The 144179-nt window shown below is 41.5% G+C and overlaps 5 protein-coding genes, 3 non-coding genes and 1 pseudogene across 16 annotated transcripts; 3 read left to right on the top strand and 6 right to left on the bottom strand.

Annotated features, from left to right (window-relative positions):
- Positions 1-7565: 7565 nt before the first annotated feature.
- Positions 7566-10955, bottom strand: LALBA (lactalbumin alpha). Its single transcript, XM_075553302.1, has 4 exons — positions 10826-10955; positions 8820-8978; positions 8260-8335; positions 7566-7623 (listed from the first exon to the last, which is right to left on the bottom strand). The coding sequence occupies exons 1-4, from the start codon at positions 10953-10955 to the stop codon at positions 7566-7568; spliced, it is 423 nt and encodes a 140-aa protein (XP_075409417.1).
- A 1188-nt stretch (positions 10956-12143) lies between these two features.
- On the top strand, positions 12144-21210 carry LOC142451053 (ubiquitin-conjugating enzyme E2 Q2-like; annotated as a pseudogene).
- A 14638-nt stretch (positions 21211-35848) lies between these two features.
- Positions 35849-36841, top strand: LOC142451516 (olfactory receptor 11A1-like). Its single transcript, XM_075553301.1, has one exon. The coding sequence runs from the start codon at positions 35849-35851 to the stop codon at positions 36839-36841; it is 993 nt and encodes a 330-aa protein (XP_075409416.1).
- A 22104-nt stretch (positions 36842-58945) lies between these two features.
- Positions 58946-64429, top strand: LOC142451515 (lysozyme C, milk isozyme-like). The gene is made up of 4 exons (XM_075553300.1): positions 58946-59336; positions 63022-63183; positions 63964-64042; positions 64363-64429. Exons 1-4 carry the CDS (start codon positions 58946-58948, stop codon positions 64427-64429), a joined length of 699 nt encoding a protein of 232 aa, XP_075409415.1.
- Positions 64430-75368: 10939 nt separating this feature from the next.
- Positions 75369-94523, bottom strand: KANSL2 (KAT8 regulatory NSL complex subunit 2). Of its 7 annotated transcripts, none has more exons than XM_075551792.1 (10): positions 94476-94523; positions 93639-93906; positions 92690-92868; positions 92153-92267; positions 91495-91658; positions 90210-90376; positions 88748-88844; positions 84764-85017; positions 76814-76933; positions 75369-76059 (listed from the first exon to the last, which is right to left on the bottom strand). In XM_075551792.1, exons 2-10 carry the CDS (start codon positions 93887-93889, stop codon positions 75937-75939), a joined length of 1470 nt encoding a protein of 489 aa, XP_075407907.1. In that variant the 5' UTR covers positions 93890-93906; positions 94476-94523; the 3' UTR covers positions 75369-75936. The 7 variants fall into 7 exon arrangements, with proteins under 7 accessions (XP_075407907.1, XP_075407909.1, XP_075407911.1 ...); XM_075551794.1 differs by having other exon boundaries at positions 93639-93900; positions 94476-94522; XM_075551796.1 differs by lacking the exon at positions 94476-94523 and adding an exon at positions 94402-94446 and having other exon boundaries at positions 93639-93897.
- LOC142452203 (small nucleolar RNA SNORA2/SNORA34 family) lies at positions 76273-76407 on the bottom strand. Its single transcript, XR_012785232.1, has one exon. It is a non-coding gene; the product is annotated as a small nucleolar RNA SNORA2/SNORA34 family (small nucleolar RNA).
- On the bottom strand, positions 79425-79559 carry LOC142452202 (small nucleolar RNA SNORA2/SNORA34 family). Its single transcript, XR_012785231.1, has one exon. It is a non-coding gene; the product is annotated as a small nucleolar RNA SNORA2/SNORA34 family (small nucleolar RNA).
- LOC142452197 (small nucleolar RNA SNORA2/SNORA34 family) lies at positions 88504-88639 on the bottom strand. Its single transcript, XR_012785228.1, has one exon. It is a non-coding gene; the product is annotated as a small nucleolar RNA SNORA2/SNORA34 family (small nucleolar RNA).
- A 15056-nt stretch (positions 94524-109579) lies between the features above and the next one.
- CCNT1 (cyclin T1) lies at positions 109580-129812 on the bottom strand. Of its 3 annotated transcripts, XM_075551789.1 has the most exons (9): positions 129478-129804; positions 127765-127846; positions 122326-122454; positions 120445-120505; positions 116670-116732; positions 115018-115063; positions 113455-113618; positions 113197-113267; positions 109580-111507 (listed from the first exon to the last, which is right to left on the bottom strand). In XM_075551789.1, the coding sequence occupies exons 1-9, from the start codon at positions 129636-129638 to the stop codon at positions 110107-110109; spliced, it is 2178 nt and encodes a 725-aa protein (XP_075407904.1). In that variant the 5' UTR covers positions 129639-129804; the 3' UTR covers positions 109580-110106. The 3 variants fall into 3 exon arrangements, with proteins under 3 accessions (XP_075407904.1, XP_075407905.1, XP_075407906.1); XM_075551791.1 differs by lacking the exon at positions 113455-113618 and having other exon boundaries at positions 111368-111507; positions 129478-129812; XM_075551790.1 differs by lacking the exons at positions 113455-113618; positions 116670-116732; positions 120445-120505; ... (1 more) ...; positions 127765-127846; positions 129478-129804.
- Between the last annotated feature and the right edge of the window lie 14367 nt (positions 129813-144179).

Genomic DNA, 144179 nt, shown 5'->3' with positions numbered 1-144179 from the left:
TGACAACAGGGGGGGTTGATTATTCTAAGATGTGCATGACTTACTAGTGTTATCATTCCCGTTTGGGAGCTATTGTTTAACTGAAAATTGAGCCACAGGTGTGAGCTCACTTCCTGGCCTGAAAGATGAGTAAAGCCAGAATCCTTGAGGTTCTACCAGCTCTATCCAAACAATAGCCCTGGTCATTTTGAGATGATTTTTAGTTTTATTTCATATTTTTTTCCCACTCTATCAAGACCTGTCTAATATAATCCCTTTCTGGGTATTTGGTAGTGGTTACCAGGCACAACCTGGTTATTCTGGACTCAAAGTTGTGGAGCCTGGTATTCAAGTGGTCCCTTAGTCCATTTGACTAATTGTTTTAATGAGGGTTTTTTTTCCTTTAATTTTCATCACTCTCCTTTCTCCTGAATAGGGAGAGACCAGTAATTTCCCCTTACAGGTCCACCCCTGAGCTTTTTAGACCCCTCTGCTCCTTTCCGCAGTAGAATGTAGAACATTGTCTTTATGGATGGCTTTGCCAGTTGACCTTGGTGTCACCTGAGACTATAATTCTGGGTTCCCAGGTCCAGCAGGTCATTCCCTCAGGTGTTTGGTCGAGTCTAAGAAGTTTTCATAACCTGCCCTCTATGTGTTCCACATATTCATATGGCTGATCCCTTCACCCTAGTTAACATGTATCCACAGTATAGCCAGTAACTAATCCTCTCTTCCCCTCCCACCCTTAAGATCATTAAAGAATGTATCTTTTAGTTTAAAAATTTGGGCTTGATTTTTTACCATTAAGTTGCATTTTCTACAACTATTGATTATCCCTCCTTTTCTTGTTTGTTCGAGGGGGAGGGGGTTTGTTTGTTTTGATTTTTTGTTTTGTTTGAGGTTTTTTAAATCATTTTTGGGGGGCTCTTACAGCTCTTATCACAATCCATACATAGATCTATTATGTCAAGCACATCTGTATGTATGTTGCCATCATCATTTTCAAAACATTTTCTTTCTACTTGAGCCCTTGGTATAAGTTCATTTGACCACCTCACCCACCCTCCCTTCTTCATGAACCCTTGATAATTTATAAACTATTTTTGTGTGTGTGTCTTACACCGACAGCTGTCTCCGTCCACCCACTTTTCTGTTGTTAGTCCCCTTGGGAGGGAGTCATATGTTAATCATTGTGATCAGTCCCCAATTGTCCCCCCTACCTTCCCTTTACCCTCCTGTTTTCATCAGTACCATACTGCACCTGACTGGCTCTTCTCTTCCTTGTGACCCTTCTGTGAGAGGCTGTCCAATTGTCTATAGATGGGCTTTGAGTCTCCACTCCATGCTTCCCCTCATTCACATCAATATAATTTTTGTTCTGGGTCTTTGATGCCTGATACCTGGTTGCATCGACACTTCATGATCACATAGGCTGGTGTGCTTCTTCCATGTAGACTTTGTTGCTTCTCAGCTAGATGACTGCTCGTTTATCTTCATACCTTTAAGACCCCAGAGGCTATATCTTTTAATAGCCAGGCACCATCAGATTTCTTCACCACACTTGCTTATGCACCCATTTTGTCTTCAGCAATTGTGTTGGGAAGGTAACCATCACAGAATGCCATATTATTAGAACAATGTATTCTTGCATTGAGGAAGTATTTGAGTAAAGGCCCAATGTTCATGCATTACCTTCATCCATTACCTTAATACTTAACATATAATTAAATGCACATATCTATTTCCCTATCATTATATATAAATATATTTACATGTGTACATGCCTATATTTAGATCTCTATGAATGTCCTTTACCTCCTACTTCTTTCTTCTATTTCCTTTTACTTTCCTTTTGTCCCATTGTCATTTTTGACCTTCATTAGGGTTTCAGTAATTCCTCTTGGCTACAGTGCATTTAATCAAGCCCCACCAGGCATCCTAGGCCCTCCTCACCATCGATTTAGATCACTTGTTGTTCCCTTGTTCCTGGGTTTGATGGCACCCCCTTCGTTTCCTCCACCTCCCCATCTGGAACCACTGGTCCCATTGTTCCCTCCTCCGGATTGTTTATTCTACCTATCTTATCTAGATAGACATGCAAAAGCAAAAGAACAAAAAAAAACAACAATGAGCCAACAACTAAAAAGAAAAACCTTAAATAGGTCCAGGTATGTTTGTTGAGCTTTATGGTGTTTTCTGGTCGAGTCTGATGGGGTGCCACAGCCTGGCCCCAAAGTCTATTTATAGGCCTTTTTAGGGACTTCATTGATTTGTTTCCCTTGTTGCTCTGCTGTGCATCCTTAGCATTTCACCCCAGTTCTTTTCTTGTTTTTTTCTTTCCAGTTCTCCCTTTCTGCCATTCTCTCTCCTTTTTCAATTTTGTCTATGAACTTGCACAAAGTGCAGATCAAATAATCCACTAAGAGAATCCAAACTTGGTCACTACAAGACTCATCTTGGGTACTTGCTTCGGCAGCACATATACCAAAATTGAAAGATTCACCTGGGTCACTGTGGGACTTTGTTCCAACCTCAGAAGATCCACAACTCCATAGTAACTTAGAAAGAAATAAACTAAGTGTGTCTCCCTCTTCTTCATTATTAAGAACCGTCTTCTAATGTAAATACTAGCAAATAATGAATCCTCAAAAATCATGTTGAGAAAATAAGGAATGAAGGAAGAAATTATGGATTTATCAAAAGAAGCCTTCCTCTTGCATAGTAATAAGAAATGGAATATTGTGAGTTATCTCACTCTAAGATCCAATCATCGAAGAGGAAAATAATCTCTCTGTAATTGCTTCTGTATCCCCAGTGCTTAGCACAGTATAACCACATTATAGACTGTCAATTAGTGTTCAATTTAAAATAATGGTAAATAAGAACAAAAGAATAGAAACAGAACTGTATAAAAATGATCATTTTCATTTTATAATGTAAAATTGCTGTCTTTGCAACAAGTCAGAGGCAAGTAGAAGGCAGAAGTTAGGGTAGGATAGAAAGAGAATCCATAAAACAGAGCAGTCCTGGCTTCTCCTCACATAGGACTCAGTGGATGAATTGCTCCTATCCTGAGCCTCCCCACATCTCATCTTTGCCTGGACCACTTGTAGTTTCAAGCATAGAGGGAAAGAGTTGGAGAAAACTGAGAAATTCCAGCTATCACCCCACCTACAGCTCAGATCCCAAGACAGTCCTTAGAAACAGACCAACAGCAGTTCTTTGTACTGCTGCTACTCAAAGCCAAGGTATCTGCATTGGTCAAACAACTTCTATGCCAGCAATTTGGCCTCTCTCTGTTCTTGATCCTCTGCCCCTCAGACTAAGATCATCTTGACAAATAATCTCTTATCCTCAGGTTCCTCCGGCATAGAGCTGAAGGCAGGCTCATGGGTAAGATACAGATGTGTGTGAGTTCAGTGGGAGGAATTATCATCCAGTCATGACCTCTCTTGAAGAAAATATTTTTGTCTCATAATGAGGAAGTGAACAACATGCAACACCCCTGATAGAAGCATCAAATTGTGTTTAAATTTTCACAAAACTGTAATGACTAATGCCATGCTATTTCATGAGAGCTTATTTTCACTATGTATAAGGCCTCATTTGGGAGCCACTGGTTCTTAAGAGAGGGAAACCTGGTCTGTCTACTTAAAGTACCAGTGGTTTTGAGGGATGAGTGTGATTCACAATATTAGACCTCTTATGAAGCAATGGAAGGCAGAAATAAGTTAATTTAATTCTCAATTAATTTTAGATGTGATCAATTAAATTGCAGTTTTGGAGTGATAAATTATCAGAGTTAAAAGAGAACTCAGAGCAGATGACTGCTATCATAAGGTTATAAAACTATTGATCATTGGGCTTTGGTCCAGATCTTGTGCTTTGAGGATGTTTAATGAATGATGGTCCAGAATTTTAATGCCCTTCTTGCTTTATTATGACATGTATTAACTTGGTAAGTGTCGCTTGGCATTTGTGATTGAGTGTTACTGAAAGTTTTGTCCTATCACCAACACTTTTTTTGTATGTAAATAGTGTCCAGCCACTTAAGGATTTCATCTGTATAAGTCCATAACACATTGTATTCAGGTTCATAGCCAGCCTATACTTGTACAATCTCCTTCTCAACAGTGTTTTAAATTCTATACCATAGACTAAATTAATGACCTAATCAATAGTGTCTTATGCCCCAGAGGGATGATTTATGTTCTCTAACATAAAATGATAATAGTGTCTCTAAAGTGAACCAGAGACATGCATAAATCATAAATAAATGAATGGATTTGGGGCTTACATTTAATTCTAGCCCCAATCTCAGAACAATTCGTTCTTATGATATGGCCCTGCTTCCAGTTCACCCTCATGAAGAAATCACTGAAGATATTGGTGCTATAGTAAAGTGTGGTGAAGAAACTAGATGGTGCTCAGTCATATGAAAGAATAGCATCTGGGGTCTTAAAGGCTTGTCTTCAAACAAGCAGTGTCAACTAAGTAAAGCATCAACTAAGTACACATGGATGAAGCGCACCAGCCTATGTGATCTGAGGATTGTAAATAATGTAATCCAAATCCAAAGAAGGGAACGGTATCAGAGATAAAATTGTGAACACACTATTGCAGAAGGCTATGGATGACAGTGGAAGCCCAAAATCCATTTGCAGGGTCCAAACATAGATTGAATCTCTGGTGAAACCCCTCTGACCAAAGTCAAGGGATATGAATAACTTTGTTATCAGATGAAGAGAATTTCAATGTTGATCCCAGCAAGTATAATTGGGTTAAAATGTAACATCATTTGATCTCTCCATTGACCCATTTCAAAGTTATTTTCATTAAAAGTTGATTCAATGCAGGGGAAATACTCAGGGATTAAGCCTGTGGTGAATCTCCTCTCACCATAGACCAGAGAAATGAATAATCGTCCTATCATGCACAGTGCATTGGAAAGTGGATTGTTTCCGATGTAGTCAGGTTACATTTTAACAACTTATCATTTAATCTCACTTTTGATCAATTTTAATGTGTTCTAGTGTTTAATATTTTCTGCTTTCTTTTTATTGGGATTTTTCTTAATCCCAATTTTGTTTTATTGTTGTTGGATTTTTTGTTGCTGTTGTTGATATGTTTTTCTATATATGAAATGCAGGATAGATAAATCTATAAATATAGTAACTAGATTAATGGTTTCTTGGGGGTGTGGCAGGAGATGTTTGGAGGAAATGGGAAGCTAATAATAATGAGTACAAAGAAGAAAAAAATTCTAAAGCTGATTGTGGTGATGATTGTACAACTCCTTTTAATATGATTGAACTATTGAACTGTATGATATATTAATTATACACCAATTAAACTATTTTTTAATTCCTTTTCCACTTCACTACTGACTCTGTCTTTCAGGCTAGTGATATCTCCTCTGGGCTATCAATTACATTAAAAAACAAAACCAAATAAAAGAAAAAGAGAGAGGTCTCAGCAAATCCTTTAGACCAAAGCTCATATTTTTGATGAGTAAATCGAAGCACAAAGCACACAGATGCCCTCAGAAATAGACTTTATGACACAAGAATTCTGGTTCTTCTGCTTTCCCATATGCCATAATCATTAAAATAAATAAAACCCCACAAACTTCCCTGTGAAAACAAGCAAAGCATCAAGGCGGAGGAATGTAGTTGAGGGTCCCAATCCAAAGACCAAGGTTCTCAAAGTCTTGGAAATTGTGGAATGAACTGCAGAATCCCCCTCTTGTATATCTGGCTTCAGGATAGTAGCTCTCCCAGCTCCTTAGTGAAGGGTATAACCTGAGAGAAAGGTAAATCTCTCCACCCGCGTAACTCATTCATTTCAGTTCTTGGAGCCCCTACCCAAGAATTGCTTCCCACTCCTGCCTTCAAAACTGGTGTTAAGTGCCACCTACCCCTTTATTTTGTTTGTTTGTTTGTTTGTTTTTAAGATCACTTTATTGGGAGCTCTTACAGATTTTACAACAATCCATCATCAATTGTATCAAACATATTTGTACATAGGTCACCATAACTATTTTCTAAACATTTACTTTTTTAATACTTTTATCGGGGGCTCTTACATCTCTTATCACAATCCATACATTCCTCCAATGTGTCAAGCACATTTGCACATATGCCGCCATCATCATTTTCAAAGCATTCTCTTCCCATTTGAGCCCTTGGTATCAGCTCCCCATTTCTTCCGCTCCCTCCCCTACCTACCCTCCCTCATGAGCCCTTGATAAGTTACAGATTATTTTTTCCATATCTTACATTGTCCTCTGTCGCCCCTCACCCACTTTTCTGTTATTAATCCCCCTAGGAGGGAGTTTTAGGTTGATCCTTGTGATAGATTCCCCCTTCCTGCCCCCCCCACCCACCTTCCCCTAATCCTCCTGGTATCTCTACTCTCTTGTTGACCCTGAGGGGTTAATCAATCCTGGATTTCCTGTGTTGTGGCTCATATCTGTAGCAGTGTGCATGCTCTGGTCTAATCCAATTTGTGACGTAAAATTGAGGTCATAATAATGGGGTGAAGGAAGCACCAAAGAGCTAGAGGAAAGTTGTGTGTTTCATCAGTGCTATACTACACCCTGACGGGCTCATCTCCTCCCTGTGACCCCCTGTGAGGGGATTTCCAATTGTCTACAGATGGGCATTGGGTCACCACTCCATGAGACACCCCAACTCCCCATTCATCTTGGGTATGGTTTTATTCTGGGTCTTAGATGACTGATACCTGATTGCATAGACACCTCATGATCACACAGGCTGGTATGCTTCTTCCATGTGGACCTGTTGCTTCTCAGCTACATGGCCGCTTGTTTATCTTCAAGCCTTTAAGACCCCAGACACTATATCTTTTGATAGTCGGGACCATCAGCTTTCTTCACCACATTTAGTTATGCATCCATTTTGTCCCACCCACCCCTTTCATGAGGCCTTCTGTGGTCCCTTTCACCCACGGCATGCCAAATGTAAACGGTCTTTCCTCTTCAAAATGAGCAGGACACATTTTTAACTTCTTTCAAGGACAAAGCATCCTTGTCTAATAACTATTTTATTAATAGTTTTTACTACTAATTTTTAAGAGAAGAGTCTCTTTTAGCTGACTTGGATTCCCTAGATCATTTTTTGTGTATTATATTAAGAGATAATTAAAAGTTTGTTGAACCAAATTGTTACTGAACGTAGCCCCCATTTTCTATTATAATTACAGCAACTTTCCCTCCAGCAGAGAGAAGAGGTGCCTGATGACATATGAGCCCAGTGTCCACCATCCACTCTGTTTACTCACTTTGCCTCCAGAAAATAAATTCATAAATAAATACAGCCAGCCCCTCAAAGTCAGACCTTTTATTCAGATCTTGAGTGGAATCCATTTCTGCAGGCAAAGTTCCATCAAAGGCCTTGATCAAGGGCCTAAATGGCAGTGTACTAGTCCTAAGTCCCTGGAGAATCATCCTCAAATGTCAGTGGTGGCACTATAAGGCCCACGGCTCAGAGACAAGTCTGCTTTGGGGAGGTAGAAGGAAGGACACTGAGATAAAGTCCAAGAACAGCAGCCAGGGCAGCAGGTGCTCATGACTGGCAGAGCCACTGTTCCAAGTTGTCCGAGCAGAGAGGTTTATAGGCTGGCCTGGCAATAGAAAAGGAGACAAAATTAGTGTTTAACCCAAATTTTCATCCAGCTCTATCACCTGGAGGACTTGGAGTCAGAGTGCAGATGAAAATCACAGGAACACTTTCCCAGCTAGATGACAAGAGATAAGATCTACACACTCAACGTCAAGCAAATTATAGGGATACAAATAAAAATTTGATTACTTTAGGGTGTAAAACAAAACAAGTGGAATTAGACTTTCAAAGTCAGGTGAACAGAGGCCCGGATAGCAGCCCTCCTTTAGGGAACCCTTTCTTAAGAAAGTCCCTCGACAAGAAGAGCTCCACGGAGACTTAAGAAAGGAAGATCTTGATAATAAGGCCTCAAGTTGAAAGAGGATGTTTTGAAATGACGATGGCAATGTATGTACAAGTTTGCTTGGTATAATTGATTATGGATTGTTGTAATATCTGTAAGCACCTCCAATAAAACGATTTAAATGTTAAAAAGAAAAGAATAAAGGAAGACCTAAATCTATTCAATGAATTCTCTTTAGGAGGCTGTATTCTAGAACAAAGGACAGACTGAAAGAAAGAAAAAGGTGAATGGTGCCAGGGCTAAAGGGGTAAGGAAGAGGAGGGCAGAGGGGGGTAAAAATAAAATGGGATTTACCAGTAGCCAATCCCTTCACTTTCCAGAATCTTCTTGACACACTTTATGTCATCAGTTAAGTCATCATCCAGGAACTCTAACGGGAGTTTCAGGGGAAAGAATAAAAGAGCTAAGAAGCGTTGTACAGAAAGGTGATGCGTTTTCTTCTTCCCTAGATCCAGCAGGTCTGACTCTTCTCTGAACTTAAACCTTATGCCTATTTTCTTACTAAATGAGAAGGCCAAAGCTTACTTCTGGGTAGAAACTCTTTCCGTGTGACTGGCAAGTCTCTGAAAGGGCCATCAACTTCATCAACTGCTTTGACTTAAAAATGCCTTACATGTCAGGGTTAGTTCTCCCAAAAAGCTTGGATTGCATATCCCTGAATTCAGGGAACTGTCTGGGATCTGGTCATTGTGAAAGATCCTAAAAGCTTTTTACCCAGCACTACCCATTCAAGTTTCACCATTGATGTGGAATCCAGCCAAGACAGTGAGGCAAGAGACATGCATGACACTGAAAAGAAAATTTCCCGGGGACAGGCTCCAGGAAAACAGGAACAGGCAAAAGCAAGTACTCACTGTCACAGGAGATGTCACAGATGTCCCATGACTGAGGGAACTGGTTGTCCCTGCACCAAAATTTATTGCTGATCTGGAAGAGTCCATATGTTGTGCTGCCATTGTAATTAATTATGGTTTGTGTATCACAACCACTCATATGAAATATGATACAGATCCCTAAGAAAAATATGGGAAATAGGTATATATAAATATTCAGACTAGACATAAATGAGTACCCATAGTCCCCAGTTAGAAAAAGGATTGATGATCGATCTCCAAAGAGGACCAACCACAAAGTAACTTGATGAGATGAGATAAGTTCTAAACAGAATCAGACAATAGGAGCAGATAAACATAGGACAAGCAATTGGATAAATGGCTAAACAGAGAAGCAAAAATATAATAGATCACTGTTATATAATTAAGTAAAAGTGTGATTAGAAATAGAAATACCACCTAAACCAATGATCTCTCTGCTTGGTATATACCCCAGAGAAATAAATGCAGAAATACAAGTAGCTGTGTGTACACACATGTCCATTGCATCACTATTCATAATAGCAAAATAAAGGAAACAACCTAAATGCCCATCAATAGAAAAATGGATAAACAATCTATGGTGCACATGCACAGTGGACTACTACACAATGAATCAGTGAACTATTCCCTAACATGGACGAACCTGGAGAACATTATGCCAATTAAAATCAGTCAACACAAAGGGACAAACATTGCATGAGATGATTATTATAAATTTCCACATTCATATATATATTAGAAGATTTCTTAGGAGTTGTAGGGAAAGGTAGAGTAAGCTACCCGGTAGAGGATAGGTAATTGTTAACTTGAGTGAAGGGAAGGCAATATCCAATGAGAGGGTCATTGAACAAACCAATGGACACAGGGAAGCCTGGGAGGAATGCAAAAGTTAAAGGCAACAGAGGTAAATACTGTTATATGTACAATCACGCAATAATGGCTAACTGCACGTAGCTATATGAACAGATAGTCAGGCTGAATTGGTGTAGAAAGAAGAGTAGGAGGATAATGATAGATAGATAGATAGATAGATAGATAGATAGATAGATAGATAGATAGTTGTACATGGATATTTAACTTTGCTGCAAATATATCCATGCAGAGAACAAAGTTATGAAAACTGCTTAAACATATGCAGACACCTGAGATAATGAGTCACTGAGTTTGGGGCACAGGACCATAGAGTCCGGGTTAACATAGTCCACAAAGACAATGCTCCATACTCTACTTTGGTGAGTAGTAAACAGGGGTCTTAAAAGGTGGTGAGCAGACATCTGAGGTGCGATGTTTCTCCCTGTCTGGAAGAAAGAAGAGCAATGAAAATAAAAGACACAGGAGAACCATCAGTCAAGTAAACTAATGGACCATGTGAAAATCAGACACCACAACCCTGAGACCACAATAACTAGAAGGTGCTTGGCTCCAACAACAAAACACTCTTCATCACATCAGAAGACCCTGAATAAAGTGCAAGGGGAGCAGGCAGGAAATGTGTAAGCAAACTCAAATTTCTTTTTTTTAAAAGACCAGACTTCTGGTTGGCAGAGAGTGGTGTAACCCCCAAGACTATGGCCCTTAGTAATCCTTCAAGTCTGGAAATGAACTCACCCACATGATTCAAGTCTAAAGGGGAACTGGCAATACTCGTGAGGTATGCACACAATACGATAACCAACCATTTGATGTCAAAGGGACAGAATTTATCCAAGGATAAATTCAGAGTGTTAGGAAAGATGGAGAAATGGAAACAGGAAATACAAAGAGGAAGTGGGATAAGTGACGTTATATTGTGGGGACTTCAATCAAAGAGAAGAAACAAAATGATTGTAAAATGTTGAATGGAAAACCAATCTACTCTGTAACCCTTCACCTAATCCTTCACAATTTTAGGGGGAAATTTTTTTTAATTGGAGGAAGGAAGGGGAGAGGAAAGAATGATGGAGAAGAGAATCAAATAGGCAATGGAATAAAATAAAGGAACTCACATTCTGACAAAGTGATGGATCGATAGCCATCCAGCTCTCTCAACATCTGACATAGCTCATATTTTGTTACTTGTGTGGCCTGGAGAGCAGAAAGCAGTACGCCTACCAGGAGTAGAGGAAAGAAAGGCATAGCTTTGGCTGCCCTCAAGAATCTGAAATGGGGTGACACTCAACTTCACCTCTTTTATCCATTAATAAAGACTCAGAGGTTCTGGCTTCAAGCCCTCCATCCAGGAAGAGGATAAAGTGAGACTGGTCATGCCAAAAAAAAGAAGCACTATGGCTGCCAGCTTCCTTCTGTAATCTCACTCCGGTCCCCTTTCCTTTCGCCTAAACCTTAGTCCATACCAAGTATTGCCCTCTCCCCAGAAAGAGTTCCAAGCATGATCTCCATTCCCAGTTGGTTTTGTTTGTACCTTTGTTTCTTGTAAGGTTGATTCTAGAAAGCAAGGTGTACTCAGTCTACTGCAGGAACAAGGGAGACCTCAGGGCAATGTAAGTGTGACCATCAGAAACTATAATAGGGTACGGATGCCAACTCCCCTTCTTAAAGACATAGAGAATATGGAAAGAGAGGTTATATAAGCATATCATGGTCTCAAATTCAAGTCTAGCACTTGTCTCACTAACCACATGTGTTAGACTAGGTTTGTGAGAGAGCCAAACCTGTGACTCTTCTGTTTGTATAAGAAAAAAACTTTATTTAAAAGAAAGAAATGTTCATCAAGAAAATGGCCCGGCCCATTTTCCGGTACAGCTCAAGTCAATAGGTCATCTACTCATTGGAGGTCCTTCCACCTCACACAGCTGCCAGTCAATGAGGCAGGAAGACAAAGAGGCAAACTGGGAGATACAAGGTTGTAGGTGCAAAATCATGCATATCCAAGGTCAGCAGGAACATGGTGGGGTGCCGACAGCTCCCAGAATTCCAGGCCACACGGGTCACTATCCCAGAAGCCAGACATATGAATCAATCAAGCAGGAAGAAGAGGGGCAAGCAAGAGAACAGTTCTCCACAGCATCTTTTCTTTCTGTCTTTCTTTTTTTTATTATTTGATTAAGGGCTTGTACAGCTCTTATCACAATACATTCATACATACATTGTGTCAAACACATGGGTAGATATATTGCCATCATCATTTTCAAAACTATCTTTCTTCTTGAGCCCTTGGTATCAGCTCATTCCCACCCCTCTTCCACACACTCCCTCCTTCAAAAACCCATGATAATTTATTAATTTTATTTTTTCATGTCTTACAACAACCACTATCTCCCTTCATCCACTTTTCTGTTGTTCATCCCCCTGGGAGGGGGTTATATGTCAATCTCTGTGATCAGTTTCCCCTTATTCCCCCCACCTTCCTCTTCCCCTCCTGCTGTCACTACTCTCATTATTGGGTCTCAAGGGGTTATCTGTCTTGGATTTCTTGTGTTTCCGGTTCTTACCTGTACTAGTATACGTGCTCTCATCTAGCCAGATTTGTAAAGTAGAGTTGGGTCATGATAGTGTGGGGGAGGAAGCACTAAAAAACTAGAGGAAAGTAGTATGTTTCCTCCATGCTACACTGCACCCTAACTGGCTCGTCTCTTCCTTGTGACCCTTCTTAAGAGAATGTCCAATTGTCTACAGATGGGCTTTGGGTCTCCACTCCACACTCCCCCTCATTCACCTCAATATAATTTTTGTTCTGGGTCTTTGATGCCTGATACCTGATTACATAGACACCTCATGATCACACAGGCTGGTGTGCTTCTTCCATGCGGGCTTTGTTGCTTCTGAGCTAGATGACCGCTTGTTTATCTTCAAGCCTTTAAGACCCCAGAGGCTATATCTTTTGATAGCTGGGCACCATCAGCTTTCTTCACCACATTTTATTATGCCCCAATTTGTCTTCAGCACCTCTTATAAATAGGTCACCCCTCCAAGGAGACATCAAGGCTGTGACTTGTAGCCCATGAGAGAGGGTTTACTGTCGAACCATGGAGAATCCTGGTCAGGCCAAGTTGACACAGGCCTTAATTATACACCAAATCATGGGGGCAAAGCCTTATGAGCGTTCCCGGTTCATGGATAAGAGCTCAGGAATAGGGGTAGACTGTGAAAACACAGACTATGACAATCAGATATTACCTGGATCCAGAGACTTCTCACAGAGGCGCAATGACTTGGAAGCATGGATAGCTATATCTAACTATCCTATATCTCCTCAGGGTCCCATCCCAACCTCAACTACTACTAAAGAGCCCGATCCCACATTGACATTGATTAATACTAATGTGGAGCATCTCTGTGTGCCAAGAAAGATAAGGAGAAAGTGCTAGGAGCAAAAAGAGACATGTTCAGAAACACAATAAAATCGCTGCCTTTGCGTTTCTCCTTTACCCACTGAGAGACATTGGAGGGGTGCAAGAAGGACAGGGATTTTTTTTTAATCCTTCCTATTTGGTAAGCTTTGTTGAGAACATGGATGAGGATGGGATTGTGATCTTGACAGATAACAGAAACCAGTCTTGAAAACTATTCTTTTTAAATTGTGGAGTCTTGTCTAAAATGTCTCTTTCCCTGAGATATACCCTAAATAGACAAGTATGTTTTATGATGATACAGCGTCTCAAGAAGCACAGGAATTTTTTTCATTTCTGGCCAAGATGAAATCCAAGGCAGAAGTCTGTTTGCCTATCTCTGGTTGGTCCTCTGCCCTGCGCCATAGTCAATGAAAAGTCCAAGTCAGAAATCATAACCAAGGGAGAGAAGAAAATAAATGTGCCTTGAGCAAGAGGAACTCTTATTTCCCTAGAAGTGTTTGTGAAATACCTGGGGGCCAACTGAAAAAAAATAGGCTAGAAAGTGTCTACTAAAGATGGTTACAAACATTCAGAGAAAGAGCACAGCTTCTCGGAGGTAGACCAAAGAACGATAACAAACAGTGGTCCCAGCAGTGATGGAAGTGTGTGAGAAGCTGTGAGTGCAACAGCTACAAGTGCCTGACACGTCTCCCTGTCTGCGTAGATTTGAACAGGATGCTCTGCATCTGAATCGAGTCAATGAAGGGGCATTTGCAGTGCATTTTCCTTAATTTTTCAAAAATGCATGAGGAAACTAAGTCCATTTTCTCAGGCACTGTGGTGAAAATCAGGGTTTATCAAAGAAGGAGTTATAATTTTGAAGGAGCTCTAAAGACCAAAGATTCAGGGGCATCGACTTCAAAAGTTGAAAATGATCAGATGAAATTATAATTTGTAGGTGAGTAGTAGCATCTTTATTTTAAATGAACATTGTTTTAGAGCCTGCTTTCTGAGCACTAGGTTTGCAGATGGCTACAGTTTACAGTGAGAGACCTAAATCCATTTCAGTCTCCACAAAGATTCAGTCTCCCTTGATAAGCAATATAAAAACCTTTGCCCTCACATGGTGTATTTGCTGCCACACCCCTCCCCAGACCAGGAGGGGCAGTCTCGCCCTGAGCAGCTGGCATGGGTATGCCCTTGATGGTCTGGGATACTACGGTCACATGGTTATGAGTCATACCCTGGCCACCTTGTCTGGCTGATCCTGAACCAATCCTGTAAATTGTTCTGATCTGCCAGAGTGTGTATATCCCAATCATGACTCCGTTTCCATTTCTGTAGTCCTACTTGCAACTATGCTAGATGGAACATGAGTTGATATACCATCAGAAAATAAATTAAAACAAAAGGAGGAAAAGGCATATGCAAATTATCCTTGAAGTTACTCAAAAATGTTAGATTAAATGTGAGCAGAGAATTTTTTTATCACAAGTACACAAGGAAATAAGCCATCATGAGTGCAAGCCAGTAGAAAGAGCTCCCTTCAGTTGAAGAAAGCCACTGCATCCAAGCCCTCAGTCACTTCCCGGGAGCGGTTCCCATCCAGTAACTGGCCGGTGCATGCTAGAGAGGCTCTGCAACGTGGCTTCAGTAAAAGACAACTCTTCAGGGCCATCCAGTGTGGAATCCACTGAAGCCTCTATTCTAGTTGTATCACAAAGCAGCTTCTTCCGGCCAATACTGATTTCTTCTGTTCTCCCCTGATATTGAGCACCAAACATTCCTCAGTAAATATCCTACATGCAAATGTTCATCTCGAATCCATTACCCTGAGAACCGAGCCTACAATAGTAGTGCCAGAAGTCCAGGGAAGATGGGTGAAGAATTCATAGCACTGGTGTGCAATAGCAATACGGTTAAACTGTTTACTGATGAGGCAGGGGGTCCCCATGAAAGGGAATGCTCCAAATGGTACAAAGTTACAGGTAGAGATAAGAATTATGGAATTAGATGTCTATTCTTGGAGACAATGGATGTTTTAGAAAAAGACAATGAAAGGGTGAGTGTGAATAATTATCTATTATAAGCTAAGGGTAACAGCATATGAAGAAATTCTTATCTCCTTCACCCAACTGACTGAATAACGATCCACAACTTAATGATCAGTGCATCTTGATTTGCATGTTTGATCAATTTCAGACTGAAGAAGTTCGTGGAGTGTTTCCATTTCTTCATTACTAGTAGTTGGTAAGTAAATTTGATTAATACTTGTAGTGCCTGTATCTTCTTATGTGCAGAGAGATATTGTCCAATCATAGACAGCATTGTACATCAAGATAGACCTTGAAATGCCCTCTTTTTTTGATATTTCCTTTTTGATGATAAATGGGATGCCATTCTTTTGGGGGGTTGTTTGTTTGTTTATATTGATCATACGACTCTAATCACAACCCATACATACATGTGTCAAGCACATTTGTACATTTGTTGCCATCAACATTCTCAAAACATTTTCTTTATACTTGAGCCCTTGGTATCAGCTCCCCATTTTCCTCTTCCTCCCCCCTCTCTCCCTCATGAACCCTTGATAATTTATAAATTATTATTATTTTTCCATGTCTTACATTGTCCAATGTCTCCCTTCACCCACTTTTCTGTTGTCCATCCCCAGGAAGGGGGTTATATGTAGGTCATTGTGATCAGTTCCCTCTTTCTCACCCATCTTCCTCTTACCCTCCTGGTATCACTAATCTCATTATTGGACCTGAGGGGTTTATCTGTCCTGGATTCCCTGTGTTTCCAGCATTTATCTGTACTAGTGTACATCCCCTGGTCTAGCCAGATTTGTAAGGTAGAATTGTGATCATGATAGTGGGGGGAAGGAAGCATTAAAGAACTAGAGGAAAGTTGTATGTTTCATCGATGCTATACTGCACCCTGACTGGCTTGTCTCCGCCCCCATGACCCTTTTGTAAGGGATGTCCAATTGCCTACAGATGGACTTTTGGTCTCCACACCACACTCACCCTCATTCACAATGTTATGACTTTTTTGTTCTTTAATGCCTGATACCTGATCCCATCAACACCTTGTGAACACACAGACTAGTATGCTTCTTCCATGTGAACTTTGTTGCTTCTTAGTTAGATGGCCGCTTGTTTACCTTCAAGCCTTTAAGACCGCAGATGTTATCTTTTGAGAGTTGGTCACCATCAGCTTTCTCCACCACATTTTCTTTTTTTTTTTTAACAATTTATTAGGGGCTCATACAATTCTTATCACAGTTCATACATATACATACATCAATTGTATAAAGCACATCTGTACATTCTTTGCCCTAATCCTTTTTTTTCTCCTCTTTTCTTTTTTTACGTTTTATTAGGGACTCATACAACTCTTATCACCATCCATACATATACATACATCAATTGTATAAAGCACATCCATACATTCCCTGCCCCAATCATTCTCAAGGCATTTGCTCTCCACTTAAGCCCCTTGCATCAGGTCCTCTTTTTTTTTTCCCTCCCTCCCCTTTTTACCCCCTCCCTCATGTGCCCTTGGTAATTTATACATCGTTATTTTGTCATATCTTGCCCTATCCGGAGTCTCCCTTCCCACCTTCTCTGCTGTCCCTCTCCCAGGGAAGAGGTCACATGTGGATCCTTGTAATCAGTTCCCCCTTTCCAACCCACTCACCCTCCACTCTCCCAGCATCGTCCCTCACACCCTTGGTCCTGAAGGTATCATCCACCCGGGATTCCCTGTACCTCCAGCCCTCATATGTACCAGCCACCACATTTTCTTATGCACACATTTGTCTTCAGCAATCATATTGGGGAGGTGAACACACAGTGATATTTTTTGTTCTTTGATGCCTGATACCTGATCCCTTTGTTACTTCATGATCACACAGGCTGGTGTGCTTCTTCCATGTGGGCTTTGTTGCTTCTGCACTAGATGGCCGCTTGTTTATCTTCAAGCCTTTAAGACCCCAGATGCTATATCTTTTGATAGTTGGGCACCATCAACTTTCTTCACCGCATTTGCTTATGCACCCACTTTGTCTTCAGCGATTGTGTCAGGAAGGTGAGCATCATGGAATGCCAGTTTAATAGAACAACGTGTTCTTGCATTGAGGGAGTACTTGAGTGGAGGCCCAATGGCTTCACTCTATCCTTGTCATTATTATTTGAGAGGGAAGCTCTTCCTCCATCATAGTTTGGGTGCTTTCCAATCTGAGAAGCTCGTTTTCTGGCACTACATCTGACGTGTTCCTCTTCTTTTTGTGAGGTTTTCAGTTTCTGACAATGTCCTACTGCTATTCATTAGGTGGATAATTCCTATGAACAGCCTATTCTTCTATGGATGGAAACAGAGAATCTTTTTGAGAGAGAAATGGGCATGATCTACCTGATAATAAATTCAAAACGCTGATATTTGAGTATTTTCAATGGCATGAGAGAAATATCAAGAAACCAGACAATGAAATGAAGAAATGCAAAGCCAAAACTTTAGAAATTTTCAGGAAAACACTACATGAACCAATTGACACCATAAATGAAAAACTAGAAATCATACAAGAACAGCAAATAGAAATCTAGAGGATTAATAGTAAGGTTTCAGAAATAGAAAGTGCATTGAAAGGGCAAGGGAATAAAATTGAATCAGGGAAGGTTCACATTAATGAGCTGAAAGACAAATCTCTTAATTCAAATGTACTAGAACCCACTGCCACTGATTCAATTCAGACCTACGGGACAGCATAAAATTCCTCCTTTGGGTTTCTGAAACCACACATATTTAAGGAGCAGGCAGTCTCATCTCTCTCCGGTAGAGTGGCTTTGGGTTCAAACTGCAGATCTTGGGGTTAGCAGTCCAATTTAGAGCCTACGATGCCAACCTGCCAGAACTTTTTTTAAAAGAACAAAAGAAATCATTAAAGCCTAAGAATCAAGTGGAACCACATTCAGGAGAAAAAAATTACATGTGATTGAAATTGCAGAATGAAAGGAGATGAAAGGAAGACACTGGCAAAATTACTGAAGAGTTTTTCAGGATAAGAAGAAACTGCAAAATGATCATCTAAAATGTAAAATCCCACCAAATTCTCAATAAAAGGTTAAAATAAAGAAGAAATGAATATTTGATTTCAAGAAACTAAGGAACCCCAAACAGGGTTGTCCCCAAAAGAAAATCACGAAGATCTATCATAATCAAAATTTCCAAAACCAAAGCAAAGAAAGAAGTCCACATGGAAGTAGCACACCAGCCTGTGTAATCCAAGGATTTTAAATAATAAAATCCAGATCTGAATGAGGGAAGTATATCAAAGCTCAAAACGTGAACATCTAGCTTGCAGAAGGCTATGTGTGACAATGGAAGCCCAAAATCCATTTACAGGGTCCCCACATGGATTAAGCCTCTGGTGAATCCCCTCTGACCATAATCAAAGCATGTGAATAGGCTGGTGTGGTAGTTACATAATCTGTTGTCAATTTGAGACTTAAGAGCGAAAGGGTGGAGTTTAGACTGTCGATCAGGTTGCAGCTTAATGACCTCATTTAGAGGTGCTAAAAAGAGATAAATAGCTCACTGGAGGTGAGACATAAACTCATTCCCTGCAAGACATTCCTGCGGACAAGACAGGTGGAGCTACGTTAGAGCCCTGGAGCTGAAGGAGCCACATGGAGACCCCTGCCAGCACTGAGATGCTTCCACTGCCACTGGATCCACAAGACTTTTCATCCACTGACCTGTGATCTTCCTACATTCAGCATCATTGCATGTGTTTCATGAGTCTGAAGAGGACTTTATAGATTGGTATCTGAACTATGGATTAATATCAGACTTATGGACTTGATCTGGACTGAGCTTGGATGTTTGCTTAATGTACAATTACTCTTTGATATAAAGTTCTCTCTTACACACATATGAGTATTTATTAATTTATTTCTCTAGTCAACCCAGACTAACACACCTAGCTATTAGACACAGCATATTATAAAGTCAAGTATAACTAACTTTTTAAGTACTATGACTTTTTATAACTGCTGACCCATTACCATTTAATTTTGTTATTGTTAATCTTGCTTGTCAACACACTTTTTTCCCTATATTTTAATGAATATTTATGAAGTCTTGAGCCTCAGAACAGAAACTGAAGAGAGGCACTTGGTATTTACAGCAAAAAAAAATAGTGCATTAGACAAGTTCCTGTTTCTCATTAGAGCAGAACTCCACCTGCCCCGATATCTTGGTTATTCCACAGTCCAAAAATCCCTATCTTCTCCTTTTTAAAAAAATCATTTTATTGGGGGCTCATACAACTCTTATCATAATCCACACATTTTTGTCATCATTTTCAAAACATTTTCTTTCTACTTGAGCCCTTGGTATCAGCTCATTTTCCCCCTCCCTCCCTCCCTCAGGAGCCCTTTGATGTATAAATTATTATTATTTTTTCATGTCTTACACTGACCGATGTTTCTCTTCACCTACTTTTCTGTTGTCCATCCCCCTGGGAGGGGAAAACCCCTATCTTCAATCATTGGGGATCTTCGATCACTGGGGATCAGAGTGGCTTAGGCGATAGCAGACACTCTGGGGCTGGACCAAATACAACTGTCCTCTTTTGACACCTTGCTGGGCTCTCTTTTTAGCTCACCGCAGCAGTACCATCGTTCCTTGCTGACCAACTGTCCATCTTGACCATCTTTTAATGTGTAACATAGTGACCTATATGCTCAAAAATGTTGACTGTGGCCTTCTGCCCGCAGAGCCGATTGGAAGGAGAATAACAAGTCCAGCTACCACACAGCCGCCCCCAGGCCTCGACGTCCAGTCTCATCTCCCACGCACCCGCTGGCCATCTTCCATTCCCGATCCCACTCTGGCTGACCTGGCTTCCCCTGCACACCCCTCCTGCAGGAGAAGAGGGGAAGATGTCCCTGCCAGGGCCTTAAAGCTGTGCTGAAGCTCCTGGCATCCACTGTGGACCAGACCATAAGCAATTCCGCATGGACACCTGGAAGCTGGGCAAGCTGCTCTGCCAGTTCCTGATGCCGCCTCTGGCTGCCACTCATCCTCCACTACAACATCATGGAATCCTACCTATCTCTATCACCAAGATGGTCTGTTAACTCTGGGGACCAACTCTGACATAGTTTGGGAATGTCTAGAAACTACTGAAAACAGCAATTCGCTTCCTGAGCAATTGAAGTGGCTGATCACCTGGATGTTGAGATGCTAGATCAACCACTACACACCGGTCAGCCCAGGCAGCCTTTCTCCATCTCACAACCGGACAGCAGAAGTTACCTCAGATGAGTCAGAAGATGAAGAGGTGGCAAGAGCTATAGAAGACTTGGATCACTGTGAGATGAAGGAGAAAAATCAGAGGATGAAGGAATTGAGAAAGAAACGTTGGCAATATTAGAAAAAAGTGGGGAAGATTCAAAGGGAAGACCATCTAAATGGGGCTGTGTCCAGGTCAGTGCAAACTTCAGAAAGACAACTGAAGAGTTCAGGGACACTTATAGATCACAGAATTATAAAACAGGGATTTGTTCGGTAGGACTCATAAGTGACAGGGTAATGACTGACATTTTCCATTGCAAAGGGTTGTTCTGATAGTCCTTTGCACAGTGATCTTCAGATCCTAAAGGAAAAAGACCTAGAATATATTTTACTTAACTTCTATATTTTTAATAATTTTTAATCATTTACTATCTCAATCCATCCATCCATGTGTCAAGCACATTTGTACATTTGTTACCATCATCATTCTCAAAACATTTGCTTTCTACTTGTAACAATAGCTTTCCATTTGATCCCCCATTTGTTTGAGTAGCATTCTCTCAGGAGGGTATGTTTTGGGTGGAGGCGCACAGCTGTATGGAACTTCTCACAAAGCAGGGCTGGAGCAGTGCCTACTCGATAGAGCCTGGCATCGTGCAGAGCAATGCCACCTTAGTCAAAGGCAAAGCCCGAGTGCAGTTTGGAATAAATACGAATCCGTATAATCTAGCCAGAGCCTAATAGTACAGATACATGAGAAAAATGGTTGGTACGCCCCTGTGAAGGAAGATGGCTAAATGTATCAACGGTCATGTGTGTGGACCAATGTTGCTTTAAAGAAACGCTTCCCAACATGCAGACACAAGCTCTGAGTGCCCCTTTCACAGCAGTACCGAAGACGTTAGCTAATAGATATTTCAGTGAATACCTGTCAACTGACCTCCAGTATAAGTCACAGCCTTTCCATTTTGCTCATTTTAGACTTCCTGGACAGCGCAGTGGGATGTCTACTGTGCTTTTTATAGACAAACCACAGACTGGCTGCTTCTTTTTTTTTTTTAACTTTTTTTTAATTAAAAAACATTTTATTAGGGGCTCATACAACTCTTATCACAATCCATACATATACATACATCAATTGTATAAAACACATCTGTACATTCTTTGCCCTAATCATTTTCTTTTTTTTATCTTTTTTTTTAATTTTAACAATTTATTAGGGGCTCATACAATTCTTATCACAGTTCATACATATACATACATCAATTGTATAAAGCACATCTGTACATTCTTTGCCCTAATCCTTTTCTTTCTTTCTTTTTTTTTCCCCCTTTTCTTTTTTTACATTTTATTAGGGACTCATACAACTCTTATCACCATCCATACATATACATACATCAGTTGTATAAAGCACATCCATACATTCCCTGCCCCAATCATTCTCAAAGCATTTGCTCTCCACTTAAGCCCCTTGTATCAGGTCCTCTTTTTTTTTCCCCTCCCTCCCCTTTCCCCCCTCCCTCATGTGCCCTTGGTAATTTATACATCGTTATTTTGTCATATCTTGCCCTATCCGGAGTCTCCCTTCCCCCCTTCTCTGCTGTCCCTCTCCCAGGGAAGAGGTCACATGTGGATCCTTGTAATCAGTTCCCCCCTTCCAACCCACTCACCCTCCACTCTCCCAGCATCGCCCCTCACGCCCTTGGTCCTGAAGGTATCATCCACCCTGGATTCCCTGTACCTCCAGCCCTCATATGTACCAGTGTACAGCCTCTGCCCTATCCAGTCCTGCAAGGTAGAATTCGGATCATGGTAGTTGGGGGGAGGAAGCATCCAGGATCTGGGGGAAAGCTGTGTTCTTCATCAGTACTACCTCACACCCTAATTAACCCATCTCCTCTCCTAAACCCCTCTATGAGGGGATCTCCATTGGCCGACACTTGGGCCTTGGGTCTCCACTCTGCACTTCCCCCTTCATTTAATATGGTATATATATATACATATACATATACACATATATACACACACTTATATCGTTGTTGTTTTTTTTTTTTTGCATGATGCCTTATACCTGGTCCCTTGACACCTCGTGATCGCACTGGCCGGTGTGCTTCTTCCATGTGGGCTTTTTTGCTTCTGAGCTAGATGGCCGCTTGTTCGCCTTCAAGCCTTTAAGACCCCAGACACTATCTCTTTTGATAGCCGGGCACCATCAGCTTTCTTCACCACATTTGCTTATGCACCCATTTGTCTTCAGCGATCCTATCATGGAAGTGTGCAGTCAATGATATGATTTTTTGTTCTTTGATGCCTGGTAACTGATCCCTTTGGGACCACTCGATCACACAGGACTGGCTGCTTCTATCATCTCTTTTTCTTGAAAAGCGAAACCTTCGAAGCAGGCAAGTCAGCATCAGGTTACTAAAGTTATGGCCCATTTGGGGTAATGTTCCTATACTAAGCCAATGGATTATGATCACTTGAAAAATATGTTTCATTTCAAGCCAATGAATGTTTAATTGTTGCTTTATATTGATTGGAAAATGTAAGGTCTTCTACATCATACTAGCTTTTGGAGTCTAAAACCATTATATGATATGGCCAGATGAAACCTACTCATTATTGTTAATTTTTACGGCCATGTGAAGATATTGATGTTTCCTGATGAAATAATTGGGTTGCTCATTTTCTGTCAAGCAAAGAAAGGCAGTGTCAATGAAGGACTGTAAGTCCAATGTCCACAGCGGCGTCAAAGTCTGTCTGGGTCACATCTGCTTCTTGCTGGTTCAGAATTTCTTATGAAAAGAGCCACAGTATAGAGCTTGAGATTATTTAAAATACGAAGTCATTTCACAGTTCCACTTTATTAAGGGGATGTTGAAATCACATATGAGTGAATAAACTTAAGTGATTTGTCCAAAGACAGGATCCTCGGGCAAAAACTGCACAGTTCAGTAAAAAAAAAAAAAAAAAAAAAAAGCCATTAGCCAATTTGGAAACTCTTAAAATTCGTTGCCATATTTACAACAGTGGCTTCTTCATTGAAAGACAAATAAGGCCACTGCATGTGTACAGTGTCCTTTCCATTTTACTGCCCTCTGAATCAGGTCTGCTTGGTTGGTAATAAACCTTTTTATACACCCAAGTTTGATTTAAAGGTCAATTCTACATGTTAAGCATGTAGAAGTAAAATCCAGAGGCACATTTTTTCCTCCTAATTCATTTTTTTATCATTTTATTAGGGGCTCATACACCTCTTATGACGATCCATACATACATCAATTGTGTAAAGCTCATTTGTACATTCATTGCCCTCATCATTCTTAAAATATTTGCTCTCCACTTAAGCCCCTGGCATCAGGTCCTCATTTTTCCCCTCCCTCCCTGTTTCCCTCTCCCTCATGAACCCTTGATAATTTATAACTTATTATTTTGTCATATTTTGCCCTGTCTGATACCTCCCTTTACCTACTTTTCTGTTGTCTGTTTCCCAGGGAGGAGGTCACATGTAGATCTTTGGAATTGGTGCCCCCTTTCCAATCCATTCACCCTCTACGTTCCCGGTATCGCCACTCACACCACTGATCCTGAAGGGATCATCCATCCTGGATTCCCTGTGTTTCTGGTTCCTATCTGTACCAGTGTACATCCTCTCGTCTAGCCAGACTTACAAGGTAGAATTTGGATCATGATAGTGCTGGAAGGGGGGTAAAAGGAAGCATTTAAGAACTAGAGGAAAGTTGTATTTTTCATCGTTGCTACATCCCACCCTGTCTGGCTCGTCTCCTCCCCAAGACCCCTCTACAAGGGGATCTCCCGTGGCCTACAAATGGGCTTTGGGTCTCCACACCGCACTCCCTGCCTCATTCACTATGGTAAGACATTTTTTTGTTCTGATGATGCCTGATACCTGATCTCTTCAACACCTCATGATTGCACAGGCTGATGTGCTTCTTCCATGTGGGCTCTGTTGCTTCTGAGCTAGACGGCCACTTGTTTACCTTCAAGCCTTTAAGACAACAGATGCTATATCTTTTGATAGCCGGGCACCATCAGCTCTCTTCACCACATTTGCTTATGCACCCATTTGCCTTCAGTGATCGTATCATAGAGGTGAGCACACAATGATATGATTTTTTGTTCTTTGATGTCTAATAACTGATCCTTTAGGCACCTTGTGATCATACAGGTTGGTGTGCTTCTTCCACGTGGGCTTTGTTGCTTCTGAGCTATATGGCCACTTGTTTACCTTTAAGCCTTTAAGACCCCAGATGCTATGTCTTTTGATAGCTGGGCAACATCAGCTATATTCACCATATTTGCTTATTCACCCGCTTTGTCTTCAGCGGTTGTGTCGGGAAGGTGAGCATCATAGAATGCCAATTTAATAGAAGAAAGTATTCTTGTATTGAGGGAGTACTTGAGTGAAGGCCCAATGTCCTTCTGCTACCTTAATACTACCTATAAATATATGCACATAGATCTATTTCCCAATCCTCATATATAAATATGTTTCCATCTATACATGTCTTTATCTAAACCTCTATAAATGCCCTTTGCCTCCCAGCTCTTTCCTCTATTTCTCTTGACTTTCCTCCTGTCCCACTATCATACTCCATCCCTACCAGGGGACATTACCCTTGATCATGCCCTACCAGGCCTCCCACACCCTCCTCACCACCAATTTGGATCACTTGTTGTTCCCTTGTCTCTGGGTTTGTTAGCACCACTTCCTTTCCCCCCACCTCCCCCTCTCCCATGTCCCCAGGAACTGTCGGTCCCATTGTTTTCTCCTCCAGATTGTTCATCCAGCCTATCTTATTTAGACAGACCTGCGGAGATAAAAAACATGCACACAAACAAGACAAAGCAAAACCAAGCAACAATATACAACAAAACAATGACAAAAAAACACAACAACAAAGAAAAGCTTGTAGTTAGTTCAAGGATCATTTGTTGGCCTTTACGAGTGTTTTCCAGTCCAGTCTGTTGGGGCACCACTCCCTGGCCCCAAAGTCCACCTTCAGCATTCCCTGGGGGCCTCGCCGCTCCATTTCCTTGCTGTTCTGTTGTTCCACCTTAGTGTTTTGCCTCGGTGTGGCAGGATCAGATCACGTGCAATTCCCACACTGTCTCCGGTGTTGTCCTCTGTAGAGCTATGGGTCAGTGAGGGGCGTCATGTCTCATAGTGGAGCCGGTCATGTGGTCCTCTCTATGGACTGGCTGCTCTAAATGGAAACATCGTCCTCAAGGTCTGGTGGGCCATGATGTTCTTCACTCTCTACTCCTCCCCACTCATCAGCATCCGTGTGCTCCAATCAGATATGTCCCTCTCCCAGAGCTGCAGATTCAATGCCGTCTTTTGAAATAAATTCTTCTGTGGGGAGGGGCAGGTGTCCACTTAGTAGTTGGGATTGGGACCAGCCCCCAAAGACCTCTCCACTGGTTCCCTACTCCACGCCGACACGTTGCATTCACATCTTAGAGCACTGGGTTGAAGTCTGGGCCCTCTTTCCCTGTGGAGATATAAACAATACCCTCCCCTTGGGTGGGTTAGTGCCCTGTGCCCCTGCTACCCATTTTTGTTTCCTTTCCCCACCTCCTTTTTAATTGTCTACCATGTGTATCCCTGTATTTGATCTGGTCCCTGTCATATTACCTGGTCCTCACCCCAGGAATGTTTGTATATAGTAGCCGTTTTCTTATGCACCTTTTGCATTTTTTTAAAAGCTTACCTCAGCAGAATCATGTTGTGCTTGTCCTTTTGTGCTTGACTTACTTCGCTTAGCATGAGTTCCTCCCGTTCTTCCCATGCAGCGATGTGCTTCATACGTCATCCCTGCTTTTTAAAGATGCATAGTACTCCATTGTATGTATATACCACAGTTTTTTAATCCAATCATCAGTTGATGGAAATTTGGGTTGCTTCCAACTCCTTGCAATTGTGAACTGTGCCGCAATGAACATTGGAGCACAGATGTCTGGCCTTGGATTGTTTCTTGCCTCTTTTGGGTATATGTCCAGTAGGGGGATTGATGGATCGTATGGTAACTCAATTTCCATCTGTTTTAAATATCACCAGATCGATTTCCATAGTGGCTGTACATATTCACAAGTCCACCAACAATAGATGAGAGTTCCTGTCTCCCCACAGCCCCTCCAACACTTGTTGCTTTCGGATTTTTTGAATTGGGTTGAAAGTGTTAGGTGGCACTTCATTGTTGTTTTAATTTGCATTTCTCTTGTGGCTAAAGATCAGAAATATTTTCTCAAATGTTTGTTGGTCATTCAGATTTCTGCCCCTGTGAAACCTCTGCTCAGGTCCTTTGCCCACCTCTCAAGTGGGCAATTAGTTTTTCTCTTTTGGGAAGCTAGCAGAGTATTGTAGATTCTAGTAATAAAGCCTTTGTCTGATGTGTCATTGCTAAAGATGTTTTCCCAGTCCGTGGACTCTCTTATTACTCTCTTGGTGAATTATTTCAATGTACACAGGTGTTTTATCTTCAGTATATCCTATTTGTCAATTTGTGCCTCGTCTGTGTTTGTGTCCTTCCCTATTTCTGACGGCCTATGTATTCCCTGACAGAGGCACATTTTTGCTGCACAAACTAATTACAAAATTTCAGAAGTGTTTCTTATGAATGTGCTTTAAGATTCGGCTTTTAACTCTGAGAATCACAGCAGAGAGACTTGGCACTTCTGCATTATTTGTCTCATTTCTTCTAATTCTATTTTGGGGAAGAGGACAGTAAAGGTTTTCTGACTTTCCTGTTCGCTTGGTTACATTTTTATAAAGTTCTGATAGCCGCTTGCTCAGGTCCACAGTGACAAGACTGAACTCTTTAAAGCATTAGGGTCCCATCGCTTCTCGGCCTTTTGGCTAAGATCAAGTCTAGAGCTTTACAGTTCCTTAAACCTAAGTTTGAATCTTGAATACATTATTGAATTGTTCAAAATCCTGATGGCTGGCAGATTAACAGCTGCATATTTGGCATGCTTTGGGAGGTTTTGTTTGTTTGTTTGTTTGGTTGGTTGGTTGGTTGGTTTGGGTTTGGGATTTTATTTTTCATTGCAGATCAATTTGACAATGTACAGTAAGTTTTGTAACTTGAATCATGTTTATAAATAAAGAACCATTTTTTTAATTTTTACTTTTTAATGAATGCGATAATGATTGTCTCCTTAGAATAAATGACCTCCTCCCTTAATAGAAAGTTGGAGGGGTTGGAGGGGTGACTGGGAAGATGGCGCCTATTTAAGACTCACCCGCCTGAAGTTCCTGCTGCCAGACCAGAAAATTGGGAGACCAGAGGGTGTACTCTGATACAGATAGGAACTGAAAACAGGGAATCCAGGACAGATGATCCCTTCAGGACCAGTGGTGAGAGTGGCAATACAATGAGGTTGGAGGGAGGGTGAGGGAGAAAGGGAGAACAGATTATAAGGATCTAATACAACCTCCTCCCTGGGGGACGGACAACAGAAAAGTGGATGAAGGGAGACATTGGACAGTGTAAGACATGACAAAATAATAATGATTTATAAATTATCAAGGGTTCATGAGGGAGGGGGACGTTGGGAGGGAGTGAGGAAATGAGGAGCTGATGCCAGGGGCTTAAGTGGAGAGCAAATGTTTTGAGAATGATGAGGGTAACAAATGTACAAATGTGCTTTACACAATTGATGTATGTATGAATTGTGCTAAGAGTTGTATGAGCCCCCATAAAATTATTTTTTAATAAAAATAAAGTTTAAAAACTTGTACAAGGCCACAAAAAAAATTTTTTAAGACGGTTGTAAGCAGAACAGGGGCATATTTCATGGTTTAACATGAATCAGGGTGGTATCTTCCCACCAGGATTGTTCAGTCTGTAGCTGGGCAAATCACCAGAGAAGCTGGATTACATGAAGAAGAGTGTGGTATCAGGATTGGAGGAAGGCTTATTAACAACCTACTGTTAATCTGCAGTATGCAGATGACACAACCTTGCTTGCCGAAAGTGAGGAGGACTTGAACCACTTGCTGATGAAGATCAAGGACTGCAGTCTTCAGTATGAATTAAGACTTGATGTAAGGAAGACCAAAGTCCTCACAATTGGACCAAAGGAGAAAAGGCTGAAGTTGTCAAGGACTTTTTCTTGCTTGAATCCACAAACAATGCTCATGGACACAGCAGTCAAGAGGTCAAAAGACATATTGCATTGAATAAATATGCTGCAGAAGACCTCTTTAAAATATTGAAAAGCTAGGATATTACTTTGAGGACTAAGGTATACCTGAGCCAAGCCATGATATTCCCAATTGCATCATATATATGTGAAAGTTGGATATTGGATAGGGAAGATAAAAGAATCTATGCACCCTACGGATGGACAGCAGAGAAGTGGATGAAGGAAGACATCGGATGGTGTAATATATGACAAAATAATAATAATTTCTAAATTATCCAGAGTTCATGGGGGAGCGGGAAGCGTGGAGGGAGGGGGGAAATGAAGAGCTGATACCAAGGGCTCAAGTAGAAAGAAAATGTTTTGAGAATGATGAGGGAAACAAACGTACAAACGTGCTTGACACAATGGATGGCTGGATGGATTGTGATAAGAGTTGGATGAGCCCCCAATAAAATGATTTTTTAATAAAATTTTAAAAGAATTGCTGACTTGAATTGTGGTGCTAGAGAAAGAATATTGAAAGTACCATGAACAAAAAGGACAAAGAAAGAAGTAAGCTCAGAGTACTCCTTCTTGGCAAGGATGGCAAGACTCTGTCTTACATTCTTTGGACATAATGTTGGGAGAGAGCAGTCCCTGGAGAAGGACTTCATGTTTGGTAAAGTGAAGGAGCAGTGTAAAAGAGGAAGGTCCTCAACAAGATGGATGGACACAGTGGCTGCGTCCATGGGCTCAGGCATAGGAACCCTGTGAGGATGGCACAGGGCCATGCAGTGTTTCCTTCTGTTCTGCAAATGGTTGTTGCTATGGGTCAGAGCTGAATTGAGGGCACCTAACAATATATAAAGATTGCATACAAAATATTGGAAGAAAATATATTTTAAAATAACAGAGGTATTTTAATTCATATATGGGTTGGCCTGTTTTTATTGTCATGACCCCAACTCAGTCTTGAAAGACAAATTTGCTTGGCTATCTAATTATCTTCAAAAGAATGGTTTCGTTATTCCAAAAAGCCAGCTTTATTTTCAGTAAGTTTCTCCAAAGACATTTTACTGGACTTAGCTAACAGCTTTATTGAAAATGTTAACTCAAGTAGTTACCTGCGAGCATATTTTGCAGATAATTTATCCTGCAGTGTTCACCAAGGCTTTTGTTTGATAAAATCTAGGATAAAATTTTGACATCGGTAAGAGCCAAGTTAGAGTATGTTTTGTGCAAGTCAGTATATCTGTGTCTATTTTGCAATACTTATAACCAGAAGGCATCAATCTAATTATATTTGTATAATTAATCCATCAGTTTGCTTACCTTTTCGCAACATCTTTTATTGACCTTTCTTTATAATTCAGAGGGGAAACTAGAACATTAGGTTTGAATTTGGTTCTACAGTTTACTAAACGTATAATGCTGTGATGGTAGACAATATTCCTGTCCTCTCTGTGCTGTCGTTGCCTGATATATATAAGTCAATAAGATAATAATAACTAACTCCTAGAATTCTTGCAAGATTTTTAGGAGAAAAGTGTTGTAAAACCCTTATCAAAGTACCAAGAAGATAGGAACTACTCAATAAAACAGCTCTTGCTATCTGCTTCTTCTTCATGATCCTTCATTCTTTCTTGATGCTTCCACCAGTGAGTGAGACTGAGGGGTACAGGAGGTTAGTCCTTCGAAGTAAGGTATTTTCCCAGACAGAATGCCTGCATCCGGGAAATCAGCCTCTGAACTTAAAAGGTCATATGGGCCTGTCAGCAAGACAAGGATAACTGAGAATAGTGTACATATAACTCTTCTAACCAACTGTTGTCTTCACTGCTATATACCTAGAGGAAGGTGTCTCTGAGTGGTGGAAATAATTTATGCACTATGTTGTTACCCAAACGGATAAAGATTCAAAACTCAAAGGCACCTGAGAAGGCAACCTGGAGATCTAGTTCTGAACATTCGGCCCTTAGAAATGCTGTGGAGCACAGCTCTCCTCTGTGGCCCCCATGAGTCAGAATCAACTTGACCACAACTGGTCAGTGGTGATAGATAGGCCTAGAGTTCAGAACCATGTTTGACAGGTCGTGAGCATTTTTAAAACATTTATTGGATTAATAAATCATGATATATTTTATATAAAAACATAATCTAATACATAGAAACAGTATATGTACTCTTTTTTTCTTTTCTTTTTTAACATTTTATTAGGGGCTCATACAACTCTTATCACAATCCACACATATACATACATCAATTGTATAAAGCACATCCGTACATTCTTTGCCCTAATCACTCTCAAAGCATTTGCTCTCCACTTAAGCCCTCTGCATCAGGTCCTCTTTTTTTTCCCCCTCCCTCCCCACTCCCCCCTCCCTCATGAGCCCTTGATAATCCACAGATTGTTATTTTGTCATATCTTGCCCTATCCGGAGTCTCCCTTCCCCCCCTTCTCTGCCGTCCATCTCCCAGGGAGGAGGTCACATGTGGATCCTTTTAATCAGTTCCCCCTTTCCAACCCACTCTCCCAGCATCGCCCCTCACACCCTTGGTCCTGAAGGTATCATCCACCCTGGATTCCCTGTGCTTCCAGCTCCCATATGCACCAGTGTACAATCTCTGCCCTATCCAGTCCTGCAAGGTAGAATTCGGATCGTGGTAGTTGTGGGGAGGAAGCATCCAGGATCTGGGGGAAAACTGTGTTCTTCATCAGTACTACATCCACACTGACTGACCCGTCTCCTCTCTTAAACCCCTCTGTGAGGGGATCTCCAGTGGTCGACACTTGGGCCTCGGGTCTCCACTCTGCACTTCCCCCTTCATTCACTATGGTGTGTGTGTGTGTGTGTGTGTGTGTATGTCCTCTTAGTTCCGACTTTAAGTTCACAAATAATACCTTAAAAGTAGAGCTAAAATTAAAATAAATTCTAAACAATTGAAATGTGTATGGCTATAATCGCAAATTCTAGGTCAGTACACAACAACGTTCCTTTCTACTCAGAAAAGGCCCTTCTCTCTCACACACACCTGGCACCTGCCTCAGGCTCTTTCATAACCCAAGAACCAGCCACCCGTATTTTATTCTCAGTTACACCCCAAATAAACTATACTGATTACTTCCTCTTCCTCATCCAATTCTGTCGCTCTACCTTTCTGATGCCAAGAAAAGACACCTGGACATTTGCTCAACTTCTTCTAAGAAAGGTCATCCTGGTCCGCATTTACCAGAAAAGCCCAGCCCCTGCCCTGAACCTGTGCTGTCCTTGTCCTGGCCTCCATCTGCTCTTTCCTTTCAGAAGAAAGGAACTCAGCATCATCCCGGCAGCAGGAATCTTCTTCAAGTTTGTCACCCAACTTCATATTACTACCTGCCTCTGTAATCTCAAAAGGGCCTGGTCTGATTTTATTTTCATAAACCAAACAAGTTATCAACAGAATAATGTAACTGCCTCCTCCTGCTTCCTCCTGCCAAGAAGTCCAAAAATACAGGGAGGCCAGCCCTTACAGGTCATGCTGCTGATAATACATCCCAGTGAACAGAAACAAACAACAGGCTCACATTTCACCTTGGGTTTCACTCTGGACATCAGATATTTATTAAAAAGATGATAGTTTCTTTGTGAATTATCAAGTAGTAGGTAAGTGCTTAATTATGGCTGCTTGTCAGCTGCTTTTCTCTCCTATCAGTCTGTCCCTGTCTCATGAGAAGGAGGTCATTAGATTTTGTGAAAAACCTGGATGTGATCCCTGGTGGACCAGAACATTCCCCTGAAACCAAAACACAGATGCAATTTCTCTGATTGGCTCCATGCTACATATCTTCCCCCAAGGAACCCCTTCTTGCATTCTCAAAAAGGAGGGAGGGTGCCCTGTTCTAGAAAAGGTACTGGTACCCATAGCAGCAGATACCAGGACTGCAGCCTTCTGTGCGTGCCCTTTGGATAGGCAGCCGATGGCATGGACGTTCCACAAGAGGAGCAAAAAGGCAAAGGAACTGTCAACAGGTAGAAGAATTTAATCCAAGCCCAAGAACACCCAGGAGAGACGAGGCTGAGTCCATTCTACAGCAGGTCAGTCTCCTTCTCCCAGGAGTCTGAGTCTCTCCGAGTGCATCTGGGCCAATGCTGCTCTTTGCCTACAGAGAGGTCCACTCAACCTAAACAGGTACAGAAGAGATCTTAACCATATTTTTTAAAGGTCTTGTGTTGATTCCAGGTGCCAATAAATAAGACCCATATTTGCCAACAAAACTTTTGGAGGTTAAGGAAAACATTTCACCTCCTCTACTCTTACCATGCCCAGAAGCCTTTCCTTATTTTCATACCCAAAAGCCACGTTACAAATGACACCAGTTAGCCCCCCAAGTGTCATCACTGGGAAATCAGCACATGGCTATTTCATCGCTACTGTCCATGAAGTCCTTGTTCTGCTCCCTGAGCTTCTCTGTGGCCATCCACTGATGAAGACCCATAGAGACCCCACAGAGCAGAGTCAACCGACCTCATGAGGTTCCAAGGCTGTCGGTCTTCACAGACTTTCTACCGCGGAGTGGCTGGCAGGTCCAAACTGCTGACTTTTCAGTTAGCATTTGAGTACTTTAATCTCTCTAACAACAGGACAACTCCTTAGCTTCTATTAGCCTTTTACATGAGAGTTTCTCCAATATTTGAAAACAACTTTCCTAGGACAACACTAGAGGTTGGTTTTTTTCAAGTTAAATATCATCATTCTTCATATATTCTTCATATTGTACAATTCCCAAATCCTAGTTCAAGGTTTTAAAAAAATCTCAAATTATTTTGTCATAAATGGATTTGAGTCAGGTCTTTTTCCTTGCTATATTTGTTGAACTGATTGTGAAAGTCTACATTTGTCCCTCTGTCAAATTTCATCATATTTTTGGTCAGGTATTCCAGAAGGTAAGATTACTTTGAATTATAATTCTGGCGCCTCTAATATTGTTTATTCCTCCTTGTATCACATCCTCTGAGATTTAGTGAGCTAGGTATGTTTGCTATGCTTCCTAAAGTCACTGCTAAAGCAAGTGAAGACAAGACCTACAAAGCTTCTTTTCCCCTAGGCAGCTTCCCCAGTATTTTCAGAGAATCGTTAATGAATAGTCTTGGTATATAGCCAAGCTGAGAGTGTTATCTTTTTTATCCAAAATGGGTTTATTAGAATGGCTTCCCACTCATCTCGACTCAGGGTCTTTAGCGCTGCTTCCTTCTGAAGGAGCATCCTTCTGTGAGCCTTGCTTTTCCTCCTGTAAGCCGACAGAGGACAGTAGAGCAGCCAGCACACAAAACTACTGTTTGTGCATGGCTGAAGACCGTGGTGATTTTACAGCAGCCTGGGCATTTGACATCCATGAAGTAGGAATTGGGGCTCTGCACCAGGTGCTTCTTCTTGTGTTTTCTCTTCTTCTCTTCTGGAGAGGGGTGTAGGAGATCCTTTGTGAGAGACATGATCGCTGAGCAGTCGTCAGTGCCGGAAAGGGCGAGAGTGTTATCTTTAAGGATCCAATCATCATCTATTCTATGAAGGTTTACTGAAATTATTATGCTTCCTGTCTGCTCTTCTTTCCAGATGTACTAAAGTATTGATACTATTAATAAGGGTTATTACATGAAGTCTCACCTTACAAATAGCATTATACAACTTCTGGTGATCTAGTAGAGACTTCCCATTGCTTTGTAAAACATCTATTTAAGAATTTTACAAGGGACCAAAGTCAAATTCACTAGTTAGTAAAAGCAGTAGTAACTTTTTTATAGTAAGCATTGATTTAGACTCCAGAGTACAAAAGTTTTGGGTCAATTGATTGATTGGTTGATTGATTTAGTTTTCCTTCATTTCTTCTCTTGCATCATCTCTTTGCTAAACCCAAGGCTCGTATTCGTTGTCAAGTCAAATCTCTCTCTGGCTCTTTAAAAAATCACTAATTATATATGATAGAATATTTTTTGATACATATGAACTATTCGATTTCTTTGTATCTCTACCTCTATGTAACTAAATGTGTCTACCTTACAAACCCAAAGACAAAGGGGAATCTAAGACCAGAACAGAAAGACCCTGTGTTTTTGTTGCCATCTGCTAATGTGGAAAGACATCTTTATTAACTTCAAAAATAAAAAAATATATGATGTTGGACTTTCTGGTTCCCGCTCCCTGCACCCCCCCCCACACACACACACACACACTATTTATCTGACTTCCACCTTCAATCTTAGTTAAGGTTCCATCAATATTCTGATGCCCCTTCAAGAGAGAATAACAGAGATTCCTTCTCTATTTTACTAATTCTTAAAATGCCTCTTTCTCTGGTATAATCATTAGTTATCAGATGTTATAATTTTTTCATAACAGCTGGTTATTAGAAAAGAATTGGAACTGACTTATTTTTTTATTCGTTCAGTCATTCTACAAGTCCATATGAGGATCGTTCTGTGTGTTTGATGCTAAGGTAGTTCTACACTAGTGAAGAGAATGAATCCTTTATCAGGATAGAAAATTTTTTAAGAATCCACAGGTAGATAAGGAAAGTGGAACATTTGACCTCAGTGGAGAGTAAGGGCAGGAGAATCAAGGAAAAGAAGGTAGCCCCATCTTACAAAAACCTAACCAGAAACTGGGAAATTACTTAGTTTAGAAATGGGGTAACCAAGAGTCACCTGGTCACTTTCCAATAGCAAATAATGATGTTCCAGTGCATTTGGGCATGATTTCATTAATATTTTTCTATACTTCAACCCTCACAGAGAAGATTGTACAGATTGCTAATATAGATTTCCAAGTCTCACTTTCTTAGGAAAGGTTTGAGAAGCATCTATCATCTCAGAGTGAGATCCCCTCCCCAGAGGACATGGACACCTTCCCAGTCTGAGGAGACTTCCCAAAGGCAGTCCTCCCCTTGGTGAGCTATCAGGATTACCAGGTCAGTAACTCACTGCTGTGAAAGAGCACTATGCTGCTCCCTGATTCTCACATTTCCATCACTCAGAAAGATTTAGGAAAACCCTGTTGAATAGTAGACTATCCAGGAGTTTTGGAGTCGGGCATGTTTAGATTCAAATCCTGGATCCACCAGAGTGACCTTGGACAATTGACATCAACACACTGAGTCTCGGTTTCTTTTCTGTAAACATGAAACAATAAGGCCTGTCACCAATGCTTGCTATGATGGATAAACGAATAGGCCAAACACAGCGTGCAGCCAAAACAGGAGCTTACTGAGTGTTAGTTACCTTCCTCTCTTCCCTTGGGCCCCAGATCTAAATGAGGGAGCAGTCCAGGGGTGACGGTGACAACCAGACCACCTGGCTGATCCTAGTGGGATTCCGGGAGCTGCGACATCTGGGCTTCCTACCCTTCACTCTCTTCTTGGCCATCTATGTGGCGACAGTCGGGGGCAACGCCCTCATCGTGCTGGTGGTGGCCTCCAGTCGGACTCTCCACACACCCATGTACTTCTTCCTCTGCCACTTCTCCCTCCTGGAGATTGGCTACACCTCCAACATCGTGCCTCGGCTTCTGCAGAGCTTCCTGGATGGCGAAGAAGCCATCTCACTGGCCAGCTGTCTGCTCCAGTTCTACATGTTTGCCTCGCTGGCTGCGGCCGAGTGCCTCCTGCTCTCTGCTATGTCCTATGACCGTTACTTGGCCATCTGTCGCCCCCTTCACTACCCTGTCCTGATGAACCCCTGGTTGTGTGGCTGCCTGGCCACTGGCGCCTGGCTCATTGGCTTTACCTTCTCTGCTTTCACTCTGGCCTTAGCAGCCCCTCTGCCCCTCTGTCCTGGCATCAGAGAGATCAACCACTACTTCTGTGACTTTGCTCCCGTGGTGGGATTGTTCTGCGGGGATGTGGGGGTGATGTGGGGAGCTGGAGTCAGCATCTCAGGCTTCCTGACACTGGCTCCTTTCCTGTTGATTGTGACTTCCTATGCCCTCATCCTGCAGGCTGTGCTGCAAATTCCCTCAGGCCATGGGAGGCAGAAAGCTTTCTCCACCTGTTCCTCCCACCTCAGCGTAGTCGGGGTTTTTTATGTCACCCTCATTGTGGTCTATGTGGCCCCAACAGATCACATGCCCCCCTTGCTCCGAAAGGCCTTCTCTATCCTGTACACTGTGCTCACCCCTATGGCCAACCCCATCATCTACAGCCTCAAGAACCAAGAGGTAAAGGGGGCCCTTCTTAGACTCTGGAGACAGCTCGCACCCGGCTACAACTCGCTGAGAGCACAAAGACAGCTACTGACTTCTTCCTGAAGTCCACCTGAGCCCTTTGCGCAACTAAATGGATTAGGGGCCGCTGTACTAAGAAGAGTGAGACTGTGGCATTAACGGCGCACGTCTGAAGAGAGAAGTAACTCACACAGGGCCTAAATGCTACAGACATTCCAGAAGATTCGCGGAGAATGACCATATGAATAAGCAATACACTTGAAATGTGCACGCGCACGTGCACAAGATTAGTTGAAAAGAAATACATGACGTCAATACGGTTGAGAAAACTGCAAGGAGGGAGTGAGACAATACGAGCAAGTGGGAGACTGTTTGAAGATCCTCCTCCACAGTGGCAAAGACTGAAGGCTGGCAGCGAGGGGAGGGGGTTAGAGACCTCCGAATGAGAGCCAGAATCAAGTTAAGATCATGTGGCACAGAGGGACATATTTCCAAAAAAATCTCAGAAACTAAGATGCAAAACGTGGGTCTAAAGACTAACGTAGATAGTGAAAGGATAAGAGCGACTTTCACTGCAGACAGGGCTCGGTCTTGGGAGAGGAAGGGTCACTTAAAGGCAAGGAGGAAGCCCTATCCACTAATGCCTGAAGCCCAAGAGGCCAATTAGGCCATTGTTCTGGGAGTCTCGGTAGTCCCGTCTTTGATTTTGAGCCAATGGGTAGTTGGGAAATAAGGAAGGCAATTAAATTAGAAAAGGAGATAAATTAAACTCAATGAGGGAATTCTGCGATTTTGCCTCCATCAGATCATCTTTGATGGCTTTTTATAAACGACATAAAAACAGTGTCTTTTTTTTTTTTATTTGAAGTATAACAACTTGTTTCTCAAAGTCTAGTACATGAACTACCTATATCAAAATGAGCTAGAGTCGTTGTTTAAAAAGGCATATTCTGGGCTTCTCACCAGATTTACAGAATCAGAATTTCTAGATAATGCCTAAAGATCTGCACTTAGCAAACTTCACAAAATGTAGGGAAAAGGCATAGTTTCAAGGGATGGCAGGTTAACAGTAGAAAAACAGAACAACAACAAAATATATAGATACTGCTATTTAATATAGATACTACTTCCAATCTCAGTGATATGCCTGAGTAGACACACAAGTAAGGGGCAGGAAGAGGATAAAGAGACACACAGCCCTGGTCTGAATATATGAAAAGGCAAAGCAGAAAAAGAGACAGAGAAAACCACCCTGGCTGGAAGGTTGTTTGTGTAACATCTGGACTTGGGCTGTGTCTGGGTATTAAAATTGTCTGTGATGTTTTAGAGTTTTTTGCATTAAAGGCAAAAGTAAAATCCCATGTAGAATGTGATAGTGTCCTGGAGGGAGGGCCAGACTGAAGAAAGCAGTGCCTACTAGGGATATACCACTCTGACCACGCCCTCCTGTGTGAGGCTCCTTGAGAACAATCTGTATACACGGCAAGTAGAGAATTGTCCAGAAGGTGGACTTCAAAGGGGTCCAGGTCAACTCCTAAAGCATTTAACTGCATTTAGCCCCACTAAAGAAACCATATTCACATGTTAAAAAATAAGTTTTAAGTGAAAAGATAAATCACAGTCTGACATATTTATCACACATAAAATTGACAATAGATAAATATACAAAATACATTAAGAGGGAGACTTTGGACAGTGTAAGATATGACAAAATAATAATAATTTATAAATTATCAAGGATTCCTGAGGGAAGGGGGAGCAGGGAGGGTGGGGAAAAATGAGGAGCTGATACCAAAGGCTCAAGTAGAAAACAAATGTTTTGAGAATGATGATGGCAACAAATGTACAAATGTGCTTGACACAATGCATGCATGAATGGATTGTGATAAGAGTTGTATGAGCCCCCAATAAAATGATTTTTTTAAAGACAAAATACATTAAGAACCCAAGAATTAGTTAAGAAGATAAATAGCCCCATAGAAAAACAAGCCATATAAATGAATGGGCCGTTCTCAGAAGAGGTTGCCCCAATAGACAATAAAGAAATGCTCACCCATTAATTTTCAATGAATTGAAAATTAAAACAAATTTGATGTATCACCCACCCATTTGCTGCCCAGTGGCAAAATAATTAAAATTCTGATCATCTCAAAGACAGATAATATAATTCAAATTTTTCTGACTGGTGTGTGTGTATTCACCTTGATGAGTAATTCAGCAGTTGCATTAAAGTTGATGATGCACATACCATATGACTTTGCAATTCCATATCTATGTATATACCCAGAGGAACTCTAATAAATGTGCAAAAGATGCATACAAACACATTAAGTGCAGCAGTTATTTAATAACAAAAACTAGAAACAATCCAAATGTCCATCAAGAATGAATGAATATGAAACCAATTTTAGTAGCAATTTTACAATACTATTTGGTATGATTGAACTATGGGATGGTATGATATCTGTAAGAACTCCCAATAAAATTGTTTTTTTTGAGAGGGGAAGAATGAACGAATATAAAGTGTGTGGCAATATGATCAAATATTATAGAGTAATGTAAATGAGAACAAGTGTCAACTTGAAAAAAGTCATAAAAACTTGTTACATGAAGACAGGTGCGGAGGGAGGGGGGAAAAAAAAGAGGACCTGATGCAAGGGGCTTAAGTGGAGAGCAAATGCCTTGGGAATGATTGGGGCAGGGAATGTATGGATGTGCTTTATACAATTGTTGTATGTATATGTATGGATGGTGATAAGAGTTGTATGAGTCCCTAATAAAATGTAAAAAAAGAAAAGAGGAGAAAAAAATGATTAGGGCAAAGACTGTACAGATGTGCTTTATACAATTGATGTATGTATATATGTGAACTGTGATAAGAATTGTATCAGCCCCAATAAATTGTTAAAATAAAAAAAAAAGAATGCAATATATCAGTTGTGGGAATAGATAGATAGATAGATAGATAGATAGATAGATAGATAGATAGATAGATAGATAGATAGATAGATAGATACAAGTAACTGTAACATGAAAATGTTTTTATTAGATACTGAGGTAGTTAGTTTATTGTGCCAACCTGGCCAATAAACGCATGTGGGGTTAATTGAAGGGCGGAGAGATAAATGCTCGGTGAGACTCGCCTTTCTAGTTCTCGGGTCTCTTGCTTTGTATGGTCGCACAAGGGTGCAGCTGCCTTAGCCAGTTTCCTGCTTCAGCTGACAAGGCTCATTTCCTGCAAGACATCCTGAGGAGAAGCCACATGGACTTACCCCAATGCAGGCCTGAGTGCTGGAGCACTTATGTGGAGACCCCTGCCAGCGCTGAGATGTTTACACATTCATTGACTCAGCTTTCCTCCAGTGTCATTGCATCTGTTTTGTGAGATGGAGGAGGACTTTGTGGACTGGTGTTGGACATATGGGTTAATGGGTTAATGTTGGACTTGTGGGCTTGGGCGGCACTGGGTTGGGATGTTTTCTTGATGTACACTTAACCTTTATATAAAACTATCTCTTCTACATGAGTTTCTGTGGATTTGTTTCTCTAAAGTACCCAGACTAATACAGGTACCATCGAGTCAGTTCCAACTCATAATAACACTATGAACAACAAAATAAAATGCTGCCAGTCCTGTACCATCCTTGCAATTATTGCTATGTTTAAGCGCATTGTTGTAGCCACTATGTCAATCCAGCTCACAAGGGTCTTGTCTTTTTCACTGACTTTACCAAACATGATGTCCTTCTCCAAGCCCTGATGCCTCGTGATAACGTGCCCAAAGTCTTGTCCTCTTCACTTCTAAGGAGCATCCTGGTTGTACATCTAAGAATGATTCATTCTGTGGTAGTTCCAGAATCGTTTGTCAATTTGAGGATTAATAGTGAAGGGGTGGAGTCTAGTTTTTCAAACAAATCATAGCCAATGAGGCCTCTGTGTGGGCATGGCCTTCTCCTGAGAATTCTGGAAAATCTGGATTTTCCTCCATGGAGACGGGAAACTCTTTCTCTCTCTCTGCTCACTCCCTTGAAGACACTCTACTGACAAGACACATGGCATTATGTTCATAGATCTCATGCCCTGGGAACTGGAAAAGCCACATGGAGACCCCGGCCAGTGCTGAGATGCTTACAATGACACTGGATCTACAAGACTTTCTACCCACTGGCCTGTAACCATCCTGCATTCGTCATCATTGCATGTGTTTCATGAGTCTGAAGAGGACTTTACTAACTGGTATCAGATTTGTGGGCTAATATCAGGCTTATGGGTTTGGGTTGGACTGGGTTGGGATGCTTTCTTAATGTACATTTACCCTTTGTATAAAATTCTCTATTATACACATATATGTGTCCATGGATTTGTTTCTCTAGCCTACCCAGACTAACATAATTCATTCTGGCAGTTCAAGGTATTAGGTAGTTAGTTTATTGTGCCAAACTGGCCAATAAACACATGTGGGATTAATTGAAGAGCAGAGAGATAAATGGCTCGGTGAGCTTGGCCTTTGTTGTCTCTTGCTCTTAGATCTTCAGACCAATGTGTTATTTGCCTCAATTTGCAAGCTACACTACCTGTGGGGCACCTCACCTATGGACTGTGTCGCTGTAATTTGAGGTTCCTTCAAGACCTTCTTCGCCACACCATTGGAATTTACATCTCTTGAGCTGGGGGCTGTTGGACCCTGTCATCTGGCTGACTGTTGGTGACCTGCCTTGCTGTTTGCTGCCTGTGCCCGGATAGCCTGAATTGCTCTACAGAGGACTACCCTGCAGCCCTCAAGACATGAAGGACTCCCAGTGTCTCACAACTGTCTCATGGGAGTGAGTTGCACAGAGCCATTTGTACTGCTTTATAATTTCACTGTTTATTTCTTATGTTATATATCTATCTGTGTAAATATATATAAATTATTAGCATTCTGGTTTTGTTACTCTAGAGAACCCTGTCTAATACAGGGTATTTAATAATACACACAAATTTAGGATCTGTTTTACCTCTGATTGATAGCTTCAGGTGGCGGCTGTTTATTCTCCAAAACCCAATGTATGTCCAAATCTAGAAGTAGTCCATCTCCCCACTAATAATTTGAAAATATCACCTCCCCTATCTTCTTTCAAAAGCTCCTGTTTCCAGAGGTCTGCGGGGCCGGCCCCAATGCCAGCTATGTAGACACCCCCCACACCCCTCCCAAAAGAATGCACTACAGAGGACAGCACTGAAGTTACAGCTCAGAGAGAGGGGTATGTCTGATCAGAACACACAGGAGCAAACAAAGAGGGAAGGAGAGAGAGTGAAACACATCCTGGCCCACCAAGCCTTAAGGATGATATCCCTGATCAGAGCAGTCAATTTACAGAGAGGACTATAGGGCTGGCCCCACCAGGAGACAAGACGTCCCTCACAGACTCATATCACTATGAGGCACAAGACTGGTGGCACAGTGCAGGAATTGTGCCCGATCTGACCCCTCCACACTGGGGCAAAACACTAAAGGCGTCCAACAGAGCAGCAAGGGGAGCAAGGCAATGAAGTCCCCAGGGAACACCAAAAATAGACTTCATGGCACCCCAGCTGACTCGACCAGAAAACATGCCTAAAGGTCAACAAACAGACCTGGAACTACCTATAGATTTTCTTTTTCTTTTCATTGGTTTGTTGTTGTTGTTGTTGTTTGGTTTGGGGGTTTTCTTTTGTTGTTTTGGTTTGCTCTGCCTTATTTTTGTGATTATTGTCTCTGCATGTCTATCTAGATAAGATAAGCGGAATACCAATGCATAGGAGAAAACAATGAGATGATGGTTCTGGAGGGACATGGGAGATGGAAGATGGGAGGTGGGGAAAGGAAGTGGGTGTTAACAGACCCAGGGACAAGGGAACAACAAATGATCTAAAATCAAGGGCAAGGAGGGCATAGGATGCCTGGTATGGCTTGATCAAGAGCAATGTAACCAAGAGAAATTACTGAAACTCAAATGAAGGCTGAGCATGACCATAGGACAAGAGGATAGTAAAAAGAAATAGAGAAAAGAACTAGGAGACAAACGGCATTTACATACAGGCATGTACATATGTGAATATATTTATATATAATAAGGCATGTACATGTGTAAATATATTTATATATAATGATAAGGAGATATATCTATGTACATAAATTTATATGTTAAGTATCAAGGTGGCAGATAGATATTGGGCCTCTACTCAAGTACTTCCTCAATGCAAGAACATTTTGTTCTAATAACCTGGCATTCTGTGATGCTCAGCTTCCTAACACGATCGCTGAAGACAAAATGTATGCATAATCAAATGTGGTGAAGAAAGCTGATGGGGCTCAGCTATCAAAAGATATAGCATCTGGGGTCTTAAAGGCTTGAAGACAAATAAGTGGCCATCTAGCTGAGAAGCAACAAAATCTACATGGAAGAAGTGCACCAGCTTGTGTGATCATGAGGTGTCGATGTTATCAGGTCAGGCATCAAAGACCCAGAACAAAAAATCATATCAATGTGAATGAGGGGGAGTGCAGAGTGGAGACCCAAAGCCCATATGCAGACAATTGGACCTCCCCTTACAATAGGGTCACAAGGAAGAGACGAGTCAGTCAGGGTGCAGTATAGCACCAATGAAACATATAACTTTCCTCTAGTTCTTTAAGGCTTCCTCCCCCACACTATCATGACCCCAATTCTACCTTACAAATCCAGCTAGGCCAGAGCATATGCACAGGTACAGATAAGAGCTGGAAACACAGGGAATCCAGGACAGATAAACCCCTCAGGACCAACAATGAGAAAGGGGAAGGTGGGGAGAGAAAGGGAGAACTGATCACAATGATCGACATAAAACCCTCTCCCTGGGGGACAAACAACAGAAAAGTGGTTGAAGAGAGACATCGGTCAGTGTAAGATATGAAAAAATAATAATAATTTATAAATTACCAAGGGTTCATGAGGGAGATAGGGAGAGCTGGGGAGGGAAGGGGAAAAAATGAGGAGCTAATACCAAGGGCTCAAGTAGAAATAAAATGTTTTGAAAATGATGATGGCAACAAATGTACAAATGTGCTTGAAACAATGGATGCATGTATGGATTGTGGTAAGAACTATATGAGCCCCCAATGAAATGATTTAAGAAATAAAATTAAAGTTCCTATTTCTTTTAGATATATACACCATTCTGGACATACTCCTGAGACTATTTGTCTGTGTTATGGAGTGAAGTTTCTTAATATGGTCTTCTACCTATGTCTCTGTAACTTCCACCAAGTAATTGGATGAGCCTACGCAGATTGCATATGTGTAACACTCATAGAGGGGAAGGGAATGTTTTCATTACCACCTCCTGACTGTAAGGATGAGCCATCCTTGAAGCAGAAGCAAAGAAAGAAGTCCCAGGACCATCAGAAGAGCACTTTCTAGATCTCTCTCTGAAGTGGAGGAGCCCAGACTGTGGGGCAAGAATCATGGGACTGAGCATGAGGAGCAGCGCCCAGATTATGGGACTGTGTGGCAGAGCACCAGGAAAGCTGCCTGATCCACAGAGGGACCGCATGATGAAGAGACTGAGGGCCAGAGAGAGACTTGGTGGCTGACTGAAGAGAAGTGTGGCTGTGGACAAATGACCGTCTCCTTACTGCTTACTGATCCTGACTTGTGGTGACTTATAACTTCCCTAACAACCCCCATCATTGTGAGTGCTGTCTGTGAGTTCTGTGTGTCCACTGCAATGAATTCTCAAACTCAGCATAGAAGTGTCTTAGGAGAGATGGTTGGTGTCAGAGGAGGTAAAGTGGGATGGAGGCCTGTCTTACCCCAGCCTCTTGGCAGCAGGGAAGCCAGAAGAGATCTAATATTACCTCCCATGCCGTTTAATACAGTCTGTTATTCTCTCTCCTTCCATTCTCTCTCCTTTCATTTGTTTCAGGGAGCTTCTCTCTATCCTATTACACCCAGGAACGCTATTGCTCTGAGTGATTCAAACCTCTACCAGGGTCTCCTATTCAATGCTTAGCCTCTGCAGTCCACTCTCCTTCATTGGCCCATTCCCAAAGCCCCTTCAGGATCGCTCCAGAATCCAAATCTGCTGACTCCACAAACCCAGGAATCGATGGATGGTTAGTGTTTCTCACTGGCTTCTTATACTTTCAGGTCACTTACTTGCTCGGTTGCGCTCCGTGCTCCTGTCCTCATTCCACTGAGGCTTTCAGTCCGCTGACGGTCGCTTAGAACGCTCTTTCAGCCCTTTGCTTCATTCCTCGTCAGAATAGATTCCACATGCCAAGAGCTAACGTGTTTTCTTGCCAATACCAATTCCCTTGCCTTATTAACAGTCCTCTCGCAGCCCTGCCCAAGGTGGTGCACACGCTAGCCATGCAATTGCTGTCTGACAGCGGCTAGCGCTTTCACCGGAACTCAGCTGCTTTTTTTCTTTTAAAACAATTTCTTTATTCGTAGTTCTTCTCTCTTCCCCCGTCCTCTTCTTACTCTTCTTCCTTTCCCCCCCCCCAATACCCCTCATTTTAATCCCACAGAGGATGAGCTCATCCCACCAGCCCTCCATGCTCAGCTGCGCACACCCCTGGCCCTCCATGGATATCAGGGAGCACTTCTCCAGCACCTGTTGTGTTTGTCAGTGAATACTTACACCAGTTTTTGAGGGAGTTTTGGGGTTCTTTTGATTTGTTTTCCCTTCTTTCTTCCCCCACCACACACCAGACTCTTTTTTGATCTGGCTGAGTGGGTGCTCCACCCCCACCAGGTCCAGCTCCATAGGGGACGCAACTCTGAACGTTTCATGGTGAACATCCCCACAAATTCAGCACCTTTCTACCACTGCCATATTTGATAGCTAATGCCAATACTGCTGCTGCTTTCTTGTTTTGCTTTTTTCTTTTGTTCACTTTGGAAACCAGTGACCCAACCCAGCCAAACTCACCACACCTAAGACTCACTGAGCAATGGCCACCACAAGTTTCAGCATCAGCAAATCCAAACAGCCACTCAGCCTACCCTCAGCTATCATGTATGGTCAGCAGTTAGAGGCTCACATCCACACTCCTACCCACTGCCAAATCCACAAAGGAACCCCCTCCCACTGCCAAATCCACAAAGTGGTGAAGAGCACAGAAAAAGATAGTAAACTCCCAAACTCATTCTACGAAGCTAGCTGTGGTAGTCCCCTAATCTGGTTTCAATTTAAGGATTAATGGTGTAGGGGTGGAGTCTAGGCTCTCAATCTGGAGATAGCCAATGAGACTATCTGTGTGGGCATGGCCTTCTCCTGAGAAAACTGGTACTTCCTCCTTGGAGGCAGAAGACACCTCTCTCTCTCTCTCTCTCTCTCTCTCTCTATCTCTATCTCTATCTCTCTCTTAGCTACTCCCTGGGAGACATTGCAGAAGACAAGCCACATGGACGCAACCAGATCTCAGAAGCGGGAGAAGCCACAGAGTGACTCCTGACAGCACTGAGATGTTTACAATGCCACTGAACCCAAAGACTTTCAACCCACTGGCCTGTGATCATCCTGAATTTGGCTTCATTGCATGTATTTCGTGAGTCTGAAAAGGACTTTATGGATTGGTATCAGACCTATGGGCTAATATCAGACTATGGCCTTGGACTGGTCTACGTTGGGACGATTTCTCAATGTTCAATTCTACTTGTTTATAAAATGATTTGTTACACGCATGTGTGTGTCCATGGATTTGTATCTCTAGTCTACCCAGATTACCACACGAGTATAACACTGATACGCCAAACAGACCAAGGATTACACAAGAATAGAGAACTACAGGCTGATAACCCTAGTGAACACAGATGCAAAAATCATTAATAAAATATTAACCATTAGAATATAAAAGTATATTAAACAAATCATCAATCATAAGCAGGTGGTATTCATTTAAGGGATGCAGAGATGGTTCAACTTCCAAAAAGTTCATCATCATCATCCATCACATCGAGAAGAAAATGGATAAGAACCACATGACAATCTCAATAGATGCAGAAAAAGCACTTGACAACATCCAACCCCCATTCCTAATTAAGACACTCAAGAAGATATGAATGGAAGGGGAATCCCTCAAGTTAATACAAGATATCTATGAAAAAACAATAGCCAATATCGTAGTCAATGAAGAAAAGACAAAATGCTCGCACTGAAAAGGGGACCAGACAAGAATGTCCCTTGTCCCCATTTTTATTGAACATCATACTGGAGGGCCTAGCAAACAACATAAGACAATGAAAGGACATTAGAGGCATTCACCTGGGGGAGGAAGAGGTGAAACAATCATTATTTGCAAATAACAGGATTCTATACATTGAAAACCCCAAAAGCTCTACAACAGGAGTGCTGGATACAAGATCAACAAACAGAAATCGAGTGGATTGCTATATACATTAGGCAAGGCCACAGAAGAGGAGATCAAGAAGACCGTCCCTTCACAATAGTCAAGCACAAATTGAAATACCTAGGGATATACCTAACAAAAAGAACCCAAAAGATTTTTTATGAGGAAAATTACAGAACTCTAATACAAGAAACTAAAAATGACCTCTACAAATGGAAGAAGATCCCATGCTCGTGGATTGGAAGACTCAGTGTGGTAAAGATGTCAATCCTACCCAAGACACTGTATAAGTTTAATGCTATACCAGTGGTTCTCAGCCTGTGGGTCACGACCCTTGTGGGGAGGTCGAACCACCTTTTCACGGGCTTGCCTAAGACCATTGGAAAACACATAGTTATGATGGTCTTAGGAACCGAGACACGACTCTATCCATCTCCAGGCGATCCGCCCACATGCAGAAATGCCCACATATGAGTACCCGGAGTGATGACATCATTGTGCAAACCCCATCACATACACCCTGGACAAATACAGGTGTACGTGACAGGGTTGGCACCATAATGGACTTATGCGGACCAGTCACACATGTGTACCCAGCAGCTACTGTGTAGAAAGTAGCTCCTGTGTTGAAAGCAGCAGGATTGGAGGTAAAACGATACTTCATGAAGTATAATTACTGGATAAATGCAAAATCATGTACTGTAAAATCACCAACTACTGCAAAAATACTATCTGTACCATGGGGGCTTAATCTGCATGCTGATCGGTCTTTTATATCCAGCTGTGGAACATTTGAATACTGCCCCCTTGTGATAGGCCCTTTCACAGGGGTTGCCCAATTCATAACAGTAGCAAAATTACAGCTATGAAGTAGCAATGAAAATAATTTTATTGTTGGGGGCTCCCCGCAGGACCAGGAACTATATTAAAGGGTCGCGGCATTAGGAAAGTTGAGAAACACTGAGCTAGATTAATGCACCCATCTTTTTGCCTGTACATATTAACACAAACTACAGAAAACCAGGGTGACTCCAGCCTGCATATAATCAACAAGTTAATAAAATAATACTAAAATGTCTCAGACACAACAAACAACTACAACACACAAGCACACACACAACAGAACAAGAATGGCCCAAACAAATTACCAAATTACCAAAATCTTCCAGAGCAAGGTACCTTGAACGAATTGAACATCTGAGGAAACCACACATTAAAAGCAAGTAAAACACAGGTAAGCCCCCAGAAATGTGATAATTGTTTTTAAATGATACAAAAACAAATTGCTAACACTCGTGGAAAATTAGAAACCATACAAAAAATGGCTGATACAAATCCAAGATATCAATACTGAAATTCTAGCAGTGTACATTGTGTCCTTTTGACCAGGGGTGCTTGCACTGGGAAGCTCCCATATTCAAGGGCAGATTGATGCGAGACACATAAAGATCTCTAATAATGCCTGGCCAACAAATGCTGAAAGGAGACAAGGGCCTTTTCCCAGGTAGGCAGGCAGAGAGAAAACCTTCTCCTGGGGTAGCACCCTGAATTTTAGGCTCCTAAACTTTGGAGCATAAATTTCTGTTTGCTAAATTCCTCCTTTGTGGTATTTCTGTCATAACAATAGTCAATACATGGGAGGCCAGCCTCCTTAATACGATCACTGAAGACAAACGGGTGTATAAGCAAATGTGGCAAAGAAAGCTGATGGTGCCAGGCTATCAAAAGATATAGCATCTGGGGTCTTCAAGGCTTGAAGGTAAACAAGCGGCCATCTAGCTGAGAAGCAACAAAGCCCACATGGATGTAGGACACCAGTCTGTGCAATCACGAGGTGTCGAAGGGATCAGCATCAAAGAGCCAGAACAAAAATTCATATCACTGTGAATGAGGGGGAGTGTGGAGTGGAGACCCAAAGCCCATCTGTATCTGTAGGCCACTGTGCACCCCCTACAGAAGGGACGCGGAGAGGAGACGATCCAGTCAGGGTGCAGGGTAGCAACCATGTAACATACAACTTTGCTCGCGTTCTTAAATGCTTGCTCCACTCCCCACTATCATGATCCCAAATCTACCTTACAAATCTGGCTAGACCAGAGGATGTACAGTGCTACAGATAGGAACTAGAAACACAGGGAATCCAGGGCGATGATCCCTTCAGGACCAGTGCTGAGAGTTGCAATACGAGAAGGGTGGAGGGAGTGTGGGGTGGAAAGAGGGAACCGATTAGAAGGATCTAAATATAACCTCCTCCCTGTGGGATGGACAACAGAAAAGTAGGTGGAGGGAGATGTCGGACAGTGCAAGATATGAAAAATTAATGATTTATAAATTATCAAGTGTTCATGAGGGAGGGAGGACCGGGGACCGAGGGGGGAAAAAAGAGGAGCTGAAGCCAGAGGCTTAAATGGAGAGCAAGTGTTTTGAGAATGATGAGGGCAATGAATGTACCAACATGCTTTACACCATTGATGTATATATAGATTGTGATAAGAGTTGTATGAGACTCCAAGAAAATGAATTTTTTTAAGAAAATAAATGTCTAGAAAATAATGATGGCAACATGTGTTCAAATATGCCTGATACAGTTGATGTATGGTTGTTATAAGAGCCGTTAATTAGCTTTACTTTAAGAAAAATAAAGGCCATAGCCTTGAAAACATTAAAAAAAGAAACTGGAGGGAGGTCAGCACAAAACCACCAAGGCAAAAGAAGATGCTGTGAGGAGAATGAGGGGGAAGGGCAGCAGAGTTAAGTGCTATTGTGTAGGCAATCTTGTCATAGCAATCATGTACAAGTACATGAGCAGACACCCATTCGAGCTGAACAGGAATGGGAAGGCAAATGGGACTAATCCATTGATATACAGAAGTTTAACAAAGGCTATTTGTACACCTATACTTGTATGTGCTTCAAATATATCCATGAATTGAGGTCTGTCTGTTTTATTTTGTTGTCATTGGGGTTTTTGTTTGATTTTCTTTATATGAATTCACAATGGGTAATCCATTGAGACAGTAAATAGATGAATAGTTCCTTAGAATTACGGCAGGGGAGGTTCGAGGGGAGTGGGGAGTTGACAGTAATGCATACAAGATTTTTTTTTTAATGTTCTAAAATGTATTGTGAAGACAATTGCACAATTCCTTGAATATATGTGAGCATTGAATTGCACAGTACACAAATTATATGCCATTAAAACTGTTAAAAAGAAAGTTATGAAAACATCCTAACACTAACAAAGACCTTAGGGAAGGAATCTTTGGGCCTGATGACTCAGGACCACTGTCTTTGTGCACCCTAAAGAAATTATCATATCACCCTAAGGAAATTAGCACATAAAGTAGCATATAAAGACAATGTTCTGCATCCTACTTTGGTGAGTAGTGATTTGGGTCTTAAAAGCTTCCCATCCAGATCAAGAAAAAATTAATAGAATCAAAGATGCAATGAGAAAATTAGTCCAAGGACTAAGGGCTCTTGTGAAATCCATGACCCTGAGGCCAGAACTAAATAATATGTCCCCAGCTATGACGGCTGGTCATTCTGAAAGAGATCCCAATTGATGCTCCCCGTGGGGGAAAACAATGGAACAAAATTCAAAATATGAAAGGCCAGGGTTATTGATATGATACAGACTGATGGAACCCTCAGGACTATGGCCCTTAGATACCCTTCAGCCTGAGGACTGAACTCACCCCTGTGGCTCAACTTCCAACCAAACAGAACAGCGGTTCGCAACCTGTGCTTTGTGACTCCTGTGGGGGTCAAATGACCCTTTCCCAAGGATCACCTGATTCATAACAGTAGTCAAATTACAGTGATGAAGTAGCATAATGTTATGGTTGGGGGGGTCACCACAACATGAGGAACTGTTTTAACACGCCGCAGCATTAGGAAGGTTGAGAACCACTGGATTAGAAAATATACAAAGTGACCAATACCACCGGGAGGCACCCACTCATCAAAGCAACCAACCATGTGATCAAAATGATAGCTTTGCCCAGGGATAAAGCTCAAAAGGCAGGAAGGTACAGGAAAGAAAGACAAATGGAAAACACAGGGAGAAAGGGGGATGAGAGTTCTTTCATTACTGGGACTGCAATCAATGCCGCTAATCAACATGTGTGTGAATTATTGAAGGGAAAACCAATTTGCTCTGTAATCCTTCACCAAAATCACCATAAAAAGGTTAAAATAGTAAAGAAAAACAGATGACTGTGAGAACCAGCTCACAAATAAACATGGCTGGCATGGCTGGCACAATGCATCCCTGCATTTCAGGGATGCAGGGATGGTTCAACATCCAAAAAGTTCATCAACACCATCCATCACATCGAGAAGAAATGGATAAGAACCACATGACATCTCAATAGATGCAGAAAAAGCATTTAACAACATCCAACCCCCATTCCTAATTAAGACACTCAAAAAGATATGAATGGAAGGGAAATCCCTCAAGTTAATACAAGATATCTATGAAAAAAAACAATTGCCAATATCGTAGTCAATGAAGAAAAGACAAAATGCTCCCACTGAAAAGGGGACCAGACAAGAATGCCCGTTGTCCCCATTTTTATTGAACATCATACTGGAGGGCATAGCAAACAAGATAAGGCAGTGAAAGGACATTAGAGGCATTCGCCTGGGGGAGGAAGAGGTGAAACAATCATTATTTGCAAATAACATGATTCTATACATTGAAAACCCCAAAAGCTCTACAACAGGAGTGCTGGATACAAGATCAACAAACAGAAATCGAGTGGATTGCTATATACATTAGGCAAGGCCACAGAAGAGGAGATCAAGAAGACCGTCCCTTCACAATAGTCAAGCACAAATTGAAATACCTAGGGATATACCTAACAAAAAGAACCCAAAAGATTTTTTATGAGGAAAATTACAGAACTCTAATACAAGAAACTAAAAATGACCTCTACAAATGGAAGAATATCCCATGCTCGTGGATTGGAAGACTCAGTGTGGTAAAGATGTCAATCCTACCTAAGACACTGTATAAGTTTAATGCTATACCAGTGGTTCTCAGCCTGTGGGTCACGACCCTTGTGGGGAGGTCGAACCACCTTTTCACGGGCTTGCCTAAGACCATTGGAAAACACATAGTTATGATGGTCTTAGGAACCGAGACACGACTCTATCCATCTCCAGGCGATCCGCCCACATGCAGAAATGCCCACATACGAGTACCCGGAGTGATGACATCATTGTGCAAACCCCATCACATACACCCTGGACAAATACAGGTGTACGTGACAGGGTTGGCACCATAATGGACTTATGCGGACCAGTCACACATGTGTACCGAGCAGCTACTGTGTAGAAAGTAGCTCCTGTGTTGAAAGCAGCAGGATTGGAGGTAAAACGATACTTCATGAAGTATAATTACTGGATAAATGCAAAATCATGTACTGTAAAATCACCAACTACTGCAAAAAACTATCTGTACCATGGGGGCTTAATCTGCATGCTGATCGGTCTTTTATATCCAGCTGTGGTACATTTGAATACTGCCCCCTTGTGATAGGCCCTTTCACAGGGGTTGCCCAATTCATAACAGTAGCAAAATTACAGCTATGAAGTAGCAATGAAAATAATTTTATTGTTGGGGGCTCCCCGCAGGACCAGGAACTACATTAAAGGGTCGTGGCATTAGGAAAGTTGAGAAACACTGAGCTAGATTAATGCACCCACCTTTTTGCCTGTACATATTAACACAAACTACAGAAAACCAGGGTGACTCCAACCTGCATATAATCAACAAGTTAATAAAATAATACTAAAATGTCTCAGACACAACAAACAAACAACTACAACACACAAGCACACACACAACAGAACAAGAATGGCCCAAACAAATTACCAAACTACAAAAATTACCAAAATCTTCCAGAGCAAGGTACCTTGAACGAATTGAACATCTGAGGAAACCACACATTAAAAGCAAGTAAAACACAGGTAAGACCCCAGAAATGTGATAATTGTTTTTAAATGATACAAAAACAAATTGCTAACACTCGTGGAAAATTAGAAACCATACAAAAAATGGCTGATACAAATCCAAGATATCAATACTGAAATTCTAGCAGTGTACATTGTGTCCTTTTGACCAGGGGTGCTTGCACTGGGAAGCTCCCATATTCAAGGGCAGATTGATGCGAGACACATAAAGATCTCTAATAATGCCTGGCCAACAAATGCTGAAAGGAGACAAGGGCCTTTTCCCAGGTAGGCAGGCAGAGAGAAAACCTTCTCCTGGGGTAGCACCCTGAATTTTAGGCTCCTAAACTTTGGAGCATAAATTTCTGTTTGCTAAATTCCTCCTTTGTGGTATTTCTGTCATAACAATAGTCAATAACTAAGATAATAATGTGAAATAAAGGGGAGGCCAGCCTCCTTGATACGATCACTGAAGACAAATGGGTGTATAAGCAAATGTGGCAAAGAAAGTTGATGGTCCCTGGCTATCAAAAGATAATAGCATCTGGGGTCTTCAAGGCTTGAAGGTAAACAAGCAGCCATCTAGCTGAGAAGCAACAAAGCCTACATGGATGTAGGACACCAGTCTGTGCAATCATGAGGTGTCGAAGGGATCAGGTATCAGGCATCAAAGAGCCAGAACAAAAAATCATATCACCGTGAATGGGGAGGAGTGTGGAGTGGAGACCCAAAGCCCATCTGTAGGCAACTGTACACCCCCTACTGAAGGGTCGCGGAGAGGAGACAATCCAGTCAAGGTGCAGGGTAGCAACCATGCAACATACAACTTTCCTCGCGTTCTTAAATGCTTGCTCCACTCCCCACTATCATGATCCCAAATCTACCTTACAAATCTGGCTAGACCAGAGGATGTACAATGCTACAGATAGGAACTAGAAACACAGGGAATCCAGGGCGATGATCCCTTCAGGACCAGTGCTGAGAGTGGCAATACGAGAAGGGTGGAGGGAGTGTGGGGTGGAAAGAGGGAACCGATTAGAAGGATCTAAATATAACCTCCTCCCTGTGGGATGGACAACAGAAAAGTAGGTGGAGGGAGATGTCGGACAGTGCAAGATATGAAAAATTAATGATTTATAAATTATCAAGTGTTCATGAGGGAGGGAGGACCGGGGACCGAGGGGGGAAAAAAGAGGAGCTGAAGCCAGAGGCTTAAATGGAGAGCAAGTGTTTTGAGAATGATGAGGGCAATGAATGTACCAACATGCTTTACACCATTGATGTATATATAGATTGTGATAAGAGTTGTATGAGACTCCAAGAAAATGAATTTTTTTAAGAAAATAAATGTCTAGAAAATAATGATGGCAACATGTGTTCAAATATGCCTGATACAGTTGATGTATGGTTGTTATAAGAGCCGTTAATTAGCTTTACTTTAAGAAAAATAAAGGCCATAGCCTTGAAAACATTAAAAAAAGAAACTGGAGGGAGGTCAGCACAAAACCACCAAGGCAAAAGAAGATGCTGTGAGGAGAATGAGGGGGAAGGGCAGCAGAGTTAAGTGCTATTGTGTAGGCAATCTTGTCATAGCAATCATGTACAAGTACATGAGCAGACACCCATTCGAGCTGAACAGGAATGGGAAGGCAAATGGGACTAATCCATTGATATACAGAAGTTTAACAAAGGCTATTTGTACACCTATACTTGTATGTGCTTCAAATATATCCATGAATTGAGGTCTGTCTGTTTTATTTTGTTGTCATTGGGGTTTTTGTTTGATTTTCTTTATATGAATTCACAATGGGTAATCCATTGAGACAGTAAATAGATGAATAGTTCCTTAGAATTACGGCAGGGGAGGTTCGAGGGGAGTGGGGAGTTGACAGTAATGCATACAAGATTTTTTTTTAAATGTTCTAAAATGTATTGTGAAGACAATTGCACAATTCCTTGAATATATGTGACCATTGAATTGCACAGTACACAAATTATATGCCATTAAAACTGTTAAAAAGCAAGTTATGAAAACATCCTAACACTAACAAAGACCTTAGGGAAGGAGTCTTTGGGCCTGATGACTCAGGACCACTGTCTTTGTGGACCCTAAAGAAATTAGCATATCACCCTAAGGAAATTAGCACATAAAGTAGCATATAAAGACAATGTTCTGCATCCTACTTTGGTGAGTAGTGATTTGGGTCTTAAAAGCTTCCCATCCAGATCAAGAAAAAAATTAATAGAGTCAAAGATGCAATGAGAAAATTAGTCCAAGGATTAAGGGCTCTTGTGAAATCCATGACCCTGAGGCCAGAACTAAATAATATGTCCCCAGCTATGACGGCTGGTCAATCTGAAAGAGATCCCAATTGATGCTCCCCGTGGGGGAAAACAATGGAACAAAATTCAAAATATGAAAGGCCAGGCTTACTGATATGATAGAGACTGATGGAACCCTCAGGACTATGGCCCTTAGATACCCTTCAGCCTGAGGACTGAACTCACCCCTGTGGCTCAACTTCCAACCAAACAGAACAGCGGTTCGCAGCCTGTGCTTTGTGACTCCTGTGGGGGTCAAATGACCCTTTCCCAAGGATCACCTGATTCATAACAGTAGTCAAATTACAGTGATGAAGTAGCATAATGTTATGGTTGGGGGGATCACCACAACATGAGGAACTGTTTTAACAGGCCGCAGCATTAGGAAGGTTGAGAACCACTGGATTAGAAGGTATACAAAGTGACCAATACCACCGGGAGGCACCCACTCATCAAAGCAACCAACCATGTGATCAAAATGATAGCTTTGCCCAGGGATAAAGCTCAAAAGGCAGGAAGGGACAGGAAAGAAAGACAAATGGAAAACACAGGGAGAAAGGGGGATGAGAGTTCTTTCATTACTGGGACTGCAATCAATACCGCTAATCAACATGTGTGTGAATTATTGAAGGGAAAACCTATTTGCTCTGTAATCCTTCACCAAAATCACCATAAAAAGGTTAAAACAGTAAAGAAAAAAAGATGACTGTGAGAACCAGCTCACAAATAAACATGGCTGGCATGGCTTGGCGCAATTCAAAAGAAGAGACAACATTGGGGCACAGAAGGCTCAAGGATCAAGACTCCATGACCCAGTTCTTTATTGGAGGCAGGCTTCTATTGAGTTCTTGTCACATACCCTACATCCCGTGACAAGTCCCACACAAAGGGTCTGTTAATGATTATCTTACATCAAACCAAGAAACATTGAAATTTTAGTCAATTTCCTTATGGCTTGGAGGGGAAGATGGAAACGATGTTCAGATTTTCCTGCCAATGTACTCTATGACCCAGCAGACCTGCACAGCATTCAGTGCCAAGATCTCTTGAGTCCAGAGAATCTGGCGCATATCCCTTTCATCTCAGGACAGTCTGCTCCCACCGGTGGCTAGAAATAGAGCTGTGGGCTCAGAGGAGGGGTTATCCTTAGGAATGAGAAGATCTGTGTTCTTGCTCTGTGTAGGCACCTCTCTGGACTCAGCTTTCCAGGTGCAAATTCCAACTCCAGCATTTCTGAAAGTTAACTAGCCTTGAGCGGAGACAGCATTAGAACTGATTGTGATGATGTATATACAACTTTTTTAAATTTTAATCATTTTATTGGGGGGGGGTCTTACAACTCTTATCACAATCCATACATACATGCATTGTGTCAAGCACATTTGCACATTTGTTGCCATCATCATTCTCAAAACATTTTCTTTCTAGTTGAGCCCTTGGCATCAGCTTCTCATATATGCAACTTTTTAAAAAGCATTTTAACTATATATCAAGAAACCTACTAAAAAAAAAAAGAAAGATAGTAAACCAAACTTGACCAATGGTTACCATGGGTGCAGGAGAAAAAATTGTTGCTCACGGGGCATTGAATGTATGTGCCTGATGGCAGAATAATTTGGAAAAGGATCCCAATAATGGCTGTGCAGCCGGAAGAACGCAAACAATGGCTCTGCGTTACACACGTAGGAATTGCTGCACGGGAGAATGTTTTGTTAGGCATATCTTGCACAATTTTTAATTACATGAATACAAGAAAGAAGAAAATGTTCTAGAGTTGATTGTAGTGATGATTGGTGAACTCTTCTTGACATGATTGAATTATTGAATCATGACATGACATGTAGATGAAGTGCCAATAAAACTGTTAAAAACAAAGTTAATGAGCCCATATTAGATTATATTCCTCATTCACAAATGCACTTAAAATACTAATACATCAATTTCTCCTCCTCAGGATGGTATAGGGATTAAATGTTTCAAAAACAAGCAATGTGTTTTTAATGCCTTATGCAACACAAAGTAAGCACTTAATAACTGTCATCATATGGTAGAGAGATTCAACTGATGCTTCACGGTCTGAAACCAGTGAGAATAGGGGACAGCTGAGTAAAAGAGGCAGATTCTGGGCTCAACATAAGAAATACATTTTAGTAATTAACACCATAGACAGCATTTGGTGGGTGCCTGAAAAATATTGACTGAATGAGGGAGAAAAAAACGATGAATAAATATTTCAGAGAATGGAAGGGTAACATCAGGAAGACTTAAGTTTCTCATCACTGGATTATTTCAACAGATGCTTAATGGCCACTTACGACAAGTATTAGTAGAAATTTAAGTGTAGTTGGGAGGCTGCCTCTTAGAAGCAGAGCCGTTATGCCTTAGCGTCTAGTGACCTCCTGTGTAACCTATGCTCTACTGACTGTAGAGCTAGAGAATTCTCAACCTTTCTAAACTCAATGTCGCCAAAATAAAAAAAAGTAGGGGGTGAAATACCTGAAGCCAAGCTCACTTGATGAGCCAAATTTCTGAGAACTTTCTTCCAAATGCAAAAGACATTTATAATCACACTTCTCGAGGAAGGTCCCCATCCAAGCTATGGTGACCCCTCCCTAGACCAATGTGCTATAGAGGACAGCACTAAAAATACAGATGGGGCAGAGACCAGTCTGGCCTGTCCACACGAAAACAAACTAAGAGGGAAGTAGAGAGTGTGGACCTCATCCTGGTCCATCAAACCTTGAGGGTGATGCTCAGAGCCGTCAATACACAGAGAGGACCAATACACCATAAGGCCAGCCCCAGCTCAAGACATGTCATCCCCTCACTGGCCCATAGCACACAGAGGACCACACTGAAAACACAGGGTAGGAAGTGAGTCCTGTCTGACATATACACACACAGACACACACCCTGCCCGTGGAGCGAATCATGATGAGACCATAACAGATCAGCAAAGGGATCAAGGTTACAAAGTGCCGGAGGAATCCCGAAAATAGACTTCTGACTTGGGGGGAGGCAGGGTACACAGTACTTGGAACCTCACCTGACCTGGTTGAGAGACATTCACAGAAGTCAACCGATAGACCTGGAACTATGTAAAGGCTTTTCCTTTTTATTTATTTATATCATATGTCTATCTATATAAGATAGGCAGGATAAATAATCCCGAGGAGACAAACAACAGGACAGATGGTGGGGGTGGGGGTGGGGGGCAGCATGGGAGAGGAGGAGGTGGGGGAAAAGGAGCAGTGAGCCAACAAGTTCAGGGGACAAGGGAACATCAAAGGGTCTAAAATTGATGGTGAAGATTGTGTAGCGCGCCTGGTGGTGTTTGATCAATTGTAATGTATCGGACGGAAATTACTGAGAGCCAAAAGAAGGGTGAGCATGATGACGGAGCAGAAGAGAAGTACAAGGAAACAGAGGGGAAAAACTAGGAGGTAAAAGCTAGATATATAGGTATAAATAAATTCAGGTCCTAAATTCAGGTCCCCTGAGGTTTTGTTTCTGGTACAATTGTTGACTCCATCCCTTTCCTGAAGGCCACAATGGTTACTAAATCAGTCTTGGGAATTAGCCTAAAACAACCAGTCCTTCTTCCTGGCGCAGATGCCAGAATCATCACCTGCCTAAAAACACTTCTGTGCACAGAGTGTATAAGAAACAATGGAGTCCTGGAAACACTTCTGTGCACAGAGTGTATAAAAGACAACGGAGTCCTGGAAACACTTCTGTGCACAGAGTGTATAAAAGACAACGGAGTCCTGGCTTTGCTAGGCTTAGCTCCACCCGGCACAGAAATGAAGTCTATTCTGATCTTCTCCCTCTTCAGCTGCTTCTTTGCCATTAATGAGGCCAAAATATTCTCCAGATGCGAGCTGGCCCACATACTGAAGGGCCATGGTTTGGAGGGCTACAATGGCTACAGCTTGGAAAATTGTGAGTATGAATTCTTCATTCATCCACCCATTCTTTATGCCTCTGCCTAAAGAGGCCCTTTTCCCCAACCAAGGTCTCTCTCCTCTTTCACTCACGATTCCCTCACCAAAATTTTGGTGATTCCCTCACCTTTGGTGATTCCCTCGCCTTTGGTGATTCCCTCGCCTTTGGTGATTCCCTCGCCTTTGGTGATTCCCTCGCCTTTGGTGATTCCCTCGCCTTGGTGATTCAGAGTTACTCCCGATCCCTGGAATGTTCTTCCTGTCTCTGCTCTCCCTGCTCTGTAACTCCGACCTGATGCTCCTTCTCTCTCTCCACCCAGGATTATCTGATCTATAACGGATTTTTCTGCTGCTTCCCTCCAAATTAACCATCTCGTCCCACAGCCTGGAGTATTTCCTTGGCCGGACCCTGAGGCTGCCCTAACTGCTTCTTTGTTTACAGCCGTGATCATTGCTTTCATCTACATCTTTTTTAATCCAGGTCTCAGGAGCACAATTGGTATGGCCTTATATTCCACCCTCCCTCCTTCTTTCCCCTATCATACTTTGTCCACAAAAAAAAAATAGGAGCTGATATCAAGGTCTCAAGTAGAGAAGAAAATGTTTTAGAAATGTTGAATGGAGACTTGAGAAGAGGTTAAGAATGGATGACTAAATGTCATCAAGACAATTCGGGCTCATGGTGACCCTATAGGACAGAATGGTACTGCTCACGAGGGTTTCTGAAAAGGTAAACCTTTACAGAAACATCCTCATTTTTCCCCCAAGTTGCGAGTGGTAGGCTTGAACCACTGACCTCGTAATTAGCAGACCATGGCATAACACACTGTGCTACCCGAGCTCTTATAGCAAAGGAAGGGAGGTAATAACAAAGGTACAAGAAAGACTGACACTCTTGTCATTCCTCTTATTTGGAAAATCACATTAAACGATTTTTATTTCCCTTGAATTTATTCATTCCAAATCAACTTTTTTTATCAGCCCCAACAATGGTTTTTCTGCTCTGCCTTCCTAGGATTTATCCACCATTACCTCCCCTCCTCTTCTCTTATGCATACTTCAGAACACAGGGCAAAGGCAAATTTTTTCAATTAAAAGATCATTTTATTGAGGGCTCTTACAGCTCTTATAACAATCCATACATCAATTGTATCAAGCATATTTGTGCATCTGTTGCCATCATTATTTTCTAAACATTTACTTTCTATTGAGCCCATAGTATCAGCTCTTCTTTTTTCCCCTCTCTCCTCACCCTCGTGACCCCTTAATAAATTATAATTATTATTTTCATTTCTTACATCGACCACTGTCTCCCTTCCCCCCAGTTTCTGTTGTTCACCCCCCTGGTAGGGAGGGATGTGGTTTTGTGTCGGTCATTACAATCAGTTCCCCCCTGCTCCTCTCCTCTCCCCACCTTCCCCTACCCTCCTGGTATCACTACTCCCATTCCTCTTCCTGGATTCCATGTGTTGTGAGCTCTTATCTCTTATCTCTTATGTGCACATGCTCTGGTCTAGCCTACAGTGAAAGGCAGGACTGGGGTCATAATAGTGGGGGTGAGAAAGCCTCAAGGAACCTGAGAAACATTGTGTGTTTCATTGGTGCTATACTGCGCCCTGGTTGACCTCATCCCTTCCTTGAGACCCTTCTGTGAGGGGATATCCAATTGTCTACAGAAGGGTTTGGGATCTCTTCTCCGACCCCCTTCATTCTCAACAATATGGTTTTGTTTGTTTGTTTCTTCTGATGCCTGTTACCCAATCCCATCAACACCTCATGATCACACAGGCTGGTGTGCTTCTTCCACGTGGGCTTTGTTGCTTCTTAGATAGATGGCCACTTGTTTATCTTCAAGCCTTTAAGACCCCAGATGCTATATCTTTGATATCCGGGCACCATCAGCTTTCTTCACCACATTTGCTCATGCACTCATTTTGTCTTCGGCGATCATGTCGGGAAGGTGAGCATCACAGAAGGCCAGCTTGTTAGAATAAAGTGTTCTTGCATTGAGGCAGGGCTTGAACAGAGGCCCAAAGTCCATCTACTTCTTCAATGTATTGCCATATAAATATATGTACATAGGCCACTACCTCTATTTTTTAAAATCATTTTATGGGGAGCTCATACACTCTTATCACAATCCATACAAACATCCATTGTGTCAAGCACATTTGTAAATATGTTGCCATCATTTTCAAAACATTTTATTCCTACTTGAGCCTCTCAGATTATTTACTCAGTACACTGATTAAATAAGTAAAGTGAAAAAACACCCATATATTAGTGTAGTGACATACACCTTTCCTGATTTTAAGCTATGCAGTAATCCCCTTTTCCACTTGAATTACTGTCTCTTTTCCATGCAAAGGCAAAGTGAAGTATTCTGGAATTCCCATTCTTCACAATGTTATCCATAATTTATTGATCCACACAGTCAAATGCCTTCATGTAGTCAACTACAAGTAAACATCTGGTATTCGCTGCTTTCAGCCAAGATCTCGCTGACATTAGCAGTAATATCCCTTGTCTTTTGCCCCCTCCTGAATCCAGCTTGCCGTTTCCTGTCAGCATACTGTTTTTTAATTATCTTCAGCAAAATGTTACTTGCAAATGATATTGTTCAATGACTCCTGCATTCTCTTGGATTATCTTTCTTTGGGATGGGCAAGAATGTGGAACTCTTCAGGAGGTCACCAGGTCACCTTCCAAATATCTTGGACATATGAGTGCTTCCAGTACTGCATCCATTTGCTGAAACGTCTCCATTGCTATTCAGTCAATTCCTGCAAACTGTTTCCATGATTGCCTTCAATGTAGGTTGTGGTGGTTCTATAATCTGTTGTTAGTTTGAGAGGATTGAAAGTGAATGGGGTGGAGTTTGGCCTGTCGGTGGGGTCTCAGCTTGATTACCTCATTTGGAGGCGCTGAGGAGATGGATAGCTCACTAGAGGTAGGACACAGGCTCACTCCCGGGAGACGTTGCAGCTGACAAGCCACGTGGAGACCCCTGCCAGCACTAAGATGCCTACAATGGCACTGGACCCACAAGATTCCCCACCCCTTGTCTGTGATCTTCCTGCATTTGGCATCATTGCGTGTGTTTGCTGAGTCTGAAGAAGAATTTATAGATTGCTATCAGACATATGAGCTAATATCAAACTTATGGAGTTGATCTGGACTGGGTTGGGATGTTTTCTCAATATTCAATTGCTCTTGTATATAAAGCTCTCTCATACACATCTGAGTGTCTATGGATTTGGTTCTCTAGTCAACCCAGACTAACACATAGGTTGAACTTCTTCCTTTAGGACCACCAGCTCTTGAACATATGCTACTTCCTGAAACGGGTGGGTGTCAAGTGGTTACTTTTGTTCCAGGGACTCTGTATTCCTTCCATCTTCTTTTGATGATCGCTGCATTGTTCAATATTTTGCTCATAGAATCTTTCAGTATTGCCTCCTATGATGAACTAATTATTGCTTAGTACTTGGAATAAGCAATAGATTGTATATAACCTAATACATAGCTTGTAGTCACCTTATCTCGTCCTTAAATTGGCTTTCATTGCTGGTAACTATATCTCATCACAAGCATGTCTTCTATTTCCCATGGATTACTGTGTGGCCTCTCACTGTGAAGTGGTTTCCCTTTTTTATCCATCCTCTTTGTTCTCTCTCATACAGGGATCTGCTTGGTGAAGCATGAAAGTAACTTCAACACCCGGGCCTTTAACAGGAAAAATGTCAATGGCAGCAGTGACCACGGGATCTTCCAGCTGAACAACCAGTGGTGGTGCCAAGACAACAAATACCCCTCCAAAAATGCCTGCCACATAGCATGCGACAGTAAGGCCTCTATTCCCTCTGGCGGTTGGGTGACATGAAAAGTGTGGCTGCGGTTGGGTGCCATCGAGTCGGCTCTGACCCACAGCACCCCTATGCACAACAGAACAGAACACTGCCCAGTCCTGCGCCATCCTCACAACGGTTCCTCTGCCTGAGCCCATTGCTGCAGCCATGGTGTCTGTCCATCTTGTGGAGGTCCTTCCTCTTTTTTGCTGCCCTTCCACTGTACCCAAACATAAAGGATAGAACAGGTGGCGGTCCTGCCCCTTTGATCACTGACTCAATCTGTGCAGGGGGGCTGAGTACAAGAAATAAAAGGGTCCTGAACAAGACTCGCCCAAAAACTGATTCTCCTGCCACAAAAAAGAGAGACACATTGGCCCTTAAGATTCCAGAATCCCCATTCCATCCTCATTACCGCCATGAGTTTCCAGCCCTTCAGCCACAGTACATCCCTATGTTCTTAGTCCACCGCCACTACATCACGAGTCCACAGTCAACACCCAGCACTGTGGGCACCCTGAGCATTTCTCTGAAAGCATCTCTCTGGTCTATAAGGTCCTGGATGCCTTCTGGCAGGATGGTGCTCAGAGACAGACTCTAAGCAAAAGCAAGAAAGCCTAGACAAGATGAATGGCAAACCCACAGAAGAGATCTAGAGATGAGAGATTTCTGAATCCCAGGATTCCATTTCGTCTAAGAACTTTCCTCAAAACATGATCCAATATTAAAAACAGGAAAATGTATCTTTCCTCCCTACTCATCCACTTTTTCTTCCAGAGTTTATGGATGATGACATTGATGATGACACCCTCTGTGCCAAGAGAGTTGTGAACAATCCTGATGGGATGGCTGCCTGGTAAGAGGGACTTAAGGACAGTGACCGGCCAGCCACCCTGTCGGGGATGGGCCCGGATAGTACCTGGGATGGTACAGGCAACATCTGTGCTGTAAGGATTTCTCCCTCGGTGGGATCAAAATTATTCTCCAGAGGGGGAAATGAGACAGAGGATATGGTGGTAATGCCTTCACACCAGCCATGGCTGGAGCGCCCACCCACACGTGTTCTGGATGGGCAAGGCTTTCCTGTCCAAGGTTCTCCCAACATAGACCCCGACCAGCAACTCCAACAGTCCCTGTCTCCCAAGCCCATCCCTGATTTCTGTTTTCTGTCTTTAGGGTGGGCTGGAAAAATCACTGCAAAGGCACGAATTTGTCCAAATACCTGGCTGGCTGTAAACTGTAAGCGTGTCCTTTAATGTAGCTCCTGAGAAGTCTCTAGAAGACACGGCAACTCCTGGACATTCTTGGAGGCTCTGAACCTTCCCTGAGTTGTGACTCCAAAATAAAAAAAAAAATGCACATGCACACCTGTCTCGAGTAGCGTGCGTCAGAGCTGGGGCATGAGGGAGGCTTGCTGCAGAAACACCTGCTAAAAATCATCCCTCCAGGCCTACCCCTGAGGTTTCCCTGGACTTTCCCATGATGTCGTCTGGAAAGATAGCTAAGGAAAATCCTTGCCCAAGAACTTCTTGAAGGCTCGAGATACCAGCTCTTGTGTAATTCAGACAGTGGAGGTGGCCCGCCTTATTTTCCATCACCAAAAAGGAAGGCAGAAGGTGAAAACAGAAGAAAATTTAGGGGAAATTCTTATTCAGACTTGGGGGACATCAGAAAGATGATGTTGGGTCATGTAAGTGTCTAAGCGACTGAAATCAAATCCAAAAGCCCCAAACCCACTGTCATTAAATTGAGTCTAACTCATAGCAACCAGATACAAGGTTTTGTAGGCTGTGATTCTTTATGGGAGAAGATACCCTCATCTTCCTTCCAAAGAGTGACTGGTGATTAACAGTCCAACGCTTACCCAGTGCTGCTGCCACCAGGATTCCTAGCTGCTGTAACAGAATTCCCAAAACAAGGTAAGAGTACTTTGTCTATCACAAAACAGTCCAAGGATAGACAGCTAGGCCCCTTTCTCCCCCACACTCAGAGCCTCGGGTTCTTTCCATCATGCCCTGCACTCATGCTACTCACAGTGTGATCCATCGACGAACAATGGGATCACCAGGGAGCCTGTTAGAACTATAAACCTTGAGTCCACTGCACAGCTGCTGAATCCTTATTCCAATATTTTGAATGAGCTCCCCAGGTGGTTTTTTTTGTTTTGTTTTGTTTTGTTTTTGTTTTAAACGTTTTATTAGGGGCTCATACAACTCTTATCACAATCCATACATCAATTGTATAAAGCACATCTGTACATTCTTTGCCCTAATCATTTTCTTTTCTTTCTTTTTTTTTCCTTTTCTTTTTTTACATTTTATTAGGGACTCATACAACTCTTATCACAATCCATACATATACATACATCAATTGTATAAAGCACATCCATACATTCCCCGCCCCAATCATTCTCAAAGCATTTGCTCTCCACTTAAGCCCTTTGCATCAGGTCCTCTTTTTTTTTCCCCCTCCCTCCCCGCTCCCCCCCCCCAGGTGGTTTTAAGCCCAGTAAAATCAGAGAAAACCCTACCCTAGAGGATTGTCCTCATCTGCCTGGACAAATCTGGCTGAAAGGTACTTCCTTGTCCCAGTGTGTGGGATTGAGGGTGAAGCAGCACACATGCAATGTTTTAAAGCTCTGAGCTCGAGAAGACACATGGTAAGAATCTAATCACACAACCATACCTAGATGCAAGGGGCCTGAGAAAGAGAGTCCCAGCAAGTAGCCAGAGAACAGCAACAATACTATGGAAGATAGGAAGAAATCATTTGATGGGCATCTGGCAGGTTATGCCGTGAAAAAGCATTTTTTCACACACACCCCAAAGCACTTAATAAAGTGAATTGTACCTACATTCCTGTAGTATTCATATGTTCAAGTATGACTGATGGGATAGAACCAGGTGACAGTATTTTTGTGTCTACCATCCCTGAGTGGCAAAGTTAAGCACACAACTACTAGCTGATAGGTCGGAAGTTCAAGTTTGCCCAGAGAGGTACCTGGAAGACAGGGACGATGATATGCTTCCAAAAGATCACAACCTTGAAAGCACAATGAAGTCATCCTACTTTGCACATTAGGGCTTGCCGGGAGTCAAAACCAACCCAAGGGCAACTAACACCCTACCTTCTGTGATAGAAGTTCTTCTTGTGCCTCTGGTCAAAAACTCAAGCTAGTTCTCTGACTTTCCTGGTCCCTCTTAGGTAATGAAAGCACATCATTCTCTCCAAGAAATTCTCACCTCTTTTCTTGACCTCACCACCATGTTTTACAGGCAATGAAAGATCAACTAAGAAACAAAAACTTTGGAATGGACTATCTATTGTCTCAGGGCCTCAGCTGAAATTGAAACTAAAAAACCTTCCTATTCAGCCCCCTAATACAGTATCCGAAGCACTGGAAAAGACTAGATCTGATGTGATCCTGCTACCACCCTACAAAAGTCTGTACATGGTACCAGCAATTGCTTTATTCTCAAATGCATTATACGCAATTGCTAGCCTTAAAGTTAATTATTTGAAGCCACTCCATGGTGTCATGGAAGAAAGGCCTGGTCATCTGTGACTCTAGGACTACAGCCAAGAAAACCTTATGAAATGGTTCTACTCCTACAGGGGTTGCATGAGTGTCCATAGCAATCAGCACCATCATCTTGTGTGACTTACCAAAAATCAGCCATCGCAAACTCTAGCACACAGGTGACACACATCAAGCCGCCGCAGCGAGCAAGGGGCAGAGGTCTCATTTCCAAACTGCAGCTTTCACTGTGTCACCCACCGCTCCTGCCCTTTCCAGGTAGCCCTGCACGGCTGCCATTGCTGCTGCTGCTGCTACTGAAACTCCTGCCTCAAAGTCTTTCTTCTCATGTGTCTGTGAGTTTTTCCTTTAACAATAAAATTTGAGATATGTTTGAGTAAGTTTCCTACACTTAAATGAAATAAAAAGGGTTGCCAATCATGAGGGAGGTGGGAGCGGGAGGAGCAAAAAAAAAAAAAAAATGAGGACCTGATGCAGAGGGCTTAAGTGGAGAGCAAATGCTTTGAGAGTGATTAGGGCAAAGAATGTAGGGATGTGCTTTATACAATTGATGTATGTATATGTGTGGATTGTGATAAGAGTTGAATGAGCCCCTAATAACATGTAAAAAAAGAAAAGAAAACAAAAGAAAATGATTAGGGCAAAGAATGTACAGATGTGCTTTATACAATTGATGTACGTATATGTATGGATTGTGATAAGAGTTGTATGAACCCCTAATAAAATGTTTTTCTTTTTTTTAAAAAGGGTTGCCAAAAAAAATTTTTTTAAAGGGTTTCCTCGGTATTGAAGGTTGCAGCATGCTCTCTAGTGTCCCTTGTTGGTCATAATTAGTCACTGCAGCATGTTCATTCAGCAATTTTGACCACAGACCTAAGCTTGAAGGCTGATCTTTGCCCAGATCCTGAATTTGGCTTTGTGTCCAGCATTGTCTACCGTATATACTCGAATATATAAGCCGACCTGAGTATAAGCCGAGGTACCTAATTATTACCTGGGAAACCAGAAAAACTGATTGACTCGAGTATAAGCCTAGGGTGGAAAATGCAGAAGTTATTGGTGAGTTTCAATAATCAAAACAAATGAAAATAAATTACTAAAAATTGAGACATCAGTGGGGTAATGTATTTAAATATTTATTTTAAATTTAAAAAACACAAATAAAAGGACAAGTCATTTAACATTAGTAAACCAGCACAGTAAGTGGAAAATAGGTTCAACAAAAACAATAAGGTATCAACAATGATACCTTAAGAGTACTATTCCCTGAGCTCAATCAGCAACCAAGCTAAAATGTAGAGTTAAAAATCCTTCAAAACTGGATTTCTCATCATCATCCTTATCCCAATGCAGAACTTCAGCTGGTGTGAGGTCATCATAGACGCTGTCCTCACTGAGATCGCCGTCATCACCATCACTGCTGTCATTTTCATACAAAGCACAGTCTTCACTGCCATCCATTGCATTACTAATACTACATTTCTGGAAGGCACATCATACCATGTCTTCTGGAATGTCTTCCCATGCATCTCGAACCCACCCTATGTCAGGCTTCATGAGAGTTCCTCCTTTTGTTAGCCGGGCTTACCAGATGACATCCACTCATGCCACGTCCTTCGCACACAGTCTTTAAAAGGCTTATTCAAAGATACACATCATAGGATGGCTCTGATTGGTTAGATATGAGTAAAAATTCAAAGTCCTGCAGTGTCAGGGGGCTTTGAATGAACAGCAGAGGAACGGCAATCACGCACAAGATAAAGAACGCTCTCATAGGTTACCTTTGGGGGGGGGCAGTGAGATGTTACACCTCGCTGGGGTACCACTGACCAGTGTATAAACCGAACCCCAGTTGAAAAACTGCTGAAAAACTCGACTTATACACGAGTATATACGGTATTTTTGGTAGCCACGACAAGTAGTGCTACAAATTTAAGTCTACAAATCTTTATGAACATCTGTTATCTAGAGTTACGAAGAACCCACCATCTACGAGATGAGACTAATGTCGTCACAGGGCTTGTACACAAAAGGAAATCACTTAAACTTTCACTGAACCAGATGGTATAAATATGCCAAGCATCCAAGTAGGTAGGCAGTCCTAAACTAAAAGAAACACAAGCTCTGCTTTAGGGTAGGTAGAGGCCAAGCTGGAAAGGCTTATTGGAGATGGGGTTTTGTTGGTTCAGTTTCTCCAAACACCAGATTATCCAGATATTTGATGTACCAAAAAAAAAGATATTCAATGTTGAGGTTGTTCGCTTATTGTGCCAACCTGGCAGATAAACACATATGGGGTTAATTGAAGGGTAGAGGGATAAATGGCTCGGTGAGCCTCACCTTTCTAGATCTTAGGTCTCTTGCTTTCTGATGGTCAGACCAGGGTGCAGCTGCCTTAGCCAGCAAGGCTCACTTCCTGCAAGACATCCCTGAGAAGCCACATGGACCTACCCCGATGCAACCCTGGGTGCTGGAGCACCTGTATGGAGATCCCTGCCAGCGCTGAGATGCTTACACATTCACTGGCTCGGCTTTCTCCTGCAGTCGGCATCATTGCATCTGTTTTGTGAGATGGAGGAGGACTTTCTGGATTGGTGTTGGACATATTGGTTAATGGGTTAATGTTGGACTTGTGGGCTTGGGCAGCACTGGGTTGGGATGTTTTCTTGATGAGCACTTTATATAAAACTATCTCTTCTACATGAGTTTCTGTGGATTTGTTTCTCTAAAGTACCAAGACTAATACAGATGTACAATTTATTTGAAGAAACTCCTATGCCAAAGAGCTAGATGACTGGGATATCCACAGACTGAAACACCTGCCTGTCCCCCCACCCCACCCCCGCAACGCAGGGGAGAGAAGGAAAGACCAGGTGGGAGTGTCCTAGAGTGCAAGGCAAGTCTATCAGCAGTTCAGCAAGGACGATGGGAGCATCCATTTTTAAAACAAATTATTTTACCAGGAAAATGTTAACCTGATAAAGAGCATCTACACATACACACAAAATAAATCCAAGTTTTTAATTTCTTTGAATTGGAAAGTTTGTCATGGGATGTAGTTTATTATCTAATGTGGTTCTTATGTGTTGGGCTAAGTGTAAGGTCACAGTTGGAAACCAACTGCTCAATCTCAGAAACTCACAAGGCAGTTCTAGCCTGTTCTATAGAATTGCTGAGTCAGCAGTGGGTTGTTTTGTTTTTATGGCTTTCCTAGCCAAACTCCAAGGAGCCCTGGTGATATCGTGGATTACGCATTGGGCAGGTAATCACAAAGTCAGAGGTTCAAACCCACCAGCTGTCCTTTGGAAGAAAAATGAAGCTTTCTGCTCCTATAAAGATTGACGAAGATTTGCAGCCTTGGAAATCCACATAGGCGCAGTTCTACACTGCCCTATAAGGTCATCAATAGCAGTGAGTTGAATTGATCTTCCCTTTTATGATGTACATTCTAGCTTCTACACTGTGGCTAAAAGCCCATTTTGGAACTGTTATACTGGGAGGTTAAGATGGGATCCATTGTGTATATATATGTATGTGTTTGTGTATGTATGTATATGTATATATATATATACATATATATACCATATTGAATGAAAGGGGAAGTGCAGAGTGGAGACCCAAGGCCCAAGTGTCGGCCAATGGAGATCCCCTCATAGAGGGGTTTAGGAGAGGAGATGGGTCAGGCAGGGTGTGAGGTAGTACCAATGATGAACACAGCTTTCCCCCAGATCCTGGATGCTTCCTCCCCCCAACTACCATGATCTGAATCCTACCTTGCAGGGCTGGATAGGGCAGAGGTTGTACACTGGTACATATGAGGGCTGGAGGCACAGGGAATCCGGGGTGGATGATACCTTCAGGACCAAGGGTGTGAGGGGCGATGCTGGTAGAGTGGAGGGTGAATGGGTTGGAAAGGGGGAACTGATTACAAGGATCCACATGTGACCTCCTCCCTGGGAGATGGACAGCAGAGAAGGGGGGGAAGGGAGACTCCGGATAGGGAAAGATATGACAAAATAACAATGTATAAATTACCAAGGGCACATGAGGGAGGGGGGAGCGGGGAGGGAGGGGGAAAAAAAAGAGGACCTGATGCAAGGGGCTTAAGTGGAGAGCAAATGCTTTGAGAATGATTGGGGCAGGGAATGTATGGATGTGCTTTATACAATTGATGTATGTATATATATGGATTGTGATAATAGTTGTATGAGCCCCTAATAAAATGTTTTTAAAAAAAAAGATGGGATCCATTTTGCGTCCCCCATCTTACTAGATGTGATTGAAGTCAACACCCTTTTCTTTGGGGATATGGTCTACAGACGACAAGTCGCACTTCTATCAAAGTCATCTTTTATTATTATTATTTTATTAGGGGCTCCTACAACTCTTTTGACCATCCAGACATAAATCCACTGTGTCAAGCACATTTGTACATGTTGCCATCAGTTTTTCAAAACATTTTCTATACAAATGTGCTTGACACAATGGATATATGTATGGATTGTAATAATAGTTGTATGAGGCCCCAATAAAATAATCTTTTAAAAAAAACTTTCTACTTGACCCTCAGTTTCAGCCTCCCCCACTCTCCCTTCCTCATGAACCCTTGATAATTTATATATTTTTCTCATGTCTTACACCAACCGCTGCCTCCCTTCACCCACTTTTCTTTTGTCTGTCCCCCTCAGAGGGGGGTATATGTAGATCATTGTGATCTTTCTCTCTCCCCTTCCCCCCCACCTTACCATTACTCTCATTATTGGTCCTGAGGGGTTTATCTGTCCAGATTCCGTGTTTCCAGCTCTTATCTGTACCGGTGTACATGCTCTGGTCTAGTCAAATTTGTAAGGTAGAATTGGGGTCATGATAGTGGGGGATTGAAAGCGTTAAAGAACTAGAGTTGGATGCTTCATCAGTGCTATACTGCACCCTGACTGGCTCATCTCTTTCTTGTGACACCTTTGTAAGGGAATGTCCAATTGTCTACAGACTGGCTTTGAGTCTCCACTCTGCACTCCCACTCATTCACATTGATATGATTTCTTGTTCTTGGTCTTTGATGCCTGATACCTGATCCCATCAACATCTCATGATCACACAGGCTGGTGTGCTTCTTCCATGTGGGCTGTGTTGCTTCTCAGCTAGATGGCCACTTGTTTATCTTCAAGCCTTTAAGATCCCAGATGCTACATCTTTTGATAGCCAGGCACCATCAGCTTTTATTACCACATTTGCTTATGCACCCATTTGTCTTCAGTGATTGTCATGTTGGAAAGGTATCACAGAATGCCAGGTTATTAGAACATATTCTTGTTATTGAGGGAATACTTGAGTAGAAGCCCAATGTCTGTTTGCTTCCTTAATACTTAACATATAAACATGTGTACATAGACCTATTTGCCTATCATTATATATATTTACATTTATACATGCCTGTATTTAACCTCTGTAAATGTCCTGTCTCTCCTAGTTCTTCTATTTCCTTTGACTTTCCTCTTGTCCCACTATCAAGTTTAGTCTTCATTCGGGTTTCAGTAATTCCTCTGGGCTACATTGCCCTTCATCAAACCCCACCAAGCATCCTATGCCCTACTCACCATCAATTTCAGACCACTTGTTCCCTTTTCCCTGGGTTTGTTGACACCCACTCCCTTTCCCCCTGCCTACCCCTCTCCCATGTCCCCCGGAACCGTTGGTCCCTTTGTTTTCTCCTCTGGATTGTTTATCCTGCTTACCTTATCTAGATAGACATACAGAGACAATAATATGTATAAAAATAAGAGCAAAACAAAACCAAAAAATGCTTAGTTTTTTGGTTGACTTGTATGTTTTTTCCAGTTGACCCTGATGGGGTGCCACACCCTGGCCCCAAAGTCTATTTCGAGTATTCCCAGGGGGCTTCATTGTTTTACACCTCTTGCTGCTCTATTGCACACCCTTAGCGTTTCACCTGGTGTGGTGGGGTCAGACCGGGCACAATCCCCACAGTGCCTCCAGTGTTATCCCCAATAGCACTATGGGTCAGTGAAGGAGGTGATGTCTCGTAGTAGGGTTGGCCCTATGGTCCCCTCTGTGCATTGGCTTCTCTGAGCAGGAAAATTGTCCTTAGGGCTTAATGAGCCAGAATGTGTTCCACTCTCCTTCCCTCTTCATTTGGTCCTGTGTGCTGTGACCATATGTCCCCCTCTGCCTGAGCGGTAGCTTCAGTGCTGTCCTCTGAAGTGCATTCTGAAGGAGGGGGTGGGGGGTGAGGGAGCAGGGAGTCAGCAGGTCCAGGTAGTTGGGATTAGGGCCGGCCCTGCAGAGCTATTGATCCCTGCTTCATGTCAGTATCAAAGTCATCTTTGAGACTTCACCTTCCTAAGTATTCAGGGAGACTAGGGAAAGATCAACAATGAAAGCCAAGATACCAGTTACCACCCAGGCTGGGTAACATGAGGCAGGTTTACAGCTTGCTTTTCTGGCCTGGCTAAGCTCTGGTGACCGTATCCAACTACTGTATGGGCAATTCCAAGATCATTGGCTCTAACCCACCAGCCACTCAAATAGATGAGGCTTTCTGCTCTGTTCCATAGGGCTGAAGTGGGTCACTTGTAGGACCAGTAACCTCAGGGTTATCCGTGCAAACCCATCATGTGTTCCGCAGAGAAAAGGTGACTTTTTGCTCCACAGATTTACAGACTTGGATAACTGAAAGGGGCATTTCTACTATCCTAGTGTTATGGTTCAGAATTAACTCAGCGGCAGTGAGTTTGAGGGTTTTGTTACTGCTGTTCTAGAATTCAAAACCAGCAAATTAAGTCAAGAAAAATGTTTAACAGAAACTATCAATATTTATGATTATCCTTGGAAGATCCAAAAGAATCTAAAAATTAGAATGAGAACTCTGCAAAGTTGAATATAAAACTAGCATACAGAAATCAAATTCCCAAACTGAAAAAAAAGAAAAAGAAATCAAATATCCAGGTTTTGGGGTGGGGGGATGAGCTGATTACCAAGGGCTCAAGTAGAAAATGTCTTGAGAATGATGAGGGCAACAAATGTACAAATGTGCTTGACATAATGTATTGTGAATTGTGCTAAGGCCCTAATAAAATGATTTAAAATAAAATTTTAAAAAATCAAATTCTCATTATTACTCAAATTACTCAAGCAAATGATGTGAAAGTCTCTTTGGAGTCAACTATAAAACACAGGAAATGCTGTAAATACTACATTTCTCCTCCAAATACTTATAAAACCATTTTTTTAAAAAACAGGACGAAGTGGGAATAAAACTTTTTTTAAAGCACACACACAAAAACACTGCCCATTGAGCTGAAGCCAATCCACAGTAACCCTCTATGGAGTTTTCGAGACTAAATCTTTACAGGAGTAAAGAAACTACCACCTTCTAATGTCTAGCTTGTTAGGAACAAGAGCCAACACTGAGGCCCTGACAACACAATACCTTAAGGCAGGCAACTAACAAGTCTTCATAGTAAATGCAATCATTGGGCCACTTCTTCCCTAGCACAGCCAGGAACAGATCCCTTAAGACAGGCTTACCTTTCCCACCTGTGCTTTAGCTAGTGCCACACAGGAGACGCCACAGGGAGTTCACACAAATCAGCTCGCAGCCGACAGGCGAAAGCACCTCAACAGGGTAAGGGTCCAAAACTTAAGTACCAACAATGAGGAAATAGTTTGCAATGTGTTCATACACTAAATCAGACTTCTATATGCCATGGAATTCAGGACAGATAAACCCCTCAGAACAGTAATGGGAGCAGCAATATCATGAGGGAGGAGGGATGGTTGAGGAGTGAAGGGGAAAAGGGGTGCGCCATGACAAGGTTGGAAATATCACCAGCCCCTCCACCACCGCCAAAGGGGCGAATAACAGAAATGTGGGAAAACAGAGACAACGGACAGTGTAAGATACAAAATAACAACATATAACTGATCAAGGATTCATAAGAGAGGTATTGGAGCTTATACCAAGGGCTCAAATAGAAAATATTTTGGAATTGATGGCAACATATGTATAAATAGGTGTGATACAATTGGTGTATACAATGTTATGAGAGCTGTAAAAAACCCCAAGAAGGTTTTTTTTCCAAAAGACTCCCATATAATGTTAAGTACACTGGGAAAAACAAATAGATCCAGGAACCAAGGGATAGAAACAGTAGCCTGAAGATCCTCCAAGTTATCTTGTGCTACTCATCTCCCAACTGTGGGCTCTGCAGACTTAAATGTCCTGGACCCAAAAGGGCATGCAATCTTTGCCAGGGCCCACAGTTGAGAATCCAATTCAACTACAACTTCAGCAGCAAATCTTGAAGTTTAGCAGCAACAACTTATGTATACAGGATTCAGTACCAGGCCCAATTGCTCTGAATGTTTTGTCTAATCTTATCCCTAGAGGATACTGAAATGACAATCAGATATTCGCAGAATAGGTTGTGGGGGGAGCCTTGGGGAAAACAGAACTTTTCCAAAAGGAAGCTATTTGGAACTGGTACTATATGATTTGTACTGTCCCCAAAACCAAAAGAAAATTTACCACAATTTTATTTTCTTGGGATAGTTATCCCTTTCCCATTAGAAATTATTCCAAGACATCTTACTTCTACCCAAAAAAAGACACAAATGCAAAATATGCATTCCATTCAGCTGATTATTTAACATTTTCATAATATTTTAACATTTAATATAAACTATATACAACACATTTTATTGTATATTACATAAGATAACCACTACAGAAATTTACATAGATTAGAAGCAAAAATATGTAGATCCGGTCCTAAGGGAAATTTTCTCAAAGGACACAGGTGGAGTACACAGGTAGAAGGGGGTTCACAATGGCTAATTAGGTGACAAGAAAACCTTAAATATCAGCTGTGGAACAGACAACCAGACACTGAGTATTATACCAACATCCTAGGCCACCACTTGGACAGTTTCCACCTAAATGACCTGTATAGATTTCCACGTCCATGATGTGAACATCCCTTTACAGAGAAGTCCCTTTCCCCTTAGGCCCAGCCCAGTATTTACTAAATCCCGTAACTTTCCGTCAGTATTGGTCCATTCCCCCAAAACCGGTCATAACAATAGTATGAGATAATCCAGAAGTAAAAGAAAGTTACCCTTGTTTAGTGACAGAAATATTTGTTTGCAAATGGGAACTTTAAATCCTACAAGTCAAGCAGTTCCCAAAACAATCAACTGGGTTCCTCTTTCCCATTTGCAGTAGTCATTCCAGCGTGAGGTAACAGCGCAAGGGGTCGCTCAAAATGCCGGGATCCCTGGGCTCTGCATCCATCTACATCCATCTGCATCTGGCCCTAGTAAAAGAAATACAAACACTTCTTTAAAAATTCACTCACTGTAGCTGAAAGCACGAAATCACTCCTAATACTCACTTTAGAAGGCAACAAGACAGAAGAAAATGACTCTGGGCAGTTGCCTCACATTTAGCAATCCTTGTCCCTCAAGCTTTGTTAGACCCCATTACTTGGATCACTCCTGAGACTCTCCGACCTGGAGGGAGAACTGGGGGATGTTTCTTCCAAAGGAAATGGCCATTCTTGGCTGAAGTTCCAGAATTGCCAAAGACCACCAGAAGAGAATCCTCTGGGCCTCTGCTTGAAACCAACAGCTATATGCAACTGCTAGTCTTCAGTCAGGGCCAGCACAAGTACCTGACCCAGAGTTCAGAGAAGGAACCCAAATCACACCACTTGCCCTAATCTACAAGAAAGAGTCAAGTGCTGAGCTCCCCACTGAAAAACAATTTAACTGAATTCCTTGCCTTAATTTTTTTCTACGTAAATATGTACTCTGGGACATGAGAAGTCGTAAGGTGTTCCTTGTGGGCCATCTGGAGACCTGGAGAACCAAAAATTCAAGGGGTGGGAAATGCGATTTTTAATGTACCTTCCTTACACAGTATCACTGAGAAAAAGTCATCTGGGCATCTCTACACTCTACTTATGATGACCCCCTCACTCCTTGGCATTCACTGTAACCAGCAGTCAACCTCTGCCTGGTTGGGCCACTACATGAGGGAAGCCTGGCTAGGGTATGTTCTTCACTTGCCAAGATATCCACTGTGCCTTCAGCAATTTCTTTCATTGAATGATCTTCAAGGGTCAGTGAAGGATCAAAAAGCAAAGGTGAAGGAGGGCACTGCATTCCGTCACCCACAACATCCAAGTCCTAGGAGAAGAGAGAGAAATGCCTATCAGCAATACCAAGGGAAACACTACGAATGGGCTTTTTCCCCTAGAAAACCTTCACGTACTCCCCCCACGCCTACCTTTCATGTGTGTGTGTGTGTGTGTGTGTGTGTGTGTGTGTGTGTGTACTCTCCCACCATGTCCAAGAGACAGACAAGATCCAGAAGCACTCTGAATTTTGTGGCTAAGTATAGAACTCAGCACAGACCACTCTGATGGCTTTTTAAAGAGGGTATACACTTCCAAGGCTAACTCTCGTCCACCTGTAGATTCACCAGTAAAAAGAGCAGTTCATCAAAATCTCAGTTAAGCTGTATTCGCTCTCTCTCCAAATGAACTGCAAACAAACTACAGAACATACTTTCCCAACCATCAAAAATCTCAATTAATGGTCAAGTGGAAAATAAAGCAAGGGGATGAAATGCTTTGAAAATCAATGGCATTCAGAGGTACAAATATAGGCCTTGTATATATACTGATATATAACAATGAGGTCTATGTACATATCCTTGTAGGTTAAGTATTAAAGATAGCAGATGGACATTGGGCCTCTACTCAAATCTTCCCTCAACACAACACTTGGTTCCACTACCCTGACATTCTGTGGTGCTCACCTTTCCTATAAGATGCTGAAGACAAAACGGGCGCATAAGCTAACGTGAAGAAAGTTGATGGAGCCCAGCTATTAAAAGACTTATCACCTGGGGTCTTAAAGGCTTGAAGTTAAACAAGCACTCATCTAGCAGGGAAGCAACAAAGCCCACAAAGAAGAAGCATATCAGCCTGTGTGATCACAAAGTGTCAACATGATCAACTATCAGGCATCAGAAGGCCCAAATCAATCATACTGGTGCAAATGAGTGGGGGGGGGGTGTCAGAGTGGAGACCCAAACTCCATCTGTAGACAATTGGACGTCCCCTCAAAGAGGGGTCACAAGGGACAAACCAAGTGCAGTATAGCACCTATAAAACACATATTTCTCTAGTTCTTTAATGTTTCCTCCCCATCTAACTATCATGACCCCAGTTCTAACCTTACAAATCCGGATAGACTGGATCATGTACACTGGTACAGTTAAGAACTCTTGGCACACAGAATCAAGGACAGATAAGCCCCTCAGGAACAGTAATGGGAGTAGTGATACCAGGAGGGAGGGGAAAGGTGTTGGGGGGGGGGGACAGTAGGCAGTGTAAGACATGAAAATAATAATTTCTAAATTACCAAGGGATCATGAGGGAGGGGGATACCAGATGCTCAAGTAGAAAATATTTTTGAGATGATGGCAACATAACGTACAAATGTGCTTGATACAATTGAGCTGTAAGATCTCCCAATTCAAAAAGAAAAAGACCATCAAGTCTTAGCATTGCTGACTTGCAGTGCTTCTCTGGGTGACTCTAACAAGCAGCTCAAATACAAAGCTGAGGAAATGAACTGCTTTAAAATCCGACAATGTGAAACTGCTTAAATCAATGCCCCAATAGTCATAAAACAAGAAAGCTTTAGCAAATGGAAGGTAGGAGGACAACTCAAATTCTTCTGACTAGCTTTTTGAGAATGATGAGGGCAATGAATGTACAAATGTGCTTTACACAATTGATGTATGTATGGATTGTGATGAGTTGTATAAGCCCCTAGTAAAATGATTTTTTAAATTTCTGACTAGTTATGAAATTAAAAGCATAATTGTGTTTAAGTCCCTTTACCCAGTAAGTCTGATTCTTCAACCTACTAAAATCCCAAGGGAGGAGAAAGGTGTATGAGAACTCTATATATTCTGCTTCATTTTTCTGTGAGTTACTCTATAATTCAAAAAAAATTCCCCACAGAGGGGTCACAGGGAAGGGATGAGTAAACCAGGGTGCAGTAAAGCACCGATGACGCACACAATATTCCTCTTGTTCCTTGAGGCTTCCTCAGCCCCATCACAACCCTAGTGATGGCTTTCACTTCAGACGTAAACAGCTGTAGATACAGAGATAAGAGCTCAGGACACACACAACCCAGGAGGAGGAATGGAAACAGATACCAGATGGGCAGGGTTAAGGGGAATAAGGGGGAACGATCAATCCACAAGCGCACACACACCCCTCCAGGGGAAAGAACAGAAACTATGGGGGGGGGGGGAGACAGAGGTTGGTGTGAGACATAAAAATAATAATTTATAATCTATTGAGGGGTCACGAGGGGGTCAGGGGAAAAAAAGGAGCCGATACCAAAGGTTCAATAGAAAGTACCGTGTATATACCCAAGTATAAGCCAACCCGAATATTAACCGAGGCACTAATTTTACAAAACTGTATTTAAATGTGCTGAAAAACTCAGCTTATACTCAAGTATATACAGTAACTGTCTAGAAAAGGATGGCAACATATACCTGATACAGTTGATGTATGGATTGTAATAAGCATTATAAGAGCTCTCAATAAAATGATTTTAAAATTAAACAAAAAGGCATTTATTCTATAGACTATGTTTCCTCTAAATGAACTGGCCACTCCCCTCTGGGGTACGGAATAGCCAACAGACCATGGGAAGACATGGCTCTTGGCTCTTGTTTGAAACCAAAAGCTACTGCAAACCATTGGTCTTGATTCAGGGCCTTAGGCACCGCAAAGGTCACACAAACATCCAATCTTCTGCCAACTGCTTTCTAAGAACCTGATGCTACACTCCCCACCCCCACCCCAGCAAAACACACACTCACTACCATGTAGCCAATTCTAACTCATGGGGGTCCTTATAAAGCAGAGTCGAACTGCCCCTTGGGTTTCTGAGACTGTAATTCTTTACAGAAGAAAGCCTCATCTTTCTCCTGAGCAGCAGCTGGTGGCTTTGAACTGCTGACCTCATTGTTAGCATACTAGCAAATAACCACCTCAGCCACCAAGGTCAGGAGCCGACTCCCGCTCTACTTTTTCTGAAGTTGTCTCCAGTAATTTGGCTTCATGAAAGTAACTTGGCTCTATACTTTGAAAGCTCCATTCGTTATCCTTTCTTTCTTCAGTGTTCTTTCTCCCCACCAAAAATGAGAAGTGCCACCTCGTCTTCAGGGTAATTGAAGAATTTACTAGACTCAAATTATGCAGAAAAGCCAAGGGATCCAGCAGCTCTCCCTGATGTCTGTACTACCACTTCCCCTGCTACATAAAAGTATATAGAGTTTAAACCTTTTGTAAGTCATTATGGTGAAAAGAAAAGCAGCAATTACCATCAATTTACACGGAAAAAAATTTGTGCTTTCCCATGCCCAAAACTCAATCCACCAAAGCTCACCAAATCAGATTTTTAAAATGCGTGCTGCAAGCACAGGTCAAAGCTACAACAGTTTGATGCTGAGTGTAGTTCCCAGGGGGCTTTGCAGCACCAATCTCACTGCTCCACATGTGGCTTCTCTAAGAGCTCCTGCCAGATCCATGCTAAACTCGGTTCACTTTCCACGACAGCAAAAATCCTCTTCTGTGTGCCTGCAGTTAGTGACAACAGGGACTCATGTGGGTCTTTTGTAAAAGCAAATGAAAAGCTTTCAAATGAGAAGAAACCTGCATCTACAAAAATCAGTGCTACCTCAAGAGAAGGTTCTGAACTCGATTTTCTGAAGTTAATAAGCACAATTACCTTATCAGTAACTAGGATTAAAAGTAGAACATTTAAAAAACAGTGAAGCATGAGATCCAAGTTTCAAGATGACATTGGAGTGAAAATGTTTCCAAAGGCAAATGGAACAGAAAAATACTTCTCATATAATGTTGATGATACAAAAATTAAACCATGAGAAAGGTCTCTAAAACAACGAATCAGCTAAAATGCCTAAATGTTAACAACAATACCTAGAGGCTAAAGATCAGGATACAGAATTTGTTTGATCTCAAAAACAGATTAAAACATATGAAAGAAGGGGCTCTGGAGGAAGGGGAAAAGCGGAGGGGGCATCAAAGTAGTTAGACTAAGGTATGAAATTGCTGTTTGCCAACCTCTTGAGATTGAAATACAAGAAACATGCAAATATAGCATCTCCAGAATGGAAGGCTGGATGGAGTCTTTCCTCCTTCTGTTAGTATCTGATACTTGGTCTTCCCACACATAAAATGATACATAATTCAGAAAGGTTTTTCCTAGCAAAATCTTATACTAGCAAATATATCAACTTTCATTTTGGTACTTTTAAAAGATTTTTGTTGGGCTAGCTTGTGCATGGCTGGTTTTTGTACATAATAAAACTAGTCCTTCAAAAAAAAAAGATTTTTGTAACCCTCCCCCAAAGATTAATGGAAGATAAAAATTATTACTTTTAGGAAAAATATGATTAATAAAAGTATATTAATATGAACAAAATCAATGATCAAATACAAACAGCTGGTTGTTTTGCATTTTTAAACCTCTTACCAAAGGTTCACTTTAAAACATTGAGTTCTCAAATAAGATTACTACTCAGAACCTTCTACTTTGAAAAATTCATGCCACCAACTAACAAATAAATGTCATCAAACAACCTACAATCAAAATTTCATCTCAAAATCTAACATTTTGTTCAGTCTCCAGAGACAATTACACAGTAATTTCTCTTTTTTTTTGAAAAGGATACATTTAATTGTACTTTTTTTTTATTAGGGGCTCATACAACTCATCACAATCCATACATACAATTGTGTAAAGCACATGTGCACATTCATTGCCCTCATCATTTTCAAAGCATTTGCTCTCCACTTGAGCCCTTTGCGGAACAGCAAGGGAATGGAGCGGCAAGGTCCCCAGGGAATACTGAAGGTGGACGTTGGGGCCAGGGCGAGGTGCCACAACAGATTGGACTGTAAAGCACTCCTAAAAGCCAACAAACGATCCTTGAACTAACTACAAGCAAAAAAAATTGCCTTCCACTTAAGCCGCTGGCATCAGGTCCTCAGTTTTACCCCTCCCTCTCCACCCCCTCCCTCATGAACCCTTGATAATTTATAATATTATTTTGTCATATCTTGCCCTGTCCGACGTCTCCCTTCATCCATTTTTCTGTTGTCTGTCCCCCAGGGTGGAGGTCACATGTAGATCCTTGTAATCGGCTCCCTCTTTCCAACCCCCTCTACCCTCCCTGTATCACCACACACACCTCTGGTCCTGAAGGTATCATCCACCCTGGATTCCCTTACACAGTAATTTCTACATAGACAAGTAAACTTTTAACGTAATAATGCCTGAATGTTAGAACCATCATTTCTTAAAACCAGGATTATCAATGTTTTGTGGAAAAATAGCAATTGAAAGGTGACAGTAAAAGTGAAAAACTTTATTATGTACCAAGTAGTCAATAACTCAAGAACTTGAAAAAGTTAATAACTTACATAGTATGTAGAGTACAAAACATGTGGCTTTAATTTATACACATGCATATTAGTACTTAAAGAAAATGTAATGCTCTAATTAGGCTAGCACAGCCTATACTGTTACTCATGTTACCAAGTTTTGTAAAAAAAAAAAAAAAGCATAAGCAAATGTGGTGATGAAAGCTGGTGGTGCCCAGCTATCAAAAGATATAGTGTCTGGGGTCTTAAAGGCTTGAAAGTAAACAAGCGGTCACCTAGCTAAGAGGCAACAAAGCCCACATGGAAGAAGCACACCAACCTATGTGATCACAAGATGTCAAAGGGATCAGGTAACAGGCATCAAAGAATAAAAATCCTATCATTGTAAATGAAGGGGACTGCAGATTGGGGACCCAAAATCCATCTGTAGGCAACTGGACACCCCCTTAGAGAAGGGTCACGGGGAGATGAGCCAGTCAGGGTGCAGTGTAGCAATACATACAACTTTCCTCTAGTTCTTAAATGCTTCCTCCTCCCCCACTATTATGATCCCAATTCTACCTTACAAAGCCGGCTAGACCAGAGAATGTACACTGGTACAGATAGGAACTGGAAACACAGGGCATCCAGGACAGATGTCTTCAGAACCAGTGGTGAGATTGGTGCTAGGGGGAGGGAGGGTAGGGTAGAAAGGGGGAACAGATTACAAGGGTCTACATATAACCTCCTCGCTGGGAGATGGACAACAGAAAAGTGGGTGAAGGGAGATGTCGGACAGTGTAAGACATGACAAAATAATAATTTATAAATTATCAAGGGTTCATGAGGGAATGGGAAGCGGGGAGGGAGGGGAACCATGAGGAGCTGAAACCAAGGGCTCAAGTAGAAAGCAATTATTTTGAGAATGATGAGGGCAAGTTGTACAAGCCCCCAATAAAATTATATATATATATACCACCTCTGGATTTTCAAGTATTAGATGAAGACAATAGGTTAAAAAAAACCCTGACCTTATCAATCTCAGACCATTTATTCTCTTCAATATAAACTTATTAAAAAGGTTTGAAAGCACGAAGGGAGACATCAGACAGTGTAAGATATGACAAAATAATAATTTATTAATTATCAAGGGTTCATAAGGGTGGAGGGAGGGGAAAAAATGAGGAGCTGATACCAAGAGCTCAAGTAGAAAGGAAATGTTTTGAGGTTGATGATGGCAACAAATGTGCAAATGTGCTTACACAATTGATGTATGTATGGATTGTGATGAGTTGTGTGAGCCCCCAATAAAATGACTAAAAGAAAACTTGATGTATTAAAAAATAAAATTAAATAAATAAGTAAAAGATTTGGAAGCACTGCGATAATTTTCCGTATGAACTTGTGGAAAAATTATTTACAAGCAATTCTAACAGGATTATAATAAAAATCGCACTATTATAAATGAAAACCACGCCCTGTGAGTCTACAAACAAGAAAAAAGACTTAATGTCCATTTTCTCCCAAACTAACCCTTTCCTGGTATCTCTCTCATCTTGAGGTACCCTTAAGGACACCCAAAACTTGCTTCTACTTTAAATCTTGCCACCTAATTTCTCCATGACATGTTATCTCAAATATACTGTATGTTACATATTACAAGTAAGACCTTTCCAGGCAGTCTCAGATACAAACAAACCCTCTTCTATTTCTGTGGACTCTGTAGGTAAATCAGAACAAGTGCTTCCCGTTCTTATTTCACGCGTTTAAGTGCCCGGGAAAGGACCACTGGTGGCACTGGGGGCGAGGGCTTGGGCTGCTACCCGAAGCGAAGCTCAGTGGCTCAATATCCAGTTGCTGCTAGGAAGAAAACTGAGTTTGTCCGCTCCCAAAATATTGGTTGTGTCAGCCCGGAACGTGCATTATAAATCATAACCTCTGAGCTTGTGGTTATAAATTATATGGTTACAAGGCAGGATGAAAATGAGTGTACCATGTGTCGAGTGCACGTCTTTTGAGATTAAACAAGCGAGAGAGAAAGAGAGGTGGGGGAAGAGAGATACCAAGACCCATAAAGATTGCACAGAAGAGACCTGAGTTCAGACTGCCAGCCCCAACTATGAGAAAACTTTACTTGCTAAAGTCACTCATTTGTGATACTGTAATAGCAGCATTATTTTTTTTAAAAAGCAGCATTAGAAAATTAAGGGAAAGATATTAATCAGTTCTTGGAAGGGGAAAAAACACGGAAAGTCAGGGGTTACAGAATCTAAATATTCCACATATACTCATGGATAAGCAGAGTTTTTTTTTTTAGCACATTTTTAATGTAATTTTTGTGATAAAACTAGGTGCCTTGGCTGATATTCGGGGCGGCTTATATTTGAGTAAATACGATACTTATCACACAAATATAAGTATACAAATAAACCTTGTTACCAGTCACCTGACCGCAAAGACTAGACTAACCTTTTCTAATAAATAAATAAAATCTGTCTCAAGGGCTACCCATAGCAGAGCTTCTCTAACTTACATCACTGAACTCCAGAGGTAAACTCTCAGTGGGCTGAAGCTCAGCAGCACTCAAGTACAGATCCATGGGGCCGGCTTCCAGATCGTCTGGCACAGACAGTACCTGCTCGGGCTTATACATCTGGGGAGGCAACTGGAAATGCAGTGGGCAGCAGGGATCCTCAGAGAGGCTTACAGGAACCGGTTTGTTGCAGGGTACCTCCTCAGACCCCTGGCAGCATTTGAAGAGAACCTGATTGGTGTCCTGACAAATATCTGCAGAAAAATGGTTAAGGGAAATAAAACAAGATCTATCGGAGATACAAAAAATACATACACAAAGCTATACAGTTGGGACTTGTCTGCCATATAAAGTCCAAGGTCTGGTTTAGGCAAAATCATTAGTTACATTAGATAAAGAAAACCAAAAGCGGTTAGTATTTATAAATTACTTCTCAAAATAAATTTCATTTGCTACTGTGTAATCCTGGTCCTAAAAGTAATCTAAGTAAATCCCATTTTGGAATCCTAGTTATTTAAATTTAAGACATTAATCCTGTACGCTCATAGGAGGGTCAAGTATAGGAGAACCGCTATAGTGATAAGCAAATAGTACTAACTCTTCTAGAAACCTATCCCTACTCAGAAGAAACATCATGGCAATGCAAACAGTCCAGGTAGTCCCTACCTACTCCGCCTTCCAAGAGCTACAATGTTGCTTCTGCTGTTAAGCAGTTTTGCAACTTCTTGGACTGTTTCATAGATATGATTTCCTGATTAAGTTTATCTAAGATTGCAGCAGGCACCCTGTCTTGTGCAGTCCCTTGGTCCAAATAGTTAACTCAGCTGCTAACCAGAAGATTGACTGAGGTACCACGAGAGAAAGGTCTGTCGAATCTACTTCCCAAACACATTAGCCACTGAAAACCGAATGCAGCAGTTCAATTCTGGCATATATGGGGTCGCCCTAAGTCAGAACGGCTCAAAGACAACTTATCTCCTGCAAGGAAAAAAAACTCTCAAGCTTTTTCCTTTTTTGTTGAACAGGAGGTGCAGGGGCATTCTAATATGATCCTAAAGAGAAAAGTAAGAAAATAATTAATTTTCCTTGTGAGGCCTCATGTAAAGAAAGTACTCCAAGATCACTCCAGGAATTCTCTAACTTCTAGTAAGGGTAGAAGCCGAGAAGGGTTATGTTTCCATAAATCTGTAGAATGAATCAAAGTTGAAATCATAATTAGTTAACAAACTTCTAGTTCAGATTATTTCTATAAAACACATTTACTTACGGGTCCTCATTTCTTGATATCTTAATTTTACATGGTTATGCCCCCTAAAATAGATGCTATCTTAAACACACTTATTTTTAAATCAAAAAGCACAATTTCTTTAATTCTATTTAGGATTATTGATTATGAACTATCTTAATACTAAAAACTTTTATTTTATATATTCAAAAATCTAATGAACATTGTAATGTTAAGCCAATTTCTAGTTATTTCTATGCATACTTAGTAATGGCCAGATTCAAAAACAGGGATTAACAACCCAAGAGCTGACATTTTATGTCAAGTAGCTTTTTAAATGGGGAGTCATCGTATATATTGCAGGATTGTTGCAGTCTTCCTGGCCTCTCTCTCTCCAATAAATGTCAGTCAAGAAGCCCCACCCCAACCCTGTTTTCCGACACTGCGAAATGTTCACAAATACTGTTCTAAAAGAACAGACCAAAAAAAATTAAAAAGAACAGCAACCAGTGCTAAGTAAATGACTTGAATGATCAAATGAAATATATGCTTGAATCTAGTGACAATTTGGCCTGCAGGTACAAACCTAAGCAGTCTCTCCTGTGCTTTAAATTATTTAAATTACTATTTAAACTGTTACTATTTAAAATGCTAACCCACTCAATAAACAATTCTGGCAGAACTTTTTTTCATGGAATTCTAATGAGTTCCACAAGTCTCTCATTTAATACCAAAATATCCTGGGGGAAAAGCCTCCCCACCCATCCTCCTCCACCCTCTTTGCAGTGGGCGGGCGGAGACAAAGAGAAGGGAGTGGCTGACCTACAACTAGAGTGTGGGTCCGTCCTTCCCTCTCAGTCCAGGCTGTCTGTCTCCATTAGACTACAGTCACCAAGGGCGGTCGCATCTCTCCCTGGGGTGCGGACTTAAGGAAGGGTAAGTGACTTGACAACTATGGAGTGGAAAAAGATCTTAAAAGGAAAATCAAAACTTCCCTTCTCTTTTCACAGTACACTTCACTTCCAACGCGGCTTTTCAAAAGATCATTACCCTATTGAAAAGATGAGTACACTATTATAAGAAATGTCTAAAATACTCCTTACTAACTATAATTTAGAGGATTCTTATAAAAGTACATCAGACACATTAAAACGAATCTGAAAAGCTTAAAGCAGAGGGAAAAATGACTCAGAATCCCACCGTCTGAATGCATTCATATTTCTTCTTTACATTCCCTCCCTCCCAGGTTTTAATTATACACAGATAAAAATAGCCATTATACTCTACAAAACACCTACTTTTGTCACTATCACGTTTTCTTATGCCACTCAAGTTTTGATAAGGCTAATTTATTTCTCTACTGGCTCATCTTGAAAACTGTCTTTAGTTGAATATTTTCCATGTAAAAATATGACTATTTAATTTTCTCCTTAAAATAATCCCCAAAGGTAGAATTACTACATCAAAGAATATGAATAAAATCAAATGGCTTTCCAAAATGTTTGGGCATTCCCTCAACCAGACCCTCAACTCTTAAAACTCACATACATCTAAAAATTTACATTCTTAAATATCTATACAATGTTAAATTTACACATTAAGATGTCTTCATTTTTTAAAAAGTAAATGTTTAGAAGATAATGATGGCAATATATGTACAAACATGCTTGATACAATTGATGTATGGATTGTTATATGAGCTTTAAGAGCCAATACAATGATCCTTTAATTTGAAAAATTAAAATAAATAAAAAATATAGCATATGGAGTCTTAAAAAAAGATGTCTTTATTGATTCCACTATCAGCCCCTTTCATCTTTCAAATGTTCCTATCTAATCTTTTGCCCCTTTGCATTTTGAACATCTTACATTTTTTTTCATCTTAAAAATTTTTATGCAGCACAAGCATTTATAAAGATAATCCCTTCAGACATTTGTTGTAATTAATAGGCTAACAAAATACTTAATAGCTTAAAGAAAATACATTTAATACTTTCCAAACATTTGGTATCTTTTGCAAGGCAAATGAAATCTAGCAAAAGGCCTGCCTTTCATAGAATGGAGATCACATTTAATCAGGAAGTGTCTTTTCTATCAAAGTAACTTTCCCAATCATTGTCCATAATAAAGATGCACTTTTACAATCCAATGGAAAACTCAAAACGTTGCAAAATCCAATAGAAAATGTAGTTCTCAGCAGAATTAAGAGATACTATAACTATTCAAAGGCAAATCAAATGAAAATTAGAAAAGTCTTTCATTTTAGAAGTTTTTTTAAAATGTTTTCTCACTTGAAAGAAGTTTACAAATTCAAGCAAGGGTGCTGGCCATACAAAGGGGCAATACTCAAAGCAGGGCCACAATTCACACCTGTCAGGTTTAGGCTTAAACAGCCCCCCCCCCCCCAGTGATTTTCTTGGTAATTAAATTCAAAAAGCATTATCATTCTAATAACCAATTCAAACTCAAGGATCCTGGTTAAGACCACAATTAACAATCCACAAGTTAGTGACTCAGATGTTTCTTTCTAATGAATTGACCATTACATTTCCAAGTTCTGAAATGGCCAACAGACCATAGGAAGACATTTCTTTAGGCGCCTGCTTGAAGCCAACAGCTCCATCAAACTGTCAGCCTTGATTCAGGGCCAAAGGAAAGTAAAGGCCTTCGATTAAGCATACTAGCCCCGAGTTTAAACTCCCACCAGCCCTGACTCTCACAAGCAAATCAGAGTTTAAGCAAGCAAATCAAAAAGATACGGGTAAGACAATGTCTGGTCATTGGAAGAGACTGATTGGAACAACGAACATCATCCACAAATGCCAAGCATCTCTGACTGGAACGAGTCGTGTGGGCCTAAAAGGGAAAAAAACAGATACATCAGGGAAAAAATAATTATATATATACACCAGAATATGTATGTATGTTTATATAACCCTATTATCTTTAATACTCAAAATACCTCTCCACGTTGTAAAAGCTCCCATTACAGCCTAGTATTTCCCAAACAAATGTGTCTTTTAGTAGGCGAACCCTTTTTAACTTATGTATAGCCTTGACAAACATAATGAACCAAAATGGATATAACTATGTTCCCTGAAGCAGGGACCATGACTTAAACTTTTTTTTTTAAATACGGTATATACTCGTGTTTAAGCCGACTTTTTCAGCACAAAAAATGTGCTGAAAAACTGGAATTCGGCTTATTCACAGGTCAGTGGCATGAATGGATGTCATGTGGTCAAGCCCAACTAACAAAAGGAGGAAATCTCATGAAGCCTGACAGAGTTAATAGCAAAGTGGGTTTGAGATGCATGGGAAGACATTCCAGAAGACATGGTGCGACGTGCCTTCCAGAAATGTAGTATTAGTAATGCTATGGATGGCAGTGAAGACTGCGCTTTGTATGAAAATGACAGCAGAGGACAGCGTCATCTATGATGACCTCACACCAGCTGAAGCTCTGCATTGCGATACAGATGATGATGAGTCCAGTTTTGAAGGATTGTAACTCTTTACATTTTAGCTTGGTTGCTGATTGAGCTCAGGGAATAGTACTCTTATGATACCTTAAGGGTACTTGTTTTTGTTGAACTTATTTTTCCACCTACTGTCGTACTTTACTAGTGTTAAATGACTTGTATTTTATTTTTTATTTCAGATAATTATTTAAATGCATTACCCCACTGATGTCTCAATTTTTAGTAATCTTATTTTCATGTTTTGATTATTGAAACTCACCAATAGCTTCTACATTTTCTACCTAGGCTTATACACGAGTCAATCAGTTTTTCTGGTTCCCCAGGTAAAAATTGGGTACCTCGGTTTATTCGCGGGTAGGCTTATATTCAAGTATATACGGTAACTTTTAAAAAGAAAAAATACTTGGCTGTTTCCTATCAACCTTACTTTCTAACATTCAATTGCCCCTATTCTTCTATCTCTATTCTCACTTTCTAAAATGAGATTGCTAAACAACTTAGGTTTAGTCCACACCTGTTTCTAATCTAAGGGGTCTCTAAACCAAGAGAGAAACCAATTCCAAACACCCAACTTACAGCTGAGAACACTAAGGCCCTGTGAACTGGTCAACAGTGAGCTACATGGCTCTTAAGTGCTTTTTTCATTATATTCCAAGTCCCACAAGTCAGATTTGAGAACCAAAACAGACTAAAGTATTTGCACAAGTACCTTAACCTTAGAAAAACAGACACAAATTACCTGTTGGGCGGCACCTTCTGTAGCCAGCATTCTTCGCTCCCTCAGCTGCCTGTGTAGTAAGGCTTCAACTCCGTAGCGCTGGCGGTATCGCCGAAGGCATTTAAGTCGCTTTAAGTTCTCACGTTCTTTAGCCAAAAGTCCCTCTGGACCAGTCAGGAGGCTACTACCTAGAGGGTCACAACAGTCCAGATATCTGCTACGCATCCAAAAAAAATGCTGCTCTACAGACACCAAAGAACAAAAACCATCATTGTGTCATCACCTTCATCACATAAACACTGAAGACGAATGTGTGCATAAGTGTGGTGAAGAAGGCTGATGGTGCCTGGCTATTGAGAGATATAGCGCCTGGGGACTTAAAAGTAAACAAGCAGCCATCTAGCCCAGAAGCAACAAAGCCCACATGGAAGCAGCACACCAACACGGGTGATCATGAAGGGCCAAGGGGACCAGGTTTCAAACAACAAAGGTAAAGGAAAAAAAAGATCACATCACCGTGAATGAGGGAAGTGCGTGATGGGGACCCAATGCCCATCTGCAGACAGCTGAACATCCCTTGCAGAGGGGTAGTGGGGAGGAGATGAGTCACTCAGGGTTCAGTGTAGCAATGATGAAACTCAAAACCTTCCTCTAATTCTTGAACGCTTCCTCCCCCCAATTATCATGATCCCAATTCTACCTTGTAGACCTGGTGCAGTAGGGATCTGGAAACACAGGGAATCTAGGACAGATGAACCCCTCAGGACCAGTGATGAGAGTAGCGACACCAGAAGGGAAGGGGGTGTAGAAAGGGGGAACCGATCTGGGGGATCTACATGTAACCTCCTCTCTGGGGGATGGGCAACAGGAAAGTGGGTGTGGGAGACGCCGGGCAGTGTAAGATAAAATATAATTTATAAATTATTAAGGGTTCATGAGGGAGGGGGGAGCAGGGAAGGAGGGGGAAGGAAAAAAGGAAAATGAAATGATTCCAGGAACCCAGGTGGAAGGCGAATTTTGAGAACGATGAGGGCAACATATGTATAAGAGTGCTTTACTCAATTGATGTATGTATGGATTGTGATATGAGTTGTATGAGCCCCAATAAAATGATTTATTTAATAAAAAATGCTGCTCTAAATGATCAAGGAATAGCAGGGAAATCCATTTACTCCCTGTGGGACAGTTTAAAAGCACACTTGTCCCTCCAGCACAACTCCTTACAAAAGGAGAAACAAATGTAACAACTGCCAAATTCACCAGTTGGGCCAGGGATAAGCTTTGCTTCAACTGCCACACACCTTACCTAGTGCTTCATGTTCCACTTTGCGGTTGTGTAAATAACGGCGTTTCTTCTCTTTGAGCAGATGCTGAAGTCTTTTAAACTGATCGATGTACAGAGACTGCAAACGAATTAGTTTCTCACGCATAATTAGGGCAACTTCTTCTGCTGTGTAGACACCAGCATGTCTAAAATGAGAATTCAGCAAAGCATTAAAAAAAAATTTAACGAAGCCCAAACAAAAGAGGGGTCAGATTTAGTCTGTTATGTGATGTCTTACTCAATACTGAGATGTTATTAAGCAGGAATGCTTTCACAGGACATTTTATAATTCAAGTTGCGATGAAAAGAAAAACAAACCCTCAGACTAGACGAACGAGAGGTCCAAGAAATTTCCTTTTTCTCCCTTCAAGGAATTTTCCAAACTTTAAGACTTTAAAAATAATCAAAATCTGCCTTGAAGCAAGATGATGACAAATCCTAACACAGCGAAGCTAATACTGCTAACAAACTAGACCATTCTAGGTAGTCATCCATTAAGATCAACCATCATTCTTCCTTTTTGAAAGACCATTATTCTAACCATTCCAGGTTACTTCTCCATTAAGACCACGTGCAGTACAATATACCACATTCGAATTACATGAAGCATTCAAGAGCCATATGTGGAGTTGCAACTTACTTTAGAGGATCTTCTTGATCACTGTCTATACTATCCGCTTCGCTGTCAGGATCACCCCTCCATGTCTGATCCACAGTCAGGGGTTCCTGCTCCCCATCACTCCAACTGTCTTCATCTAAGTCAAGGAAGGAAGAGGGACAATTAAGACATCCCCCCTTCTCTAACTCCACCACACAAGACTAGATACTAGATTACACACAGATCTACCCCAGTTAAATTTAGGTAATCTGAATTAACCATGCCCTCTCCAAAAGCTAGAAAAGCCAAATCCAAAATATCCCCATTTCCTAAAATTGCCAAGTTGTTAAACATAAAGACAGCAATGCAAGGAAGAGAAATGTCACAAACGAATTTTAAGCACACATTACTTCAAATGCAAAAGAACTGGCAAAGGACACAGCAACCTGAAATTCTCACCAATTTCCAATTAATCAACAACTACATTGTATTATCAAGTATCATTTGTTTCATGCACCATATTAAAGCAAAATAAATATAGTCTTCTTCCCTTTTCATTTGGGGAGAGAAGACTCTTACCCAGAATGCGGCTGGCTTCACTGCGGCTACTTTCAGGAGTCTGAGAACCCAGCTCTGTCTTAGCATATGAGCTGAGCTGGCACAAGAGTGTTTCACCTATAGGCCCTGGGTTAGACTTTTTCATTTGGGCCTGAAGTGCCATGGCATTCCTACGGGCATGTTCAGCACAGAAGGATACCCTATAGAGACAAATATTAACACTGTACACTCAGGTGCCTGCTTGAAAAGATTCAAATGATTTTCATGATCAATCCAATGATTTTCAAGTTTTTAGGAAATTAAAATCACTATTACACCTACTCCTAAATAGGTCAATATATCAAAAAAAAAAAAACTTGCCCTAAGGTCAACTCATTCTGTTACTAAAAAGGAAAGTAGGTAGCATAATCCACTACTCTATCTACCCTAACCATCCCAATCATAAAAATGCTGGCATTAAGGGAGAGCAAACCTGGGATCCATTCTCACCTTTCAAAATTGGTTCTGGAAGTCAACCCATTTAACAGCAATTCACTGCCAATAGACTCTGGGTCAATTTTATAACTGGGGGATACATACAAAAATTATTTACTGAAAATTGGGGGGTGGGGAATAAGGTTTGGCATCACTGGATACCTTTACTCTTAGGGCCAACAAGGCCTCTCCCAGATAAAAAGGCAGTTACACAACTTTGTGTAGCAAAGTTCAGAATCAGGGACCCCAGGGTTCAGAATAAAATCCCTTCTTTTACAAACCAAAGATCCAAAACAAATGAGCCTAACATCCAAGGTGACAGGAATAGAACCCAGGTCTCCTCTCGGCAGTTTTTTGTTTTGTTGAGGGGGTGGGGGGTGTTATTTTGCTTTGTTTTTTACTTCGAATTCTCCAATAGATTCACAACCTCACGTTCACAGCCCCCTCTACCTCCCTCCGATTTGAAAACTGAAGGCCCAGATCTAAAGACATGTACCCGTCTTTCTTCTCAGGCTTGGGGGCGGCACTGGGACATCTTTTTCCATTCTTCGTCGATATGTAGCTACACTGCTTGAAGGGTGCATTTTTGTCTTCGAGAATATGCTTAATGCAAAACTCCTGCCCCTCCAGGCGAGGTTGCGAGCATGGGCGATGCGTGAAAGCACACGACAGGGGCTCCTGAGACCTAGGCACTGGAGTGATCCTCCCCCGGTTGGTTGGCAAGACGTGAATCCGAATCCTGTTCATGCCAAAACCTGCTGAGACTCAGAAAAGACAGAAAGCCCTTACCCTTCCCGAAATATCCAGCTCCTCAACATCAAGACTGAGCCCAAGCCGTTGTTCCCACAGGGCACAGCCACGTTGGCCTCGCAGGATAGTCTCTGTCATTCCCCGATGGCCCTGTTCTTTTTCTTCCGGACTCCCCTCAATCATTTGGGATTCTTGCCTCCAGAACTTCTCCCCGCATCGCCACCCCACCCAGACCACCACGTCGGAAAGCAAATCCAGGACAGCAGGGCAGCAGCGCCAAGAGGCGACAGCAGGCACGCCACGAGGCAGCAATGCCGCAGGACCACGCCCCGCCTCCCTGCACAACCCTTTTGTCCGGGCGCGCCTGGGACTCCGGGCCGGGCCCTGCCCCTCAGCGGCCACCAGGACAAGCGCCATTTTGTCCGGAGGCTCCAGACACACGAGAATCTGGCCCCTGCGAGCCCGCAGAAAGGAGAAAGCGCCTGCCGCTGGGTGAGGCGAAATAGCACCTCTGAAGGGGATCCGGAGGCCGCAGCTGCAGCCTAACTGCAAAGGCGCGGGACAAGCAGCGACGCCATCTTACCTCTGCCGCCACGCTGCGCAACGCCGCGCCGCTCGCCCTGGGCTAGCTGCGGCAAGCTCTCCCAACCCCGCCCTCGCCTTTCCGGGCCTCTAAACGCTAATTGGCTGCGGCTCCTAGGACGCTGCGTCACCATTGGCTGAGGGCAGCTGCTGATCACGTCTGGGCGGGCGGAGCGCTGGGTAAACGCGCGCTGGGCTGGCTGGGACGCACTGCGCCGGAAGGAAATCCCGCGAGTAGGCGGGGCAGTTAGCGGAAGTGGATGCGTAGTCGCCTCGTGGCGTGCTGCTTCTCGCCATGGTCCTAGGCTGCTGTTCCCTTCACACTGCTTCGCCGTGTGAATAAAATCTGATACACAGAAGCTAGCACGTCCCTGTGTGTGATGCGTACAGGAAAAGGCCTTAAGTTCTCTTGTCGGCTGTTCAGTAGATTTACTGAACATATATTTGGTGAGAGCCATTTTTGGAGGGTTTACTGTGAGTCTGGGAAATAACAAACACTTGATTTTCAGGGCAACCATGGCTCTGCGAATCCATATCATCTCCATTTCGTAGGATAACAAAAAGAACAGAATGGTCGTGTGAGTCTTTATGTAATAAGGGGATGGTGGTATTAGATGCCTCCGATTTCAACTCATAGTGACCCATGTAACAGTAATGTTTTCTAGGTTGTAGTCCTCAGATCTCTCTCCCACCAGCGACTTTATAGATAGGTGGGTTCCAGAGGACTAATTTGAGCCAGCCCTCAATCACAGGCCTCTGGCTGTGGTCAGGAAGGGAAAGCCCACCCCCACCCCTGGGGAACAGTTGAGCTGGAGGGCACACTAGGACTCCCTGCTTAGCTGAAGTGTGGCCAATTTGGAGCATTAGCTAGTGTCCCTTCATGCCACCCCATTTAGGGGTGGCCCTAAATGGCCACTACAATCTTAACACTAACCCTCCAACCTGTACATTGGAAATTTGCACCAGGAAATCATAGCAGCAGTATTTCCTACAAGAGACCATTCCAAAATCCAAGAGTCTGAAGATGGGCATTAATTCAGTACACCTGGTAGAAGATACAGAATTAAACTGGGGTAGAAGATAGGTAAAAGGGAGCTGATGTCAAGGTGTCCAAGGAGGAAAAGATCGTTTGGAAGCTTATTGTGGCAGCAATTGTACAATACTGCTTGATATGATTGAACTATGGAATGACACATAGAAGAATTAGCCTGAAACGGGAACAGCCTCCGTCCAGGCTTCCTACCAGACCAGTAGGCACAGCCAGGGGCTGGTATTGGCTGGGGTGACTTTCCCCACAGGCATTTTCCTCCCACACTCATCAATCTGATTGATTTCTCACATCAGTAATGATGGCAGCCCAATTGCTAAAAAAAACATGACTGGAAATACTAGATACAAAAAGAAGGAAGTGAGAGGCACTAAAATGGGTAAATCACGACCATCAAGTAAAATACATGCAGTGGTAGGAGATGCACTCAAAGTGACGCCAAGTTAGGGCTGTCCCCCAGCCTTATGGTGCCATGTGGATTGTCTCACTGGGCCCTCTTGGGAAGAGAGGATGGCAGAATTCAATTCAGGCACTACAGTACTCCACAAGCTTAAAATCGGGGTGCTTTGGGGGATCATCCTGCCACTGGGATTAGTTATGTTCAAGCTTGAGGGAAATGTTGGATTTAACCACAGCAATACCGGCAACCCTAACGCTGGTCCTTTTCCCTCGGGGGTGAAAAAGCAAAACACCGAAGGCAGGTTTCCCAGGTGTACAGGAGAGACAGTGGCTGTCCAAGGAGCTAGGTCCTGTGGTAGCAGCAGCAGGAGATCGTTGGAGCTGGAGTTGCCTGGCCTAAGCAGAGGGCCTTCCTAGTCCTTGAGTTCTTGTGGCCTTCTGTAGCCTTTGAGTTTACTATCGGTAGGCACGGGGTCATGTTTATGACTGATGCTCACTGAGGCATCCCAGGACTTCTGACAGTTGCTTGGTTCATTGTTGCATTGAATGGGGTAGCATGTCACTGTGCCTGCTTCAAGACGCTGCTCATCCATTTAATAAGTGTGGTAACGGTCAAATTGTCAGGGAGGCAAAAGTGTTAGGCTGTGCCCATGCCGTTGGCCCAGGTCTGTACCTCATGTCTGCTGAACTGGTTTCCCCAGTCGTGTCAACAGACATCTGTTGTGGTGTCATAGACAGGGCATAGGTGGTAGAGCACTAAGTCCCTTGCTTGCACTGGATAGGCTTACAGGAGTCTAGTGACAGTCTAGTGTGTATAAGAGCAGCTGTCACACATAGGGAGGGGACCTATGTAATATACTTGCTGCTCTTTGGCAGATGTGTCTGCAGAGGGCATTTTGTCCAGCTGTTGAGGGACACGCCTGCAGTGCTGAAGAGCTCTCTGATTTGCTTTAGAGTCCTATTGCTGTGGCAGTAGCTCAGGTCTGTTGTCCTTTATGGCCTGCCTTTTGAGGAGCCACTCCACCTGTTGAGCAGGAGCTTGCTATCCAGTGCATTGCCCAGTGCAGGGAACAGGCTGTGTGCCAGTCCGTGAAACAGGGAAATGTCCATTTTCTCTTCCCAGACAAAGATATCTTTCCGTAACTCAACTCCCCACAGAGCCCACTGGCCCACAGGTCCGTCCTGCTTTCTTCATTGTGGTAACCTTGATATGCTGTTGTCGTTGTTTGGTGCCAGCAAGTCCTTCCCACTCATAGCTGCCCTGTGCACAACAAAACAAAACCCTGCCGGATCCCGCGCCCTCCTCACAATTGTTCCTATGCTTGAGCCCACTGCTGCAGCCACTGCGCCAATCCATCTCCTCTTTCACTGTCTCTCCACTTTACCAAGCATGATGTCCTTCTCCAGGGACTGTTCTCTCTTGATAACATGTCCAAAGTCCGTGAGATGAAGTCTCACCATCCTTGCCTCTAAGCTGTACCATCCTTGCCTCTAATGCATCTTGCATTCTGGCTGTGCGACTTCCAAGACAAACCTGTTTGTGGTTTGGGCAGCCCGTGGTATTTTCAAGTCTTCACCCACCCCATAGTTCAAATGCATCAGTTTTTCTTTGGTCTTCCTTATTCAATTTTCAACTTTCCCATGCCTCTGAGCCTATTGAATCTACCATGGCTTGGGTCATGGGTACCTTAGTCCTCAAAGTAACATCATTGCTTTACAAACCTTTAAAGAGGTTGGTGCAACAGATTTACCTAATGCAAAGCATAGTTTGATTTCTTGATTGTTACTTTCATGAGCATTGATTGTGGGTCTAAGAGAGATGAAATCTTTGACTTCAGTCTTTATTTATCATGATCTTATTTACTGGTCCAGTTGTGCGGATTTTTGTTTTCATCACATTGAGTTATAATCCGTACTGAAAGCTGCAATCTTTGATTTCCATCAGCAAGTGCTTCAGGTCCTCACTTTCAGCAAGCAAGGAACAAGGCTGTGTCTCCTGCATAACGCAGGTGGTCAATAACCCTTCATCCGATCCTGATACTGTATTCTTCTTCATATAATCTACCTTCTCTGATTAAGTGCTCAACCATAATATGAATCCTTTGTATATTACCCAGCTTTTCAGGCACAGGATTATAGAGCTGGCTTCATGCATCAGGACCATCCAGGTAGCACATTGCTCAGCCCTTTGGCTGCTTGACCCCTCCTTGTAGATCCACCTACCATCTGTGGCTGGCTGGATAGCCACTCCCATCTACCTAAGAGGAATGCCTCACACTAAGCCTCTTCAGGACCTCTTAAGGGCCTGCGTGGTCAGCTCTGCTCTTTGTGAATCACCTGCTTCCTTGGTGACATGTTACTGGCCCAAGGACCTGGTGTAACTCAGCACTCCGAGTATTAGCAGCCAGGATGCTTCTCTGCTGCAAGTTCACATGGGGTTTTGTCAGTGTGCTGGTCTGGGCCACCCTCACTGGGTTGGTAGTGAAGTCCTTCACAATCGTGGATGGGATGATAGGTGTGTAGCATCACTGGGGCTCCTTAGATGTAAAGTACTGTGGCCCAGAGTTGTTTTTCCATAGGGTTACACCTGGTCTCTGCACTTTTCCACAGGTGAGACAAAAACCTATCGGGAAACCAGCCCCTAACACATCATTACGGGTCCGGTAGGCACAAATGTACGATAATAAGTAAAGATCATAGTAAAGTTATAGAGAGCATGAGAGATAGAAGGGAAATATTGAAATAAATGGAGTCAGACACATTTCATGGTAGCATGCTTACCTCAGCTCCGCTCAGTAGTCCACGTGGAGGGAGAGAGAATCTTTAATGCTAGCCCAGGCTTTTTATATTCTCTGGGGAAATGCAAGCCCCCAAATTACAGGTGAACACATATGTCACAGGAAGGGGTTGTGCTATAGGTAATACAGTAATGAGAGGGTGGTCTAGGGAAATACATGCAATAGGAAGAGGAGGGATTGGGGGTATACATGTGACAAGATGGGCAGATCCTAGATTAATGATGGCGGTCTAACCTTGGTCATCCTTGGGTGTGCTTGACCTCTCTGGTGTCTCCTACAAGGAAACAGACAACTACTATCCTTATCAGAAGGGTGATTAAACAGTGGTGTCTGTTTTCTCTAGATGGCTGATAGCTCTTAGGGAGAATGACCCTGATCTACTCCAGATGACCTCCAAGTGTACAGTCATTCTCAAGCAGCTAAGTTTGGCATATATTTGGGGGAGACAGCTTGGGAGAAATCCTTCTGTTTCCCACAAAAACCTAGAGGAAATACACCATCTTGGTTGCTGTTGCCATGGGCTTTAGAGTAGCTGGCAACATCCAATTCACACTCATGCCTTGTGACTATAGTCCCTATACTTAATGCCTGGTCTGCTTCAAGGGACCAACCCCATATCACTCTTATCTTTACTAAGTGGCAGAGGGTGTGTGTGCAAGTTTAGGGTGAAATGAGGGCTGATGGCCTCCAATAACCTAACATACTCAGGAAGGTCTATAGCTCTACTACTCTAGTAGGAAAAGGGATGCGTGGACCTTATCAATCACAGCTTTGGGGACCACCTTCATCTTACTCAACCACACGTCCTCCAAGAACCTGGCAAATCATTCGGGCCCCTGAAACTAGGCATCACTGATGACTCCTCCTCACCAGGTTAGATGTGTGACAAGCTGTAGGACAGCATGTTGGAGAAGGGCAAGACAATCTCAGGTTATCTTGACAGCATCAATTGGGAAGGACCAACCTCCACAACTGATAGGGTCCTAATGGAAATGAAAAAAATAGAGACAACAGACAAGGCATGCAAGGGCTCACCTCTTCCATAGAGTCTAGAACCAGAGAGAGGGAGAATGTCTTCTGTAACAAGCTTATGTAATCTCAGCATGAGAGACACATCATTCACATACGTAACACGAAGGGCATGTACTAGAGGCATACACATAACAGGAAGGAGAGGTACTGGGGGCATACATGTGACAGGGAGACACTTTTGTAACAGGGTGGGCAGGTCCTAGAGTTAAGATGGTGGCCTAACTTTGGTCGTCACTGAGCTGATTTGACCTTAGATGTCCCTGAGCTCTTCTCCAGGGGAACAATCTATGATCTTTATCTGAAGAGAGTGGGAGTACATAGGGTGGGGCAGATAACAAGGTCTGACTGCTCTCCATGGCTGACAACCTTTAGGCAGATAACCTTCAAGCCTATAGGAAACAGCCATGTGCTTTCAGGAAGCCTCTAAAGAATGGCATTATTACAGGGGGACATTGTGGGGAATACCATTTATTTAGGAGAAAGTGACTGGGATTCATCTCCAACTCACGAGCATGAAGGCCTTCCTCCATGAGAGTCTGCCTCCCAGACTCTTAATTATGAGCGTGGAGAATTTGTCTGCATACACTCTCTTCCTGGTTCTCAATCTCCCACAATCCATATAGTGGAACATACACACCCCTGCAAGAGTGATCCACCCCTCCAAGTCCTGGGAAACCAGTGTGTGGGGCCTAGGAAGCATCCCTGCAAAGAGAATGTCCAGTGTTTGCCAGGACCCTCAGAAGAACTGCTTCTGTCAGGGCTATTGGGAGAGTGAAGCATTAGCTAAAACCAATATAACCAGGTCCCCTGGTTTCCCCCAATGCTGTTGAACAGGAAAGGATTGCCCGTGGAGAGGAGGTATCACCTTGTTAAACTCTGAATCGTCCATGGTCACGTGCCATGACCTATCTCATAATGGAATGTGCTATTGAATGGACCATGGAAGGGTCTGATGGTACTGACTGGAGCAAGTTCAGCTAGAGTGGCTGTCATTTCCTCATACCCCCCAGGTAAGTGGCATTGCTTAATATCCACCATTTCGTGGGGGTGGGGACAGGTAGGTGGGGATAACATCTCCACCCATAGGCAGAACTGCCCCATGGTGGTCATTACTATCATGTCCCCAAGGAGATCCATTTCCAGGATATACTCAAGAGCAAGGAGCTGTACGTTATATTATTGTTGGGGAGTGGGGGCTGGGAAGAGCAGGCAGTGAATTTGCAAGGTCAGGACCACTTGGTGCACCTTGACTGTGCTGTCTCCATACCCATCAATACCACTAAGCTGCTCCTGAAACTTGTGAATATTGTCATGAATCAAAGTACATTGTCTCAGTGTCCACTCGGGTTACAGTAATCAGCTTATGCTTTGGAGATTCATGAATGGTTAGATCTACATGGAGCCTCCGGTGGTTCCCTAGTAGTCCCCTCACTTGAGGGCCAGGAAAACCTGGCCCTGGCCCGAATCAAGGGGGTTGGTAGCTCCCATGTTGGAGGCACTCTGGGAACAGGAAAATCAAGAGTGCTTTCTCTTTGGTGAACTGCTGCCCCAGGCATAGCTCAGATCACAGCTTCATTCTCTGTTCTTCCCCCAGTTGTTAGCAAGTCTATTTGTAGCTATTTCCTGGTCACCTTTACCAGGCTCTTCTTGGTCTCAGCCAAGGGTCTTACGCCCTTTACAAGTGGTCCCCATTTATGCCTATCACTTGGACCTTGTGTCACTGGATCTTCTCTGTTGCCTCTCGGTCACCCTTGGCTTGAATGACCATTGGGCTCACTATATAGACACTTGGGCCTCATACCACTGATTGGAAATGGACCGCAGAATGACATCCTTCTTGTCCACCATGAATAGCTCATTATCAGTAAGTTTCTGAGTTCACTCTGTGTTTCAGTTCTGTTCCCTGAGAACTTCTTGCAGCGTGTCCATAACCGTTCAGGGTAAAGAGAAGGCAGAATGGTCTCATTAGGACAGGCTGCACAGTAGAAGGAGAGTTCACGGAGGCATCTAGGAGCTATTGCAATGCCAGATGTTTGGTGATGGGGGCCATTTGATGCCCTGAGTACAATACCCTCTGTCCCAGAGTCCTACAGGTGGAGTAACCAAGCAACACTAGCCTCTCTCCTCTTCTCTCCATATTGAGTGGCTGACTCTCTGAGCTCCACCACAGTGTAGTGCCACATGATGACATACGGTCACAGCTTGGGGCCTTGCAAGACCTGGGATCTATACCCTCGTGGTCAAGGTTGGTCTGTCTTCACCTTAGTTACTGTAACAGGCTGGGCTTCTAAGGAAGGAATGTCTGTTTCTTGATTCCACTGGTCCCCTCCTTCTATAGAGGATTCATCACGGGCTGCAAGGGGTCCCCAAATTTGTGATCCCAGTCCACTATCCTGACCATTGCCCGCACTCCGAAGAGGGCTCAGCTATTATCGGACTCATGGACTTGATTTAGCCTGGACTGGCATATCTTCTTAATATAAACTTACTTCTTGATACAAGGTTCTTTCTTAGACTTATATGTATCACTGGTTTTGTTTCTCTGGACAACCCAGCTTAACACACATAACGCGCACAAGACTGTCCTTGTGATCAAACAGGAGGAGGAAATGTCCACAAGGGGTCTGGCTGAGGTCTGTTCTCACTACCTGTGGGTGAGGTGTCTGGGTGAACCAGAGGGCACACTAGGGAATGCCTGCTTAGCTGAAGTGTGGCCATTTTGGAGCATTAGCTAGTGTCCTACAGGGTGAACATTTAGTGAAAATTTGTTTTCCACTCAACAATTTTAGCATCTTTTGTTTCATGACACTGGTTGCAATCCCCTCACAACGGCACTCTTCCCATTGGGTTCCTTGTTTCCATTTGTCCATATTTCCCCCCTTCTGAGCTGTTGTTTGGGTTTTTTTGTTTTGTTTTTGGTAAATGTTGTTCTTTAGATATTATGGGATTACTTGTACTGAACAGTGCATACCTTTCGGGTGATACTATTCACCCCCTAAGGCTAAGTGGCGTAGTGGTTATAAATTGGGCTTCGATCTGAAAGGATCTGCAGCTCAGTGACGAGCCTGCTCCTCAGGAAAAAGATGAGGCTTTCTGTAAAGCTACACACACAGAAAGTCACAGGGGGCGGGGCGGAGCGGAGGGGGCCTTAAAAAATAAAGAAACTCACAGGGGCAGTTCAACCTTGTCCTGCAGTCTCTACGAGTCAGCATTGACTCAATGGCAGTGAGTTTGGTTCTTGGTTTTTAGGGCTAAAAGTTGATTTGGTGAGGGGATGAAGGAAAGAGGAACATTGGTTCAGTTCCATGCATGAGCCAACTCTCACCCTTTTATTCTTTATTGCCTCATATAATAGAGCACTGGACTAAGCATACATAGGACTGGTGGTTTAGACCCTGCTTGTCAACCCTGATGCGCTATAATAGTGTATTCCAGTTCCATGCTACTTCCATTGACTCGCTTCATCGTCTTTAACCCATTTGCAGCATCTCAGTTGGCCCCCTTCCTCCTCCTCACTACTTTCTAGATCTCTAAACTCCTAGTTTTCATCTTACCTGAGGGTCATTCATTGTCTCTTTCCCTTCATTTTCTCGTCTTAACACCTTCTCTCCTTGCTCCCTCTTCTTTACCTCACTCTGGCTCTGATGACGCCCAGCCATCCTTCTCCAGCTCGCACGGCTCCTCTGAAGCTGACGCGACCAGCTGCCCAGCAGCCATCTCTGCTTGGATGTCTAATCCGCACTTCCAGTGTCACGTTAAAGCAAATTTCACATTCCTCAGTGCTAGTCCCCAGCTCGCGCTGGTTTCAATCTTCTGTGGCTAGCACTGGGACTTCTTCCACCTTTCCCCAAATCCTATTGGGTCCATTTTCAAGATGTCCCACTTTTCATTATCTTCTGTGCTTCCAACCTTGGCCAAGCCACCTTCATACCTCACCCAAATGACTGTAAAGGTGTCCTTGTGGATCTCATTTCTGCTCTTCATTCCCATCATCTCTTTTCAACAAAGCAGCTTAAATGAACATTTCCAAACCCAAGCTAGATCGTGTCACTAATTGTTCAAAATTTCCCGATGCGTATGTTTTGATAATGACCTTCAAGACCATTCAAGCTGGCCTTCAGTCATCTTTCCAACCTCACACCCTCTTTCTCTCAGCCTCATCATTTCCACACTTGATCTTTCTTGGTATTTCTCAAACACACTGCTAGCATCTTCTCACCTCATCTCTGCACTTGTAGTTGCCTTTTCCTGGGATGATCTCTCAATAGCACTTAGTCTCACTTCCTCAAGAGGCCCTCCAGTCAGCTTATTTCCAATGGCAATACTTGGGACACACAATCCCTACACCCGCTTTCCTGTTCTACCTTCTCAAGAGATCACCACCTATTTACTTGTGTGCCCTAAAACTTGGATGTAAGCTCTATGAGGGCAGAATGTTGGCTTACCGCTATATTTCTAGCAGGAAACCAAAGCTAGCATTTAGTGAGCACTATTTTGTAATAAATGAAAGACAAGGGAGAGACTGAAAGCACTCTCCAGCAAGTGCACTTCTAGTATTCAATTATAACTTGTTTTTAGCCCAGAGGGCTTGTGATTATCTGTGGATTCTATTTGTTATGTGACTAAAAAGGGCTGTAATCACAGTATGGAAACTGTGGCATAAGCAAAAGCATGTAGGCCAATTACACCAAGCAGGCCTCCAGAGTCAGAGACTAGTAACATGAGGGGCCTGCAAAAAAGGGTGTAAACATTATCTTTCAATTCCATTTTCCCACAAACTTTCTGAAGCCTCCTCCAATCTGCTTCTCAAAGGAAATAGACAGCCACAGAAAAGATTTCAAATTTTCTCAGATAAACAGTAGGGATCAGGCCAAACTTCTTTAGCTTTCAGAGGTATCCTGGATGATGAAGCTAAAAGCACAGGTCAAAAGATAAATTCCAGCTCTCTTGTTAGTTTATTAAAACCTGTCATTTATGATTGCTCTACCAGTTATATTGCATGTCTATTCCCATGGCACACCAGACTTGCCACAAAGGTAACTCACAGTTTTTCTAACTATGAAAGGGTTTCTCTCCAGGACTTCCTTTAACTTCATCTCTATTCATGGAAACAGTAGTTAAGAGATCAAACGGATGCACCGCATTGGGCAAAAGCAAGGATGTTACTTGGAGAACTACGGTGTGCCTCACTCAAACCCTATTACTTTTATACTAAGTCATATGCGAAAGTTGGACACTGAATTAGGAAGACTGAAGACAAATCAATGCACTTGAATTCCAGTGCTGGCAAAGAATAGGCAGTCCTATGGACTGCCAGAAAAGCAAACACATCTGTCTTAAGGGAAGTACAGCCAGAAGGCTCTGTAGAAGCCAGGGCGGCAAGACTTCGTTTCCCGGACTTTAGACAGGTTACCAACCCATTCTTTAGAGGACAGCGCCCTTGGTAAAGCATAGGGCAACAAGAGGGAGGTCCTTAACACGATGAACTGAAATCGTGGCTGAGCCACTGGGCCCGAATATGAGACTAATTTGAAGACGGCGCAGGACTGGGCAGTGCTTCGTTCTGTTGTACATAATGTCGCTATGAGTTGGAATGAACTTGATGGCACCTACAATGTCTCTATTTAAACCAGACCGGAATTCCTAAAATGTGAAATTCAAGAGCTATGGCCAGCAAATATGAACTTTTGGAAAATAGAATCCCAATGGATTTTCTGTTATAACTTAAAAAAATTGTATTAGTTGAAGCTTTTAAACTACAGCTGTTGCCTGGTATTTTATATTTTGGAGTTTTATCTTAAGAATTATTTTCCTTTAAGTATACAATTTACAAGATTCACCCCCTTTGTGATTATGACTTAGGAAAGGGTATTTTGTCATTGACACCTCTAAGAAAGCTTTTTCTTCAAAAACTATTTTTTCAAATGAAGCTCTATTACAGCATTTTAAAAATGCATGTAATTGTCATGTTGGCAGTGCTCACTAGCTAAGCAGTTCATACTGTTGCCACTTGAGCTGGAACTTCTTGCGTGTTCTACAGTTACTCTTCCAAGCACCCCGTTCTCACTACATACACTGGGAGGAAGAAGAGGCTTTTTGCATTTGTAAAAGTACTGTTTCGGGAAGCCACAGGAGTTCTAGCTCGCCCCGTAAGGCTGCAGAGTCATGCTGACAGTTAAAGACTCGTTTGAAGATTCAGTAGATATAAACAGCCAGGTGGGTGTTTTCTCAGGAACATTTATTGATGGGATGGATAGATACAGACTGAGAAACATACGTGACAGCAACAGATCAAACTGATAGCCAGACTATAAAATGTATACAACATCCTTTTTAAAATGTTTAAAAAACGTTTGTATGTTTTACAAAGAGCCCTTACTATAATGGTCATTTATACCCGATCATTCACATAACAGCATTAGAAGTCCCAGGGGTAACATCCAGAACCAAGGTGCCCCAAGGAGGACAGTCAATGGTAGGGCAGTATGCTAAGAAAGAAGTCTTCGGTGCAATACAAAGAAAACAAACAGAAATCTCACCACAAAATTGTACCTGAGTGACAAAGATTGGTAAAATGTCCCATCCTTTTTTTTGGCCCCCCCCCCTTTTAGTTCTTTGGTCTGATAACAAACGGAATTTTAGGTGTGTGGAGTAGGGTTGGGGGAAAGTCAAAAGTTTTCAATCCAGAAACTTAGGTTAACATTAAATTAAGTTACTGCATTCTTTTCTTTGGGTGCTTGAACGAACCAGCCAGCATGGTCTACTTTGTAACCAGCCCTACTATGATGGAGCCACTGACCGGTCCTTCCGCAGTCACAGAGGACTGCCTTCCCAGACGAGGTTCTACTTGTCCTGCCTTCAGTTAGCATGCTGCCAGGCATCCCTCCCCATGCTCCACGTGACAATACAACCCGCTCATTCAACCACAGATACTGGCTCAAATGGGGGAATAAACACTGCGTTTTAGTAACATTCTTCTTCTTTTCCAGCCTTCCCCAAGCCCAAGCTCATATTAAAAACTTTAGAAACATTAAAATGGTAGGTTATCACTTAAAAAGGAAGTCTCATTCCAAACCACTAGGATTACAGTATCATGCTTGTTTCAAACTCACATCCACAGAGGGGAAAAAAGATAAAATACAATAGACAATTGGTACAACATGAACATCTCCCAAACTACTTTCCGCTGCGTTACCAAGCAGCAAAATACAAGAATAAGGACAGTGTCAGTCACTGGAAGCTTAGTGGGACCGCAGAGGGCTTATTTCTCACAGTCTGAGGGATTGCATAGACTGGGTAAATTCTCCTAAACCCCAGAAAACACTTAAAACACGCACAATCGTTCCATTTCACTTCAAGATGTTGTAGAATCTCCTTTCCCCCCACCCCAAACTTAATATCAAAATAACTCATCAACAAAAAGAAAAATATTTTAAAAAATATAATTCATTCCCGAAAGATAGGAAACATAGACATATTTAAAATCCAACCATGTTGGGATAGGGCCTTTCATATTGCTTTTGCTCAGAAGCAATGTGCAAGGGGTATGCATTTTCAATATGGGGAATTATGTATCAGAGGCTTAAGGAAACCAGCACTGATGTTACCATGATTTTATTTATATATCCCAACCCACTGCTATTTCCACTAGAGACTGAAAGAGTCTACTACAGCAGTGAAGTCAGTAATACAGAATTATGAAAAAGTTATCAAATCAAAACACTAAAATCATTTTGTAAAAAGGTGGAAGCTGAGCTTCTCAGATACACAAACACCTTGACATACAAGTAGGAAGACTAGACTAATAATACTTGAGTAATTCCTAAGCCCCACAGCATAAAGAGTATTTCAGAAGACCAAGTTGGCTTTAGAGTAATGCTTCACTTGAGTGTTTAATAGCAACACAGGTATTTTACTAAAAACCCCAAAGACAATCCACAGGTATGTTTTGCCACCAGTTTTAGGAATGAGATTTACAGAATTTGAGCTTCAATCCTACTTACCATCATCACAGTTTTGATAGTGTAGGTTTAAAGGTTTCTTTTTTTTAATGCCATGTTTACTAGATTTATTCTGGATGTGAGTATATTACTCCAAGTTCTCACCCTTTGAAGGTATGAGGGTAGAGAAGACAGGTTAGAAACCACACATCCTTTGGAAGCCTCATTAAAATTGTGGGATTTGGTCAATGCACATGCGAGTTGATAAGCGCATCTGCTAACCAGACAACGCAGTACATTCATGCAGGGCTCATTAAGAGTGCCGTGACAGATGATCAGATCTAAAAGCAAACACTGTAAGTTATCTTAAGGCAATATCAGGTGGCATTGACCCACATCAGCAATAATCTACTAGTGTACAGGCCAGACTACATAGCAGAAAGTAGTTCATAGAAATCTTTCGCGTACAATCTTTCCTGACAAAGATGTGTGGAACTTACCTACAGTGCTGCCCTGGTGAATTGCCATGAGGCCAAATGGCTGTGTGGCTCTATGGTGAAGGAGTGCATGTGATTAGATACTGTGACATTTGATGAGGAAAAAAACATGAACGCTAGAATAGATATCTGCACAATCAATTCAATGATCAACTCCACAAGGATACAGACAGAAACTAAGCAGCATGTTCAGGAAGGTCAGGGGGAGCAGTGGACTCCACCCAACAAAATCTAAACAGAAAAGTCTCAATTTAGTAAACACAACCACACATCTACCAACAGAGGGAATATCAATGAGAAAGAGGAAAACGTTACCTAGAAAAGTGACACTCAAGTCAAGAAGTATTACTGGTTTAATGTGAGCAGAGTGCGCCTCATTTTATACAGCAATGGCTGGCACTCCCGACAGTTCAAATCTTACTGATAAAGCACATTAATTCCAAATCCCAACCATCTTCCCATTCAGAGACCTTTCAGAATGATAGAGTCTACAAAGTTCTTCCTGGAGGAGGCTAGTGTGTCAATATCAACTGCCTCATATTTTCCCTAACTGGTTCCTGGCAAGCAGCAATACATACATTATTCCTGTCTTCCCTATGACTTGCAATGAAAAAATAAACTTAAAATAACCCACAGAAATCTCCCTAGAAGCCTGTGTAGAAGTTAGCCACCAACGATGGAAAATCACAGCCTAGCTCTATCTGTGGGATAGCCTAGCTCATTCATGACACCAGTGCGGTTTAATTTGTAAGTTCCAATCTCATATACTAGTAGGCCTGAAAAAAATATAGGATGCCACTGTTTCCTATCAGATTTACAGATAAAAGGCAAGTCATTCATACTGTAATTTAAAAATACATTGTACTAAAAATGCCAAACCACAATTTTTAGTATCCTCTAACTGCATGGCCTTCCCCAGAGCCACTCTCACATATGGCCCAGGGCTTCCCTAAGCAAGCTAGCGAGCATCCACTTCCCCCAGAGCCCCCTGCCTGAAGCGACTTTCATGTGAACACTTTCCGAAGTCCAACTGGATATAATTTAGAAGGCCACTGCTCCATTTCGACAGGAAGGGGAAAAGCCATGTCGAATGCAGGCCTCTTCCTTTCTTTTCTCAAGGCCACACCATGCTTTCTCCAGTAGACTTTCGGAAGTAAAAATGGTGAGGGACAGGGAAGGAATGGTGAAACATGATTTTTAAACACACACGCGCACACACTTAAAAACAAACATACCCAAGCTTACATACTTACTAAAAAGTTTCAACACTTCCGGTGGCCTGAGTCCATCTCATAACTCTTGGCCAAAGTCTACCCTCCCGCCCCCCACACATATCCCACCCGCCCCGCAAGAGTTACTGCTATGCATCTTATACACACAGCAAAATCCCTCGCCCCCGCCCCCCAATTATATAAAAAAACTAAACAGATAACTTACTTTCTTTAAATTATTTTAGTCTCTTAAAAGATTTTGACATTTAAATACTTCCTCTCTAATGATATATTAACCCCCAAAAGTATCCACAATTGTTCGATAAAACCAAACCCTCCTTTTATCAGTCCTGGCAGGAAGAGGGAAGTTATCAATCCAATCAACCTAATTAGGAAGTGGAGAGGTCAAGAAGAGAAAGGGTTCTTAATCCTTCACAGCTTCAACACATTCCCACCTCTCTAGTATCAATCGGTAAAAAAGCTCTAATAAAATAGTTTTAAATTTCTGAGGCAGTAGATGTAATAACCAAGGCTGTCTACCACTCCCACCCACTTCTCAGTATCAGTTCTTCTCTAGTCCAAAAAGGGTGAGCATTTCATAAAGGAAGTAATTTTCTTAGTCCAAAATCAGTAGTTTTTTCTTTTTAAAAAAAAAAGTTGTTTTTTTTAAAAAAAAAGAAGTCCCTCCACCCACTTCCGCTTCTTTTTCACTTAGGAAGGGGTGGGAGTGGTGGGGGAGGTTCTGATGGTAGAGGTGGTGGTCGGGGCTTGTCTGTATTGCCAGATCTGGAAGGGATTCCACCAGCCCGCGGATTCAGATACTCGCTGTAAGAATGAACAAATTCAAATGGAGGCGGCTGAGTGGGCTGAACACCCTGGGCACTGAGCAGGGAGTGAAGCATATTCACAGTATCTTGATAGTCTATAGTCTGGGTTGTGTTGTGACCATTGGCCCCCGTGGGGCCTTTATCCAGTTTCATATGTGGAACTCGTGTTTTACAGCTGGACTGCGAGAAGGGAAGGCCACTTGTATCTGAGCTATGCCCAGGCAACTGGGCCATTGTGGGAAGAGGAGGGAAGGAGAAGTTTATGGAAGATTTAGTACTCTTGGCAAGCTTTGCTGGATGATCAAATACTGTTCCTCCAGTTTCTTCTGGTGGACCTCTTTTGCGAGCAGCACTGGAAGAGAAAGAACTGGACAAGCTATAAGCTTTGTGTGGTAAGGTGCTTGTTTGACTATGTTTCGGATCACTTGGACGTTTGTTCCCAGAACCAGCTGGAAGCTGTGAGTGTGAGTGCTTGTGTGAGTGGTGATTGTGATGATGGTGATGGTTAGATGGGTGAGTCTTGTGCTTTTCTTTGTGTTCTCGGTTCTTGGTAACACTGTCATCTACAGAATTGTGCTTCTCAGATGAAGCATGGACTTTAATGCGCATCTTTATCTCTTCTGGCTTTGAAGAGGCAGTTTTATCCCCACCTGCCATTGGGATTCTCATTTTGAGAGCTGTTTTGTCAGCCTTTTCCAGAAAAGAGCGCTCAGGGTTTTCTGAGCCTTCCAAGGGCATCTTCAGAATGACTGAAGAATGACTGTCTTGGTGGGATAACAGATTCTGGGCAGCATATGCATACTGTGACTTCACGTTGGCCTCCATGTTCTCCAGCTGCCTCTTCTGGGCAGCCAATTCTTCTGCGTGCTTTGCACGGTATTCTTTCAGAGACACTTTAGCAGATGGCACACTCTTACTGCTCTGCTTCTGGGACAGAAATGCATTTGAACCATCTGGTTGCAAAGAGTGATCAACGCCTAGAAGTGCTATCTTCTCACTAGTCCGATGACCCTGAGAAGACTCCAGCTTAAAAGGCTGAGGTTGAGAGGTTGGCCAACGTTCACCCTGCAACATCTCCACACTGCTCACATTGCTGGATGACTCTGCAGTGGGTAAGAGGGAAGGCACAGCATTCGTGGTAGAAGAAGTTGACATGCTCATTAAACCTGCAATAGTTGTGTCTGAAGAGCTCTGGGAAATCATATTGAGGATGGTCTGCTCTGAAGTATTTTCATCTGCTCCTCGGTCATCTGCTTTTGTCTTCTTGGCAGCCTGGCATGCCTAGAATGAAGTAAAACGACATCTCTTCAAGTCTGGTACTTTATTAGCATCAGAAAAAAATTATTTCTATCAATCAGAGCCTGAGCAGTATGTGCCCCTAGGCTTCCTTTGCTACCCACTAGGCACAGTCATCTTCTGCAATTCACTCAAGAAAATAAAATGAAAGCTTAACGGTCTCAAATGATGAGAAATGAACATACTAAAATAAAATTTCTGACATTCATAAAAGTAATGATTTCATTATTCATAAATAAAACATATTCCACATACTTTGCACTGCAATCTATGTAAAACAGAATTATAAAGTCCTTTTGAAAAAGTACGCAATGTCAAAGATAAAATTTTGATACCAATTCTTATCTTGTAAAGCTCATCTTGCCTTCACCAGAAGCCAGTAATCAGAGAAAGCACTTTTTCCCCCTGTAAGTCTCCACACCAAAAGCACTCGACCAGTTGTGTTGACCAAATGATTACAAGTTACACACCACAAAACCAATCCCGCTATCACCTACAATCATTAAGACCCACGAAGTTGATGTCATGTTATTACATAACTATAAGGGCGAAAGAGGAGACTTTTTACTCCTGCCAAGAGTTACAGTTTCAGAAACCAGGCAGTTCTACCCTATTTCTATAGAGTCCAATGAGATGGAATCAATTTGAAGACCATGAGTTTGTTCAAGAAAGGAAAATCCAAATTCAGGGTACACATCTATCGCATATACTCGTGTGTAAGCCAAGTTTTTCAGCACAAAACATGTGCTGAACTGGGGTTCAGCTTATACACAGGTCAGTAGTACCCCTGCCCGCTACCTCTCGGGTGATTGCCATTCCACCGCTGTTCATTCAAAGCCCCGCTGACACTTCAGGCCTTTGAATGTTTGTTTACTCACAACTAACCAATCAGAGCCGTCCTATGACGTGTATCTTTGAATAAGCATTTTAAAGACCGCGTGCGAAGGATGTGGCATGAATGGAAGTCATCTGGTCAAGCCCAACTAACAAAAGGAGGAAATCTCATGAAGCCTGACATAGAGTTAATAGCAAAGTGGGTTCGAGATGCATGGGAAGACATTCCAGAAGACATGGTATGATGTGCCTTGCAGAAATGTAGTATTAGTAATGCAATGGATGGCAGTGAAGACTGTGCTTTGTATGAAAATGACGGCGATCTCAGTGAGGGCAGCGTCTATGATGACCTCACACCAGCTGAAGCTCTGCATTAGGATACGGATGATGATGAGGAATCCAGTTTTGAAGGATTTTAACTCTTTACATTTCAGCTTGGTTGCGGATTGAGCTCAGGGAATAGTACTCTTAAGGTATTGTTTTTGTTGAACCTATTTTCCACTTACTGTGCTGGTTTACTAATGTTAAATGACTTGTTGTCCTTTATGTTTTTTATTTAAAATATTTAAACACATTACCCCCACTGATGTCTCAATTTTTAGTAATTTTATTTTCATTTGTTTTGATTATTGAAACTCACCAATAGCTTCTGTATTTTCCACCCTAGGCTTATACTCGAGTCAATCAGTTTTTCTGGTTTCCCAGGTAATAATTAGGTACCTCGGCTTATACTCAGGTCGGCTTATATTCGAGTATATACGATAATTTTAGTATGTTCACTGGTGCAAGTCAAAAAATGAAACTAGTTTTATTCCACATGCTGACAGTAGTAATTCTCACCCTCCAATTCCGAATGCGTTTGAGCCTATTGGGTGTCTTCTCCAGAATCTGTAGAAATTCATGGGTCAGTTCTACATTTAAAAAGCGGGGGAGGGGAGAAAAAAAAAGGAACATTAGAAACACTCAGTGAAGCAGAAGTAATGAAGCAGGGATAACCTCAACTACCTCACTATTTTCATCTGGATCAAGTCACATTGGCCCATACATGTGACACATCAAGAGCAAGTGCTTTCCAAGGTCCCTTACTCTAAAACTTACCATCTAAAAGTTCCAAGGTCACAGTGGCGTCAACATACTCCCACCAGTGCTTCCCGTCAGTTGAGACTGGGATCTCCCAGTTGGACCACTTGCAAGCCAGATGAATGCAGACACAGGCCACCACAGGAGGTGTGTACTGCAGACTAAATGTGGTCAAATGCAGGCTGACATCAGAGGGAAGGAAACAGAGAGTATCATGAGCTCTCAATTCTGAACCCAGAGCTAAAACTCTCCATTATTATTTTTGTTTTTAAAGGAAAAAAAAAAGCTTTAAAAAACAAAAAACAAAAAAAAACACTGACGAGCAAGACGGGCAAGAAATATCTAGCTCTGATTTAACACTCAGTATGAGCATTCCATTAGCCCACCTGTTCAAGTAGCAACCATTTCCAAATCCCTTGATCACTCAATTCACGTGTTACCAGGGACACCCTTCCAACCTCAAAATGCCGAGCGGTTTCACCCAGTGGGTATACAGGTGTTTAAAAAGTAATCCGTTCTCTGTTTCATTAGTTGTACTCTACTATCCTCAGTATAAGCTTACACCTTAAGGAAACTTTTAGGATTTTTGGTGTTATCTCTATATGAAATACTTAAGGAAAAACTCAAAATGGCTTTCACTTTTGCTAGTCATCCTTCTGATCTAATTAAAAGTGATTAGATGATCAGTCCATGAAGTGTGACTATGCATAATTGATGGTTTAGTTTACAAATTTCTCACATCCAGGCTGTGAAAATGAATGAACTTAGCTTTGACAGTCATTAATGATATCTTTGGTTTCCACAAAGATTGGAAATGAGAGCAGGTAATTTACTAGGTAATATGACATTATTTTGTCATATATTTTCAATAAATATTGCAAGTCATATTATATATGTAAGTGCTCACTTTGGGACAGGAGGAGGAAAAAAAGAGTAATTTAAAATGTTGTAAATATTGCCATATTCTCCAAATTAGATTGTCAGTCACTTTCAACGAGCTTCAAGTTCATCTAAACTTTCAGTTCTGTACTCGTAAAAGAGATTTTAAGGCAAAACAATAAAATGCAGAATTGAGTAGCTATCGAAGAATCAGTACTAATACACACTAACCAAAATAGTGATACGATTGTCCCATGAAGTATGAAGATGTTTAAGTAATGGTTTGGGCTAAAATTTTCTCCTACCAGGCCATTCAATGGAGTCATTTCAGACTCACAGTGATCCTATAGGATACAGTATAATCGACCACACAGGGTTTCCAAGGCTGGCATCTCTATGGAAGCAGACTGCCACTCTCTCAGTTGGTATGTAACCACTGCACCAGTAGGGCAATCCTAAGTAATTACATGACCATGACAAATAAAGTGCCATTGGATTTAAGGTTCAACTATGAAAATCAACATTACCAAAGAATTACTTATACTACACATTGATACACATTGTATCAAAGATCATTTCTATACTTAGGCCTTTGTGTTCTAGTTTACTAAGTACCAGAACTGAAGTCCTATTTGTCCCTCAAAAAATGACAGCTCCAATCTATGCTGTATCCCAAAAAGACAAGGAATTTTAAATATAAACCTGTTCGTTGCCATGAAGTAAGAAGTCTGTGCCAAGTCCTTGCTTGCTAAAAAAACAAAGGGTCAGGGGGAATGGAGGAGAAAAGTTATTAGTCCCATTCATTTCCAAAAGATAATTAGCATGCATTTATTTTTGCACCAACCATCACCCACTGCCATCATCAAGTCAATTCCAACTCATAGCAACCATATAGGGCAGAGTAGAACTACCCAGTAACGTTTCCAAGGCTATATATCTTTACAGAAGCAGACGGCCACACCCTTCCTTCTCCAGCAGAGCGGCTAAGGGGTTTGAATGTCTGACCTTCTGGTTAGCAACTCAGTGCTTTCACTTTGGAGCAACCAAGGTTCCTCCATTATCTTTGAGGTACTGAGACTATACAATGGGATGAATGAGGCAGACATGGTCCCTGGCCACCTGATGTTTACATTCTACCAAAAGTGACATAGTAACAATTTATATTTTTATATTATTATACTATTCTCAAACCTAGCAAGTAAAGCTTTATGCTGCATTCCCGGTATTTTCTGAGCGACTTGTTTTAAATGCAATTCCTGGGCATCCTCCATAGAATTTGAATTCTGCGTATTTAGAAAGAGGCGCATGCACTTTCAACAAGTACCTCAGAGATTCTACGGCAAGGACTCACTTACAAGCACTGAATTAGAGGAAACACTAATTTAGAGGCAAGCTGAGAATCCCCAGCACAGTTGGAACTGTGACTTTTGCTGAAAAATGAAGTTTTAATTAGCCGTGGTGACAATAGCATAAATCTAATACGACAATGTGTAATACTGTACAATATGTGAAGTATATGCCAATAAAACCATTAAAAAAGGAAAAAAAGTTTTAATTAAGGTAGTCTTTGATTTAAACCCCAAATTACCAAGTAACAGGTAAATTATGTAATATACTTAATGTATAATAACAATTGCTCCTAGAAGAAAGCATGCTTTGGAAAAAAAAAAGAAAGCATGCTTTGGGTGAAAATCAAATTTCCACCTTCTTAAAACCTCCGTCTTTTCAATATGAGTATATTTTCCATCTGTTTAAGCCAATCCTTACTCAGTGTACCCTTTTTAGTGCTTTCAAAAAATGTAAAGAAGCATTGGGGAAATGCTGGAAATTTTCTAATGAAAAACACACTGAAATATAAAATAGCTCAGCTCTCAGTTTGGTCCACAAGATGCTACAGGCATTTAAATGCATGATGGTGTCCAGGGAGTTTTGATATTAGTAGGTAGGAAAAGCAGGAAGAACTGGGCTTCATTCTATTAGTTACTAAGATTAAATCAGAATAAAAAGACAAGCCCTACCCAGAGATTGTTAGTCATACAATTAGGTTGTATGGCCTTTAAAAGTGCCTAGAGCTATCAACCTAGACTCAAAATTAGGACTTAGTGACTTTTCAAAGTCTGCTCATATTTTACAAATATATTCAAATGCATGTCAACTGGAAAATATTTAAAAGCATTATTTATCTCACACACACACAAATAAAAACCTTGAAGTCACACCACTCATTTTGACTGAACCAGGCAGACCTTTCAACTTTACTTTGGCCAAAGCAATTGTATTATGTATTAGTCAACAGCAAATAAAGATGCTAAATGGTAAAAGCAACCGAGGACAGCTGTCTCCAGCTTCCTTACCTCGAACAAGCTGAGTGCACTTCACCACATGTGTATGCGGATGATCAATCGTTAGTTCAAAACCTAAAAATCAAAAAAAAAACTGGTTAAAGTGGTAAAGAACTCAAGCTATTTTATCCAGCGCTGAGCTTGGGTCATTATTGAAGGACTCCCTCTTCCCTGTCCGACTCGCGCTGTCCAGCAACTAACCGAGTCCCATCAACTAGGCAGCATGTTCTTGGTGGAGGCACAGTCCTCAGAGCAGCTGCTTTTAAGACAGAAAGCACCACTAAAGTATAAGGCTAACGCAGTCTCAATACCCCTCAGTAACCCCTGAACACAAACACTCTGAAGAGCAGAAGAACCTCAGTGAATCTAATATGGCTTAGACGTGAGGACTACTTGTTTATGGCTTAACCTTGAAACCACATTAAAACTCATTCCTCTCTTACCTATCATCTCCTCTACAATGGGTAGTGATCATTTTATCTAATCTCAGATGGTGTTTAATAAGTTTAAATAAAAGAAATAAGTTTACTCTAAAAATTTTTTAAAGGTTTTTTAAAAACTTTTTTTGAAGAAGTTACTGCCTGGGAGCATATAAATAAAATTTTCTAGCTACAAGTAAAGAAACTTTACTGAGACTTTTACATATTACAAATTACTCTATAAAGATCACTAACTCTCAGGTTTCAATGTTAAGATATTAGTAATAACAGCGGGAAAAGAGTATTAAAAGATAATGGAATTTTGTCACAAACTTTCTGAAACCCCTTCAATATATGTGCAGTAAAATACAGTTGTACACTAATTTTCCAGCAATCATAAATTCTTCCCCTAGAAGAAAAAGTACTGTCTACAGCAAGAATCTTTGTTTTCCACATTTGCTTTTTTTAAAGGCAATCTCCATGCTTGTGATGGACTGAATTACCCTATGTCCCTTAAAATGTGTTGGAAACTCTCATTTTATGCTAGTACATAAGAAAGCCCCACCCATTACCATCATCAAATGGACTGGTAAGGACCTACAGAACAGGAGAACTGCCTCTGTGGGTTTCTGAGACTGGAACTCCTTTATGGGAGTTAGTTTCTTTGGGGGATGGGTTATCTTTTTGTTAATGAGGCAGAATCAGCAGTGCTTTAGTCAATCCCTTTCAATAAGTGAAAGAGCAAACCAAACAGGTATGGAGGAAGAAAGATGCCAAGCCACCACAAGATTGCCTAGAAGCAGCTCAGAAGAGACAAGGAACTTCCTTTTGAGCTGAAAGAAATCAAGACTTCCCTTGAGCTCATGCCCTGGATTGACTTGAGGCTGCTAACCCACCAGCTGAGGCTTTCTAAGCCTGTACAGATTTAAGGTCTCAGAAACCCAAAGGGGAAGTTCTACTCAAGTTTGTTGGGGGTTTTTTTTTGGTGACGGAGTGGCAAATTGTGAGAACATAAATTTCCAATTGTTAAGGCCATTCTCTGTGGTATTTCTGTTACAGAAACTTAGATAACTCAGAATGTGGTGCCAGAGAGTAGCGTGTGGTTCTAGAGAGACTTAAAATGTGGAAGGTATTTTGAAACTGGGTAATGGGTAGAGGCTGGAAGAGTTTTAAGGTACTTCCCTAATAAAAGCATAGAAGACCCTAAAAAGACGATGGGTAGAGATATGAATATTAAAGGCAAGTTCTCTGAGTACTCAGAAGGAAGTATGGAGAGCTATAAAGAAAGTACCATCTTAGAGAATACATATGGTACCAGCAACCGAATATTGCTCGATCCAAACTCCAAGTGTACTTCTGGAAAGGCTTTAAAAGTAAATGGTGAGCATGTGCTTGGGCAATGAAGGAAGAACAGTGGCAAAGAATTTGTCTGAATCTCAAATGTTCAGTAGAAGACAGGACTTGTGAGATTTATAAGCAAGATCCTCCAGGAGCCACATGGTTTCTTGTCAACAAAGTAAAACACAAGAGGAAAGAGAGACTTAAATGAACTGGGGGAAGAAAAAAAAAAGGAAAATAGAAGAGCCAGGAAATTTTGTTGAACTAAGGACACATGGCTTACAGAATGTTCACCAAGAACATGGTGATAATCTTTTTATTCAAGAGATGAAGTTTGTGAGTAACAGATCTAACCAATTACCACTGTAGAAAATACGGGCAGAAAGCACAAATCCACGTTTACCGTACCTCCTGGCTACTTTGCCCCTACCCAAACCAAAAGTCGATTTTGACAATAGCATGTTGCTCGGGGATTGTAAATTTGAAAAGATGCTTTGATTCTGTAGGAAGGTGATATGAGGTTGGGAGAGGGATATATATTAGGCATACAGATGGAGGATCCGTAATGTGATTACAAAGAAAAAGGAAGCAAAGTAGTTTCTTCATAAACTAAGTAAGCACAAGTAACATTGAGAAAATCGATCAGCTGAAAGGGACAGAGAAAGAACCAAAGGAGAGCGTGCTGCCTGCCTTTTAGAAATCTACAGGTAGCAGCAGGCCGAAGAGGACCCTCCCAGCAGCAGCTCGGTGAGCAGCACAACTGATGGGAGGAGCATGGAATGTAGGCTTCTCAGTTTCAAAAATGGGGTCCAGGCACACACAGCCTTCCAATTTTTAGAGTCAGATCTTCGCCAACTTGGTTCCAAAGAGCAAAGCTTCACTGGTGGCATAGTAGTCCTTGGGTGCATCACAAGGTCTGAAGTTCTAAACCACCGCTGTCCTTTAACTACAATGAGGAATGGGTTGCCTTTGTTTGCTAACCAGAGATAGAATTCCTGCAGGGTGTGTTTTCAGCCAATCTCTAAACACAGAAAACAAGCCTACGCCACCAGCTGTACTCTGCATTTGGATTTCTAGACTCCTAAACTGTGAGAAAACTGTGAAACCATCCTCTTTCAGTGTTTCCATTATAGTAGCACTACATAACAAAGACACTGCTAAAAATAATAGATAATAACAGAACAATATCAGAGCTGCCCATGCGACAGGTATACCGTGAATTCCTTCAACTCCACTTTGGTATTCCACACACTGGTTACCAGTTGTTTCGTTGTTTTTTTAAATTGGGGACTCTTATAGCTCTTATCACACCCATGCATATATCTATCTTGTCAAACACATCTGTACATATGTTGTCATCATCTTTTCCAAAACATTTTTTGTTTCTTTCTACTTGAGCCCCTGGCATCAGCTCCTCCTTTCTTTCCCCCCGCCCCCCATTCCACCCTCCCTTCTTGATAATTTATCAATTATTCCTTTTTTTCATGTCTTACACCGACTGCTGTCTCATTTCACCCACTTTTCTACTGTCCATCCCCCTGGGTTGGGAGGTCATACGTTGATCATTGTGATCTATCGGTTCCCCCTAATCCCACCCCCCCCATCAGTTTTAAAAACAAATGCTGTTTACTTACAACAATAGACCATAAAACCTTGTAAGTTGTTTAGATTTTTCTCCCCTGTTAATGATTGTTTAGGCTTAAAACACAAATCACAAACTCTAAAATGGGAAAACAAAACCAACTGCTGTTTCAATGGTCAACTGCACTTGCGGTCCATCCATGATAGTACAGGTCAAGGTTAAACTCTGAGCTCTAGACTCTAGAAACAGAGTCGTTTTGAAAAGCCTTCCTATGGATTTCTTCCTGTTTCCTATCTTGCAAAGTATCGTAATGTATACACATACATACAAGGGGGCTTCAAAATTGTTCATGGAAAAATGGAATTGAAGATCATAGAATTTCCCCTGAAACTTTGTGAAGCCCTCTCATAATTCTTTTAATGTTTTCAAGGAAAATAATCTTACCTACCTAATGTCTGCAAAATAATACTTTCTAATATCACCAGATCTTGAACTTGCTGCAGGTAAGCCTGTAGGTGAGAAGACAAAGAAATTATTCCTCCAAAAGGTGCAATAGAGAAAGCCTAAATAATTTTAACAGCCCATCCCAGGGAAACCAGGCAACAAAAGGCAAAGATAGATAAATTCCTTTTCCATTCAGAATAGCTTCTCCTTAAAAGAAAAAGTATGTATATTACATATATATAATTTTAGGAGTGGCACACTGAGAGATAACGCTTTATTTATACAAGGGGGGGGGCTTCAAAAAGTCAATGGAAAAATTGAATGAAAAGATAATGGAAGTTTTCCATAAACTTTCTGAAGTTCCCTCCTTATACACAGCTAAGACAGAAAACCGGTGGTAGAATGTTAAGTGCCCAATTGGTAAGAGAAAGCTCAGCAGTTAGAACCCACTAGCTGCTCTGTGTGGCAGCAATTTCAGTAAAGATAACAGCTTTGGATGGAAATCCTATGAAACAGGTTTACTCTGATGTGAAGAATTTGTGAGTTGGACAACAGGTTTGGTTAGTTACAATAGAAGCACCAAAAATTTGAGGCATTTGACAATGGACAGCTGCAGTTTTAGTCTGCATGTTTTAGGCATAAGAAAAAAATAGAGATACGTTTTCTCCAACATCAAAATAAACTTAGCAGAGCCTTCCTACACTACTGAACACATTTAATAAGTCTCTTAACATTTGACTCTTGCTATACTTCTTCCAGATAATGCCAGATTTCTGGAAACAGAGTAGTTCAAAGGAAAAAGGAATAGGCAAAAAAGTTCTCGCAGCTCTGTGCTGGTCAATATTGAGGCCACCAGTGATGTGAAGCTACTGAGCACATGAAATGCTCAGAACTGATTCCAAGTGTGAGGACACTGGGTTTTGAAAACCGAGTTCATAATCAAGCACTCAAAACACATCATTTATATCTTCAGTAATGATTACATGGTCACATGATAATATTTGAGACATAATGCGTTAAATATTATCATTTTATTAAAGCTAATTTTACTTGTAAAATGAAGTTTCAAATCAAGTTTAGTAAGTTAAGAATTTTAAAATTACAAATGTAGCTCCCCTTATGTTTCTATGGCGAGCACAGGAGAATGAGTCCTGACCCAGAAGTTAAAGAAACTCACCTTAGCTCTTAAATATCTACTTTTTAATCTTGAGTAAGTCTGTATTTCTGCCCAGGCCTACTACCACATAATGGCGATAATATCATCCTCTAACCATCTCACAAGGACTACTTTGGTGAGAAATTCTGAACAGGTACGCAATCTCGGAATACAAATTCCATTCCTAAGCCTGCCTGCCTTTCAACTGATTTGTACAGGGAGCATCAGTCAGTTAAATATATAGTACATCAGAGTCTTCCTTCTAATATATTAAAAACAAAGGTGAAAATAGGTGATAAAAAGTGAGAATTTTTCTAAATCTTAAAAAATAAAATAAGTTTTAAAAAGTAAATGCAAATTCTATGGACCAATAGCACTTATTAGTCTCAGACCTTGGCAAAAGTCTAGAGCAATCATTCTTTTCAAGAGCTACTGGTCTAGTCAAAAATCTCTATTACCGGTAAGTGGAAAAGAATACAAAACATACGCAGAAATGAAACTGGAATAGTGGCTTGTTAGTAGATAATAAATTTTCATTTTCCTTTTTTCATCACTTCCCAATTTTACTACAAATGAGTTCCTGTAAATTTTTCATCCGGCTCCCGATTTTTTTAAGGTTAGGGAAAAGCATACACTGAATATTCAAAAGACACACTAAAACTTATGTAAGGCAAAGTTAAAAATTAGGTCACACTATAAAGACAAGCAGATGTGTAATCAAACCCCTACCTCACTCCGAATATCAGGAAGTGATTCTTGAGGATTGAGACAAGCATGTGCGACCTTGATGACATGCTCCAATTTTTTTGGTTGCTCCTCTACTTTTGCTGCTAAAAATAAGGCTGCTGGAGCCACAGACTGAAGAGAGAAAATTTAAACAGTTAGTTCTATATAAAAAGTGGTTCTAAGAGTTATGTCTGACACTTCAAATTCTATGCATGACTCAATTTCATCATTTTAATTATGCTTTACACAATTCTAAAATATTCTCCTTGCTTCTAACCATTTATCCATGTCTACTGGTGCACTAATGATGTAGTCTATTGTGTATGTGTGTATAAACTCACTGGCATTGAGTGGATCCGGACTCACAGTGACCCTATAGGGCAGGTTGATCTTGTGAATTTTAAGATTAACTCAAATCTCCAACCTTTTAACCAATCCTGACACCTGCCGCCCCTCCCACCACACATTCTACTTCTGGGCTGGGTTTGTCCCTTTGTTGCAATGGCCACACAGAACGTTAACCCCATCTTCCCAGGCTCGGCTATTGTTGCAGCACTGTATCAAGCCGTCTCATTGAGGCTCTGCCTCTTTTGTTGAAACTCTAGCAAACATGATGTCCTTCTCCAGAAACTGGTTCATCCTGAGAACATTTCCAAGGTACATGACAGGTCTTTCCTTATCCTGGCTTCTAAGAGCATTCTGGCTGTACTTCCAAAGCAGATGTTTGTTCTTCTGACACTCCATCATTCAGTCAGTACTCTTCACCAACATTATAATTCAAACGCATCTCTTTGTCTTCCGTCTCCCTTATTCATTGTTCAGCTCTTTCATGTCTGGAGAAGACTGAAAATGCCATGGTTGACCAGGATCGACTCCTCAAAGTGGCAAAGATCTCTGCTTTTGAACACGTGAAAAAGGTCTTTTGTAGCAGGGTTGCTCAATTAACTGTTATTTGATTTTTTGACTGCCATTTCCATAGCACCAATTATGGATCCAAGTAAAATGAAATCCTTGACAATTTTCATCTTTTCTCTATTTACCATAATGTTGCTTACTGGTCTAGTTGTGACAATACATTCTGAAGGCTGTGGTCTTTGAACTTTGTAAGTAAGTGCTTCAAGTTCTTTTCACTTTCAGCAAGCAAGTTGCCATGTTCTTTGTAAATTAATTCATCTCAATTCTACCAACTACTCTCTGAGGAAGGCACTATTGTTTTTATAGAAATGAGAAAACTTACAAACTTTCAGAACTTGCCCAAAAAAGACAAATTAGCCCATTAGCAGTACAGCAAGCTCCAGAGCCCATACATTTAACCACTAACCTAGCTGGTCTCATAAGAGTCAACTTGAGAAAGTACAGCCAATCAAGTACACCTAATTAAATTTATTAGGCATTAAAATTTAGCATCTAAGCATTAACATTCACTTTCTCCAATTAGTAACTTCACTCAAGTATTACTCCATTTACAAACAGTGAAGATAGTAAATATGAAAATTCAACAACCCCAAATTGCTTTTCAAAACAAAGTCAATGCAATGTCAAAACTTTAAGTGAGAAGGCAAAAGTTTTGAGAAAGATGATGGCAACAAATGTACATATGTACTTGAAACAATGGATGTATGTATGGATTGTGATAAGAATCGTAACGAGCCCCCAATAAAATGATTTTTTTAAAAGATCCTATGTTCTACCTATTGTTTACACAACTGCAATTACTGCCTCATCCTGTTGCAAGACCACCCTCCTTTTGCAATTATGTTTTCAAATAAAATGTGTCTAAGTCTAGATTTTCTTTCATTTGAGAACACCTTGCCATCAGAAAAAGAAAATATATTATCCAGATTAAAAAATATTTAAGTGAAAAGAAATAGACCAACCATTAATTATTACTACTAAAGAAATAAACAACTTGAAAAAAGAGGACCTGATACAAAGGGCTTAAGTGGAGAGCAATGGCTTTGAAAATGATTAGGGCAAAGAATGTACGGATGTGCTTTATACAATTGATGTATGTATATGTATGGATTGTGATAAGAGTTGTACGAGCCCCCAATAAAATGTTTTAAAAAATAGAAATAAACAATTTGAATCACAGGACAAGGAATTGCCTTATGATTTGGAAATATACAATAAAACCAGTAGAGTCAGAACCCATGTAAGGTGAAAACACAATGTCAGAAGAAGAAAAGTGAAATACTTTCCACTAAAATAGGAAAGTGCTAAGCCTGCATTCATTCAAAAGTGGAAAACTTCTGAAGCTGGGAAAAAGATGGCAGTGCCATACTGTAACTTGATCTGACTGTTGTCAGATTAATCAAGTTGCACACTTCACATTTGTGTGCTGTTTTAGGCATGCTATTCTTCAATAAAATTTTTAAACAAGGATAGGCCACCACAAAACACAAGATACAAGAATATACAACAAAATGAAGAGGGGGAAAAAACCAATACAGATAACATATAGCTCAATACACAAAGAACTAGATAAGCTAGAAATGAGAATAAAAGGAAAAAACACCAAAAGTAAATCAGTTAATACAATGCTGTATCAAACACACTGTCAAGATTTTGCCTTATAGCCTGGCTTTCACAGGCTTTCCTGCACTTGACTATTAAGTTCAGAATATGCCTGAATCAATGATCTGAAGACCACTGGTGCCATAGTGGCTAAGCACTCATCTGCTTCAAAGCCAGCAGTTCAAACCCACCAGTTGCTCCACAGGAGAAAAGTGCAATAGTCTGCTTCTATAGATTTCTATCCTTAGAGACTACTAGGGGCCATTCTATTCTATCACATATAATCACTGAGTTGCGACTTGACTCAGTGGCAATGGGCTTTTGTTTACTTAAAAAAAAAAATCAAACCCAAACTCAATCTTTTAAATTTTAAGGTCTGCCAAAACAGTATTCTGTATTGGACAATATGGTCCTCAGGTGGCAAAAAGTTTACTCAATTAACCCAAAACATGAAATTCACCTTGCAGTGCCTAGTGACCTGCTTCCCTAAAAGATTTAGTCAAGAAAATTCTAAGAAGCACTTCTACTCTGTAACACACAGAGTTGTCATGAGCTGGAACCAACTCAAGAGCAACTGGTTGTTTTACACTGGAAAATAACCAGGCCATTCATGCATTCAACAATTTTACGGAAAACTCTTCAGAAGAAATACAGAAAAATGAGTTTTTGTCCTTATTTAACTTTATAGAAAATAAGTATAGTCATACTGATTTGGAATTCATTCCACTCCAGATTTCAAGTCTGCATCATCGTGTAAGGAAAGAACTATGTAAAATCTTTAGAACTGACAAGAAAGCTATACATTCAACTTTCTCTCTTAATCTTCCATTCTGGCTGAGCCAGGGATCTTCAATTTTGCCAATAAAATGTTTATATTTCTCTTAATGAGTCAGTGTGAGCAGAGGGCAGACAAAATAAAGGCTATTACATGCAGAGAGACAGTTTCTTAGGGTTATGGATGAAAGGGTGGAGAGGGAATGGAGTTAATAATGAGTACAAGATGAGAATGATGAGGGCAATGAATGTACAAATGTGCTTTACACAATTGATATATGTGTGGATTGTGATAAGAGTTGTATGAGCCCCTAATAAAATGATTAATAATAATAATGAGTACAAGAATGAACAAATTGCCCTAAAACTGACTGTGGTAATGATTTAATAACTTTTGAATGTGTTTAAACCAATGAAATTATATAATGCCAATAAAACTTTTTTAAAAGTCTATTAAAAATTACTGGTAAGAATAGTGCTGTATTAAAAATAGCTGTATTAGACCATTTATTATAAAGCTGAGAAGGCGTAGCAAAAAACAAGAGTACTGGAAATGGTACAGGCAGAACATAATGAAAGATGTAACTAAGTAAAGGTACGGAATAACAACGTGTGAAGAAATTATCACATGGGAACCCAATTTACTATGTTAATTTTGGCCAAGTAGACAATAAAATATTATTTTAAAACAAACAAATAAATAAAATGTGGGCTCGAAGTAGAGGGAGCTAACCAAAATCCAAATCCAAACCCACCACAATTGAGTCAATTCTGACTCATAGCAACCTCATAGGCAGAGTAGAACCTTTCCCTTGGACTTCTGATGCAGTTAATCTTTAAGGGAGGGAAAGTCTCATCTTTTTCCTTACAGGGATCTAAGGGAAGAAGAAAATCATGCTGACTGGACATTAGTAAAGCCACACATTCAAAGGGTTTTCTGTGCTGTCACACCCAATACCAATGTGACCAATCCCTTAGCACAGAAGCAGGGAGCAATGGCAGCACAGTGGGTGAAATGGAGAGTTGCTAACCACAAGGGCAACAATTTTAACCCACTAGCTGATCCACAGGATAGACAGGTGGCAGACAGCTTTATAAAGAGCTGCAGTAAAGATTACATGTTTACAGTCTCAGAATTTCTATGGAGCAGTTCTCCTCTGTCCTATAAAGCCATTATGAATTGGAATTGACTTAATGGCAGTGGTTTATTCATTATAGGAGCAATATTTAGGTTCACAGATTGCTTTCTATGGCATGACATAAAGGGCATATATACATGACAGCTAAGAACTCATATCATAAATGCCTGAGATATTTCTTTTCCCCTTTGCCAGTGCCATGGAGTTGATTCTAATTCAGTGATCCTACAAGGGGTTTCTGAGACTACAAATGCCATGAGAGCAAACAGTCTCCTCATCTTTGAGTGATCACTGCCCTTGTGGCTAGAAGTTCAACACTTAAGAGTGCCACCAGGGACCCTTAAAAAGCATAAACTACAATGAAATAAACTTGACTCACAACTCCATATGAAGTAGTCATCAAGTTTATCCAATATTAACTTGGGATTTTATTAACCAAACGTAGTCTTACCTGCAACTGGGGTATCACTATGCACTGGTTCCAAGTCATTTACAATAATGTTAAATACGACCATTTCATGTAGCAAAACTGAAAATAGCACTATTTAAATTCTGTCCAGAAAAAAAAATCCCTTTATTATTATTTTCTTTTCCTATTCCAAAAGTCATTTCCCCAGTCATTATCACATAAGGTACCTTCCCTCTCCAACCAATCACTGAATGGAATTTTGTCAAAGGCTTGTAATCATGTTTTCCTGTACCCATATTGTCATTTAACATTTCAAAAATCTATGCTTAAATTAAGCATGATTTCCCTTTAAACATTAACCCCCAACCCAAAAAGGTAATGTTTACATGTTCCCTTTCTCAATGAGTCTGCCCGCTGGGTTGCACTTAAACCCAGCACACAACTAGAGATTGCACAGGGAAACTGAAAGGCAGGGTGATACACAACCAAAGAGGGCAACCGAACTTCAAATCCCAGTTCAATAAAAAAGATCAAGTACCAAAGAGATAGGAAGCTGCAATAAATCACAAAAGGATTACATCGTCATATTTTAAAAAAACTTACATTTCGATGAAACTGTGTAAAGGACTGAATCATGTAGAATCGATGCATATATACTATAGCAGTGTTGATAGTCAACTGGGAGCTAAAGTGTTCAAATTAAGGGCCAAAATCAAGTAGAGGCAGCCTAATTCCCTAAAATGTATAGCCAAAGGGATGGTTACAATACCTTTATCTCCTCCCAGAAAAAGACCATACAGCCATGTACCTTTAAGCCCCTAGAAGAAAAACCATCCTCACCTCTCCAAATTAGAGCAAATAATTCTCTTATATCAAATTGTCAATAGATACAGCACAATGTCTTACACAAAGTAGGCATTCAGTATAAATGTTTGACTGAATAAGCAAACAAATTTCTTAAGAAATGTAGGTCATGATACACAAAACCATAATCTAAACCTGTCTGTCACCTGAATCAATCATTAGCTCAGGTTATTTGATTAATGTGTTTTACGTGGGTCTCTGATCTGGTCCTGCTGTATCTCCCTCACCTTCTAAGCTCCAGCAATTAACTTCTCAGTTCCTTGGCTCCCTGGCAACCAAATAATCTCACGTGGCAATCGCTGGGACCAAACACACTGTGGAATAACTTGATATTTCTTAGAAAGGTTTGGTTTTGGGGTTTTAAAGGAAAACCTTTTAAAGCTTTGCCAGTCTAAGGACTCCCATGATGGGAACACTTATAAACAGCACACATACAAAAAGGGAAGTTTAAAGTTGCAAGAAACACCTTCACACAAGGATTAATGCAGTCCTGACTGGATGCTTAGGAACTGGCTATCAGTTTTCTCTTTCAATGAACACAACCGTAAGACCACAACTTTACTGTTCACAACTTTACGTATCTGGGAGTTGCATTCTTAAACCCATAGATAATTTTTATATGCTGAGTGGGAAGAACCTAAATTATCAGTTTCCTCAGTTACAAGAGTATATTTCCCGACAAAAATACATGGAAAGATTAGACAAATGTTTCAAAATTTTAAAATGTAGTTTTATGAGCAACTGCAAAATGGTTATTTCCGACCAAATTTTTTTGCAGTTTTCTTCGCACATAATCCACAATCTTTTCAAACAAGAGTTGTAGGTGGTCTCCACCCCTACAAATCTAAACCGACATCCTCCCTTTTGCTAAAATTCTATAGATTAATTACAGCTACTACTGACTGCCAGATCGTGAGACAACCAATTTTAGATTAGAAAAAAAATCAAGAATCTGACAGGACCTTTAACGAGCACGTGAAAAGACCGAAACCTGAACTTAAGATGCTGGGATTTACTTGTAGGTCACCCGTAAGAAGACCTTCAAGTTCTTCGCTTTCCCAAACTCTTTAAATATTAAGTTCTGGGGCGTTCAACAATGCTACACTGTACCAAGCCCCTAGGCCATAGCGGAAACACAGACTCTCTAAGGTGTCAGAGCAAGGCATCACAAGACAATGAAGAGAGACTAGGAAAGTTCGCACTCACAATGCCAGGAAGGATACGAATTCCCGGCTACGTTGATGGCACGGGTGAGCGAGCGGGAAATTAACTCCGCCTCGCTTCCCTCGCGCGAACACTGAATTTCAGTCCGCCCCTTCGTGGGCTCTCCCACCCCAAAACTCAGTCCTTCGCTACCCTCTTCCCCCTTACGAAGCTGGCAGAGCCTGAGGCCAGGACGCCGGAGCATGGCGGGACCGACGCCAAGGCCCAAGGCCTAGGCCGAAAGGATACACGTTAAGACGTTGTCCCATCTCCTGAAGCAGATTAGCCGCTTGCTGGCGGTTAGAAAGTTCTTTATCTGGGTCCAGGCCAAAACGACGGGACGGGCTATTTTCCAATTGTTCCCGAGTGAAATACCACCGTTTGTTGCTGTTCTTTCTCTCTCCCTCCATAGTGCTTCGGGCAGAAGGCAGCGGAGGAGGCTGCGAGCACTTCCCAGTGTCACCTAAGGGGCGACACACATCCGCTGTGCGGAGACAACTGCGACGTGACGAACTTCCGCTAATGGTCGAAAGCTAGGCTGTGACACTTCCGTCCCCGAAGTAATAGTCAAATGGCTTAAGTCTGGACTGGACCTCTCGACAACCCGTAGTCGAGCTAACAGCCAATAGGCGAGCAGGAAAGCCCGTCGCTCTAGGACGCAGGCGCCAGTCATGTGACGCTAGAGAGGCGGGTGGGGTAAGGAGTTCTCGTTCAAACTCACTTCTCTTCCCGCGAGAACTGATCTGAGTTCGCGCCCTGGGAGAGGGGGCGAGGCTACAGTTGTGGCGGGATCACGCTCCTTCCTACGTTCTTTGGCGTCTCTGAAGAGAATTTCCGGCAGGCGCGAAGTAACAATATAAAATGAGATCTGCGAGGAAGAGTAAATTAGCGAGCCTGTCAAAAACGGAAGAAAGTTATCAAAGCGAGTGGCTCTATCATGTATTGAAGCATAAAGCAGGACAGTAAGATTGTTAACGTACGGCCCATTGGAAAAGACACTTGACAGTATGTATCCAAAGCTGTGACTATAGTTCTGTGCTTTGCTACAGTGATCAATTTAAGCCGTAAAGTGAGTTTAGTTGCTGACATTAATTTAGCAATTATCATGCCCCGAGCACAATACTTGCTCTATTAAGGGAATTTTTTTGCTGGTTTTCTTGTTTTTGGTCGAGTTAAGTGAATTTGTTGTTCTCATTTAATTGGCACTATCCTGAGATATTTTGCTAACGGGTGAATTGAAATTGCTCCTGGGAATCTTCCACCACTTTCACACACTGCACAAATCTGGGAGTTCCCCGTCTTTCTCCAACCCTTGATAGTTATTTGATCCCGAGCAAGATATTTCATCTCTTTGTGCTGCTTCTCTAAAATGGAAATGAGGGAGGAAGGAACACTAGAACTGATTATGATGATGTCTATACAACTCTTAGTGATTTCACTGTGGAAGTGTAGGATATGTGAATATGTCAAGAAGGCTACCAAAGAAAACAAAACAAAACTTGACCCACAGTTACCATGAGTGAAGGAAGAAGAGTTTTTCTTAGGGAGCATTGAGTTTATGTGAAGGGTGGTGGAATAATTTGGGGAAAAGATATCAGTAATTGTGCTACACAAAGACTATATTCAATAGCACTGAATCATAACTGTACAAGTTGTTGAATTGGAAAATGTTTTGTGAAAAAAAATTTTAATTAAAAAAAAAAACAATGTTTTGTGTATATTTTTGCCATAAGTAAAATAATCACAAATAACAAAAAGTACAAGCAAGAAGAAAATGTTCTAAAATTGACTGTGGTAATGATTGTACTGCTTTATGTCATATGAGTGAATTGTATATGTGGATGAAATGCCAATAAAGCTGTTAAGAAAGAAATAAAGTGGAAATGCTTTTTTAAAAATAGGTTGTTGGTAGGATTAAATGAAGATTTAATGTGTTAAACGCACATAGGAAAAGTCAATAAATGTTATTGCTCATGATTAAATGTTTACTCTGTTGTATTGGAATTGCAAACACCAAGCCCTGTTCATTTGGGTTCCAGCATCACTGGAATAGGCCTGACCCTCCTGGATAGATTTTTGTCAAGTAATTGTACACAACACCCTATATGAAACTGATGCTAGGAGAATATTAAGTAGCTTGCCCTGTCCATCACAAACTCAGTTTACATTGATTAAATTTGAGTGGTATTAGAAGGCCTTGTCTTCCTTTTATAATATTTTGGGTTTTGTCATTTCTATACTCAGCCATTGCAGTGTGGTTAATTGCTTAAAAATGGCCCGTCTAGCTAGTTTATAATTCTCTTTTAAACTGTAATTTAGAACTGTTAAACCATTTATTTTCAACATTCTTATTGTTTCCTACTTAAAAATAGAAAAAGATGGTGTGCTACTACACAGCTCTTTTCAACTCAACTTTCAGTGACTTCAACCTGATAATTGTACCGGATAAAGGATCAACAACCAGCTCGCAAGAATGTGTATGTATATACATATCAGTGTACTGTACATTTTATTGCTGTGAAGGATATGTAGCACAATTCAAAATAACAGCAAAATATACACTATTCTTTATTGTAAATTCCTTATAGACAACTGATTCTCACAAAATAACTTCAGTGACGTTTGCCAAACCCTTAACCCTGTAGCAAGCCTAGCAATTGCCAGAGTGTAGCTTTGAATATTGATTGATATTTTCATTTGCATTAATTGTGAGATCAAAGTAAAACAATGAAAATTACTTTATAATGTCACTCATTTGTCAATGACCTGAGAAACTTGTTTGGATTGGATAATAGTTTTTGAATACTAGAAGAACATTTACTTGTTTGGTTTTGCTTTTTTTTAACTTATAGAGTTGGTACTTTTAAATTCAAGCTGCCATACTAACATTTTCTCTATCATATAAGTGTAATCAATGGCAACAGAACAAATAAAACAAGTTATTGTTTGAAACATTTGCCAATTTCCTTGGTACAAATGTTCCTGCTGTCACAGGAGCCTTGGTAACTACAGACGAGGTCAGCAGGGTTACTATGAGTTATCAGTTCTGTGACAGTGAATTAGTGTTTGATTTTTGAGTGGCTGATTTCTATCTAGGAGCCCTGATGACTTAGTAGTTAGTTGGGCTGCCATCCACAAAGTATTCAGTTCAAAACCAACAGTGTCCTCTATGGGAGAAATAAGGGCTTTCTACTTTTGCAAACAGCTTTAGTGTCTCAAACTCTGAAACCCATAGGGGCAGTTCTGCCCTGTTTTATAGGGTCACTATGAGTCAGCATTAATGTGATAGCAATGAGTTTGGTTTTTTTTTGTTTTTTTACTATTTTATTACTTTAATAACTGTATTAGTATATTACAGTATAGTTCTCAGTTTGTAAATACCACAATGAGTTCAGTTTTTGGTTTGATTTCAATTTACCAACATGACATCACTGATCATGATGTTGGGAAGTAATGGCATACCATTAGCCCATATGTCCGATACCAATCTATAAGTTCCTCTTCAGACTCATACAGCACATGTAATGACACTGAGTGCAGGAAGATCACAAGCCAGTGGGTGGATAGTCTTGTGGATCCAGTGGTGGTGGAAGCATCTTAGCACTGGTGTGGGTCTCCGTGTGACTCTTCCAGTGACTCCTCTACTTCCAAGGCTCTGGCTCCATCAGTACATCTCCGTGTGTCTAGTTGTCAGTGACGTCTTGCAGGGAGTGAGCGTGTGTCCTGCCTCCAAGGAGCTATTTATCTCCTCAGCACCTCCAAGTGAGGTTATCAAGCAGCGACCTGATTGACAGGCTAAACTCCACCCCTTCATTCTTAAGTCTCAACTTGACAACAGATTATGTAACTACCACAATAGGTTATGAGTATTTTTTAATTTTATTTTAAATTTTAATAAATCGTTTGATTGGGGCCTCTTACGGTTATTGTAACAATCCATACTTCCATTGTGTCAAGCACATTTGTACGTATGTTGCCGTCATCCTTTTCAAAACATTTTCTTTGTACTTGAGCCCTTGGTATCAGCTCCTCACTTTTTTCCTCCTTCCCCCACCTCGCACTCTCATGAACACTATAAATTATTGTTATTTTCATATCTTACACTGTCCACTGTCTCCCTTCACCTATATTTCTGTTGTTCATCACCCTGAAGGAGGGTGTTATATGTCGATCATTGTGTTCAGTTCCCCCTTACCCTCATGATATTGGTACTCCCATTATTGTTCCTGAGGGTTTATCTATCCTGGATTCCATGTGTCAGGATCTCTTATCTGTACCAGTGTACATGCTCTGGTCTAGGTTATGAGTTTTTTTTTTTGTTTTTAGTATGCTATATTCCATTGTTAAGTTTATATAATTTATATAATTCAATTTTTAGTAATAGTTTGTTTAACAACTAGTACACACAATTCCTGAAAAATTATCAAACAGCTCACATGTGGTATAGGCAGGTCTTGGTATACCACAGCATGTAATACTCATTGGAAGTATCAGATTCAGATATAAATAATGTTTATTAGGTTCCTATTACGTGTTGAACATAGTGCTAAAACATTTGTTATTCACTTAATCCTCATGCTTGAATGAGATGCATCATTGCTATTTTTAAAATGAAAAACAGGCTTAACTAATTACCCAAAGACAAATGCCTCAAGTGACAAAGCTAAGCTTTGAGCCCAAGTTAGTGCTCTCTCCATTCGCTGCCTTCAGAAACTTTAGATATGATTAGAACTGAGACAAGGAAAAGGATTTGACCCTTGATTTCTCCTTTTTCCTCAAGTTGTTTAGCCTGTTTACACACACACACACACACACACACACACACACACACACACACACACACACACACACACCCAGCTGCACTAAGAAACCTGAATCCTGTGCCTTAGGACCTTACACAAAGGAAGAGTCAGTCTGCAAATTCCTCAGGATATTACCATGGTTACCAAACAGAGCCCAGTCTGCGGCCTGAACATTCCAGAAGAGGACAAGGCAGAGTGGTTGTTATGGCCTTCTTCAACTTATATCTTTTGGGATATCAGCATTCCTTTCGCAACAAAAAAAGGGACACAACTGAAAAAACAAGTAAGAGAACGGAAGGCAGGATGGACATGGACTTCTTTTACTAACTGGGCAATTCATCCCCCAAGACCAGCAACTATATTAGGTAGAATTGTGGAATAGTGAAAATACCCATTCAACTTCCCTTTTCTGTCACTCAGGTTCATTAAGGTACCCAATTTGTGTAACTGATTGAATACTCATTCATTCATTGGTTCATTAACATTTATTAAGCACCAATAATGTGCCAGACTTTTGCTGTTGACTAGATGTACATAACCCCTGCTATCCAGTAGGGAGACTTTGTCGTACATACTTTGGACATGTGGTCAGGAGAGACCAGTACCTGGAAAAGGACATGCTGCTTGGTAAAGCAGAGGGGCAGAGAAAAAGAGGAGATGGATTGACACAGTGACTATAACAATGGGCTCAAGCATAGGAACAATTGTGAGGGTGGGGCAGGCCCAGGCAGCATTTGGTTCTGTTATGCAGAGGGTTGCTGTGGGGCAGAATCAAGTCGATGACACCTAACAGCAACCTAACACCAAGTAGCTGACCATCTCCTGATGCAAACGGGGAAAAAATGGCAATTTAGTGTGTGATTAAGTATGGAATGCTATGAAACCACAAAGGAAAATCCCTGAGGGTGGATTTGAAATGAGAATGAGAGGATCCTTTAACTAAGGCCTCACAGAGGAAATGCTCCTGGAAATGGGTGTTGAAGGATGATTGACTTCAATGCATAGATGGGAAACTAGCAAAGACAAAGGAACAGAGACCTAAGAGAGCCATGTTATGTAAACTCCACCTCTGTGGGTTCAGGTAAAGGGTAAAGTGGAGAAGATATATGAAGCAGGCCTTGAAATTAGTCCAGAGCCACTTAACCCAGGATGCTGTTAGCCTTATTAAGCATTTAAAGTGCATAGAAAGTCTTTGAAGAATTTTCCATAGCTAGTGACTAAATATGTCTGTGTTAGATCCACAGTGGGTATGCCTCAGACATTTGTCGGATGCGTGAAGGAGCAAATTATTTTGAATTAGGAACACTTAAACAGGGGTGCCCTGATGGCTGCCAACAAAGGTCCACGGTCCAAACCTATCAATTGTTCCTCGTGAGAGAGAAGTAGCAGTCTGCTGCCAGGAAGACTTAAGGTCTTAGAAACCCCTGAGGCATTTCTACTCTGTCCTATGGGCCCTTTGGTGCCAGAATCTACTTAGCAAAATTGAAAGGGGAGGCTTTACAGATAAAACCATTCAATCATAGAAGATGAATGCGTTGAAAGCATACAAATGGCAGAGAAATGGTATTCTTACAAGGATAGGGAATACATGAAAGATGAGAAATACATTAAATATAGAGGGGTACTGGACAAAAATTATATTGGAGTGGAGGATGGGAAAATAGCTTCAAGTAGCTTTCTAAAAATGCATGTGAGCTATATTTTTTTCAGAATGGCTTTATTCAGTGCTCACATTTGATTGATAGTTGTTCCGGACATAGAATTCGGGGCTGGAAACCATGTTCTCACAATTTTGAAGGTATGCCATTACTCTAGCTTCCACTTGGCTTCCTTTGTGAAACTTAGTCTTTGTTTCTTTCTGGGAACTTTCCACTTTATTTTTGTTCCTTAGTGTTTTGAAATTTCTGTGTGAATTTTACAACCAACTCTGCTGTTGCAGGGACCATTATATTTGGGTGATACCTCTTTACAAGGGATTCTAAGAGTCTAAATCATGTCTGGAAAGGGATTTGACATTTATCCCTAATTTATATAATGAATGTGGCCAATGCATAAGGAGTCTCCAACTTCATTTACAACAAGGGCAGCTAGGATGATCGTTTTAAAAGTCATCCTAAAAGATGCTCTAGTTTCTTGACGTGCTTTAGAAAATACAAACAGCTCAAAATTATGTATAGCAGAAATTCTCCTTGTATCCAATATGTTTATTAGATTAATTTGTTTCCTATTTCCTCTGAAACCCCTATTAAAAATTGCCCATGACCCTCAGTGGTGATTCAGTGGTAGCATTCTTGCCCTCCGTGATTCTCTGCCAAGTGTGCATCATCCACCTTTCGGTCAGTAGAGACTTGAGTGTTGTGTCCAGATTACTATGGACAAGCTACCACTTGTTTGTTTATCGTACTGTTGTGGCCTGGGGGTTGCTTTGGTGCTAGAAGCTGTGTCATTGGTATTTCAAATGCCAGCAGGGTCACCCAAAGTGAACAGGTTTCAGCAGGGCTTCCAGACTAAGACCATACTAGGAAGGAATCAGCCACCCACTTTGGAGGATGTAAGCCACTGAAGGCCTCATACAGAGCATGGAGACATTGTCAGTGACTGAAGGCAGAAGGAATGGAAGCAGACTTTGTTGGAGGTAGTGCTGGAGCGTAGGCCCCTCGGGTCCGAAAACAATCCAAGTATGACTGATAAGGAGCTGCTTTTTCAGAGTCGAGTTGACCATGGTCCCGTGAATGGAGTAAAACCTGTGGGAGTGGAGCCTTCCAGATCGTGTTTTGCTGGCGGGACACTACTCAAGGCAAGAAGAAACAGCTGCAAAAATCGAATAGTAGGAACTTGGCACATAGGAAGTATAAATCTAGAAAAAGTGGAACTCATCAAAAATGAAATAGAATACATATGCTAGACAGGGTTTTCTAGAGAAACAAAATCAGAACTCTCTCTAGATAGATAGATAGATAGATAGATAGATAGATAGATAGATAGATAGATAGATAGATAGATAGATATAGATATATAGATATGTGTGTATATATAAAATATATATATTTAGATAGGTAGATAACACAAGAGATAAACAGGTAATTAAATTATAAAGCAGTACAAATGGCTCAGTGCAACTCACTCCCATGAGACAGTTGTCCTTCAAGTCTTGAGGGCCGCTAGGGAGTCCTCTGTAGAGCAGTTCAGGCTATCCGGGCACAGGTAGGAAATAGCAAGGCAGGTCACCAACAGTCAGCCAGATGACAGGATCCAACAGTCCCCAACTCGATATGTAAATTCCAACAGTGTGGTGAAACCCGTCTTGAAGGAACCTCAAATTACAGTGACAGTCCACAGGTTAGGGGTCCCACAGGTGTGTAGCTTGCACAGAACAGGCAAGGCAGCCACACTGGTCCGATCATCAAAGAGCAAGAGACAAGACAGGTGAGACTTGCCGAGCCATTTATCGCTCCACCCTTCAATTAATCCCATATGTGTTCATTGGCCATGTTGGCACAATAAACGTTAACTATTGCAACACATAAAGATGGGTATATTAGGCATTCCAGGCTGAGAATGACACCATCAAGAGGAGTGGTGATGCATTAATTGTCAGAAAAGACACTCCAAGATTTTTTCCGAAGTCCAATTGTCTGTGATAGGATTACATTTATCTGCATTCAAGGAAATCCAATCAATATACCTATTCTTCAAATTTATGCACCAACTACAAAAGCAAGTGATGAAGCTGAAGATTTCTGCCAGTGTCTTCAGTCAGAAATTGCTCACACACAAACTCAAGATGCATTGATACTTATTGGCAATTGGAAGGCAAAAGTTAGAAAGAGGAGGGAAAACAAAAACAAAAACAAAATAAATAAATAAAAAAGAAAGAGGAGGGATCAGTACTTGGAAATATGGACTTGTTGATAGAAACGAAGTTGAGCTCAACCAACAGCTTATTCTTAGCTAATACCTTTCATCAACAACACAAATGGCAATTATATACATGCGCTTCTCCAGATGATGCACACAGAAAACAAATTGTCCACATCTATAGGAAGAACATGCATGTACGTTAAGTTCAGGTTGAAATTGAAGAAAATGAAAACAAGGCCATGAGAACCATAGGACTACTTTGAGTGTTATGATAGTTCAATACATTTTTGTCAACTTGAAGATATATAAAAGTTTAGGGGTGGTATCCAACCTGTTAATCAGGTCACAGCCTGATGGTGCCTCCTTAGAAGCGTGGCCTTCTCAGCTGGTGGGTCCTGGGAACCTCCCCATCTCTTTTCTCTGCCTTCAACTTCCTGTTTGCTGGCCACCCTGAGAGCTGCCAGAACCGTGACGTGTTTCCACCAACCTTGGATCCTGCACATGACTACACCTGCTGGCCTGTGATCTTTTTGCATTCTGCATCATTGCATATTGCTTCATGAGTCTGAAGAGGGACTTATGGATGAGTATCGGACACTTTCTTGATATACAAATACTCCTTGATAGAAAGTTCTTTGTTATACATATATGAGTGTCGCTGGATTTGTTTCTCCAGTCATCCCGGCCTAACACATTAGGGTACTTTGGGAGTGGGGGACTAGAGAAATCATGAAGACAGAAGGTGGAGGCTGGTCTGACCTCTGCCATATGGCTGTTTTTCTTTGGCTACCGGGAGGTCAGATATGCCCATGCAGTTTACTGGTTTGTTTTCTGGAAAGGGTATGGGGAGAGAAACTCATGATTCTTAGAAGCTATCTTTGGTTATTCCTATCTGGAATGGAACAAATGGATATAGTGGATGCTAAATGGCAGCTCAGGGGATGAGGATGATTCTTGAACAGGGGTTCTCAACCTTCCTCATGCCTTTCAGACAGTTCCTCTTGTAGTGGTGACCTCCAACCATAAAATTATTTTCGTTGCTACTTCATAACTGTAAGTTTGCTTCTGTTATGAATTGTCATGTAAATATCTGATAGGTGGGATATATTTTCATGGTTACACATTGAACATCATTAAAGCATAGTGATTAATCACAAAAGCAATATGTAATTATATACTGTGAAATATTTATTTCTAATGGCAAATACATGAAATTTTTTCTTGAAGCATGATGTAGCATGGGTAGCAGTCTTCACTCCAGGTACTTGTATGTGGGCGTATTTGCATGTGGGCCGACCCGCCTGGAGCTAGAGGAGCGGTGTCTCAGTTCCTAAGACCATCGGAAATACGTGTTTTCTGATCATCTTAGGCCTCCCCTGTGAAAGGGTCCTTCAACCCCTAAATGGGTCAGGACCCATAAGTTGAGAACCACTGCTTTTGAACTTTTCTGAGGCAAAATGGCTACCGAAGGCCTGGCCCTCACTTGATGCTGCCAGAGATCTAAGGCCATATTGCATATGAATGGAAGAACATAGATAAGAAAGGACTGAATTTGACTATTTTAAGAATTGTTTATAGGGAATGGCTGTACTAGGATTGCCCTGATTTCTTCTACCTATTGTTATTTATATGATATGTAGTTGAAATGGTTATTGGAAAGTATGATTAGAGAGAGTTTGTAACCCCACTGCCTTCAATTAATAAATTGGATCTGTTAAGTGGATTAGTACAAAATGCTGACAAAGAATGCTTAGAAAAGGTAAGCTCTACCAAGTGCCTGAGTGCTCAGGACATTTGCATTTGACAAGACTTGCCACTACTTCTGTTGGAAGATGGAAGGGAAAAGAAAAAGGTTACATTGGCTTTTTGAATTTTCAGCTAGCCATTTGCTCTCGAAGCTGGAAAAATCTGGAACCATGAAGGAATTGTCTCTTGAACTGAGCATAAAGGGAACCTGTGGGCAGCCTGAAAAGCTCACTAGGTAACCATCTGGATTCACTTGCTGAGTGGAAATGGGAGAAATACAGCAATAGAGAGATGGGTTGAGCCTGGCCACTGACACATCTGGACCCGGTTCAGGCACTAAAGGAGAGACGAGATGGGCTTTGTTGGTCTGAAGCTTATAAAGAGTTGTGCAGAATCTGAGCCTATGGCATAACCTAGCCCAGGGAGCCTAGGGTTGTTGAGAATTTGGAAGGGGCCCATGATCAAGAGGCGAAGCTGCCATTGGGCACCCTAGTGAGGCTAAGGGAGGTGGCCCATGCTAAATTAACCTAACCCAACCAGATGAAGATAAGATTTTTGATCCTGTAAATTGGTGCACGTTGCTGCTGACTTTGTGGAAGGTTTTTCCTGATTTGACTTTGTTCATGGATGCAGACTCACTAAGTTCTAACTAGAATGAAGATTCTTCACATCTAAGAACATGCTATTCTCCTCCAAGCACTGGGTTGATAGAAATGGGCATTTGAGAAGTTGGAAACCCAAACTGCAGGGAGATAAAAGTATGAAGTGATTGGCTTGCAAGCTTTCATAGGTGGGGATGTTGACTGGATTATAGGAGTAAGGTGTAGGTGTTCACATGGCTCTAATTGTTAGGCAATGGATATTTTTGTTTTGTTCACTTATAGAATATGTTTATTTTTAAAGTTTTACTGGCATGTTATCCACATGTATAATTCAGTAGTTGAGTCATATCAAGAAGAGTTGTAAAATCTTGATCACAATCAATTTTAGGGCATTTTCAGTATAATTCAGTGCCATTGATGATACTCTTTGTGTTGTGCAACCATTGTTGATATCATTTTCCAAATTATTCTACCACCATTAATATAAAGTTAATGTCCCCTAAGCAAAAAATCTTCTTCCTTCGCCCATCGTAACCATTGATCAACTTTGGTTTCTTTTTTTTTTATAGAAGTTTTCTTGATATAATATCACAGAATACATCTCATATATTCTGGCAGGCCTGTGACTGACATGGTCAATAAATATGATTGTAAGTTTTTCTGACCATCGACTCCCATTGGTTGTGCAAATAATGTCCAGTCATGTAAGGATTTATTCTGTACAAATGAATAATCCAGATATTTCAATATGTAGGTAGTCAACACTTATTCAATCTCCATCTCTCGATAGTATTTTAAAAATTAGTACCACGGGTAAAAAATTAGTACCATGGGCTAATCAATGAGACTATAAATAGAAGGTTCTTATGCTCCAGGGAGATGATCCATAAAATTCTCTACCATAAATCCACAAGGATGTCTACAAGGTGAACCAGAGGCAGATAAAAAACATAGATTCAGGAACAGATTTAGGGCTTTCGCTTAAACCTAACTCCATTCTAAGAACAATTCATTGTTATTACCTGGGCCTGCTCAATATTCGCCTTCATGAAGGAAACACAGAAGATATGGGTGCTATAGCAAAGTGTGGTGAAGAAATTAGATGGTAGCCAGAAGAGAGAACAATGGGATGACAGTTCCGGGGGCGGGGGGACATGGGGGTAGGGAAGGCAGGGGAAAGGAAGTGGGTTAACAAGCCCAGGGACAAGGGAACAATAAGTGATCCAAAATCAGTGTCAAGGAGGGTGTGGGAGGTCTGGCAAGGCTGGATCAAGGGTAATGTAACCGAGTGGAATTCCTAAAACCCAAATGAAGTTAGAACATGATAGTGGGACAAGGGGAAAGTACAAAGAAATAGAGGAAATAAATAGGAGGCAAAGGGTAGTCATAGAGATTTAAATACAGGCATATAAAGATGTAAATATATTTATATACGACGAGGCGGAAATAGATCTATGTACATATATTTTTAGGTTGAGTAGTAAGAAAACAGATAGACAGTGAGCCCCTACACAAGTACTCCCTCAACACAAGAAAACTTTGTTCTAACAATTCGGCAGTCTGAGATGCTCACCTTCCTGGCACAATCTCTGAAGACAATGTGTGCACAAGCAAATGGGGTGAAGAAGCCTGAGGGTGCCTGGCTACCAAAAGATATAGCACCTGAAGTCTTAAAGACCTGAAAATAAACAAGCAGCCATCTAGCTGAGAGACAACAAAACCCACATGGAAGAAGCATACCAGCCTGTCCCAACTCGATCACTGAGGACAAAGAGGGTGCATAAGCAAAAGTGGTAAAGAAAGCTGATGGTGCCCGGCTATCAAATGATATAGCGTCTGGGGTTTTAAAGGCTTGAAGATAAGCAGGCGGCCATCTAGCTAAGAAACAACAAAGCCCACATGAAAGAAGCACACCAACCTACCCCGACATGAATGCTGAAGATAAAGCAGGTGCATAGGCAAATGCGGTGAAGAAAGCTGACGGTACCCGGCTGTCAAAATATATAGAATCTGGGATCCTATAAGCTGGAAGATAAACAAGGGGCCATCTAACTGAGAAACAACAAAGCCCACGTGGAAGAAGCACAGCAGCCTGTGAGATCACAAGGCATTGAAGGGATCAGGTATCAGGCATCAAAGACCCCCAAAAAATCATAGCATTGTGAATGAGGGGGAATGCGGAGTGGGGACCCAGGACCCATCTATGGGAAATTGGACATCCCCTTGCTGAAGGGCTGCGGGGAGGAGACGAGCCATTCAGGGTGCAGTGTAGCAACGATGAAATATGCAATTTCCCTCTAGTTCTTGAATGCTTCCTTCCACCCCACTATCACAATCCCAGTTCTATCTTACATATCCGGCTGGACAGAAGGATGTTCACTGGCACAGCTAGAAACTGGAAATACAGGGAATCTAGGACAGAAGAACCTCTCAGAACCAGTGGAGAGTGTGGCAATATTGAGAGGGTGAGGGAAGGTGAGGGAGAAAGGGGGAATAGATTACAAGGTCTACATATAACCTCCTCCCCGGGGGATCGACAGCAGAGAAGTGGGTGAGGGAGATGGTGTGAGATATGACAGAATAATAATAATTTCTAAATTATCAAGGGTTCAGGGGGGAGTGGGGAGGGGGAAAATGAGGAGCTGATGCCAAGGGCTCAAGTAGAAACCAGGTGTTTTGAGAATGATGATGGCAACATATGTACGAATGTGCTGGACACAATTGATGTATGTAGGATTATGATAAGAGTTGTATGAGCCCCTAATAAAATGATTTTTTAAAAAAGAAATTAGATGGTTTCCAGCTATCAGAAAGAATAACATCTGGGGTCTTAAAGACTTGTTTTCAAACAAGCAACCATCTGAGACATCAGCTAAACCCACATAGAAGAAGCACACCGACATCTATAATCCAAGGATTGTAAATTATATGATCCAAATCTGAGGCAGGAAATAGTATCGGAGTTTAAATTGTGAGATTCTGGTGTGCAGAAGCTGTGGATAACAGTGGAAGCCCAAAATACATTTGCAGGACTACTCAGGGACTAAATCTTGGGGGATTATGGTCCTTCTGACTATAAGTGAGGCATGGGAATACCCTTATTATCAGACAGAATATTGGAGAGGTGAGCAGAGTAGATAAAAATGCTCAAAAATGATAAATCTGACTTAAACAGTTAAAACTTGACTTTCCTTCTGATACATTTTAGGGTTGACCTGGTTTTTAATTTTTTTTCTGCGTGAGTTTTGTTTTCATATTGGGGTTTATTTCTGTTGTTTTTTGTCATGTGGATAGCCTGCTTGAATCTCTGTTAAGCATTTTTCTATATATGAAACCCCAGATAGGTAAATCTACAGAGACAACAACTAGAGTAAGGGTTCCTAGAGGATATGGTGGGGCGATTGGGGGGGGCTGATTATCAAGGAGTTCAAGAAGGAAGAAAATTTTTTGAAACTGAATTTAGTAGCAAATGTGCAATACTGCTTGATGTGATTGAACTATGGAATGGTATGATCTCTGGATTAGCTCCTAATTAAATGGTATGGGAAAAAAATTCACATATCATACACTTCCATAGCCAAATCCCTTTAAAAAAGAGTTGTATATACATCATCAAAATCAATTCTAATTCTCCCTTCCCTATCCTGAATTCATTGTTTGCTCCCCAATTCCCCACCCCCATCTGGGATAAACATTGCATCAGCTATTGTCTCTATGCATCCTCATTCTGTGCTTCATAAACTTTGGGACCTAACAGAAAACAATAAAACACAAAACATAAAGAAGAAAAAAAGATAACAAATAAAGAGTAAGAAAGAAAAGACCACCAATAACATTTTAAAAGCCAAAGAAAAAAATTCTGTGATAGAACAGTGAGAAATATTTAAATCTAGAGCAAATTCAGGTTGAGTAAAAAAGGAAATCACCTAACAAAGTCTGA

Source organism: Tenrec ecaudatus, chromosome 6 (assembly GCF_050624435.1).
Source record: "Tenrec ecaudatus isolate mTenEca1 chromosome 6, mTenEca1.hap1, whole genome shotgun sequence".
NCBI classification, from domain to species: domain Eukaryota; kingdom Metazoa; phylum Chordata; class Mammalia; order Afrosoricida; family Tenrecidae; genus Tenrec; species Tenrec ecaudatus.
This window is presented reverse-complemented; position numbering and strand designations above follow the sequence as displayed.

Coding starts and splice junctions, on each gene's coding strand:
- LALBA (XM_075553302.1), bottom strand. CDS start 10,955: ATGCCTTTCTTTCCTCTACTCCTGGTAGGCGTACTGCTTTCTGCTCTC. Junction 8,336..8,819: donor CTGTGACATCTCCTGTGACA/GTGAGTACTTGC, acceptor AACTCCCGTTAG/AGTTCCTGGATGATGACTTA. Junction 7,624..8,259: donor AGTGAAGGGATTGGCTACTG/GTAAATCCCATT, acceptor TTCTATTGCCAG/GCCAGCCTATAAACCTCTCT.
- LOC142451516 (XM_075553301.1), top strand. CDS start 35,849: ATGAGGGAGCAGTCCAGGGGTGACGGTGACAACCAGACCACCTGGCTG.
- LOC142451515 (XM_075553300.1), top strand. CDS start 58,946: ATGGTTACTAAATCAGTCTTGGGAATTAGCCTAAAACAACCAGTCCTT. Junction 63,184..63,963: donor CTGCCACATAGCATGCGACA/GTAAGGCCTCTA, acceptor TTTTTCTTCCAG/AGTTTATGGATGATGACATT. Junction 64,043..64,362: donor CCTGATGGGATGGCTGCCTG/GTAAGAGGGACT, acceptor TTCTGTCTTTAG/GGTGGGCTGGAAAAATCACT.
- KANSL2 (XM_075551792.1), bottom strand. CDS start 93,889: ATGAACAGGATTCGGATTCACGTCTTGCCAACCAACCGGGGGAGGATC. Junction 91,659..92,152: donor GATCAAGAAGATCCTCTAAA/GTAAGTTGCAAC, acceptor TTCTCATTTTAG/ACATGCTGGTGTCTACACAG. Junction 76,060..76,813: donor AAGGCACAGTGGATATCTTG/GCAAGTGAAGAA, acceptor TTCTTTTACTAG/GGCCAGATGCAGATGGATGT.
- CCNT1 (XM_075551789.1), bottom strand. CDS start 129,638: ATGGAGGGAGAGAGAAAGAACAGCAACAAACGGTGGTATTTCACTCGG. Junction 115,064..116,669: donor GTGCACTCAGCTTGTTCGAG/GTAAGGAAGCTG, acceptor TTGTTTTTTTAG/CAAGCAAGGACTTGGCACAG. Junction 113,619..115,017: donor TACTTCATGGCAACGAACAG/GTTTATATTTAA, acceptor CTCTGATGTCAG/CCTGCATTTGACCACATTTA.